The 103,378-nt window shown below is 42.5% G+C and overlaps 1 protein-coding gene across 1 annotated transcript; it reads left to right on the top strand.

Annotated features, from left to right (window-relative positions):
- The first annotated feature begins 24,805 nt into the window (after window positions 1-24,805).
- On the top strand, window positions 24,806-100,220 carry TAF4B (TATA-box binding protein associated factor 4b). Its single transcript, XM_075141935.1, has 15 exons — window positions 24,806-25,121; window positions 40,654-40,802; window positions 41,990-42,097; window positions 46,415-46,582; window positions 46,691-46,813; window positions 49,815-49,904; window positions 53,257-53,835; window positions 58,927-59,062; window positions 59,664-59,769; window positions 65,281-65,453; window positions 67,906-68,036; window positions 74,654-74,779; window positions 75,828-75,884; window positions 88,433-88,552; window positions 99,915-100,220. Exons 1-15 carry the CDS (start codon window positions 24,806-24,808, stop codon window positions 100,080-100,082), a joined length of 2,550 nt encoding a protein of 849 aa, XP_074998036.1. The 3' UTR covers window positions 100,083-100,220.
- Window positions 100,221-103,378: the final 3,158 nt, after the last annotated feature.

The following is a 103,378-nucleotide window of genomic DNA, read 5'->3' as shown; positions in this document are numbered from 1 at the left end:
TTGCAGATGACACCAAGTTGGGCGGGAGTGTTGATCTGCTGGAGGGTAGGAAGGCTCTGCAGAGGGACCTGGACAGGCTGGATCGATGGGCTGAGGCCAACTGTATGGGGTTCAACAAGGCCAAGTGCCGGGTCCTGCACTTGGGTCACAACAAGCCCAGGCAACGCTACAGGCTTGGGGAAGAGTGGCTGGAAAGTTGCCCGGAGGAAAAGGACCTGGGGGTGCTGATTGACATGAGCTGGCTGAACATGAGCCAGCAGTGTGCCCCTGTGGCCAAGAAGGCCAATGGCATCCTGGCCTGTATTAGGAATAGTGTGGCCAGCAGGAGTAGGGAGGTGATCGTGCCCCTGTACTCGGCACTGGTGAGGCTGCGCCTCGAATCCTGTGTTCAGTTCTGGGCCCCTCACTACAAGAAGGACATGGAGGTGCTGGAGCGTGTCCAGAGGAGGGCAAGGAAGCTGGTGAAGGGCCTGGAGCACAAGCCTTACGAGGAGCGGCTGAGGGAACTGGGGTTGTTTAGTCTGGAGAAGAGGAGGCTCAGGGGAGACCTCATCGCGCTCTATAATTACCTGAAAGGAGATTGTAGCAAGGTGGGTGTTGGTCTCTTCTGCCAAGTAACAAGCGATAGGACGAGAGGAAATGGCCTCAAATTGCACCAAGGCAGGTTTAGATTGGGCATTAGGAGGAATTTCTTTACTGAACGAGTGGTCAGGCCTTGGAACAGGCTGCCCAGGGAAGTGGTGGAGTCACCATCCCTGGAAGTATTTAAAAGAAGTGTAGATGAGGCGCTTAGGGACATGGTGTAGTGGGCATGGTGTGTTGGGTTGACAGTTGGACACGATGATCTTAGAAGTCTTTTCCAACCTTAATGATTCTATGATTCTATGAAAACAATTGCTTTTCTATACAAGCAGTTTTCTGCCTGTTGAGTTTCACAGATTGGGAGCTGATGAGTTTCGATGTCAAAGCAAGGGAAGACAAGAGAAGGGGAACAAGAGTGGAGCAGCATTACCCTTCTTTGTCAGCAGTTAGCTTTGAGATCAGCTTAGCCACCTATAAACAGCGAGTATACTAAGAATACTCGTTATCACATTGATCTATGTTGTCTTGCTATCTCCCTGGGCTCTTGTGTCTGTAACCACTTTATTTCCTTTGTTTTGTACTTTGGTTGTAAGCCTTTTGTTCAGGGGCAGCCCCTCTGTACTGTATTTGTAAACCACAACTTTTGCAACTTTGAAACTTTTTGCTGTGACGTCTACTGCACCTTATCATTTTTCCTTCCTAACAGTTGTCAAACATTATTATTTATTGTTCGGGGAGAATGACACAGCCTCCACATAGCTGTTTGCCGACGTCCTTGTGAAAAGACTTAGTATTATAATATCTCCTCTGCATAACATAATGTCGTGGTTTAACCTGGCAGGCAGCCAAATACCACACAGCCGCTCACTCACTCCCCCCGCCCCCCCAGTGGGACGGGGAGAGAATCGGAAGGGTAAGAGTGAGAAAAACTCGTGGGTTGAGATAAAGACAGTTTAATAGAACAGAAAAGGGAGAATAATGATAATAAATAATGATAGAATATACAAAATGAGTGATGTACAATGCAATTGCTCACCACCCGCGCTGACCGATAACCAAGTAGCGATCGGCACTTCCTGGATCACGCCTACCCTTCATATACTGAGCATGACGTCACATGGTATGGAATACCCCATTGGCCAGCTGGGCTGGCTGTCCTGATTATGTTCCCTCCCATCTTGTGTACCTAGCTCAGTCAGTAGGCACGGGAGCTGTCCTTGGACTAGGAGGGCACTTAGCAACAACTGGAAACATCAGTGTGTTATCAACATTCTTCTCATACTAAATCCAAAACACAGCACTAGGAAGAAATTTAACCCTATCCCAGCCGAAACCAGGACAGTATCCACCCCTTATTCCATACCATTTACGTTATGCTTAGGTCTCACATTTTTCGATACCTTTCAATTAATCACCACTATCTTTTTTATATATATACATATATAATACATATACATACATATATACATATAATACATATACATACATATATATACATAAATATATATAAATGTCCATTGAGTTCTTTTAGTCCACAACTTTGGGCTCCATCTGTCATAACAGTCTTTCAGGGCCAGAAGGATGGTGTGTGGTGTTGAGCTGTTGCATCCTGAAGCCAGTTCTCATTTCAGTACTGCTGCGCTCGTTCAGTTCTATCATCGTTGCACTTTGCTCGGTTTCATCGGAGTTAGTTCATTCTTCATTAATCTGGGTGATTTTCACTGCTACACCATTGATAGCAACCATAGAAATAATGATATACAATATCATATAACAATTGACATCATAAAATTCAGTTCATTGGCTATTTTCACCCAAAATCAAATCCCCTTGAGGTACACACCGGACTTGCCCATCCTTTCGCATCACCCACCAAGTGTACCCAGGTCCTTGAGCAAAAGCAATCCCACGGATGGGTTTTCCCTTGCCAGAGGCAGGAGTAACCCAGACTGTCTTCCCCAGCATATTTCTTATGTGCACGACAGGGACTTTATCTCCATCTACAGTACGTAAAAGTCTTGATTGGGCAGGGCCAGCTCGATTAACAGACCCCCTAGTGTTGACTAACCAGGTGGCTTTTGCTAAATGTGTATCCCAATGCTTGAATGTCCCACCACCCATTGCCTTCAGTGTTGTCTTTAACAGCCCGTTGTATCGTTCGATTTTCCCGGAGGCTGGTGCGTGGTAGGGGATGTGATAGACCCACTCAATGCCATGCTCTTTGGCCCAGGTGTCTATGAGGGTGTTTCGGAAATGAGTCCCGTTGTCTGACTCAATTCTTTCTGGGGTGCCATGTCGCCACAGGACTTGCTTTTCAAGACCCAGGATGGTGTTCCGGGCAGTGGCATGAGGCACAGGGTATGTTTCTAGCCAGCCGGTGGTTGCTTCCACCATGGTGAGCACATAGCGCTTGCCGTGGCGGGTTTGTGGGAGTGTGATATAATCAATCTGCCAGGCCTCCCCATATTTGTATTTCAACCATCGTCCCCCATACCAAAGAGGCTTTACTCGCTTGGCTTGTTTGATTGCAGCGCACGTTTCACATTCATGGATAACCTGTGCAATAGCGTCCATGGTTAAGTCCACCCCTCGATCACGAGCCCATCTATATGTTGCATCTCTTCCTTGATGGCCTGAGGCATCATGGGCCCACCGAGCTATAAATAATTCACCCTTATGTTGCCAGTCCAGATCCACCTGAGCCACTTCAATCTTAGCAGCCCGGTCCACCTGCTGGTTGTTTTGATGTTCTTCACTGGCCCGACTCTTGGGTACGTGAGCATCTACGTGACGTACTTTTACAACCAGGTTCTCTACTCGGGCAGCAATATCTTGCCACAATGCGGCAGCCCAGATGGGCTTACCTCTGCGCTGCCAGTTGTTCTGCTTCCACTGATGCAACCACCCCCACAGGGCATTTGCCACCATCCATGAGTCAGTATAGAGATAGAGTACTGGCCATTTTTCTCGTTCAGCAATGTCCAAGGCCAGCTGGATGGCTTTTACCTCTGCAAACTGGCTGGATTCACCTTCTCCTTCAGCAGTTTCTGCAACTTGGCGTATAGGACTCCATACAGCAGCTTTCCACCTCCGATGCTTTCCCACAAGGCGACAGGACCCATCAGTGAACAGGGCATATTGCTTCTCATTTTCTGGTAGTTTATTATACAGTGGGGCTTCTTCAGCACGTATCACCTCCTCCTCTGGGGATATTCCAAAATCTTTGCCTTCTGGCCAGTTCGTGATCACCTCCAAGATTCCTGGGCGACTGGGGTTTCCTATTCGAGCTCGTTGTGTGATCAGTGCGACCCACTTACTCCACGTAGCATCGGTTGCATGATGTGTAGAGGGGACCCTCCCTTTGAACATCCAGCCCAGCACTGGCAGTCGGGGTGCCAGGAGGAGCTGTGCTTCAGTACCAACCACTTCTGAAGCAGCTCGAACCCCTTCATATGCTGCCAATATCTCCTTCTCAGTTGGAGTGTAGCGGGCCTCGGATCCTCTGTATCCCCGACTCCAGAACCCTAAGGGTCGACCTCGAGTCTCCCCTGGTGCTTTCTGCCAGAGGCTCCAGGTAGGACCATTCTCCCCGGCTGCGGTGTAGAGCACATTCTTCACATCTTGTCCTGCCCGGACTGGCCCAAGGGCTACTGCATGAACTATCTCCTGTTTAATTTGTTCAAAGGCTTGTTGTTGCTCAGGGCCCCATTTGAAGTCGTTCTTCTTCCTGGTCACTTGATAGAGAGGGCTTACGATCTGACTGTAATTTGGAATATGCATTCTCCAAAAGCCCACAACGCCTAAGAAAGCTTGTGTTTCCCTTTTGCTAGTCGGTGGGGACATGGCTGTTATTTTGTTGATCACATCCATTGGGATCTGACGACGTCCATCTTGCCATTTTATTCCTAAAAACTGGATCTCCTGTGCAGGTCCCTTGACCTTACTTTGTTTTATGGCAAAACCAGCTTTCAGAAGGATTTGAATTATTCTCTCCCCTTTCTCAAAAACTTCTTCTGCTGTGTTGCCCCACACGATGATGTCATCAATGTATTGCAAGTGTTCTGGAGCCTCACCCTGTTCCAGTGCGGTGTGGATCAGTCCATGGCAAATGGTAGGGCTGTGTTTCCACCCCTGGGGCAGTCGGTTCCAGGTGTACTGGACGCCCCTCCAAGTGAAAGCAAACTGTGGCCTGCACTCTGCAGCCAAAGGGATGGAGAAGAAGGCATTAGCAATGTCAATGGTGGCGTACCACTTGGCTGCCTTTGACTCCAGTTCGTATTGAAGTTCTAGCATGTCCGGCACGGCAGCACTCAGTGGCGGCGTGACTTCGTTCAGGCCACGGTAGTCTACTGTTAGTCTCCACTCTCCATTAGACTTTCGCACTGGCCATATGGGACTGTTGAAGGGTGAGCGAGTCTTGCTGATCACTCCTTGGCTCTCCAGTCGACGAATCAGCTCATGGATAGGGATCAGGGAATCTCGGTTGGTGCGGTATTGTCGCCGATGCACTGTTGTGGTAGCGATTGGTACTTGTTGTTCTTCAACCCTCAACAACCCCACAACAGAAGGGTCCTCTGAGAGACCAGGCAAGGTGGACAGCTGTTTAATTTCCTCCGTCTCCAGGGCAGCTATACCAAAAGCCCACCGATACCCTTTTGGGTCCTTAAAATACCCTCTCCTGAGGTAGTCTATGCCAAGGATGCACGGAGCCTCTGGGCCAGTCACAATGGGGTGCTTCTGCCACTCGTTCCCGGTCAGGCTCACTTCGGCCTCCAACACAGTTAACTCTTGGGATCCCCCTGTCACTCCAGAAATACAGATGGGTTCTGCCCCTTTATAGCTTGATGGCATTAGGGTGCACTGTGCACCGGTGTCTACGAGAGCCTTATACTCCTGTGGCTCTGATGTGCCAGGCCATCGAATCCACACAGTCCAGTAAACCCGGTTGTCCCTTTCCTCCACCTGGCCGGAGGCAGGGCCCCTCTAGTTCTGGTCATAGTATCCGCTTCTCACTTCTTGCAAACGTGAGTCAAGAATTCCTTCATTACAGTCCAAAGTAAAATCAGCCCTTCTACTCTGTCTGGGGAACTGTTCACTGGAAACTGGACCGTCGTGAGACAGGGTTTTCCTGAAAACTGGAGCAGCATTTTTCCTGAGAGAACCCCCTTGTGTGATTGTTTTTCCTTGCAACTCACGTACACGTGCCTCTAGGGTCAAGGTAGGTTTTCCATCCCACTGCCTCATGTCCTCTCCGTGGTCACGCAGGTAAAACCACAGGGTGCCCCGTGGTGTGTACTTTCTATATCCTCTCTCTTGAGGAGAAAAACGCTGACTCCTAATGGCTGAGATACTGGTCTGTACAGGTGGAGAATAGGACCTATTGTCTTTGAGTTGCTGGACCTCTCGGGACAGCTTCTCTACAGCCGAGACAAGGGAGGAGGAGATAGTTTCTTCAAAATCCCGAAGTCTGCTAACCACCTCATCCACCGTTGGTGCTTCTTCCTCTTTCCAGCACAGTACTGCCAACGAACTGGCGTACGATGCTGGTGCGCTCCGTACCAACTTCCGCCACATGGGTCGCGTGCACTGGACGTCATCTGGATCTTTGGGCGTTTGGTTGTCGTTCAGGTCACTATAAACCACCTCCAGCACGCCTAGTTCTCTCAGGTACTGGATACCTCTCTCCATAGTGGTCCATTTGCTTGGGCGATATATAACATCTTCCTTGAAGGGATACCTTTCCTTCACGCCTGACAGCAGTCGCCTCCAGAGGCTGAGGACCTGTGTCCCTTTTCCAATTGCTTTGTCAATGCCTCCTTCCCTAGCAAGGGATCCCAGCTGTTTGGCTTCCTTCCCCTCCAATTCCAGGCTACTGGCCCCATTATCCCAGCATCGGAGCAGCCAGGTAACAATATGCTCGCCTGGACGACGGCTGAAATCTTTCCGCATATCTCTCAGCTCACTCAGGGATAGGGATCGGGTGGTTTCCGTCTCGTTTATGAGTTCTTCCTCTTCCTCCTCCTCTCCTCGTGATGTCCCTGCTCTTTCATCATCCCTTTCTAAACGACCTGATCTCCGCTTCCAAGATTTCCTCTTCTGTACAGGGGCAACGGATACCAGCAAGGGTTGGTCCTCTGGTTCAGCTGTAGTGCCTGTTGCTGGGGTTTGGGTAGCTGCAGTGCTTGTCATGGGGGTTGGAGTAATTGTAGTGCCTGTTGCCGGAGCTTGAGTGGCTGCAGTGCTTGTCGCAGGGGTTGGAGAAGCTACGGTGACTGTTGCCGGGGTTTGAGTAGCCACAGGGGTTGTCATGGGGGTTGGAGTAGCTGCAGTGCCTGTCGTGGGGTTTTGAGTAGCCACCGTGTCTGTAGCCGCCCCCGAGACTCGCCGCTCCGCCTGCCCCAATGAGGCACCGCTGCTTGCCCTCCCTCTTTTCTTGTTCCTGAGGGTTGATCTCTGGACAGTATTCCTGAATAGTTGTTTAACCCTAAACAAGGCCTGAACCACATTCAGGAGACATAATACCAATATGAACATGCTTGTTTGAGCATCCCAAGGATATTCAAAATTCTCAGGGAATATTGTGGACATCTTTGTGAAGAGGATAGAAGAAAAAGGAGTTTCTGACGATATGGAAGGGAAGATGAACAAGTGGGAGAGAGTGTCCCATCCCGTCTCCCCCTTAAATTCATTCTCCGAGGAGAAACAAGTGCAATTACCAATAATTTCTAAGAGGTGCTTCCCGAGGTACAGAAATGATGGCAGTGCCGAGTACAGATACCAGATTAGACTTACGACCAATGATTTTATCACCTCATAAAACAGCAACAAAATGATAATCTTGGCCCAGTTCCGACTGATGATAAACAGCACAAAAGGGAACACATACTGCAAGCAAGGTATTACATGACCCAACATTGAGAGCCAGCCCCACACCTTTGACAGCCAATACATCAACATTGTGACCAATCAATATAATGGATGCTTATAACAATTTTGCCTTAACACACTTTGGTCAGATCTATCGTTATCTCAACCCTTCGAGCCCCACGTTGGGCGCCAAAAAGGACTGTCGTGGTTTAACCTGGCAGGCAGCCAAATACCACACAGCCGCTCACTCACTCCCCCCCGCCCCCCCAGTGGGACGGGGAGAGAATCGGAAGGGTAAGAGTGAGAAAAACTCGTGGGTTGAGATAAAGACAGTTTAATAGAACAGAAAAGGGAGAATAATGATAATAAATAATGATAGAATATACAAAATGAGTGATGTACAATGCAATTGCTCACCACCCGCGCTGACCGATAACCAAGTAGCGATCGGCACTTCCTGGATCACGCCTACCCTTCATATACTGAGCATGACGTCACATGGTATGGAATACCCCATTGGCCAGCTGGGCTGGCTGTCCTGATTATGTTCCCTCCCATCTTGTGTACCTAGCTCAGTCAGTAGGCACGGGAGCTGTCCTTGGACTAGGAGGGCACTTAGCAACAACTGGAAACATCAGTGTGTTATCAACATTCTTCTCATACTAAATCCAAAACACAGCACTAGGAAGAAATTTAACCCTATCCCAGCCGAAACCAGGACACATAAATAAAGTTAATATTGGAAATAAGAACAATTTCTTTATTCTCATCTAACAGGTTGGAATTTGAGGGCTAGATACAGCTCTGTTGGATACACAGAAAAAAATTCTGTCACCAAGCTTCTAGAGGAAAGAACTGTGAGAAAAATGTATGCACTTGATGATCATGTCTGTTTGGCTTTTGCAGGTATTGTTTCTAGTGTTATTGCTCCACAATTCATTCTGTTGCCGGTATGGAGTATGTAAAAGTCCTTTAAAGACCGGATTTATGAAAAACATTGTGAAGGTGGACATGGTGGTTTGGGAGATTAGTACTAGGATATGAAGGCTTGGGTTCCTGTGTAACTGATTTGAATATAGCTGAAAGACACTTATGGGGCCAGTCAGAATTATTTTGATTTGTTAAAACTTACTGGTCCCTCTTTTTTTTTTTTTTTAAATCATCTTATGTGAGTCTGTTTGCATCTCATCATCAGGGACAAGCTGCTTGGATAGCAGAAGCTGCTCTGTACTGGTTGCGATGGCAATAAGCAGACTGAAAGGGACAAGAAAGGCAAACCTAGAGATCAAATTCAGCAAAACAAATCAAGATGATATTGGAAACATTCCTGGCAGTTGGAAGACAACTTTGGGCTTGAATCTGTGCTGCCGTCCTCCTCCTCTGCCCTAAAAACTACCTCTTGACATGCCCGTCTCATTTATGAGACCCCTGTTCCATGTATGAACTAACACTTGCGAACCTTTGCCTCCGCAAGGAATATTTTCCTTCAGATGAGGATTGAATGAAGGCAAAACTGCATGGAAACTCAGCAAATTGGTTAGCAAAACCGCCTAGAGCATATGTCTCATCTCAACGTACAGTTCCATGTGACCACTGAACTGACTGGTCTGGCTAGTTGCCACTGCAAGACAAAGGTCTTACTCTGGGCTATGCTCTTCCATCGTCACTTTTGTGCTGGCTTTGCTGGTAAGCCAGGCTGGAAGCCTGCCCGGCAGAGAGATAAGCCAGGGAGAAGAAGTTTCTTGCAGTGTCTGACCAAGGTCAGGTGAGAGCCAGCAGAGGCTCAGGGGAAAGGGGAGCAATTCACAGAGGAGAGCCACAGTAGCACTGACTGAGATCAGTCTAAACTCTCATACGAGTGTGTGCTCCTGAGTGCCACTTCTTCCTCCTGTCTCTGCTGTACCCTAGGCACTCTCATCTACTCCCTGGTGCCCTTTCTGATGTTTCTTTGACCCCTTGTGAGTTGACAACCCATCTCACAGAAAAAACCCTCTTCATTTGCTTGTTGAATTGATTCAATGTGCAACTGTATGAACCCCATAACTCTGTGAGGGAGGGGGGGAGTGAAGGAAGAAGTTGGTGGAGGAGATGGAACTGTCCTTTTTTGGTGGTCAAACCATTATTAACACCCACTGAGGGTACAATTTGATGTTAAACCTCACCTACTGTGTATGCAAGCTGCTACTGAAGAAAATAGTCCTAAACTCACTGACCTGATGCAAAGTGAATTCTTTTTTTTGGTGAGTTGCCATGAAGTTGTGCGATTGTTAAATCCAGTTCAGGGGAAGCTGCAGGAATGTCCATGTGGAAGTGGTTGGGAAGTACAGAACTGCTGCTTTTTGTGGCAATCTCCATTTACGTCATGCTATCAGGACGCAAAACTGTCCTCTTTGCTTTCAGCTTTCAGAGAGCTGAAAACAAAACTCAGCTTGTAAAAAAAAAATTAGTTTTGAGTTGGGTTAACACACTGATCTGACTTAACAGCTGCAGAACAGTTCATCCTAGCACAGGGAGAGAATGAGAAGATGCAGTGAGGGACGGGAGATGGGAGAATCTCCTCTTTTGATAGCAGTGTGCTCTTAGATTGGCTGATGCTGAACATGGAGCTGCTCCCCAAGAAGGGGATTCCAAGTGATAGAAGAAATTTTCAGCTCTTTGTAATAAATGGGTCATCAAAATGATCCAACTTAAAAAAATTTAAAAATTATCTTTTACTTTTGGAAGCTGAGTGTTTTCACTGGCCTCACAAGCAGGTGAATTTGTGGGAGAATGGGAGGATGAAGAACTACACCAGTCAGTGAATAATTGACTAGGAAATTGGGAAATCAGGAACCTACTCAACTGGCTTTACTGTCAGGAAAGTTATAATATGAAATGTGCCTTGGATTTTCTACAGTAGCTTGTAATGAAGAAGAATAAGGATGTACCTCAGCAACCCTCTCTTCTTACACACTATTATGGTGCTGTAACCCCAATTTCCTGGTACTGTGGCGTGCAGGGAGTTGTACAATACCAAAACCATGACATGTGGTACGGTAGGGAGCAGGGTACTTTACATATGTGTTTTTGGAGGGGCTAAATCCATATTTAATTCTGTAAGTTAACTTTCTGTAAACTTAAAAACTGTTATGGCCTGAAATTTATTTAAAATTGCTGTTTCTCAGTTAGAATAAAGTTACTTCTCTGTGCTGTTTTGAATTTGCTTCTGTCTTCACCTACATTGCTTTTTCAACAGTTTCTGACTTAAAAAAAAAGTTGCAAGGGTTTGCTCCTTCTTGAATAATAATTTGTTGCTAGTTAATGAAAGAATTTTTGTGAAGTCTTTATAATTATGATTATGCAGACCTGGCTGCTGGTGCCAGAATAGTGATTAACAGCGCCATAAGCTGACTCTTGAGGGTCCAGTCACAGTAGAATATACCACACACTGCTTTGCAACTTTAGCAGGTAAGCAGTTTGACACTTCTCGGTTTCCACTTAAAAGCATCAGATGATACTGAGTATTGAAAACAAACTGATGGTTTCTATTATTATCCGTAATAAAAGGAAGTCAGGTTATGTTTCCTTTGCATGACTTCTTAAAAAAGTGAATTATCACTTGAGAAAAATAACTTTCACAAGAAAATAATCACCGTTATGAGCTCTTTTATTTTAAGGAGCACTAGCAAACATAACTGTTTCTCATATGTATAGATCTGTGAAGAACTTTATTGTATAATTTGGAAATAATAATGCAGAGACCAAACAATATTGTTGTATAAAGGAGTTGAGATAAAAATATAAACTTAAAAAGAAAACAACAAAATCCCTTACAGAACAGAGCAATGTGAAAGGCCAAACTGAATGTAAAACTCCCAGATTCTTATTTTCAAATACTAAAGACTAGCAGAACACCTGTGAGCAGGCTGATTGATTGCCACCATCTGAGATGTTCCTTCAAATCTGTTCACAACTGTGCCTGAGATCATGTTAAAGGATAATCTGATTAAGCCTTAATTCCTGTAGTCTGTGTGGTTTTAACAGGGATTAATTTCTTTACAGTGCAAGCCTGTTTTGCCTCAGTTACTTGTGTGTGACTTGAATGGAGTTGTGCAACTAGGACACCGACCACAAACTAACTTCTGAAGATCAGAAATAAGCTGTTTATGTATTAGAAATGAAGAGTTTTATGGTGAATGCCTGTATCCAGCCTTTTCAGTCTTGTGCTTTGCTTGTGTATTGGGCTAGTAAACGTCTTGATTTTCTGGGATGCCAAAAGTGGTCAGCTTTCCACAGTGCTGCACACAAAGCAATGGTTGTAGATGTTTTGGTATGTCTGCCTTGACTGTGGGCTTTGATAGCAGCAGCAGTCCTGAACTGCACCAGACAGATCCATCTGGTACCTACCAGTCTTGGAAGGTAAGTGTCAACTTGATAGATGTATATTGTCTGTAAGTATGTAAGTACTTATATGTAAGTTCTGCATATATGAAGAATCAATTTTATGCACTGAAAGTTTTTGCACAGTCAGTTGTGCTGGTTTTGGTTGGGATAGAGTTAATTTTCTTCATAGAAGCTAGTATGAGTCTATGTTTTGGATTTGTTTCTGATACTGGATGTTGAATTCTGAACCAAACATCAACAGGATCAAAAGGAAGGTTCAAGCTGAACTAGGTCACTGAAGCATACTTGGTTTTGGAAATAAAGTTATAATAAGCTATGGCAAAAATACGTAAGTAGATGTAAAAGCTTTACAAAGGCTTGATACTTGCTGCAAGAAATGGTAGCTTGTTCATACAGGAAAAAAAAAAGTCCATCTGAAATGTGTGTTGTGTTTCTTTGTGATTCTTTTGTTCACTTGTCACTTTTTACAGAAACTTTTCTGTATGGATACTGAGAACTCACATATCGGCTGTATTTGAAAGAACACAGACAGCAACTAGGCCGTTATTGGAGTTTTTATGCCAGAGAATTCTAAGTCTTGATCAAGGGGTTTTGTAATTGACTCAAGCAGGACTGGAACAAATATGGTGAACCCTTCTGTATACAGTCTGTTCACATTAGAACCTCTCCCTATCGGCGTTGCAGCTGTGCCACTGGAAGCAGTAGTGAGAGAGCAATCTGGATGATTATATTTAGGGTTCAACTCCAATTGCAGGGAAACTGTTGAATATGTTGGTTGGTCATGGAGGCAATGACCAAGAGTATTATTACTATTATTATTATTAAATGAAGAGAGGAGAGGCAGGGTTGAGGAAGTCCTCTGGCTAAAGGAAGGGTCACACCTGACTGCAGCTGGTGTTGTCCGTACCTTGTACTCAGTCAATCAGATATTTACCACTTTAATTTACTGGAGTAATTTCATTGCTGAGTTTGTGCCAAGTGGTTGCTGAAAGCCCTTACAGTGCATGAGCTCATGTGAGAGAGTTCAGTCTTCGTTAGGGAACAAAACTGCTGAAGCCCACTTTTTGTCCCCAAGACCACATTCGTACCAGACTCTCCTTGCCTCCAAAATGGACTAGCTGTGTCCTGGCTGCCTGCGCTCGATGTGTGCCAGAGACCATTGTAGCAGTAGAGATAATCAAGCTCCAGTGATTATCTCTGACAACTTTTCTCTTTGGCATAGGTATAGCTAAGGCAGCTGGAAGCTGCTGCAGTGGATTGGTCTCCCCAGTGCAGACAGGAGCGGTGTCCACCCTTTGCTGCTCAGAAGGCTTTGGATTAATTCTCTTTGAAAGTAAGTATCTTCCAAACTTAGTAGGAGAAGACGAGGGAGGAAGGTAGTATGCCAGCATGTTGTAATAGCTTCTATGCTTTGGTTATGTGTAAATTGGAAAAAAAATCATGTAGAATGGATTAAAACTCCCCCAGACCTGTAAGTGTATGTGCTTTGGTGAAGGCAAAATCAAAGATCACATTTGCTTTGAGACAAAGAACTGGAGGGCATAAGGATCCTTTTAAGTCTTACACTAGTTTTATATACATTCTGTGTATTTTATGAATTTCTCTCTGTCTTTGACCACCAAGGAAATAAAAAATCCAAAGAGAAAGTTGAATAGCACTTCTGTATTGACCTATCTTTGTTTCCAAGTGGATAGTTTTATTATATAAGTATTTTTCATTACTGTGTTGATACTGTAAATGTGAGTTTTATCAATTTGATATTTTTGCCATTTTTCTTACACCTCTTAATGGCTTTAACATAGCTGCTAGAATTGGCAAGTAAGTAAACACTTTGCATTGTCTCTATATAAGAAACTTTGTGGGGAAAGTTGCCTTTTAGGTAATTTAATATGTCAGGTAATAGCCATTCTTGCTGTTAGCATTATCTCCCTTCCAACTTCCCTTTGCTCTGAGATTTCGGTTCTTAACTTGGAGGTTATGAACAAAAGGTAAGGAGAAGTCCTAATTCCTTCTTTCCTCCTTTCTTAATTATTGCATGTTTGGTTGGTTGGTTGCTTGGTTTTATTTTTCCCAAGGTGAGCATAGAGTAGCAGAGTTACCTACCAATGCAAGCGGTAGTGTTTTTGCTTTGTAGTCTTCTATTCTATACCATGATGTGCCCATCATGCCGCCTTCTTGGTTCCCTGTCCTGCTGGGACCTGTCAGTAGTTGCTTCTTATTCCCTATTTTTTTGCCTCAAGAGTGTAATTAATCGGATTACAGTTCATGTTCTCTGCGCGACTCCCAAGAGCCAGAAAGCAGGGAAGTCCTAGCCACCATCTGCTTTTCCCTTGTCCTGTGGATTTCTTTTATCTCTCATGAACTCGGACCAAAACACAGACTGCTGTGCTCATGAGCTATCACGATACTTCAGAGGCATTTTTGAGCTAGCTGGGACGGAGTCCTGGGACATGCAGATAAATGTTGGATAGATCAAGCAATGAGCCTGTGACAAGCTGAGGATTCGCAGAATCTGACAACTGGTTTATTAATGACAGTATTGTAAACATGAAAAGAAAAACAACTTCCTGAATGTACTTTTTTCACTGTAAACAGTGCAAGACACCATTCTTGCCATTCTCATTTTAATTTGAGAAAATGCTCATGGAATCTTTTCTGCAGGATTGGCAGAAGCGTGTTGGCAGTTGGGCCACCAGGGATACAGTTAGTTGACAAAGTCATGGCATGGGTGGAGATGTCATCATCAGCTCCTCAGTAAACCTAGATGAAACTTCTGCCCACCTTCCACTTCCCTTTTAAATGAACAGATGTTAGTGATTTTTTAATTATTATTATGTTAGAAAAACTTTTTTAATTATTAAACTTCAGAGAGGGGAAGATAATCCTTGAATCACTACGAATATGTATTCACTAGATAATACAAGAAAAGACAATAGCTGCAGCACTAGAAGCTGGTCTTGCACACCAGACCACCTGGACGCTCCTCAATTCACCAGGAAGCTCTGATAGCAATTTAGATGCCAGTGAAACTGAAAAAAGTTTTGAATTCCAGTTGAGAGAAACCCTGTGTATGCCTTTTTTTCCTCTCTGATGTAAAAAAATAGGTACCAAGCTTTGGCAGTTCTTCCAAACAGAACTTCTTGGCTTTTAACTGAAAAAAACACCACAAACACCACGGCATCTGTAAAACCCTGAGTATAGATCTACATTGGTTAGAGAAGTATTCTACATCCTGGCTTACTTGGAATGCTTCTCTCATGGACAGAATTTAATTTGAGTTTCTTTAACTATTGCTCACAGGACTGCGTTAAATGGGTTTGAAATTTCTGTCCTTCCCCTAGCTCTACATCAGAAGAGGTTTTAGGAAACACAGAGTTGCTAAAATGGTTTACATAAAGAAACAGATGTGTGACACGAAAAAGTTGAGAACTGCTATTCTCATATATTTATGTTCCCAGATACCCTAAGATCAAGTATTGAAACGTTAGCAGAGTCTACGTAGAAGCTGTCTGACCTGGCAGACAGGCGAGTTGTGCACTGCATATTGCATCGTGATAGTGAGGGACTCCCAATATGAAATGTAGACAAGCCTTTGTAAGATTGACTACAGCAGGTAAATTAATGTATGTTGTGGTGAGATTTAGAACTTCCTTTCTGTCCTCCACAGGCCAACGCAATTAGTGGCAATGCTAAAACTGGGTAAGAGTTTTTGGGAAAGAATTACTCAGAAGAAGCTACAGAAGCTCAAAAGGACACCATTGAATTAGCAATCAGCTTTGCTAAGAAGTAATCCAGTACAAAGCATGTGATAAATACTTCAAGAAAAGCTTGGGCTTCTTTCCTTTGTGAAAATGTGAAATGCTTGGTAAATATACTTGTTTTAATGATTTCATTGTATGCTACGCTGTGAAATCTGGTGGAAAAAAACCACTGAACTTGCTATAATAAGGAGAAACCAGCCACTGCAGGTAAGTGTTAATGACTTTATAGGAAACAAGTATATAACTGGTATACAAAATCTTCTCACAAAAATTATTCCAGGTGACACCTGTGCATTCAACTTGATGTATGAAATCTCCCCTAACATCTGGTGGTACAATGTTAGGTGATTTTTGTAGTGTCTCTGTAGATTGATAGTGCTGGGAGCTATAGTGATTGCTGCTAATTTATAATAGGGTAAGACACTGTTGGGAAAATTTCATGCAGGAAGCAGTGTAGGAAGGTGTATGGCAACATGCTACTTGTGTGGGTTGTATAAGACATTATCATTGCCTTTGAACATGATGACAATGATAGCAATGTTTTATCCTGTAGTGATACTTATCACAGTATTTCTGACAGGCTGTGGTCCCTTTGTAGCTTAATAGCTTCTGTTTCTATCACAAGTGGAAAATACAGGCTTTAGAGAATATAAAAAAATGTACATTAAAAATATTATCAGAATACAGTATTTTCATTTTTTGGAACAGTTACTTTAATACTTACTGCGTACTACAAAGTATTGCCAGCAGGTCGAGGGAGGTCATCCTTCCTCTCTGCTCAGCACTGGTGAGGCCACACCTGGAGTGCTGTGTCCAGTTCTGGGCTGCCCAGTACAAGGGAGACATGGACATACTGGAGAGAGTCCAGCGAAGGGCCCCAAAGATGATGAAGGGACTGGAGCGTCTCACCTATGAGGAAAGGCTGAGAGAGCTGGGACCGCTCAGCCTGGAAAAGAGAAGGCTCCGGGGGATCTAGCCAATGTCTATAAATACCTGCAGGGAGGGTGCAAAGAAGACAGAGCCAGGCTCTTGTCAGTGATGCCCAGTGGCAGGACCAGAGGCAGCGGGCACAAACTCCTGTAACACAGGAGGTTCCCTCTGAACATCACGAAATACCTTCCCCCCCTCCCCACCATGAGAGTGACTGAGCACTGGCAAGGTTGCCCAGAGAGGTTGTGGAGGATATTCCCTCCTTAGAGATATTTACAAGCCATCCGGACACGGTCCTGGGCAACTGGTTCTAGGTGGCCCTGCTTGGGCAGGAAGGGGTTGAACCAGAGGCCCTCCAGAGATCCCTTCCAACCTCAGCCATTCTGTGATTCTGTGATGGTGGAAAAAATAGACATGATTTTCAAAACTGTGTTCATTGTTCCAGCTCATCAGGTTTTGGGTTTGTTTGTTTTGTGGTTTTTTTTGTTTGTGGTGTTTTTTTTCCCTCCTCCAGTAACTCTCAGGTGTGGATGGAGAGAAGGGGTGGACTCAAATTTACCTGACCTAGCTACAGATACCTAAGGTTTCCTGTTGACTGTCTCTAGGCCGTCAGCTTGAATAACAAATTTTAAAAATGAGCGTGTGCTTTGAAATTCAGTATGCGTTTCATCTCTCCCAATACAGTAAGTGACTGTGACTTGGATGTTTAGGAAAACAGCACAGAGAAAATGGGGGAGGGAACAATATGTAAACACATTTTCCAAAATATTTAAAGAACTTAAGCAATTAATTTGCTTTGCATTAATGCTTTTGACATTAATTAGACTAATTTTTTAGTTTTAACATTTGTTCAAAGTTTAAAATACCTCTCCGCCCCTTCAAATATGAGAACATTTTTGGGGGGGAGAGAAGAAGAAGAAAAAAAATCTCCATATTTTTATTATTCAGTGAAAGAAATGAAGAGAAATCCAGGTGTTCTTTGCGGGCACTTCTTATTTTTGATCAAGTAAACGAGCTTGTTTGAAACATCCATGGAATTAAAAGAAGGAAGTAAGATTGCAGTTCCAGGTTCAGAAATCATGTACTTCCATGCTTTTATGCTTTGTGTGTGTTAAGAGTGAATCAAATTATGAATTCCCAGTGGAAGGCCAGCAGTTCAGCTAAAAAACATGCACCTGCTTAATCCAAGATGATAATGCAAGCACGGGGAGGTGGAAATTAAACACGCCACTCTAGCAATAGTTTCCTACAACATGATACTTATGAGGATAAAGGAAGACAAGGACACAACCTTGGCATTTGAAGGAGAATTCGTGATTTGCCCTGATGAAACTGATTTGCTATGTCAGTAGTGGGTTTTTTGGTTTGTTTTGTGGTTTGGTTTTTTTTTCCCCCAGAGAAAAAATAACTGTGCTGTAGGCTTATTTTCCCAACAAAGTTGGAATACTCACCAGAGTGTTAATTCTTGAGTGTTCTGTTTTCTTTTAGAAATAAAAATTTCTGATAGCTGGCATAACTACCTATGTGTTTATAAAATGCTGATAAATGCAATTAAATATAGTACATATTTTTAAATTTTGGAAAGTACCTAGTGGAGTATAGTCCCGGCTGACATCTGAGCTTGTTTAATACTAGGGCACGGCATAAAAGAACAGGAAGACATCCTATATGCTACAACAGAATTCCAGTCTCTGTTTAAGGAGGTAGGTGAACATCAGTTTTAATTTGTCTGCAGTTGGATTATTTTACTGGTGTAGTTTGTGTTACAGCTTTTGCTCAGCCTTATGGTGGCTGGTGTTAAGTGGTGGGAAGGGAATGCAGCCCCTTTTAGCCCCTCTTAATTCACTGTCATCTGATTCATAAGTCTGATTCTGATGGTTTGCATCACTTTGAAATGCTTTACAAATATTTAGCAGCATGGTTTTTGCTATGGATTGTAACTAAATAGATTAAAGCATCACAATTGGAAATCAGTGGTATTAATCACATTGTCTTACTCAGATTTTTAGTGCAAAAGATATTGAAATGGAAGTTGCAGAAATAGAGAAGGGAAAAAGAATCTTAAAAGAAAAAGAGAAAAATACCTAAGTCACAGAACAACTATGATAGCTGTTATCATGTTTTTTAAGTTCTAAGAGGCGGTAATTGTCTACAGTGCACAGAGCTGCTGAATGAACTTGTTTCTTCTTAAGCTGAGTTCTGTAGTTTTCCTGAAACTTGATGGAGCTGCAGTTGTGCTAAACCCAATATGCTCATTCATCCTGCACTGTGCAAAGAGGCATATATTCACATATTCTTTTTTTCTTGCACGTGTATTTGCCACAAAAAGTTACTAACATGTTTTCCAGAAACTGATGATTGCCCCCAGTTAGTGTTGGTACAAGACACGTAAAATCTGTCAGAACCCCAAGGTTTTTCTTCTTTTCTACTGTAACTTTTTGCAAATGGGATAATTACTGGACTCGTAATACCACTGAGCAGTAAAGTTCTGATCTGTGTTCTGTTTCATTTACTAAGTGTTGCAACGCTGTACATTATTCATGAAAAATAGATTAGCAATGTCACTTTATGTAATACTGTAGTATTATAGGCCATTGCAGCTTCAGTGATAAAACTGCTTTCTTTTAGTGAATTTTACCGGATAGCAAGTGGTATCCAGTATGACTTCTTAATACAGTCATGTAATTCTTAAAATGTTACGTCTTAGATCAATTTTTTTTTTTACCTTCTGTGTTCCATTGGGAATATATTTGTGCCCAATAGCTAAGCCTTTAATGCTGTGAATCTTTTTTGCTGAGGCATTTTAACTGTACCTATTTCCTGTTACTGTATATTTTCAGCTACCCATTTCTATTGCTTGTGCCCATTCCTCCCTTCTTTCTCCCTCTGTTCACTTAGTCTTCTGATCTTTCTTCCTCACGTAAAGCCTAGCTTGTGAGGTGCGTGTGCTTCCCTGACCTTCCCAATCGGATCACTGCTGTGGCTTCATGCTGTAGCTTTGGGTTCCCCAAACCAACAGGAACTGCAGGTGCACGTCCAGATAGGCTTTCCTCTGCTGGGATTTAACATGCCTCACCGTATGGCTAAGCTCCATGTTCAGTTAGCTCTCTTGTTATTAGTAGCTCCGTATAGTCAACCAAGCTTTATAGCTTAGAACAATATGACAGTATATGCGTAATTCTTTTGTTGTACCTTCCTGTTGTACTTTTAAATGTTTTATAAGGTTTTGAAGCTGCAGTGTAGTATACCTCACGGAACAAAGAGTTTGACTTATTTATAGTGTGATGTTTGGTTTGGCATCTGTCACCTGAATGTCCAAAAGCAAGAGGCACCTCCATAAAAGATCAGCAGTCAAGACAGAAAAAACAGGGCAGACTGTAACACTGACTACAAATTTAGAAAAAATCTACTCAAATCGCAAACTCAATGCAGAGGTATGGTTACTGCGATATTAAATAGCCAGTCATGATTTCACTTGATAGTTTTCATTACTAAATAAATTCACATTTGCAACTGTATTCCCATTACTTAATCTTTTTGGTCATATCTTCTATTTCTGCATTTCCAACTAGCTCATTCTCACTTTTTTTTTGGTATGTGAAATTTTCCATTCCCTGATTTTTTTTTTTAATTGCTCTTACCTCCAGTATCTCATTTCTTTCAGCATTTTTTCCTGCAGAGCTAGTGTTCTTTGTTACCATTTAACATGTTTCATGGTAAGCTTTTCATTTTTCCCATTAAAATTAACTATTTAAACTAATAAGATTAAATCTTCACACATATTTCTTCCCTTAATGTTGCAGTTACATGCTTAAGTTAATTCCATAGTGCTGCCAAGTCTCTGTCACTTAAGAAAAGCTTAAGGCAAATATTACAAGTTTCTCATTCCAGCTAATTTGCTGGTTGTATTTAATTGATGATTTATCAATCGGAGAGAAAATAAAACTTTTGTAAAAAAGATCACTGACAGATTAAAAACCCTGAAGCATATTAGATGGATTTTATAGGGTTGTAGGACACTAAAACCGAAGTGTTGGATGTGAAACTGACTTGAGATCTGAGGACTTTGTAAAGGTCTGTCTTTGGAAGAGTTAAGGCTAGCTTTCTGGACAGGAATTTTGAAGGATGGGTAGAATCATAGAATCATAGAATAGTTTGAGTTGGAAGGGACCCTTAAAGGTCATCCAGTCCAACCCCCCTGCAATAAGCAGGGACATCTTCAACTAGATCAGGTTGCTCAGAGCCCCGTCCAGGCTGACCTTGAATGTTTCCAGGGATGGGGCATCTACCCCCTCTCTGGGCAACCTGTTCCAGCATTTCACCACTCCCATTGTAAAAAACTTCTTCCTTGTATCTAGTCTAAATTTACCATCTTTTATTTTAAAACCATTCCCCTTTGTCCTGTCGCAACAGACCCTGCTAAAAAGTCTGCCCCCATCTTTCTTACAAGCCCCCTTTAAGTACTGAAAGGCTGCAATCAGGTCTCCCTGGAGCCTTCTCCTCTCCAGACTGAACAGCCCCAACTCTCACAGCCTGTTCTCATAGGAGAGGTGTTTCTTCCCCCTGATCATTTTTGTGGCCCTCCTCTGGACCCGCTCCAACAGGTCCATGTCTGTCTTGTGCTGAGGGCTCCAGAGCTGGAGACAGTACTCCAGATGGGGTCTCACCAGAGCGGAGCAGAGGGCCGGAATCACCTCCCTTGACCTAGTAGGTGGTTTGTGTTTTAAATGCCTTATTTGAAACCCCGGAGAAAGCTTAGTACAGCAGAAACCGATTCAGTGTGCACTGTGTAAGTCTCAGCTGTTGGAAAGGGGTTATGCAGACCAAACTACGGGCAAACTAACAGCTCCCGGGAAGGAAATCTGAACCGTTGTTTGCAGTAATGCTTCCCTATGCCCAGAAGGTAAAGAAGATATTTCTACATGAATGTCAGAGGAGTCCATTCATGGGTTATTTGAAGTAGCAAAGCACGTCAATTCTCCAAATCTGGAAATTCATGGAATGAACAGCTAGATATATCTTCACCTGACTTTGAAAAGCAGTTACCATGTTTATCAGTATGTCCTGGACAAGGTCTTGGGAAAAAAGCTGTAGACAAGAATGATAACTTTATTAAAAGTTTTTCAATGCATGGGTTTTTTTGGTGGTAGCAGTCACCCAAGAAAATAAAGATTAAAAAAAAACAACCCTCCAGGTAGTGACAAAAGTAACTTTCCTTACATGTGCTGTAACCTGTTCAGTTATGAAAGTAGCTTTAAAATTTCAGATTCTGTGTTCCTTGTTATTCTGACTTTTTGCATTTCTTTTACTCTGGGTAATGAAGCTTGCATACTGGTAATATCCAGTCCTCTATTGTAACACATTTTTCCAGTGTGAAAAAAGGACGACTCCTTTTATTTCCTGTGCAGTTTTATAGAATGATATGTGCGTCTGCTTTGTTTGGAGAGGACACTTACAGCACTTCAGCTTAGCCCAGTATTTTTTTTCTTTTTTTTTTTAAGATATGCATATTTCTAAATCTTCTGGGCTTTGTTCAGTGGGGTTTTTTCTCTTTATTATCATTGTGCTATACCTTTTCCTGTGTTGTCATACTTCCTTTGCTCCTTTTGCAGCCTAAGTATGTTTTTCTCTCACTATGCTGTATTTTCTACTTCCTTTTTTCACACTCTGCTGTGCCTCGCAGCTTTAGTGCATATACTTCTGTCTTCTTCAGCTGTTTGGTTTTGTCTCTGCCAGATACGCTTTCACTCCTGAGCATTTGCATGGGGGTCTCGGAGATTCCTTGAAAAGTTGAATGGCCCCAAGAAGATAAAAACTTGGTTTTAAGTAATAAGCCAACTCCATTCTTCCTGAAGTCCAAGAACAGTGGACAATGTGCCTTCCCTTGCATCCTCCTCCTTCTGCTGTCCGTCACTCTTGGTCTTTGCCGGAATTGAAGTTTCCCTGTCTCCTGGTCTCTGAGCATCCTTTGGCTTGTGGGAAGTAACCCACTGTATCCTGGTTGTTGCTTTGTGCGTGTAACAGCTTCATATGCGTAAGAAGTGATTTAGTTTGCTCAGACTTGGCAGAGCTCTAAGGGGTACAGAGACTGCCTCCCTCCTGTGTTATCCCATTGCCTCCTCTTCCACTGTCTTCCTAGCCTGCTCTCATACTTGGAAACTGTAACCATTGCTGCTGCCGCCTCTTTGGGATTTTGGATTGTTTGTTCTGGCATGGTAAGTACAGTGAGGGCTGAGGCAAGGCGAGAGCTGCGGCGATGGGGGAGAGGGGATGCTGTGTGAGAGAGCAAATACTGTGTTTGGATCCTAAATAGGGTTTTTTTTGTGTCCTGAATATACGCTTCTGTGGCACTGTGTTTCTTACCTGGTATGTTGCAAATGCAGGTGCGATAGCTGTGCTTTCTGCAATCTGTTAAAGCTACCGGTGTAACAATAGTGGTGAAAGCATGGTAGAATGAACTTGACGTGCACATAACAGATTAAAGCTCTTACCCAGCTGGTCCATGTGACTTATCTTCATGCCTGTTGTTACCTGTTACCTCTTGTGGTGGAGTTTGGGAGGGTACAGTTACCTGTGTTGTGACCATGCTGGAAATTAAACTGTGGCCATATGCTTTCAGTTCTCATCTCAACCGATTTCTGTTCTGTAGCTGTTCCAGCTGCTGCTGACTGCATTTTAAAGCAGTAATACTGTGAAATTGAGCAAGGTTGTGAATGGAAACGGTCAGAAAGAGGAGTGTTTCCTTTGCTCCCAGTCTGACAAACCTGTAAGCAGTAATGCATCTATCAGGGCATGGAAAAGGAGTTGTATAATTTTTTGCATTCAGTACACATTTTACATGATTTTCAGTGCATCCTCAAGTATTAGAATTTCTTGTCTACATTTCTACCTGAAAAACATAGTTGCAAAGGATGTTTAATGCAAGAGTAATTAAAATGAAAATTATTTGTCTCTTAACACTTCGCTGGATTTTGTGCTTTTTGTACCACTATAATGAACTGTACACCAGGCCTTGGTTTTTGTAATCACTTATGCTGTGCTCAACTTGGGCAGATGAGCAACGCCCCTTGAGTTTTATGGGTAGAGAGAAGCACGTATATAAGCATGCTTCAAAACCTATTGAAGTTTAGCCCAAACTTAGCTACGATATGCAAAAACCTCAAAACAGAATTACTGCAGGTCATGCTGACATCCCTATCAAACGAGCAGAAACTTTCAGTTATACTCTGAAAATTGTTTTTAAAAGCTATGTTGTATGTATCCTGTAACGATTACGCTTGCTTTGCAAGGGGAGTGAGCTACACGTCCCTCCTCAGCCTTTCTTCAAATCCAGCCCTGGGCGTGAAGGTCAAACTGGACAACTTTGTCCCCTTCATGCTGACAGGTACACGCCGCCTTTTGCCTTTTCGGCCTGTCAGCAGGTTCAGCTCCGGTCCTGAGCTGATCGTGACACGGGGAACTTCTTACCCTTGCTGGAGCCCCTTTTGTTTTGAATGGAAGCCCCAAGGACACCTGCCGCCCCCAGGTACAGTCGAAGGGCTGGCACAGGTGAGCGGGCCGGAGGAACGGCACCCGGCCCGCTCGCTTTCAGCTTCGCGGCTGTGCTGCGGGCACCCGCGCTGTGCCTACCGGAGCTGACTGAAATCGGGGCTCTGAGAGCGGGCGGGCGGGCAGGCGGCCGGCGCTACCCGGCGGCGACTGGGAGAGGAGCCGGGTCCCGCAGCGACGCGGGGTGGCGTCGCCTCCTGAGCGAGTCCCGGCGGGGTCCCACAGCGTCTCCCTGGGCCGAGACCCCGTTCCGGGGTAGCGTGAACCCCGGCTGCCGCGGGGGCTCTCAGGGGGCCGCCAACTTTCTCCTCAGTGCCCGCCCCGCCCCGCCCCGCCCCGCCCCGCTTGCGGCCCCACCCGGGAGGGAGGGGGGCCGGGCCTCGGCGCCTGCGCGGGGGTCCGCATGGCTCTATAAACACGGCGGGCGGGGGCGCGCCGCGGCCGGGCGGGCTCTGAGGGGCGAGCGGGGCCGGGCCGGGCCGGGCCGGGCCGGGCGCCGCCGCAGTAGGGCGCGCCGGCGGCGTGGGCCCGCCCTCCGCCCGCCCGCCGGCAGGGGAGGCCGGGCCGGCCGGGCCCACGTGCGCGGCGCCCGGCAGAGCGGGGCCACCATGTGTTTCCGCGAGCGAGCCGGCGGCCGGGGCAGCGCCTGAGCGTCCCCCGCCCGCGATGCTGCGGGACGGCGCTGGGCTCTACGCGACGCGGCCGCCCCCCGTCTCCTCACCGCCTCCTCCTCCATGAGCACCTCGGCGGCGGCCCCCGTCAGGCTGATGCCCGGCAGGCACCCGGAGCAGGCGGCCGCCCCGCCGCCCGCGGGGCTCCTCTGCGCCCCCGCCGCGGGCCCGGCGCCCCACCGGGACAGCCCCGTCGCCAAGGTGCCCGACGGCCCGGCGCCCTCCGCCACCCCGCAACCACCGCCGCGCCTGGCGGCCGCCCCCCCTGTGGGGGCCCTGGTGGCGCGGGTGGCCGCCTCCGGGGGCCCGCGGCCGGTGGCGCCCAAGGGGCCGCCCGCGGCCACCCTCCAGTTACCGGCCAACTTCCAGCTGCCCCCAGGTGAGTGGGCGGCCGCCCAGCTTCGCGCTGCGTCCCGTGTCGCGACTTACCTGGCGTGTCGCGCTCCCTGCTGCCTGGGAGCGGGTCGGGAGGGCGGGGTGGCAGCCGGGCGTCCCCGGGAGCCCGTCGGCCTGCCCTTGCGGCGGGGGACGAGCCGTAGCGAAGAAGGGGCAGGACGGAGGGGGGAGCGGCAGCTGCCGCGACGGGAGGGGGTGTTTCAGGGGTGTGCCGAAAGTTTGGGGCGAGTTGCTTTTCTGCCCCAAACTTCTGGGGATTGGGGTGTTTGTCTGTCTTGCAGGGCATTGGAAATGCGGGTGGGTTAAGTCATCTAGCACTTGGGATGCTTTAGCCTCTGAGAGGCTCGTAGCAGGTCTGGAGGATGGATCTGGAAGTCTCTGGATTAAGGCAACTTTCTACTTCGCTGGATAGCACGAGGAGCAGGACCACTAACCAAAAACTCAGTGGCCAAGTTACCTTAATTTGTGACTTGAGAAGGACTAATTGAGGCTTTCGTGGAACTTGGATGAACGAGTAACACGGGGAGGTGTGAACGCGGGTTAGCGACTGCAAAGTAACTCCCACTTACAGCGCAAGCCGTACTGCTCCTGCTCCCCCTCCCAGCAAGCTGTTCTGGAGGAGTTGTTTTCACTGTTACAACCAGGCCGATGTGAACCGTTACTGCAACAAAATATTACCCGGCATGAGGAGTGTAATGTTGACATTTCATTACGTGTTGCCCTTTGAAATGCTTTTTTCTATAAAGCATATGTGGGAAACGAAGATTTTAGAGAGGCACCACACTTAATGTACTTCCTATAGCGCCAAAGAAAATATTAATGTAGGAATTGCACAGTGCTGATAAAGATGGCTTAATACTTTGGATAGCAGCAGAGGGTTAGCCAGGGCTCCTACCTGCACTTTCTCACAAGAGGGAGAAGGTGCTGTGGATTCTAAACTTGTCGCTCTTCCCTGTCAGGCTGTATGTAAGTGCTTTTTAAAAAGAAAGTGTCTTTGATTCCTCTGATCTTGATCTCGCTATACTGAGACCCCGAGATATGTAATCACTTTATTGCTATTGTTGCTATCATTATTTCCTGCCAGGACAGTTCCTTTGTTGGAGCATCTGTTGCAATTACTTTCAGGTAGGATGTTGCCTAAAAGGATGACTGGTTTTACATTAATTCCTGTGCTGCTAGTACATATTTGCATTTTTTTTCCTTTTTTCTTTCTTTCTTTCTTTCCTCTTTTTTTTTTCCCCCATGTCTTTATCAAAGACATGCACCTCTCAAGGAAATATATAATGCTAATGTAATTAAAAAAAAAAAACTTATTGTCTTTAATCAGTACATTTCACTGTAGATTTCCCAGAACTCACATGATGCTATAATGTAGTCAGTAGTCAACGATGAGTCTAAATCCTTGCCAACTTTCTTCTGAAATGAACTGTGATGGAAATATATTAATTTTTTTGTAGTAGGGCCCCCCAGATCTTCAGGTTTTCTATCCAGTATTTTGGCTTTCTGGAATGTATTGACATTCAGTTAAACAACTTTCCATGAAGGTGAATGCTCGTGTGAGTTGCCTGTAGTTTGGGAACTACAAGTTAGCAAAACTTTTGTTTTTCCTAGTAGCTTGGGTTTGATTACATCAAGGTATACTGCTGAATGTCATCTGACTTGCATGGTGGCAGGAGGCAGGTATAACAAAAATACCGTTACCCTTTGGTTGCATCAGTTTGTTTTCCTTGCTCCTGGGACAAGAAACAAAGCAAGCAAACTTTGTATTGGAGGTTCAGAGGTGCCGGTACTGTGCAGCGTTGTAAATTAAAAGCAACTGTATGGAGTTTAATGCTCCAGAAGGAGCATAGAAGTTGTCAGATTTCAAATGTATCAATGTTTCAGGGAAACTTGTCTAAATAATTGTTCTAAGGATGACTTAAAAATGCATTCTGGCTTGAGTAAGTGTTAGTATTCTACCTCCATCTTCTATGTGGATTCAATTTTTAATGAATAATAAAATCATTCAGAAATTTAAATGCAAGGTGAATGGCATTAAATCTGCAAGTGTTAGCGTCCTTAAAAAAGAAAGTGGAATAAACCACCAAATTCTTAGGCTTGAAAAGTGTATTTCAAATAAATTGCAAAATCTAGCCATGCAGGATAAAATACAGAAGGGAGAACGCACTTGGCTTTAAAATCACAGCATTCAACCTGTGGCACCTGCTAATAAAAATGCTTAGAGAAAGCATCCTCCCCCTGAGTTTCCAAAGGAGATATTTAAACTGGCTTGTTCTGAGGAAGGCTGGACAGCACTGCCCTTACTGGTCATCCTGAAGTACTCGTCAACTGCTTGTGGCCTGGAGCAGGCATTGCTCCTGTGCTTCTACAGAGCTGCAGTCTGGGGAAGGAAGGGTACCAGGGGAGCGGCGTTTGCCCCCATGGCTTGGAGAGGAGCAGAGGTTCATGGAAGTCATGGACTTAGGCTGTTCTTTCTCTTCCATCTCTACCTCCCCCTCCCTCTTGTCCAGAATAAAGCCAGGAGGTGGGAAGGGCAGATGACCAGGTATGAATCCTCACCTCTCTGAGTACGGATTATCGCTCTGCCAAGTGCCACTTTTACCCAGTTACCCAGGGAAGATCACTGAGCTTCGCAAGTTCTCCAGGTCTTGCAGGACCCAGACTTGCTCATGAGTAACAAGGATTTTTCATCACCTTCCTATGTTTTCCTCTACAGTGTGCTGGTTTTCAGTTGAGTAGCCAGCTGTTAGACCAGTGCTGGTACTCAAGGTACTTCACCCTCAGCAGTCAGGTGTGAGTCTACCCCTGATTTACGGCTGGACACCACTGGGGGTTTTAGCACGCAGTAGGGCTCCAGCTGGGGACTGTGTCCTTTATACACCTTCAGCTGGACAGATTCTGCCTTGAAGGTTTGGTTCTGGCATTTTGACCTTACATACCATCAATCTGAGACTGAATGGTTGGGCTATGTCTTCCTAAATGGAGGGAACTTGTATGATGTACCAAAGGGACCCTTCCTCAATTGCCCTCTCTGTTGACAAGAACATGTTAGCAGCATTTCAGGAGGCTTTGCACGTAGCAGTCTGTGGGACTGGCAGAGAGCAGACCAGCATGGCGAGTGCAGTACTGCATCAGTCCTGAGCTCTGCTGGTTGTGTGGTCTGTGCTGATGCTCACAAAACTGCAAATGTCTTGTCTCATGGACCATCTGCTTGACAAGAAGTTGTGTTCTTGGTTAACTTGAACTTAACTTGAACTGTTGGGGAGAAAAATGGTTGGGCTGTGCTATTAACAAGAGGAAATAGTTAAAAGGCATGGGAAGGGGAAGGAGTGACCAGGTTTCCATGGGCCATGACGAATGTCTATAGTTCACCTTAGTGTCTTTGGGCCCCACACCGCTTTGGAGAAATGGAGGGTAGAAAAAGAGCATAAAAATAACAAGGAGAATGTTGTTGCTTGGTTTCCTTTCTTCTTTAGTTTTCTTGAACTTAGTTTTTTGTTACTTCTGTGTCTGTTCTTGTGGCTTTCATTCTATCCCTGGCCCTGGAATGCTCGTCACAGGCAGGCGTTGAAAGGATAATTAGCAGATGTATCTGCTTCTCTTGTGGAGGGACGAAAAAATACAGAACGTGACCGGGTGCTAGGGATCCTCTGTAGTTACCTTAGGATCTGCTTACAGCAGGAAGCTCTTCAAAAAGCTCGCCTGATGCCACTGCTGCTGGTTACAGGGCTATGGCAGCAGCTGCCGGAACGCTTCACTGTAGCATCAGCTGCCTCTGGGGTATGTATTCCTATTTTATGCTTTCCTTTATTCCTAACACCAGTGGGCCTGAACGAGCATGGTGTCAGCAAAAAGAAGTTGCCCTGAGTCTGCCTTAATTTGCACTAGTAAGCTGGTGCAAGGCATGGCTGCTGTATAAAGCTTCCTTTGCACCTGACTTGGAGGGGAATGGCAGCAGGTAGAGGCTCTTGGTTTCTGTCTGCAGCTCAGTTGTCTTCGCTTGGATGTTGTGGCTTGTCCCTGGCAGGTTTTCCACTGCCTACAGCTTATCTAGGCTGATAGTGGGTAACTGTTCAGAAAGCACAACCACTGTTCATGGCAGGTGGCCAGGGCTGCGTGGCAAGAGGCAGGCAGTCGGCGTGCGGACACCTGTGGGTGGGAGGGAGAGAGCTGATGCGGGTATCCCAAAACTGCTGTGAGGTGGTACGGAGCCTGATCTTGTCGTGCTTCTCTTAATTGGATATAGAAACTAAGGTAATCTGAAGAGGTAAGGGCTGGTAAACATCTGGATGCTGCCCTCTTCTGCTTCTGAAATTGGCTTAATACCTCTCAAGTGCAGTACTCTGAACCTCCCTCTTCACGTTCTAGTTGTTACTTCTCCGTTGTAAAACTGCATGAGGAATTTAATATTTACATATTTGCATCTAGTCCTTCACTTTGGAATAGGAGGAAGCACTGATTTTAAAATACTTTTTAGTTTATATTATGTTTGGGTAGGAGGAGGCTATCTAAAGATTTCTTGTTTCAACAAGACAAAAAACCTAGAAACGCCTTCAAAGTCTACAATTTCTGGATGTTGATAATCTCTTGAAGTCTGAGCATAATACTTGTGCTGTAGGATGACCAGTAGGGGCTAAATAATACATGGCTACAATCTTTTATATCCCAATGGTGTCCTCTGTTCAGCAGGTTTATCAGGATGGATTCTTTGCAAACTTCTCTCTTCGCATTAGGCAACACCAGTAATTTTATTTTTTCCTTCGGAGGGGTCAGCAAGGGGTCGGTTCCTTCAGAGGAACTAAGTCAAACTTAAAAAACAGTGAGTAAATGTCTTCCACTGTAACTAGTAGAAATTTCAGCTGCTGTGTAGGACTTGATTTTGCTTTCAGGACTGAATGTGTCTGGCAAAACAATGCCTTCATATCATTAAATGCACAGCCCTGTGGGAATTAAGATTTAAATCTTGGCAGAAGATATAAAGCTAACGTCTAGATTTATGGTTTTCACAAAAAAACCCAGATGCATTCTGAATACTGAAGCACTGAAATATGATGCTCTGTAAAATAAATGTTAAATGCTGTTCAGATTTTACAATCAATTGGAGTGTATTGCAAAGAACTACAGCTACAGATTGGTGAAGAGTAAACTTTTTTTAATCCTTAGAAGAGAGAGAATGTGAGCCTGACTTCTGTTGCTTTTGCAGTATTTAAAGGACCCTTCAGCTTGTGGCAGTAAAAATAGTATCATCCATACACAACTGACAGCTGGAAGAAATACTAATTATATTTCAGTATTCTTTTCCCAAAGATGTTGATAAAGTAGGTGAGCTCATGAGTTGTTATTTTGAGTGGTTTGCAATACCAGATTTTTTTTCAGTTATCTTAGAGAACCAAGTATTTGTCATGCCATGTGGTAGAAATCTGTGCTGTGCTTAGTGGGTAGGATTGGATGTTACAGTTGTATATGTGAGTTTTGCTGTAAGTTGCAAAGCTTCTCATAACTATCAAAGATGAATAATTAGTACTGCCCTAACCACTCAAACAAAAACCCAAAGGCAAATACTTTTTTTGGAATTCTTTTTGCATGAAGCTAATTCTCTGAAAACTATGATGATTTCAGAAGAAAAATGTATATAATTTGCAAAGTGGAAAAGATAACAAGAGATGTTTCTAAGTGGCTTGCTATTCAGATTGTCAGGATTAAGGTCTGTTCTGCCATTTGTGTCATCTTCAGAGCAAAGTCCACTAACAGATCTGTTCCACCAGAGGAAATAGTCTCTGATCACAACTGAAGCGGGGTAAAAATGGCAGCAGATGGAAAATCCTTGTTGCTAATGAGCAAATCTAGGGTCTGTTAAGGCTGGAGAACTCGTGAAGCTCAGTTGTCTTACTGGGGTGATTTGGTGAACTCAGAACAGTCAGATGTCATGATGGCAGTTGGTTTTCATAGCTCGTGTTTGCAGACCTCTTCTAGCGCACGCTTCCAGTTTGGTGGAGGCAGAGGAGATGGCTTTGTTAGCATTCACTGCTCCTCGGAGTTGCTTGAGAAATCAAAGTTCCTTGCGTGAATGTCCAGGCTAGATTAACAACCAGCATGCCCTGGTTGGCACAACACCTGAAGACTTTTACTTGCAGCTTGCCAAGTGGCAGTTGCCATCTAGTTCAAGTGGAGCCCTCGAAGCCAGGTCCAGCTGCCTGCTTGGTGGTGTGTTGCTAGGCAGTCTGCTTGGGGCAGCCGATGGTGCGTGTTGAAGGGGGTAAGCATATTCAGAACAGCTTTATATATGGCTTGCATACTAGCCACTTGACAAATAACACACCATTTTGGTGACAGTTTCCACAGTATCTGTGTAAACAGAAGTTAATACTTCCACGAAGGTTTTGCAGTCTTCTACAAGAATTTTTGTTTGCTCCATCCCACTTAGAGCAAGGTGGTAATCAGTGTTAAAATTCAGTGTTAAGCCCTTGCTTGCCCTTCTGGAATAAGTGAAAATCCATCCAACAGAGGGGTGAATATGTACTTTTAGAGGAAATTAAGTGGAATTCAACCTTCTGCTAGTCCCCGTGTGAACACCAAGGAAACAATGTCCCATTGCAAAATTAATCTGGATTAATGGAGTTGATTATCCTGTTACATAAAGGAGACAGAGATTTAAAGGGGGCTGATCTTGTCCTTTATTAGAACTCTACCAAGATACCAGTTATGTTTTTAGCATCTCTTGGTTTAAAATTAAGATTTATAGTTCAACACTCTGTAAGTTTCAGATTTCTCTGTAACAGCTTAATAGCTCACAATGTTCTACAAATGGTAAGTGCAGGGTGTTGGCATACCTTCTGGTCCTTGTAAAGCTGTGCACTGTATATGTATGGCTGCAATGTGCCAGGCATCTAACTTGCTATTTAAAGAATTTGACTCCAGTGAACACTAGGAGTACACAGCAAACTAGAAAAGAGTGTGGTGTATAGATTCAGTGCCTTTTTCAGCACAGTAGGAGTTGTCTTGCAAGTAAGCAAGTGTCACTTTGGCTCCTTGGAGGTACTATTTCACTCAGCCATCAGCTGAGTCCTCTGAAAATACTTGAAGCTCCTTCATGAAGCAGCTTGGGTCCTGGAGAACTCTTCAGTCAGATCATCTTATCTGTAGACGATCCTGGAACTGTCTGATTACTCGGATAGGAAAGCAACCAAGCCTCAAGTAGCAAACTTGCAAACCACAAAGATAAGGTGGGGAAATACTGATGGGAAGTGATCCCAGTTGCTGAAAGACGTGGCCCAAGGACAAGAGCTAGATGTTCTCATGATATCAAATAAGACTCTGGCTTGTGGAACACAGCGTTGGCCAGGAATCCCGTATGCCTACCTACAGTAAAAACAAAAACTCTTGGGATTCAAGTGTAATAAATACACTTTGAATTCAAATAGAAAAATTAGTGCCATCTTGGAACTATGCCCAGAAAACATCTATGACCTGTCAGTTATTTACAGCCCCTCCAAGAATCAATGCGATGTCTGGATTTTCTTTAGATGGTTGGTATGGACATCTGTTGTTTGCTATAAATAAAAGGTATACTACCTTGCAACTGGGGCAGTTATATTTTTGCACAAGAGTTCTATGACTGTAAAATTGCGTGGATATGAATGTATTCTCAAGTAAGGAAGCTCAACTGTGCGTGCAGTCGAGGAGAACTCTTAGCTCTAAAACGTGGGCCTGTATTCTGTGAAAAGGCAACAGCATTACGGCAGCCCAAGTGCTAGTCTGTTAAATAGGGATACCCATCTGGGCACCAAAATGCATAGATGAGCAGCTAGCCTCCAACAGCTTGGATAAGACTTACTGATTAAGCAGTGTGTGAAACTTGGCTTCAGATTTTTGCATTTTTAGCACTTTGTGTCTAGTTCCTGGAGGAAGGGAGGGAGAGGGGATGTTGTTTAGACTCTTCAGAAAGATGCGTGGTGTCCATTATTCCAGAGTATTTGAAATAATGGGCTATCAGACTCTGCTTCATCCTGCCTAGAAGAGATATCTTCATCCCTTTCTGCGCGTCTCAGGAGCTGGCGCCCACTGTCAGCACAGAACCTTGCTAGAGAAAGGTTGGAGTTACTGGAGGCAGCAGCCTTCACTGGGGCCGTATGCCCGTCGAGCTGTTAGTGCGACAGAGTTGTGGGTGCGTGGTGGTTTAAAAAGCTGCTCACAGCAACCCAGGAAATCTGGGAAACAGTAATGCTAATGAAACAGTGCTGTCAACTGGACAGTTGTGTCTGTGAGTAAGGCTAGTCCCTGGCTTTGAAAAGGTGAGATGTGGTCAGGCATCTGAGACTGATGCAACCTTAAAAGCTGTAGGCCAGAGTCTACAAGAATTCTGCAGTGTGGTGTTTGTGCAGCTGGCAAAGATGCAATCAACTACTTTAAAGAATTTGTGGGTATAACATTGTATTGTTTTTTATTTAGCCTGTCTGTGTTCCGTTGTAGCATGAAAGCATATTGGGATTATGCCCTTTGAACTTTTCTCCTGACCTGGAAATTAATGAATTCCATATCTGTGGGCAAAACAAGGTGTCTTTCATTGGAACTCAAAATCGGGCATCTTATTGTGACACTGCAATATATACACACAAGTTACTGGTCCTGAGCCATTGCTAGAAAGACCCATTAGTATAGAAACTTCCCTAGAACAGAGGGAAAGGGTGCAGAGGGTGATTTTTGAGATATGTAATTATTTGGTTAGTGAAACGACATGTGAACAGAATGAATTGGTTGAAGGCCTGGGTATGTAGTGAGTGATTCTGGTTGCTGCCATAACAGTGTTGATTATGGGTTGATCATTGCTGAGTTCCTCTTCCGTCAACTAAAATTGACTTCCAAAGGTTGGAATGATTTGTCTAGCAGAGTAAAATGCTTTGCGGATGTGGTACACAAGCTGAACAACTCAACTTGACCCATGTGGTGTAGATGAGTCCTCTACCCTGCTTGTCTGGGAAATCCAAGAGCAGAGATGTTTTCCCAAGAAAAGCCCCAAACAGGCAATCTTTGTGGCTTCCCAGAAGGTCAGTTGTCTGAAATCAATTGTATTTGATTTAAGAATAGAACTTAGAGCTCATCCTTGGGAGCCTGTGGCGAGGTAACCTCAGGTGGCCACCAGATCTTCACTGTAGCTTTGTTCCTAAGACAGTGAGAAGCACAGCTAGATGTTGCCTTCATATTGGGCTGTCGTCTTGGTTTCTTCATCTTCAGTACAGAAATCTGCAGTAGACATCTAGGAAAACACAAGTACCAAGTGACGGTCATGAGGAATAAGTAGTTCTCCTGCATGCAGTACAGTCCATACTTCATTTGAAAACATACAGCCGCAACATATTAGAAGTGTTATGTAAGTCATGTAAAAGTTAAGTCAGTTCAGCATCAGACTTACCATGTCTTTCACAGTATTTCACTAACATTTTCTGCCTCTTCAGCAGTTTTTTACAGCCAGTTTACAACATAATACACCTTGATATGATCACTGTCTAAACAGTTGATGTCTCTAACAACGTCCGTTCTGGGTCTGTCTTATTCAGTTCTGTAATGTGTTTTTGTAACTTTTAAGTGACCTGTTCTGTGGGGCTCAATAAATGAGGTTAAAGAAGAAAAAAATGCATTTTTTTAAAGGATGCCTTTAGAGAGAAAAACTTATTTTCAAAGCCGTTGCATGGATTAGTAGTACTTGGCCCTTTATTTTCTGAATTTAGAGTCATCCTAAATAGTCAGGCTAAGAAACTTAAAACCAATATTCCTTTCTAGTTGCCATTTAGTTTCCTACTAAAACATTCCCTTTAAAGGGGGATGTCTTACCTTTTAACTGCCTTTAAAAGCTATCCCTTTGTTTTGAGTAGTTCAGTGAAAGAATGAGGTTTGTTTAGGAACAGAGAGCACTGAAACATTGCTGCTGTTTTAAAAGATTTTTTTTTGTTGTTAAACTGTTTACTTACTGATTTGGGACCTGAAAGTCTCATTTAGCCCTGTATTTATAATAGCGGTTAAAGTGAACTTTACTAAAGCTGGAAACATACCTGTGCAGGCACCCCTTGTTTTGAAATAAGCTAAACTTACCCTTCTTTGAAAGGGGCTTTTGTAACTTGTATTCTCTTAAATGAGTTGGGTCTAATGCAGTTGGTTCTTGCTTGTATTTTATTTTAGGAGCAAGAGACTTCTTTGCGTTTCCTCATGTTGCTCCCCAGCCAGCAGTTCCGAAGAGCTGTTGTGTTGAGCAGTTGTGTTGGAAATGGTGTAATCGAAGTGGTGGATTAACTTGACAACTTCAGCTTCACGTGTAACAGCACATGGTGTATCTCCACCGGAGCACACCTGCTGGCTGGTTCATCTCGGGAAATGCCTTCTGGATGTTCCCCGTAAGAAATGGCCTTGAGCTTGTCTTATGTGGTAGAAATTTATTGGTGGAAGTTGCCCTTAGGGTGGGATGCTTTTAGCATACAATGGTGTTCAGTGCCGCTGGATGAAACCCTGAGCTTCGGTTGGCAGCACAGCTTTACGTTAACAACAGTGCGGTTTCCTTAACGCTTTTCCTTGAAATACAGTGAAGCCCATGTAGGTGGCCTTACGTACAGTGGCATAAACAGATTTCTGTCATTATCCCACAGCATCTTGTTCATGTCTCTGGTGAGTTTTTGGTTCTCTGTCTGTAGTTACAATGAAGAGGTATCTGTAAGCTGCTCCTCCTGCTAACCTGTGTTTCTTCATTCCTGGGTTGGATGCTACACACAGCTACAGCTTAGAAAATTTGAAGTGCATTATAACCAAGTTCAGAAAAAGCTGGATTTCCTTGGTTGGTGGTGCTGGGACAGCAAAAATTTACAATGGAGGTATTTCAGGTTTGAGCAGCAAATGGAAATTTAATAGAAGGCCTCTGGTTTTCCATGGCACGCACAGCTGGCGTGCCTACGTGGAGGCTGTTCTGGGTGGTGGCTGCCTGAGCTTTGCAGGAGTGACGCTGGGCACTCTTTTTGGAGGCATGGCTCCTGGAGCCCCTGTTCCAGGAGAAGGCAGGTCACTGGAGAGAAAGGGTATAGATGTCAATGAAACCTCTTCAAGGTGAGAAGCTATAGCGTGGCTCCTTCTGTATAGCTTTAGAGGAAGCCGAGCTGGGTTTCGGTTGTCGGTTCCTTCCCCTCCAGCCTTCCTGCAGGATTGCAGCCGAAGGAAGGTGTGCCGGGAACAAAGGGCTGAAATAGCTGACTTTATTTTAACTGCCTTCTCTGGCAGTCAAGAAAAATAAATAACTTTCCGAAGGATGTTTTTGGCAGGACAGGCACAATATCTAGAGACAGAAGTCTCAATTCAGTGTAAAAAGGGCTGTTTGTTAATCTGCGAGAGACGCCCACGTCCTCCAGCGAAGCATGTGAGAACTAATCCCTGCTGGTAACTGGTCACTTAGGTTTCATGTTTGTGATCTGAAAATAGGAACAGCCTTGTAACCCAAAAGGGATTGTGCCTTACTCTTGCTGTCAAAGTGCACAAGTGGTGAGAAAGTCTTTCCTGTTCTCTGAAACAACTTCAGTAAAACTGTCAAACTGTGTATCCTGTAAATGGTGCTTTCTTGGAAGTGCCGCCCAAAAGAGGGCACCTTTGGCGTTATGAAGATGTCTGATTGCTGTTCAGTAACTACAGTTGGTGCCGATATTTTGGTCAGAGATTGCAGATTTCTTTTCTGTTTTTAAACGCTGTGCTGAGCGGCGTTAGTTGAAACTTCACTGTTTCAGCTGTTCAGAGGTTCCCCCCACCCCATTTTCCTGTGGAGCAATGACTGCAAGACCTGATCTGTTTTCACGTTTAGTTTGGCAAAAATTGCGTTCTAGTGAATGTGAAAACAGCTCTTGGAAAAAAAAAAAGATAATATTTCTTATCAAGTGAAGGATTCTTGCACTTACCTTCTCTTCATTTCTGATAGTAGCATCTTGGTAGCTGCATGAGTCTGTTTACTTGACCTTTCTATTGAGAACCTCAAGGTTACCATCACCTGCTGTTCCCTCATTTCACACTTGTGCAGCGGTACGTGGTGTATGAGACTTCAGGCATTGGTCTTGAGTGCTGTGGAACCTTTTCTTCTGGCACTATTGACTTCAGTGTTGGGTCGTTGCTTTTGTTTCAAGGCAGAAAGAGAGTATCAAAAGATTGGGGGTATTTTTAAGTTGTGAATAAGTATAAGTAAATTGTGGCAACCAGAAGTGAAAAATAAATGTCCTTCTCAATAGCTTTCAAATTGTTTCAGACAATCCATGTGTCAGTTTACTGTCACTTCACAACATTAGGTTGTAATTACCCAGAACTGTGTGTTTCATGCTTGAAGTGTTGTCTTGTGGCTCTTCACTGTATGGATCTGTAGCTATGACAGTTACTTCAAATTTTCCTTCAACCTTATTTGTGCTAGTGTTGGGCATTTATAATATTAAGCCTACAAAAGCAGTAGTTAGTAGATTACCATAATACTGATTTTGTTGGTTTTGGAGTTATAAGTTTCCTAACTGTCATGAAAAGCTACTGCCATGAAAAAGCCACCACCATGTTAAAAATTCTGCCGAATGGAACAAATATAGGGAAATTAACGTTTGTTCCAAGTGGAACAGGTTCTTACCATAACTTATGGAAGTAAACAGGCATCACCTTAGTCGTATGTTCCAATCAAGGCTATGACCACTGGCGTGGCCTTGGGTAACAACTTCTGTGGATGCTTTCACCAAGAATAAACCTGAAGTTATTTTACAGTGTTCTGATGCAGTATGGATGTCTTTGTATTGACTAATCCTGTTACTAGGAGGAAAGTTGATTTATGTTTCAGAGTACAGTGGTGTTGGGGGTTGTTGCAGTCATGGTCAAATGTAAAGGGGCTACTGGATCTTGTTAATATTTGTGGTGATAGTTTTTTGTTTACTTTTTTAAGATGTTCATGAATTTGCATATGAACTGTATTGTGTTTGCATAAGCTTGCTAGCTGTGTTGCTCTTGAGTTAATTTCCTGTCAAGTGGAGTCTGCTGGAAACTCTCCCCATTGAAGTGGCTGGAGGATGGGATACTCTTCAGGCAGGGGCTCCATCTCTGGCAAATGCTAACTGAAACTTCAGAAAGTAGTGCAAAAAAAAAAACCCAACCCTATAATCGAGTTGACTGGTAACGATGCCTTTCCTGGTATGCAGTATGATTCATGGAAGTAGAAATTGTGCTTCTGACAGTTTGGCTTAAAAAACAAATGTAATGAGTAGTGACAAAATATCCAAATACATGAAAACAAAACACTTAATGCATTCCAAATCTCTAAAGGAATTAAATAATAAATTTATATGTGCCTTCTCAAAGAGTAAAGCTAGCAATGACATTTTTAAGCAAGCTTAGGGAAAAAAGCCTAAAACCTCCAGTAGCAACACTTCTGCCATCCTGAGTGTAGACCTAGAGCAGAGGGAAATGCTATTGCTATCAAAATGCGTGGTATCGTCAGCTTTTTCTCTTCCTGTAGAATCTGCATAAGCATGTGATGTGAACAGGGAAAAAAATGCCCTTTTTTGACTGATGATAAATTGTATGTCATGAATCACTGTCTAAATAAGATGGCATGAAAAGAGAATTAGAATCTGATGTGTTTGCTGTGATTCCGGGTATTCATTGATTAAATTAAAAGATCCATCTATAGCTAAATATAATTATAGTCAAGACTTAGTGGAGGAGGAGAAAGCTGAGTTGTCAGATGGAGTGACAGTATTTTTCTGGATATGCAACTGTCTTGTGCATCTGCCCCATCTAGTAAAGGCTGCTTGAGAAAGGAGGGAATCGCTCTAGATGCTACTCTTGCAGTGTCAGTTTGTGTGTGCTATGTAAATGGCAATATGTTGACGTTACAGAATTTTATACCAAGTTTCGTGTTGTCTTGCAATATCCTCTTATGCTTTTAGATGTGGAGGATGAAAAGCTGTTTCTAAGCATGTGGTTATAGCTTAATTATTTAAAAAACAAAACAAAACAAAACCCAAAACAAACAAAACCCAACTCATAGAGCTTGTGGCTTTTCCTGTTGTATTCATTTAAACTCAGACAGAAGCAGTGTTTTGGGCTGTATTGTACAGTGATATTTTGACAGCTTCCAGACTAACCAGATAGTAAAAAGACTATCCATTGATGCAGGCTTGTTTTACACTAGGAAAGATTGTAAGTGTGCATAGAAGCTCTGGGATTCTTCAGATATTGGATAACTTGCAAGAAAGTTTAATGCAGCTCTCCAAAAATGTTGAGATACTCTTATTTACATATCTGGCATTCTCCTGTACCTTCCCCCTTTCCTTTCTGCGAAAGGCCTTTGTTAAGTGAGGTGTTAGAGGATGGTGGTTTTAGTGGTGGTCTCTGCATCAGCTGCTGTTGAAGGTAAAGGAGGTGAGGCACCAGCAAAGGTAGGGATCTGAAGCCGTTGAGACCAGGGATCCAGCTGGCATTTTGTATTTGTGACCCTGATGAAACGTCTGGATTGTCCAGAGCCTAGCCCTTAGGGGACCAGGGAGGAGAAGGAGGAGGAGGAGGCATTGGCAGCTGAATGGTTTCCAAATGCAGGGAAGATGGGGCTATGATGTGGCATCTGACTGATTCTCCTTCGGGTGATTTTCATTTGAAAGCTTTAGTAAAAATACTCATTGTTTGTTAACTGTTTAATTGTTTGTCGTTATAGCTGATGGGGTAGGAGAAAGGTGGTAGGAGTTGAATCGTGGTGGGCTGACTTTGCTGTAGGTTTGAGAGGAAAACAAAAAAGCAAGGAAACAAGGCAGAAGAGTCTTTTTCTTTTCTTTCTTTCTTTTGCTTTTTTTTTTCTTTCCCACTGGAATCTCCCTATTTGGCCATAAGCTGCTTTAATTAAAACCATGCATTTTAATGCTTTTGGACAGACCCTTGACAGAGGGACAGCTTCAAATGTCTGAGTGGCCTTGGCTTTCGTTGGAGGCCACTGCCCTCTGACCAAAGGGGATGGTCTTGATATAGGCAGGTGAACTGGTATGAAACAGACTTCAGTTCCCATTGCAGGTTTTCTCTAAACCATATCTTCACCTGTAAGTATGTGCCTAAATGTTCAGAAAGTGAAAATGTATAGAGGCAGCCAAGTGTGATAGTGGTGATGAATCTTGCAGGTTGAAGAGCTGCTTAAAGAAGTTACTGTTAAAGTAATCCCAGAGTGTGTGTGTGTGGTGTGTCTGTCTTTTTCTTTTTGACTCAAATGATGAACTACTTTGCAATTTGCATCTTATATACACGTAGTGTTTCGATGTGGCTGTCTAGTGAAGTTTTTCTCTTGACTTGAGGAATCGTTTTCTGTCATGCAGAGTAAAGTTGACGTACGCTTAGCTCTTACATTTCTCGGCAGCTGTTCCTTGGAGTAAGAAACTAAATATTACATTATCTTATCAGTGTGGTCTAGCTATTTCTTCCACAGGAGCATAGGAAAGCCATAATATTGCTTAATTTCTAACAGTCTGGATGTTTTTCTCCAACAGGAACTGTTCTTATCAGAAGCAGTAATGGCCAACTAATGCTAGTATCTCAACAAGCAATAGCACGAGCACAGAGTCAGCCACAAAATAACACAAGCGTGAGGCCATCTGTACTGACCAGCACACCTGCCATCAGAATATGTGCTGTACAGGTAACTTCTCTCATAGCTTTTCTTTGACGTAGCTGTATCTTATGTGGTTATAACAGGGTTTGCAAATAAGTTATGGAGGGTTAAATAAGCATTTGAATGCTTTCTGAACAGCATGATGGTGTTTGGTTTTGCACATAAAAATCACTATGTGCTTTGCTTTCTCAGTTTGAAAAAACTGCTAGCCATTACATATGGTATAGTTAAAATTAAGGAATTCTGCTGTGATGATGATGCTGATGCCCTTTGAGAAGGGCAACAAAGCTGGTTAAGGGCCTGGAGAACAAGTCTTATGAGGAGCGGCTGAGGGAACTGGGACTGTTTAGTCTGGAGAAGAGGAGGCTGAGGGGAGACCTCATTGCGCTCTACAACTACCTGAAAGGAGGTTGTAGCGAGGTGGGGGTCGGTCTCTTCTGCCAAGTAACAAGCGATAGGACGGGAGGAAATGGCCTCAAGTTGCACCAAGGGAGGTTTAGATTGGACATGAGGAAAAATTTCTTTACTGCAAGAGTGGTCAGGCCTTGGAACAGGCTGCCCAGGGAAGTGGTTGAGTCACCGACCCTGGAAGTATTTAAAAGACGTGTAGATGTGGTGCTTAGGGACATGGTGGTGTTGGGTTGACGGTTGGACTCGATGATCTTAAAGGCCTTTTCCAACCTTTATGATTCTATGTAAAGGGTTTTAAGAAAAAAAACAAAAACAACCCAAAACCGAAAAACCTACCTAAATGGTTCCTGCTGGTAACTGCAACCTTGTGATCCTCTGGTGGGATACTTCTCTGAAGCTGAGTGAAGCATGTCCCCAGGATGTTCCTTCTTCCCTGAGCTCTGCTGGCTTTTCACTTCCGTCTCTTGTAATGTAGTCAGCATGCAGGAGGAGGAGCGGGAATAAAAAAAGTAACATCTGCATAGGTCTTGCCAACATGCCTATCCTTTAACTGTTTTGTTCTGATTCGGCATTGCGTCTAAATGTCTCTGAATCTGTTCTTGAGCATTAAGCTGGTAGACAAGTAGCTTTGTTGAACAGTGTTGAAACTATATGGGCTATGTGAATGATGCCTGTATTGTTACTGTAGGAGCGGATGTCTTGGTTTATACTGGACAAGAGCAGGCAAACGTCAGTGTCTGTTTTGTCATTGACTTGTCTGACAACTGTTCTCTGCACGTTTAATTTTTTTTTTTTTTTTTAAGAACTCTGGCACCCAGTTACTAAAGAAAGTAGCAGCTACTCCTGTGAAACCATTATCTCAAACAACAAATGCTGTGGCTTCTACTGTACAGCCACCTGCTGTAATACAGGTAGGTGGCAAGCTTTATAGTGCAGCGGAGTAAGTGACAGAGACAACTGAAGAAAATATGCATGCATTCTTGTTATTTCTAACTCTAATACGGTTTTCACTGAGCTGGTAACTTTTGTTGTCATGATAAATTCCTTCCTGAATGTCTTTTTTTTTAAATGCATAATTTAATTATGCTTCTGCCAGTGTGTGTCAGCTCATCTTCTCTCACTACAGTAGAAAGCACATGAACAATGGATAAAATAAATAGTTCAGAGAGCCATTTCCAGTGCTTTTGTACCCTATGACACAGCTCCCTCAAGCTCTAGCTGATGCTTTTCTGGGAAATGGAGACTTCCTAATGCTCTCTCCTGTTTGGGTTCCCTGATTCCGTAGGGGGAAAAAGTATACCTGGGGTGTTGTTGAGGGGAAAATGAGCTGTCTGCACTAGTCAAGCTGTTTTTCAGGTCTCTGTTTTTCTCTCCCTCATTAAAAGCTGAAGGAAGGTCATAGCTGAAGACCTCTGTTCTCTAATTGAATTTGGTAGACAGGTTCCACAGATACGACTGTAAGTAGACAGTGGCTGGAAATGCCTCATTATTTTTAGGTAGTGTTTTTTGTCTTATTTCCTAGGTCTTATTTCTCTTTTTCCAGAGAAAAATGTTGTAGGACTCTTCTGAAGAGGCTCTTGCTACCTGTACAGTATGAGACTTCTCCTAGATACAGTTCTTCCTCTGTTCTTGGGGACCACGGTTCTGGATAAGCACGTGTAATGAAAAGAAAACTGCTTCTTTCTACAGCTAAAATATTCTGTTCTCCTCATAACCTGGAGGAGAAATTGGGAAGAAGTCTGGCTTGTATGTACCTTTTCTTTTGTGAACAAGAGGTTGAAAGAGACTGGGCTGTAGTGGTTGACCAAGCACTCAGTAAATGGGCAGGATCAGTCATTCAGAAAACCATGCTGGATGTATGTTCTTGACCTTGAGGGTGTTTGAAGGATTGGGGGCTATGTTCGCTGACAGCGGTAACTAACAGTCTGACTTACAAATTCATCCTCCTACTGTTCTTCTATATCAGCAACTGAAAACTACCCACAGCTCTGCCTGTGATCTTTTTTCTCTTCCTTCTCACTACAGATGGATGATGTTGGGGCTAAAGGGGAAAACCCAGAGGCCTCTCTTAATACATTTTCCATTTTGCTTTGGATGGAAACAACATATGATTTGTGTCTAAGAACAGTAATGGGATTCGTTACCCACTTTTATTTTGGAATACTAGCTTGCAAACCATGTGCTTGTGATCTCTGCATAGAGATCTTTAGGATATAAAAGCAATAGTCATCTACTATACTACCCTTGCACTGGGGAGAAGTGATGAAGGTAAAGATTTCTTCCATCTGATGGATGAAGCTGCCTGCATCCTCACAGTCTCATGTGGATAAACATTGTGGATAAACATGCTATTAACTTTTCCTTTTTAAACTTGCATCTGCCTTTGACTTGGTTCTTCTGTACTTTCTTAGTTCAGTTTTGATGTAATCAATTTAACTTGTATTGGTCTGAGATATTTAAAGAGGTAGACATGGAGTATTTTTTTGTAAGCCGTATTTTTTTCAGCCGTATTTTGTAGAAACTTGAACACTTCTAACGAGCATAGGGCTGGATTTAAGCAGCAGGAACGATAGCTCTAGGAAAAAATAATAGTGCCGTTCTGTTTAGAGTGGCTTCCTTGGAGCCTCTCTGTTTTGCAGAGGATTGCAAAGCCCTCTGTACAAGCTCCTTGTACAATAAAGAGTAAATAGGTGCAATATGGATACATCTTGCCATCACAGAGCCACTTCACTCCTTACCCTGGGGCAGGCAAGAGAAGAGTGCCGACAAGGGAGTCGGTGCATAAGGTTGCAGGTGCCTAAGGTTGCAGGAGAACCGTCTGGGGAAAGAAAGAAGTAGTCCTTGGGTCTGATTTCCTTGGCAGTGGTTCATTCATCAGTCGTGAAAGAACTTGCTGATGTTAGTCTTGACAGTTTCTTGAGGTCACAGGAGAGGAGTGTTGGTGTGGAAGTACGATGTCGTCACAAAAAGTGGGAGACAGTGGAGAGGAAATAATCCTTGGCTTGGTTGTGTATCTCCTATCCTGTGCGAAGTACAACTTGGAATGCTACTATCTGCAAAACTCTCTCTAGTTACTGACTCCAGGATTATTCTCCTCAACTACAAAAATATTTCCATTTTTTGACATTCCTGAATGTTTAAGCTCTGAGGTTAGACAAAATACCTGCACGTTTTTATTTTTTACCTTCTTCCCAGATGAGGTAACAAAGCTGCAAAGTATCTAATTAGCATCATGCTGGGGCACTTTCATTTAGATGCAGAGCACTTCTTCTCTTGAAATGACTTCAAAATATGCAGGATTAATGCCATTTTTTGTGGCGACTGTTTCTCTGTTGCTCAAAGTGAGAATGAGAATTGTCAGTAGTGAAAAAGGTTGAGGGCAGATGACAGAAGTTAATTCCCATATATTCATCTTCCTGGGAAAAGGGTCCAGCAGACTTCCTGTTGTTCCCTCCCTCAGCTGATAAAATGCCGTTCTGGTCTTGATGTGTAAACATGCTGGAATTTGCAAGAGATCAGCTCCCGCGAACCTCATGTTTTCGGCTTTTAAAAGCCCAGGGCATTGCAGCTTGACAGATCTGTACTCTGTCCCCTTCCGTCTTCCTCCCGTCCATCTGTTTGTGGGATTCTCATGCCCAGTTTGCCTCCCTGTGGTCTTAGAGCTGTTGAGCCTCAGCCTTGGAAGAGGCAGTGGTGGTGGCAAAGATCCTGCAGAGAGCTATTAAAGTGTTACCAACAGTGGGAACCTAAGCTGGAAAGCTTTCTGGTAGCTGCCTGCTTCTTTCATGTCAAACTGGTGGCAGCTTGGGGCAGGGGGAAAACCCACCCAGGAAAAAAAAAATTATAAATAAACAACAAAAGTGTGTGTGTTTTGCTTTAGCTTTAAATGTTTGCTCGCTAATTTTCCCTATCCTGAAAGACTTAAAAGCACTTTGATATTCTACATGATGCGTGTCCAACTCTGATTAGTTTTTGTTTTATCCGTGGTAGGGCAAGTTGGGCTCTTGTGCTACTGTCTTACCGTTAACACAATTGGCAAGTATTAATTTGTGATTGCTGGAATAAACTGTGGTGTTTAAGTGTGTTAAGAGTCAGTGAAAGCAATTGTGTTGCACAGATCTGAACCTAGAATTTGGCCTACAAAACCAGACTTTCTCTTTCTCCTGAGAGGTTTGGAGGAAAAATGACACCCAACTTCATGTTTCAAATGCTAACCTGAAACTCTTGCTTTTTTGTAACCTGCAGGTTCAATCTGGCTTTTTAGTTTTCAAGTTGAGAAATCAAAAGTGGTGGTTTCTGTAGAGGCAAAGTCTTTTACTCATACTGTATTCTGTTGTAGCAGAATGGTTTTTTGTGTATGGTGTGGGGTTTTTTTTCCCCCTTTCTTTTTTTAAAATCTGAAGTAGAAATACTTCAGTTTAGTAGGTTTTCCTCTGGAAACTACTATTTAGCCTGGTTTGCAAAGGAGAGAGGCAATTGTGTTCTTATTTTTTCCTAAACCTTCATTACTTTCCTGTTGCTGGAGCTTCTGAATCTGTTGGTAAATTCTAATGAGATTTTAAAAAGAGGTCTCAAAATAACTGAATTTTGTGAGGCTTTGTGTCTGGGCAGAGGAGAGAGAGATCCAAATTGCTGCCCACAAGGAAAAGGCAGGAAGAACTTGTTAGGTGCATTTGCTCAGCTGGCTGCTTCTGCTGGCACATGCATCCTTCCAAAGTGGACACGACATCTTTCGCCTACTGCACAGGTGATAGGAAGAGTAAGGGATATTGCAATTGGGAGAGGAGCTGCAGGGGAAGAAAGAAAGATAAATAATCACTTAAGGTCATATTTATCTTCAGTGTACTATCGCCTGGCCTAGCATTGTCCAAAATTCATAAGTCTTAGACTGTAGGAGCCTGGCAAAGTTAGTATATTGGTTTCTTCAAGATAGCTTTACCTTCCTTTCTTCACTTGAAGTTGCAGGCAGTGCTTCAGTCTGGGTAAGTGTTTGTTGTTTCTTCCCCCTGCCCTTGATTTAAAAACAGAATTAAGGCTGTGGGGGTTCTTACTGTATTAAATAGAGCCTCTCAAAGCAAATGAATCTAAACTTTAAAAACGAAGATAAAAATAATTTATTTATGTTTTAAATAATAGTGTGGAGGGAGGGTGCCACCTTATACGCTAGCAGAATACAGTATGTTTGTCACGTTAGTCTTTGGTTAAAAAGTGTTAATTTTTCTTTTCAGACAGCAGCTGCAACAGCTAGTGTTACTGCAGTTACTGCTGTAAAGCCTTCGAGTACTGGAACACCTGTAAAACTTCCAGTTACAGGACCACCTGCACAAGCTATCTCCCAAAAGGCAGTCTCTGTGAAAGCAGAGGGCACAACAGTAGCACAGACCAGCACTTCTACAGTAAGGGGAAAAAAAAAGTTTTTAATTAAAAATTAACATTCTCTATATTCATCAGAGGTTGGAGAGCCAGTGCAACATCTAACAGTCTTCTCTTTATTTCCACACTAGGAGATGCTAGAGAATGTGAAGAAATGCAAGAATTTTCTTGCTACACTAATAAAACTGGCATCTAGTGGACCTCAAGCCCCTGAGATGGGGCAGAATGTGAAGAATCTGGTGCAAAATCTATTGGTGAGACTTTTTTTTAAACAAAGTCTGCATCATTTGTGTATTGTTTTTAACATTGACTTCATAATAGTATTGCTCCTTGTCTTTTTTTTTTTTTTTGTTAAATAGCTGAAGAGTTAGATTTGTGGCTGGGTACATCTGACTCTCTTTAAGTCTTACATTATAAGTCTTATTTTAACTGGATCCCATGCTGTATTTTTCCCCCTCACATTCCTGTTTCATTTTATGCACACAGGTAACTGACAGCAGGAGGCGCTAATAGTGTTAATACAGCTTCTGGGTCTGAGCTGCTTTTTTTTCCATGTTAGTGTAGTTTTGAGTCCTCAATGGCAAGAGTATTACTGTGGAAGTTGTAGTGCAGTGCTAAGTCCGTACTACTGCTTTACTCCAAGGCAGAACTGACTGACAGGTTGATAGTGAAGCTCCAGTGGAACAAGCATGACATTATCTATGTCTTTAGACAATGGGATGGAGAAAATAATGTGGTGGCTGCCAACCTCTCTCTCTCCTTGCAGGTGGCTTCCGTATGCTGCTTCGTGCTGTACCCCAGCACAGCTGGGTTTTCTTGGTAACGATTTCTCCTGCCACTTCTTGTCTTGGCATTTGACCGCTGCTGCTGTTTTGTTGTTCCACTGTAGCAGAAGGCTGTGGGCTGCTGGAGGGGGATGGCTTTGCTAGTGGTACCAAAGGACTTTTCAGTCTAGAAAAGCGTGGTGTAGACAGAGGTATAATTTCAGAGAGCAGATTGTTTGAAGATGCAGCCTTGCAAAAATTTGATTCCTTTGCCTCTGTGTCCCTGCTGGACTATATACCTTGCTTCTGTAGGAAAATACTAGAGTTGTTCCTTCTTGTGCTTACAGTACTTTTATTTATTATTTTTTTAAAAACAGTTGTTACCAGACATTAATACATCATTAACTGTGCACTTGTATTTTAAAAATGCTGCTCCTCTGCCATTCAGTATATGTATATGATTTAAATGCAAAATAAATTAATGTTTCATATGTATGAGGGAAATGAGTAAATGGCAGCTGTGAAGTAAAATGATCCTTAAGGCAGCATCTCATGAAGTGGGTGTCAAGCGCCTTGTGTGCACTGAGATGTAGTATACCAAACCACTGCATCTGGATAGGAAGGCTCTGCAGAGGGACCTGGACAGGCTGGATCGATGGGCCGAGGCCAACTGTATGAGGTTCAACCAGGCCAAGTGCCGGGTCCTGCACTTCGGCCACAACAACCCCAGGCAACGCTACAGGCTTGGGGAAGAGTGGCTGGAAAGCTGCCCGGAGGAAAAGGACCTGGGGGTGCTGGTTGACAGCCGGCTGAACATGAGCCGGCAGTGTGCCCAGGTGGCCAAGAAGGCCAATGGCATCCTGGCCTGTATCAGAAACAGTGTGGCCAGCAGGAGCAGGGAGGTGATCGTGCCCCTGTACTCGGCACTGGTGAGGCCGCACCTCAAATCCTGTGTTCAGTTTTGGGCCCCTCACTACAAGAAGGACATGGAGGTGCTGGAGCGTGTCCAGAGAAGGGCAACGAAGCTGGTGAAGGGCCTGGAGCACAAGTCTTATGAGGAGCGGCTGAGGGAACTGGGGTTGTTTAGCCTGGAGAAGAGGAGGCTGAGGGGAGACCTCATTGCGCTCTACAACTACCTGAAAGGAGGTTGTAGCGAGGTGGGTGTTGGTCTCTTCTGCCAAGTAACCAGCGATAGGACGAGAGGAAATGGCCTCAAGTTGCGCCAAGGGAGGTTTAAGCTGGACATGAGGAGAAATTTCTTTACTGCAAGAGTGGTCAGGCCTTGGAACAGGCTGCCCAGGGAAGTGGTTGAGTCCCCATCCCTGGAAGTATTTAAAAGACGTGTAGATGAGGCGCTTGGGGACATGGTGTAGTGGGTATGGTGGTGTCGGGTTGACGGTTGGACTAGATGATCTTAGAGGTCTTTTCCAACCTTAATGATTCTATGATTCTATGTATCGGTGAGACCTCGGTGATCTGTATCCACAGCTCAGCAAGACCAAACAGGCAGCAGGTCAAATGACTAAATAGGAGAGCTACTGTAAGTTCTGTTTGTCTGTGAATATACAATCCTTAAAACCCCTACTCTGGTCATGTAGCTCCTTGGAACTGTTGTTCTGAAGGAGAATATGGGTGAGAGGAGTAACTTCTCTGCAGAGACAGAGATTGGTGCAGGGGTCCCTCTTCCTTGAGGGAATGTTCTTGGTGACTCTGTGGCAGGGTCTTGCCTGGGAGGGTGAGAAAGGGCAGCAGCGTCTGGGGCTACCCACCACCTTAGCCCTGTCATGGTGGCACTGTAGTAGTGAGTGAGGGGTCTTGGAAGTCTGCTGCAGCTTCCTAACCCTTCCAAGCCCTTGAGTCAGGTGTTTCTGTTGGGGCAGAGTGGAAAGCATTAAGAAAGGAGATTGTACTCTGCAAGGCAGATGGCTGTTACCATAGTGGTATGTAGAAGCGATGTTCTGATGTTCAGTTTCTCCTGCTTTTCAAAGTCGATGTTAAGTGTTCTGCTTTATTATGCTATGTATGCATTAGAGTAGAATTGTCTTACAAAAACTACTGAGTTGTCTTTTGTCTCCGGTCTTTTTAAATTGATCTTTATGCAGATAAACTACCTTTACAGAAAAAAAAGTACTGGTAGTGGATTTAAAATATCTCTGCATAACAATGAGGTACTCAAAAGGATCAGTGCTACTTATAAACTTGTTTCTATCAGTTCACTTCAATGAGTGGGTGTTTGAACAAATATCCTTAAGTGTGTTAACTGCCTGTAGTTGAAGACAGTAATTTAATTTGATAATACTATATCTAAATTACAACATCATTCTATCCTAAAAATCTTCTGTTTAAAAATATAGGAGGAAAAAAGCATTTGAGTACTGAAATTGAACAATTCCATGATAATGTAAATGTCCATGGATTTTTGATAAATCTGGGAAAAAATATGGTAGATTCATAGTTATAACTTACCATTGTAATTATACTTTCCTCTTAGGAAGCAAAAATTGAACCAGAAGAATTTACAAAAAAGCTATACATAGAGCTCAAGTCATCTCCACAACCGTATTTAGTTCCTTTTCTCAAGGTAAGTGTCTGATTGTGGATATATAGTATTTAATGAGGGAAGGGAGGAGGACCAGAAAAGGAAAGGAAAGAGGCAGAGCATTCAAATAGGTTTTTGCTCAGGTCAGTTGAGGAAATGGTGCTTAACCTAACCTTGTGTGACTGTTGCTCTTGGAAGGACAATTTTTTGGGGGAGGGAGGATTTCAGAGGAGTAATTTACGCTGTGTACTTAAATTGGAGAGTAATTACCCTCTAGTTGTTAGTGGAGAATAATGTTTTGGAAGATGGTACATCTACAGTAGAGCAGCTATACCAAGATATAGTTAGTTACTTTCTCATCAAAACTGTAGCTATTCTGAGTTCTAATACAGAAGACTGACAACAGTGGCTGTGCACAGCTTATGTAGTATTTAAGCTCAAAGAATCTACATAAAGCTACTCATCTGTCTGCTGGTTTGTGTTTAACTAGATGCAGAAAAAACCCCCACCCCTTTCTCCAGAAAGGGTCTGATAGGACTACTGCAACTTAGGAAAAGTAACCCAGGGCAATTCTACCTCCATTCAAGCAAATAATCACATAAATGAAAAAATGCTCTCTTAACACTTTTAATCGTATGGTAGAATGGTATTAACAAAATAAAAATGAACATCTTTGATGTACAGCAAGCATTAAATCCCAGTGAAAACATGGAAAACTTGGTTACGTTTACTTAATTGCAATGTACATTATTTACTTAATTGCAATGTATTCTTAGGCTTGATAGATCTGTACTTTTCCTCGGCATTCATTATAGGCATGGTGGAGAATCAAGGAAGAATGGTTAAGTGGTAAAGTTGGGACAGAGGTTTTCTGGAGTTTCTCCTCTTCCTTAGTATTTGACAGCACATACAACAATCCATGTGATAATGTTGATATTACTTTAGATGGCTGGTGTTAATCTGTTCAAGTGTGGGATGAATATTTTTGTTACAGTGACAGCCTTTAAATGCTTTGCTAGCAAGTTTGCCATGAGTCTAGAAGACTAGTCATCTCTGCAGGGCTTGATATAAAATTTTCATATTGGTCACTTTTTTATTCTCTGTTTAATTCCCTGGAGACTTCTTAAATGCCCATGCAAAAGCTAGAAAAACAAACAGCTCAGAGTATGGGCTTTCCTGCATCCAGTGCAGCTCTGGCTGCAGAAGGACCAGGCTGTGAGTGCAGGGTCAGTGTGACTGGCAGAGGTTTCCTATGAGCTGCGCAGTGTCTCAGCAGAGCTCTACTAAGTGCCAGGGCAAGTTTGGCATCAGAAGTAGCATAGCTGCCTTCTGCATGGCCCTGGCTGATGAACCCTGCTGGATGTAGGCTGGCTGTGTGTGCGTGGGGCCAGCTCAGGTGCTGTTGTGCTGTGTTCCCAAAACAGCGGAGGTGAACCTCAGTAGCTCCACACAGACCCAACCTAAGTCTGGCACAGGTAGACCTCATCAAGGGCTGGTGAGTCCTGACAGCCCTGGACTTGTTCATGCAGAGGAGCTGAGCCAGGAGGTGGCTGTGCAGCACTTGCTAACGCTTCTACCCCTCTGGGTCCCTCAAGGGTTTATTAGCTCAGGCACAGCATTGTCCTCATGCTGTCCCCACTTGCAGAAGTGCTCGGCCTGAGTTAATAAGCCATCCCACAATGTGGAGAGCTGCTACATATGGTGCACAGACCTCGAGGCGGTTTCACAGGAGTTAAGCTGGGTTCATCAGCGTGGGTCAGACCCTGACCCATCACAGCAGAGCCGATGCATGTTTCTCCTGTGGTATGCTGCCAGGTACGGGTATCATCTAGGCTTTTCTGTTTTGGGCAGTATCCATACTCCATAATCCTTGACAAGGTGCTCTCTCCCTGTTGCATGCTATATTGATGAAATACTGTGACTTCAGAAACGTTGTTTAGACTTTGTCATGGTCAAAGTTAGCTGACTTTGTAGTGTTACTCATCCTTTAAAACTTCTTGCACCCTGATTGCTTTTTTCCGAAATACCTTAAGGATATGTAGCTGATACACACCAGTTAGGTCTGGTCTGTAACTCTGAGCAGCTGTGACAGGACTGAGTGCCAAATGGAAGGTGACCTCAGGAGCACTTCTCTAAGGTGCTACAAGGATCGGTGCTGGCCTTGTTTGTGGGGGAAACGCTTGCAGCTGGAGTCTGGAAAGAAATGTGATAGGGCTTACTGCCAATTCACTTTTAGCTAGTGAAGTGGAATTTTAGGGAGGACTCTCTGGAGTTGTCTCTTATCTTTGAGCTACAGGTTTTTGATGAAGTTGTTGCATGTGTTTTGTTTTGCCTGTTCCAATAGGTGGAAAAGTACAGTGACTTTGGCTGAAAAGCCATCTGTGCTGGATGCTTTTGGTAAATAAATTGCATCAGGAGCATGAGGAAAGCTGAGCAGCCTTTTAAAAGAAAAGGAAGTGAACATTAAAGATAGGTGTGCCACAGAAAGTCTAGATGTCCAAACAATTTGTTCACTTGGTGTATTAGCATGTGAGACAACATGTTCCTGTTGCATGAAGCCCAGAGCAACAGCACTGTGCTGGAGACTCTTACAGGCTTCAAAAACTGGTGGGGGGGAAAAAAGGTTTCTGAGAATATACAGTCAGCTGTAGAACTGATTTCCCCTGGTTCTGAGCCATAACAGATTGTAAATAGTCAAGGAGAAAAATCTGTAGAGGGCTTGAAGATTATTCTGTCCATTAACCTTCTCAAACATAGCTGTAGTAAAAATGAGATGTTGCCAGATACCTTTACTAATGTTCTCTTGTTGCAAAGAACTATCTGGCTTAAGTTGTGCTGCTGCAGCTATACAGGCATTCTTAAAGTGGTATCCCCCCCTAGTGTAGATACAGCTGTATTGGTATGGAAGTGCTCATATCTTCAGAGCTTTTTCTGACTATTGGATAATTTGTAGTTCTCTGTCAGACAGGCTCCATGGAATAAACACAGCTGTTGCAATATAGGAGGGGTTTTTGGCAAAACAAAACTTTTTGAGGTAGTAAAACAGTTAAAATGGTCTTTTTCTAGAACACAAATTTCAAATTGAAAAATCTAAACAAAAGAACAATGTTATGGGTGAGTTTCCCTATAGATGGGATTTGCTACATGCAATGAAGCTGTGGTGGCTGTTGACCTTTGCTCAGCCTGTCTTGGTAATTCTTGTGGTCTTCACTGAGCAGTATCGTCATCAATTTAAGGATGCCTGAATTCTAGCAAAACTTGTTTGGAATAAGCAATTTATTGTCCTATGAAAAATTAAATTGAAAGGTGAGGAAGAAGATTCAGTTGCTAATGTATCAGTATTGTGGAAGACTCTGCTGACGTTACGTCCCATGTTTTTTCATTTTTCTTCTAGAAAAGCATGCTTGCCTTACGGCAGCTAATGCCCAATGCTCAGAGCTTTATACAGCAGTGTATGCAGCAGCCAGCTCCAACCCAAGAAGCTGTTTCCATTTGTACCTCTGCAGCACCAGCTCCTTCAATAGCAGTGGCAACCTCAGCTGTAGCAACAACTTCTCTTCCAGTTATAAAACCCGTGTCTGCCTCTGTAACAGTCACAGCTTCTCCGGTTATAAAACCAGTCCTTGTCAGTGCGTCAGCGACAGCTTCTCTGCAGACCGTGAAGCCTGTTCCTGCTTCTGCGGTGGTGACAGCATCTCTTCGGCCTGCAGCTTCAGTCCTCACCACAACAATAACAACATCAGGGCTGACTGCTATCCAAACTGTCAAGCCAGTCTTCACCTCTGCGGTAGCAACGTCCTCTCTCCAGTCTGCAAAGCCAGTACTGGTCTCTACAGCGGCATCTTCAGCAACAGCCCCTCTCCAGCCTCTGAAACCAGTCATTGGAACCCCAATCAGTATTAAAATCTCACAGCCAAACTCCATCGTTGCGCAGTCAGTGGGTGCTCAGCAGGTGGTTAAAGTGAAACAGTTGGTAAGATGAATTTCTCTGCTTCTCTGTAACTGGGGTTCTTTGCTTTCACTCTTACCGTTTTGTCAAGAGGATACCAATTTGGATCTTAGCGGGAATTTTTAACATACGAAGCTAGTCTGTCATGAGTTAATAAGTTATGTTTGTCATAGGGATATTAAGCTGTTGCTGAAAAGGTGAATGTAAAGCCAAACTGTAAGCTCGGTCTCTTGCAAGACGTGCTGACCACCGTTCCACCAGACTAAACCTCCAGCTTGAGACACGAGGGAATATGAGTTCTGACCTCTGCAATGCATGCAACTAGGCTAGGTTGGCGTCGGAAAGAAAAGGCTGGAAATGCTTGTGCCAGGAACAGAAATTGCTGATGGGATGCTTATGTTAATTACTATTAGATGCCCTGTTAGGGCTGTGCCCCAGCTAGCCACCAGAGATTCCAGTCTCTAGCTTAGTAGTTCCTACCCTGGATACTTTGCGGGCACAGGTGGCTTGATGATGTTTAGCAATATGTTAACTGAAATGTACGAACTAGCTCAAGGAGCTTTTCAGAACAGAGTTCTGATCTCCAAATTTACTAAGACATGTTAATTATGAAGTCATCCAAAAGTGAGCTTTTTCTATCAGGCCTTATTAGCTAAAAAATTCCAGGAGGAATAAACGTCTTATTAAAACAATACCCTGAAAAGCAATGTGTTAACAGTTTTTTCTTGGCACAGGTTAACTTCTTACTAATGTTAATGTTAAATACCAACAAACTGTGGATCACAGGTATACCCAAAAGAGCAATGTTGTGAAATACATTAGGTTTGGTTTCTGGGTGATAGAGATGCTGAGTAGTATGCTGTCTGACTGGTCTACCCGCAAGTAATGTTCTCAAGTATTTTGAGAGAATAGTCTCCTTTGGCAGGTAAAGAACTTGATTGTTGAATAGGACTTCCTTGTAAAGATTTGTTTGTGAAAAAGAGGGGAAAACATCAGAAGCTAGATTTACTTTCCACAGGTATAGTAGGGCATCTAGTGTGTGAATTTCCTTTGTAGTTTTTTTATTGTGTATACTTTATTTAAGAGCATTCAGAGCCCTAAAATGTTTTGCTTTTTCAATTTTCTTCCTTTCAAAGTGCATAAGGTGGATGTAATACAAGAATCCTGCATTCTAAATAAAGGGCTTATGCTACCAGCTTTTCACCTTTTCGGACTTTCTTAAAAAGAACAAAGCACTCAAGTATATGGAGGGGATGGGGGGTCCTTTTTTATGAGTGGATTTGTTTTAAAAACAGTTACCAAGCATATGCACTAACAGTCTTCGATAGTAGTAGCTAAAGACAAATTGGAAAAGGAGTTGGTACCCTTACTGTCTTTGAGGACTAAATTTGAAATTGCAGCCAGAAGAAAATGAGGGCTTCTTGGGTTGTACAAGGGCTGGAGAGCAGTTTGTTGGCTACACAGCAAGCCATGTAATCCAGGGGAAAGGTTGACCATCTGTACAAATAGACAAGGAAGCTTAACTCGACACTGGGGAGTCAAAGCACTTCTTGAATATGATATTGGTGAACTCAAGAACTGACTTCTGCCTCTTCCACTACTGCAGTGTGGCAGCCTATTGCAATTGCTTTTCTTCGCAGTGCCTTGCAAGCTTTGAATTGCATACAAAACATGTTTTTATCCTCATTTGGGTAGATCCCAGGCACGGTGATTAAAATACTTGCTCTTCAAAATACTTACTCAATTTTGGTCTTGGATTTAGTTGAAGGGCTGAGTTGACCACTTCGCAGCTTAGCCATATCAGGAGCTTGGTGTTTGTTCAGGCAACCTATTAGCACAAAGAGCAACTTATAGAAGTGGCTCCATCTTCTAGGGCTTCCCTGGTGTGTTTCCTTGAAAGGACAGAGGGTCTGTTTCCTCCCACAAGAAAACAAATCTGGACCTCCCCTCCCTAAACAGAAGGGTCCTGCTGCCAGCTGAAAGGAAGCACATGCCAGCTGTGCAAATCTGTCCATACAATGCTGCCAGCAATTTCTTTCGCTTTCCAGCCCTCAGGGTTGTTTGATGCCATACACTCCCTCTGCATGCCCATTTCTAATTTAGGTTTCTCGTGCTTGAGGAATGTAAAGCAAATTTCATGTGCCGGCTCCGATGTAACATTGGTGGTGCTTGAGTGCAGCACTGCAGTATTTTAATGTCAAAATTGTGACTGGAGTGATGCAACATGTAATTGTCTTCTCTGTGGCATGATTATCGAAACTCTGGGTTTATATGGTGGATGTCGAGGGACCTGTACTTCAGGGATGCTGTTGGGATTGATCGCACGCCTGCGCTGAGTTGCCCATTGAAAGGGGTTCCCTCCTGGGGACTTTCTTAACACAGCCTCAGTTAAGGGCATCGCCGTACATAGAATTTTCATCTTGGAAAGAAAGCTTGTCTTGCTGTAGTATTGCTTTGTCTCTTGTTACAGCACAATAAATGAAAATTTAGATTACCAGCTGCTGGCTTCCAATGGTGAGAAGGCTGCTGTGAGACTATAACTTCATGTTAAGCATAAAGAGCAAGAGTTTTGTGGTGTAGTCCCACAGTTACCAGTGAGACATGTTCCCTGGACATTGCTAGCGGTTGAAGCAAGGAGTGAAGTGCTTGTGCTATTCCAACCACTTGTTCTTAGTGAGTTGTTGTTGGTGTCGAGTCCCCTCAGAGCTGAGCTTTCTTGAGCAGAGAATCTCCTCTATTATTTTCCAAGAGTTTTTTGTCCTGGATGTATGCTTTTGCATTCAGCTGGTGAGGCTTCCTTCATGAAGCAATACTGCTTGTAGTGTGTGATGATACCTTACCATCTCTCCGCTGATCTCCGAACTTTGCTTTATGAATGCCAAACAGGTTCAAGTAAGGCTAATCAAAGTCTCTCTCAGGCAGCTGTCCCTACACTGTCAGCTGGTTGTTGCATTGCATTTTTTTTTACTTAAGGGTGTTGGTGGTTTTTATTCTGATGTCTCTGTCAACCTACTTAACAGGGCACAAAGGAACAGTCCCTTTTCTTTGTTACTTCTTGCTGCTAACCTGAAGAAAAAAGGCAATAGCTCTTTCTTACAGATATTATCTATTTTTTTAATACTTTTTTCTGGCATTAGATCCTTGTCAAAATTTCTAGGATTGTTGCCCTGTTCTCTTGCAAGTCCCAAGGACTTCCAGCTTTGGTTAGTCTAGCAGTTAGAATAGCAAACACAAAACCAGCTTTACTGCCAACACATCCTTTCTGTTTCTCATTGATCTAGTCTCCTCGGTTACTTGACTTTCTTCCCATTCTCCACCTAGGCTATTGATTTAACACTGCCTATCTCTGTTCTTTTTGTTTGCCGCACCTTCATCTTGAGTGCTTATGTTTCAGTGTTGTGCGTGCTGAAGATGAAGCACCATTCTCAGTGGTGGTAGGGAGGACCTCTAGGTGTGTGACAGAGCCTGTGAGTGGTTTGTCCAAGCTGGTCAGTGGCTCAGTAATTATCTGAACACATAATTGATGCTGTTTATGTTATTTGCAACTTCCAGCATATGGAAGCTGGATCTTTCAGAAAGATCAAACTGCGCTTTGCTAAAAACACATAGAAGCAAATGTTAGTGTCTGTACTACTTCATGAGGAAGCGCTGCATGTGTGAGCCTTGACTCTGGCTACATTCTGTCCCTGTACTCCCGTGGTTCTTTCCTCTTATGGGTCTTATGTTTCTTCTCAAGAACTGTCTGTTCGCTGCCTACTTTTTAGACACCACCTTCAGCTCTGTTATTTTACGTTACTGCTGCTATGCCAAACCATGATGCTATTAATATGGGGATGGGTGGGGTGTATCTTGACTATTTGATACACAAAGTACCTCTTTTTGTGAATGTGTGATGCTTATGCTGATGACATTCACTGATAAATCTGAAGTTAGGTGACAGAAGGAGACAGCCTGATTTCTGAAGTATAATAAATGTCAATTCTTTATTTAATTAAACTTGTGCAGTGTTGCTATACAAGCACTCTTCAGACTTTCTGAAGTTAGAATAAAAGACGTAGATTTCTTGACCCTGAAAATTCCTGTATTAGCTTTTTGCTGCTAAAAAAATAGGATTCAATCTGAAGATGTTGATAATTTTGTGCTTTGGTAAAAGCACATCTTTCTACTACTTGTAATCAAGAATGTTTCCAAAGGATGTATCAAAAGCTGCAGCCCACATTCTGCTTAGGAGACTTAGAAATGAGGCTTTTAGGGATGCTGCAATTTTATTGCTTTCTTACATTTTAATAGCTGCCCCTGAAGAGAAAGAATTAGTATTTATGGGCTGTGCCTGTAGGTCTGTGTTGTGATGACATCCTGTTGTCTGGTTTTGTTTCTTTCAAGAGCCTCTTTAAGCAAAACTATCAACCCCCTTCCTTTTTACCCTTCAGCAGTGTACTGATGTTTTTGTGTAGAGGCTCTAGTCGCTCTAGGTGTTGCTAGTTGGTACTTCATGTTCCCGCTAACTGATGTGTTCAGTGTACTTTTGCTTAACACTTTGAAACGCAGCATCTGAATTTACAATTGATGTTACGGCTCCAAAAATGCATTAGTAACTTTACAGTGTGTACTCTTAATTCTTGAGAGAAAAAGGATTTCATGCAAGGCTTCTAACTGTTCGTTTTGGTGTTCTCTCTTTTTAACTAGGTATATATGATAGCTACCCACTAGGTGTATGTGATAGCTACCCTTTTGAACTTATTGACAGGCAGACCCAATATTCAATTGTTAGTCTGTTAAGCAAGACTTACAGAGAGGAAAGCCTCTTAGTGCAACGGATTGTGTAATACTCTGTGAAAATCGTGTAATATGGTTATCAGTAGAGAGTAGGGGTGAAGTATCTGTTAGAGCTCACTGAGTGAGCTGGAGCTTAAAGCTCACCACCAGTTTTCAAGATTTCTTGTCATGAAATAAAAAAAAAGTGAGTTTTTTCTGAGCACGCTGCTTGCTTTGAACTGAAAGCTAGACATGCATGCATGCCCAGCAGCACTTCTGGCTGAATGAACATGTTGATACTATTTGCTTCTCTGTAGGTTTAGCTCTTCTCACTCTTGATATTGGATATTCCACTTCCAGGTAGTCCAACAACCATCAGGAACCATTGTAAAGCAAGTATCCACACTCCCGCAACCCTCAATGCTGACCCTACAGACATCTGCTGAGAAAAGGATGCCGCTGAATACACTTGTTCAAACTAACCAGTTTCCTGCAGGTAAAGTGGAACCTCTTTAATGGAGAAGGGAGAGGACTGCTGAGGTACAGAAATAAGTGCCTGCTGGTGGTAGATTGTAGGAATGTAAGAAGGTAGTTGTCTATTGGGAACAACCAGCTCTGTGTGGTAAGTTGAACATCTTTACTATCTACTTGGAGTTCTGATGAGAAACTCAGTGCCATGTCTACTTCTGGCACCTGTTAAGAGCATGCCAATCAAACATTTGTACTCTTTAAAATACTGCAAGTAAGGTCCTTGCAGTGAACTTCCTTTAAACCGTGATGCTTTTGAGAGTCGTTTCATGAGACTTTGCTTTTTCCTTCAACAGGTCCAGATTGATGCATAATGTGAGTTTGTCCCAGCCAGCCAGTTTTCACTAAAACCTTTCACTGGTCAGCACAGAGGAGGATGTTTGCTGGGAGTGTGTAGGGTTTTTGGCCATACAGAACATGTAGAATGTAAGATTCTAGAGTGTCTGGTTCAAATGGACCTAATTAGCTGTTATTGAGTCTGCAGTAGCCTTTGCTAGAAGTATGAATTGATAAAACAGTTGTCTTAGCATTTTGCTTTCTACTGTGATATGTTCTTTGTTTTGTTTTAGGTTCCATTCTGAAACAAATTACCCTGCCAGGAAATAAAATTCTGTCGCTTCAAGCATCTCCTGTTCAGAAAGCTAAAATAAAAGAGAATGGAGCAACATCCTTGAGGTAAAAATAAACAATATCAGAAGTTTACTATAGGAAGGAATGAAAGGAACAGACAGCAAGTGTGGAGGTGGGAACGGAGCCCAAATAAGAGCAACTTTCTTTAGAAACCTGTTTATGATAGGTGTTTTTCATGTTATAATACTAATTGGCAAGGGGGAACTTCAAAATTTTTATCTTATAGCAGATGTTAATTATTCTTAATATAAGACAGCTGTCCTGATGAGGTTGGATTTTCATCATGCTATCACAAGAGTGTAATTATATAAACATTGTGCATCAATATGTATCAATTTTTCATTTGTAGAGGAGGCATATTGATCTCCATCCTATGAGTACTATTAACTAATCTAAAGCAAAGTTACCTTGTATTAAAAGCTCTCCATAGGATTAAAGCAGATATAACCTCTGTTTTTTACAGACGGCCAGAAAGCATTGAACTGTTATTTGGACTGGCTGGTAACCTGTCTAAAGCTCTGTGCTGTATTTCGAAATCTTTTATTAGCTCCTCTTACAAGCTTGTTCCTTGTATGTAGAGGTGAAAGTCTTTGACTACACCTCTAATTATGGCTTCTGGCATATTCTCTAGGCCTTTAGATTACAAGAGTGCTTAAAGCTTTTAGTTCTGGTAACTGATTAACTTTTCAAAAGCAGAAATTATTTTTGTAGCTCTGAAATGTAATGTTGGAGAAGAGGTACAGACTGCCGTAAGCGTTATTGGTCTTATGACTTTAAGGCAAGCTTGAAGTTGCTCTTCCAGGGATAAAAGCAGACACGACACCTTTGTCTTGTTGACCAGTTGATTTCTCATCTCTTGAAAGCTACAGCTTTGTGTGCACTGATACAGAGAGCTGCTTTTGTTTACAGTAACATACAGTATACAGTGGACACTTAAAAACACTGGTAGCCAGAAGTTGAAATGAAAAGCTGATGTTAAAGCAATAGCTCTGTTCAGCTGCCTCAAGCTCTTATGAAATATACTTCAGAATATAATTTGGGATGTAATTTTGGGTAGTGATGTTTGAAAAAAATCACTTCATAAATATCATAATTAAAAAACAAACAAACAGACTCCTACAAAAGAAAAAGAAACACTTTGGAATATATCAAATATCTTATGTAAAGAAGTTTGAATTCTTGAAGTTCCTTCCCTGAATTGTTAAATTCTTACTGTAGGAAAAACTCTGCTTTTACAGTGTGATCCAAGATGGATTTCTGTTCTTGCTTCTGGATTATGATTTTCAAAGTAGCTTAAGTCCATGAGAATTCAGATTTGAAATCTCTAGCTCACCTTAAATTTTTCTAGTAGGTTTCGTCTCTGAAGAGTTTATGACTTTGGATACACCCCTGGTGCTTCTTGTATTCACTGCCATAACCAAACTTTCTGACGTTAAAAACTACGTATCAGAATCTTCATATATCTGAACCTGGGCAGCGTGTACCTTTTGGCTTCCTCAGTCAAGTATCTGTGTTCTCCGAGCAGGTCTAGCACCACATAGTGTTAATCTGGCCTGGGCAATAGATGTTCCCCAGTAAGCCGTGAAGTGGTTTGCTCTCTTCTGTCCTGACTTTCAGTATTCCCAGCACAGCTATTCCTTGTGACCTGTGATCCATCAACTGCTGATCATGTGTGAGGCAGAGAGAAGCACCATGGCCCCTTTTCTGGTTTTGTGATGAGATTTCGTTATGGGCAGAGAGCATGTCTTGTAATTGATGTGATTGTACATGTGACTCTTCAAACTGTGGTCTCGCTTTGCAGTATGTCATCGAGCCTGACTCCCTCTGCCATTGTGTGACGAGGTTATGTTAGGTTTCGAGAATGTAATACTCGCTAAGTTGTACTTAATAAGCTGCAATTTGACCTTGTCTGCTCTTTAATGGGCTGTTTTAGTTTGCTTGAGATAAGCAGTAGAAAAAATGGCAATTTCCCCCCCTTCTTCCCTTCCTCCCCACCAGTTAAAAAAACGTTCTAGAAATTATTTCAGCTAAGCATGGGCATTGCTGGCACTTGATTGCATCTTGATGGCATCTGTTGTAAAGGGCAGTCTGTTTTAAAAGCATCAAGATTTTTATAAACTGCTCTATGTACTTCTGTAAAGTATATGCTAGAGCACCCTGGAAGAAATAAGACACATATTTGCATCTTCAAATATTGTTTTGCATCTATTCTGTTCAGTAGAGTTGTTCTCCAAAGCACGTACAACTCTGACTTGTGCATTTTGTCTGGAAAGTACCAGCAATCTCAACTAGCAGACAAAACAGGAGTGAGACGGCAGAGTGGAGAACATCTGGGCAGCTGCTCCTCCTGTCCTGTGGTGGTGGGAGCGTGGGTGGTTCTTGCTCTGCTGGAATTGTTCTGTCCCAAGTAGTTGTCCTTGATGGTGCACGGAGGTTTGGGTTAAGCGTGCCTTTCTAGTTTTCCTTTTGACTGTTGTATAAAATGGAGTAAAGATGGATTCAGAAGAAATGTGCGTTGGTCAAACACCAGAGGGTGCCACAGACTCACTTTTCAGCCAATACAGGCAAATTCACAGACGTGAGGTGCATCTGCATTGCTTGGGCTTCTGTTCCAGTGGAATGTTCAGTATAAATGTCAAACCTGACTTCATGCAGGGTAATGCACAGAACTCCGTGTTCTGTTTCCCCCCTTGTCCTGATAAGCTTAAATCACTGGAGACTTATAACAGCTGGGAGAGTTTTCCTTGTTGATTTCTGGGTGTGACATGATCAAATGCAAAAAGCATTAAAGGAAGTGATGTAGAAGAGGGGCTTTACAGAGGGATTGCTGAAAATGAAAGCGAGTTCGTATCCAACAGAAGCGTCTTCATGTATACTCTGGAATATTTTAAATTTATCACTTTAGTAGAATGATTTTTATAGCTTACTTGAAGTACATGATACCTTACTTAAAATGATTGAGGTTTGTTTGAACAGCAAGGAAAAAAGAATAGTAAAAAGTGCAAACTTCACATGGCTTCTGAAACTTACATTAATTTTTAGTGAGCACTACTTCTAAGAAAATGTAATGATAGTTTCTTTGGGTTAAGTAAAATAAGCGCAGCAGTGTTTTCATAGGTGCAATTTAATCTTTCATTAAGGCTAGCGACTCAGTGACTTAATGCAAACTTATATCCCACAGTGAAGAAGTTAGAATTGGTCCTTAAAAACAGTACGGGCAGAGATGTCTACTTGCATATAAGCTCTTGTATGTGTGTACCCACAAGAGAGACTGTGTGCATGGAAACGTTAAAGAAAATAGTAACCTGATAAAGGCTGGTTTTAGAGAACTGAAACTTGTGTGTGTAGAAAGTTGGATAGGTGTATAGTATAGAAGTTTACCTCCTCCTTGCTTGAGTATTTGGAGTATATGGCTGGATTAAAAACTAAAATAATCTGTGTGCTATACAGCTGTACCTGAGGTGCAAGCACCCTTACTTGGATTCCATAAACAGCTCCATCGGGGTCATGTCAGGTTCGAGCACCTGCCGTGCTGATAGCTTGTGACATACGTTCTTGGTGCTAGTTGTGCTGATTTTGTCATCTCCTTTATCAGCAGATCTGTGGCAGTCACTGCACTTTGGTGGGATTCTTGTCTCTGCCACCAGCAAAGACTTCTCTGTAGTGGTCATTAAGAAGAGAAGTACACTGGAGTGTACTTGTGAAGATCAGTTAGCACTCAATTAGCATGCAGTGAAGCTTCATTTACACGCTTCTTGAAAGATCAGGGTCTCTGCTAGGCTGATAGAGCATGAGTATACGCTTGGAACTGCTCAGTTGCTGGTTGTGAAGGGATAGGAGGAGGGAAGCTGTTCTGGCAGTGATGACTTCAGCTTTGAATCGTAGCTGTGGTCACTTAACCATTCTGACAATCCTAGGGTTTAGCGCTTTTCTTAGCACAATGGATTTGGGGCACAAGCCTAGTCAGGAAGCTATGTCTAATTGAACTTAATGAATGAAGCTGGTTTGAGAATCTGTTGGGTGTCTTTTTCCCTGAACAAATCACGTAGAAACTCATAGCCATGAGGGCACACAAACGAACGGCAGGAGGAGTAGGGGAAGGCTGGACTCCTTTCCCAGCCAGGCTTCTCTCTAGAAATTTGTGGGAGAAGACTTGTGGCATGGAAACCTATTGAAGCCCGAAGGAGAAAATGCATCTATACTTGAAGAAAAAACCCCAACATTTTCTTGTGTCTTTTGAGTATTGCTCAAACCCAATCCATGTTCTAATAACTTCAGCTTCTACCTGTTGCCAGTCAGAAGACAGCCTCCAAGAGATCCCATTTCACCTAAGAATGGCAAGTTTCTGACATAACTAAGAGTTAAGGCCGCATAGTATTTTCTGAAGATGAACTTTTATCAAACCTTGCCAGCGAATACTTTTCACGAGTGGGGGGTGTTGGGGTTTGGTTTTTGTTTTCTTTTGTTTTCTTTTGTTTTCCAAATCGAAAGACCTTCAGATCGAGTGCTTCCACCTGTCTGTATTAATAATGCCAAATTGTGTTCTGGTTCTAAACCCCTGAAGCCACCATTAGGGCCTTTGTCACTTTGTGAAGCAAAAAAGGCTTTCTTTTGATGATCTAAACTTAACTGAAAATAATTTTGTATTTTCATTGCCAAAGTCTTGCAAAAACTTCTCCCATATAAAATTCATTCAGTATTTCAACTAAAATGATCTTTTTTTTTTTTTTTAAAAAAAGCTGAGGCAGGCTTTTTGCTTAACATGAGCTTTGCCATGATTATAGCTAGCCTTAGTTACGTTAGCCCTAAGTACGCCAGACTTGAGTTTTTATTTTGAACATGTAGACCAAAGCTGCTACAGCAGAATCCAGCTAACGGAGGGATGTTAAGAACTAGACCTCTGCTGCTGTTCTTCAGAAGCGTAGCATCCTCCCTGCTACATACATAAGCACTCTGTGGTAGAACTGATTCAAAGGGCAAGTCTGGTTGGTTCTCTATACGACTGACAAGGAGCGTTTGTATCTTATTTTTTAAGGGAACTCACTAAAAGAAAAGTGAAGATCAGGTTTGTGCTAATACGCTTGTGCTGTAAGCTTCAGTTTGTAGGATAGGCATCTCAGTTAGAAAATGGGCTTGTTTATTTATAGGTTCAATGAGTTAGTATTCAACTTTATTCAATGCTTGGTTCTACCTGGTGAATTAGAGTTTTAGAACAAATTTCAGGCTGTAAGAGCGGTGGTGCAGGGTGGGGGGCTTGTGGGGGCTTTTAATCTGGGTTTACCTCAGTCCTTTCCGAGCTTGCTCAAAATTTCAGTTTCATGTAAAGAATTTGCATGCCTAGCAACTGAGGCATTAGTCAAGCTAACGTTTGAGACGCACTTCACTGAAGTGTGAAGGCTTTTAGGAGCCCTCTGTCCCTGTCCACGCTCACACTAAACATCTATTGTATAGGGGTAGCCTCCAAGATATGTGAATGTGGCCGTTTGTTGATAGCCGAGAGGTTTTTTTCTTTGTGTCCGTTGTGAACAAAGCATAAAATGTTGGTTTTCTCTTTAGTAGAGATGAAGATGACATAAATGATGTGACTTCTATGGCTGGGGTCAATCTTAACGAGGAGAATGCGTGCATTTTGGCAACAAACTCTGAGCTCATTGGTACAGTGATCCGCTCTTGTGCAGATGAACCTTTTCTCTCCTCAGAAGTGCTTCAAAAGAAGATCTTGAACATAGGTGAGAACAAAGCATACATAACAGATATGTATGGATGCAGTATTTCCTTGCCTGTTTCATCAGCCAGCCTCCGATCTTTGAAGAAGGAGCTGGAACTATTACGATCTGCCTTCTCAATTCATGTATTTCTACCAAACTATACTGAGTTTTTACTTCCCCTTCTGTGGAAAAATCTTTCATTAATTTTATGCAAAAGAGATGTTAAAGCTGTTTGTATCAGTGAATAATACTGTGGAATATATGTTGAATGGCTGAGACTAAACTGCAATAGGAAGTTTTTAGTGTATGTATCATCTCGGTTGTTAGTTTCTGAGCAAAATAATAACTGTTGCTTAGCAATGTTGTGTTGTGTCAGAGCAGGGAGCATGCATTTGTGTAGCACCGCACTGATGGGTACCACTGCTGTCTACAGCAAACTGGATGACTGTTGCTCAACTCCTTGCTCCTGCTCTCCGCCTGGTAGCTTGCCATACTGGAACAGTGAGTTTTACAGCTGAGCATTCAGGAAAGCCTGCAGTTTGTGTGTGCACTCGTAATTCTGTCACAGTGGTTTAACTACATGATCGCAAAGTCTTTCCACAAGCAACTTGTTCTTAGTCCAAACTTAGCAGCCAGCCTGTGACAAGCATGTAACCTGCAAATGCTATCTGCTACCTCAATACATCCCGCAGTAGTTAGCGAGATGGGCCATCTGAGCTGTATGGGGCATAGCTGAGTGAAGTAAGTGCTGTGCTACTAGTGGAAAAGGGGAAAGACGCATTGAAACTGGTGCCTAGAAGGTTTTCTCAAAATTCAGTAGAGGCTTAACCGGTCATCCATGGGAAGTAGATACTAGGAAAAATAAAAAGCTCTACAAAAACATAAAGAGAAAGTACTTCTAGAATAATTGTCTGGTTTGGGTGTGAAGACAATTCATTGAAAGAAGGAAAATACAAGCCTGGCTGTTTCATGGCTAGTATGGTAGCTGTTCCACATTATTAGTATTGATAATATTGATAGTATTAATAATATTTTATGAATATTGTAATTGATGATAATAATAATTCATGTCATAAGTGAAAAGTGTTTTGATTGCAAGGGAAGGAATACTGTCAGGGAGTACAGCGATTCAGAAAATGAACGCTTCTGCTCTTGAACCGAGCCCTCTTTGGTTTAGGAAGAGAGTGAGTGTGTGTGTGTGTGTGTAGGGGGATCTTGAGGTTTGGGGGGATTTTTTTTTTTTTTGTCTTTAAATTGACGTTTCAGTATTCCGATAGTATAGTGGGAAACTGCTGAGGAAGTGTTGAAAGGTACTCGAGCAAAATGAACTCTGCACTCAGCTAGGGTACAGGCCAATGCTTACTGGCCAAGATCAAACAGTGGGAACACTTTGATCGTATCTGGGAAGACATTGTAGATTCTTCCTGTCTTGCGAGATTGTTATTCATTTTCAGTTAGAGTAGCAAAGGCAAATGAAATAGGTGATTAGTTTTTTTTACAGTGTACTGTTTATCCATTCTTAACGCTCCACTTGGCAATAAATACCGAAATGGGTTTTGAAGGCGTGCTGTATATTGCATCATAAAGTATTACAGCCGCTGTAAATGCAGTGAGGGGCAAGGAAAAGCGCTTCTGACGGGTAGGGCGTATGAAGCGTGTGAAACTGCTGCCTGCCGTGCCTACCAGGGAGAAGTTGCTGCCGTCCAGGTGTCTTGACAGAGTTGCTTTGAGTGATTGATGGTGTCAGCCACGGGAAGGCTTCTCCGTCAGCAGCCTGCAGCTGCAGGAAGGTTGCGGAGGTGATGCCCAGCTCTGGGCACGGGGCTGGGACAGTTTTGCCCGGAGCTGTCTCCAGCCTCGGTGGCAGCTGCTGAAATGCAGAGAGGCAGCGGCAGCCCGAGAGAAAAGGTTGAGGGTGATGGCATGATGACCCCAGCTGTGTTGTCCGAACTGCTGCCGTGGTCTGTCTGCCCTGTGCCGGTCGGTCGAGGCAGGTGAGAGGGTCCCATGTGCCTGCAGTGCACTGAAAAAACCATCCCCGCTCATCGAATAAATGTCATGAGTTGTTAACAAGTGCGGTGTCAAGCAGGGCAAAATGTAATTCTCTATTTTTTTTTAATTACTGGAATTAACAGAATATGGCACTAATTTCTACAGCTACCGCTTCTCCCCCTCCCCGAACATGAAGCTTGATTTGTGTTCTTATTAACTTTGTCCTATAAATGACCTTGCAAGGAGAGTGGTTCTGGAGGCTAAGTGAAACAATGTCTATATTTTCTGAAGCTCCAGGCTAAGTTTTATTAATGTAATGTCTAAGATCTTTGAAGTTGTGACTTTACCAGGAAAATCATAATCTCCAAACCTTTATTCATAATGGGTATGACTTCCAGGGGGAACAGAATACCTGCTGTGCTAATTATTTCAATTATCAGCTACTACTAAAACACGTAATGGATTTTCTCTGCTTCCACAGGTAAAAGGCATGACATTATGGAACTTAACTCTGATGTCGTGAACTTGATCTCCCACGCCACACAGGAGAGATTACGAGGGCTCCTAGAAAAACTAACTGTAATTGCTCAGCACAGAGTATCAACCCACAAGGTAAAGGAAATCATTAAGCAAGTTTCGCACCAAAGTTTTCCTGCTTTGCAGCCTTGAAGGTAAACCTCTTCCAAATATTGGCACATCATATGCTATACGTGCATTTTCAGTATCTATCAAAGGCTGGTTTTGTTTTAACTGTTTATAGCCTCTAACTATTCCCTACGTTTTCCATTCAACTTGTTGGATAGGTGCTCTTAAAACCCAGCGTAAGAGTAAGTGCATGCGTTTCTCCTCTTCCGTAGAAGTGGTGGCTGTTGTACAAAATCTATCTTGCATGGTAAACGTAAAGCTATTTTTGAATGCTCTTGGTGGTCGGGTTGATTTAGGGGCTTGTGTTTGCTTTATGCGTTTACTGGTGGTGGAATTGCAGTATTGACTCAGTAAAAACCCTTGGGAAACTGAATGGAGTATTTTATTTTTAGAAAGTGCTCCATGTGAAGGCAGAGACCCCTTCGATCTTAAGGTTTCCGGAACTTTTTTTCTGCCAGTGTTATTGAAGATTCCCTCCCCTCCCTCTTGTATTAGCTCCATTCAATATAAAGCATATTGGGTTCCAGTGAGCCAGTATCCCTTAAGATGCTTGTATGGTACAAATGGTAAGCAGTAACTTACTAGTGGCCAAAATAGCTCTTTGAGGCTTTTTTTTGTCATTCGATAATAAGATATTAGTTGTTACTTTTTTCAGTATCAAGCTGATTTAGAAAAAAAATTGGAAGTTGGAAGCAGATGTATCTGTCAACTCTTAAGTTCTTGTTTTTTGGGTTTTTTTTTTACAGGAACTTTATACTTAATGAAATTTAACAAGAGCAACTGACTGATGAGATAGGAGTTATGTTTGTACTGAAGACTTTTTATAGGCTTTTAAGCACTGGAGAAGCAATAGTAAAGAGCAGGAACTATATGAAAACTTCCAAGTATTTATAGTGATGTATGGAGCAGTTGGAGTATGCGGTTCCTTGCCAGAAGAAGATGCAAAAAAGGAAAAAAAATCAATATGGAAAAAGTATAGAGTTTTTTATGAGAAGTCTTTAGAAATTGCACATGTTCTGTGTTGTCTCTCCAAAGTGGGAGATCCAATAGAGCTCGTGAGCAAAGGTGAGGTGGAAGCTGAAGTCCTGAGTAACCAATAGGACATAGTGTCTTGCAGACACCAAGGATACAAGGGAATGTTTTTGGATAGTGGGCTTGATGGGGCTGATTTCTTTCTCGTTGAACTAAAGCAATAGAAAAACTGATGGGTTTTTGTCTGATTGAATTGCCAGAAGCAATGATAAGATTATAAGAGTGCAATAAGCTTGCTTTCTTTTCCTCTTTTCTCAAAAACAAACCAAACAAACAAACAAAGTAATGGGCATAATAATCCTAGAGGCACAGGTACCTTCTTTCGTTAGGAAGGTGGTATTACACTACAGAGGAGTGTCCTACAGTATTGTGTTTGTGAGTAATATTATTGAGAGATGCTGACAGGCTTTTAGAAATCTAAGTTCAAGAACAGAGCACTACAAGGTTTTCAAGCCCTGTTATGTATTTATGTATGTTTTTACACAGCCTGGTATTCCAGCAGTGTTCCCCAGGGATCAGTTTTGGGGCCAGTCTTGTTCAATATCTTTATCAATGATTTGGATGAGGGGATTGAGTGCTCCCTCAGTAAGTTTGCAGATGACACCAAGCTGGGCAGGAGTGTTGATCTGCTGGAGGGTAGGAAGGCTCTGCAGAGGGACCTGGACAGGCTGGATCGATGGGCCGAGGCCAACTGCATGAGTTTCAACAAGGCCAAGTGCCGGGTCCTGCACTTGGGCCACAACAACCCCAGGCAACGCTACAGGCTTGGGGAAGAGTGGCTGGAAAGCTGCCCAGAGGAAAAGGACCTGGGGGTGCTGGTTGACTTGAGCCGGCTGAACATGAGCCGGCAGTGTGCCCCTGTGGCCAAGAAGGCCAACGGCATCCTGGCTCGTATCAGAAACAGTGTGGCCAGCAGGAGCAGGGAGGTGATCGTGCCCCTGTACTCGGCACTGGTGAGGTCGCACCTCGAATCCTGTGTTCAGTTTTGGGCCCCTCACTACAAGAAGGACATGGAGGTGCTGGAGCGTGTCCAGAGAAGGGCAACGAAGCTGGTGAAGGGCCTGGAGCACAAGCCTTATGAGGAGCGGCTGAGGGAACTGGGGTTGTTTAGTCTGGAGAAGAGGAGGCTGAGGGGAGACCTCATCGTGCTCTACAACTACCTGAAAGGAGGTTGTAGCGAGATGGGTGTTGGTCTCTTCTGCCAAGTAACCAGCGATAGGACGAGAGGAAATGGCCTCAAGTTGCACCAAGGGAGGTTTAGGCTGGACATTAGGAGAAATTCCTTTACTGAAAGAGTGGTCAGGCCTTGGAACGGGCCGCCCAGGGAAGTGGTTGAGTCCCCATCCCTGTAAGTATTTAAAAGACGTGTAGATGAGGCGCTTAGGGACATGGTGTAGTGGGTATGGTGGTGTTGGGTTGACAGTTGGACTCCATGATCTTAAAGGTCTTTTCCAACCTTAATGATTCTATGATTCTGTTCTATGATTCTATCTCCCCCAGTGCTTGCCCCTGTCCTCTTTTCCCTCTAGGCTATTGACAGGTACCAGTGTGTTATGTGGGCTCCATGTATTTCAGGGAATTATCCAGAGTCTTTCCAAGAGGATTGGGAAGTTGCCCTGTAAGGCTTTGTATTGGCCTATCTTCATTACAAAAAGACGGACAGTAATAGGGATAGGTGTGGTGAAACCAAGGTAACTATTGTTAGGGTAGAAGTTGGTGTAAAAAGCCAATAATTCATGGGATCATACTCAGGAAACTCTTCTTCCCAGTTTGCTCAGCTCATGCCTAGCAGCTTACATCTCTCTGCATTAGCCCTGCAGAGAGGGAGTTGGCAGGGTAAAAGCTTCATACCATGCCACCATGTAGACTTGCCAACTTCTGCCCTTTTTTGCTAAATTTAAGGAAAAAAAAAAAAGATATATAATTGGAAGTTACTACCTTAATTAGGATAAAACTATCATGGTGGTCTCTTTATCTGAAGTAGGAATAGCCTTTCAGATTGTTGTAAGCTGCTCTCTGTGCTGCGACTCTTGCTGCAGTGCCTTTATAGAGCCCTGGTAAGACCGTAAAGGCAATTAGCTAGCTGGTTTGGTTCCTCAGCTAGCTGGTTTGCTTCCCTCCTATAATCTGGAGAACTGCTGAGGCATAAGAGTATGCATGAGACATAATATAATACCCAAGATCAGAATTAATAATGGCAGCTAAGCAGTACAGTGATTAAAAAACATTTTTGATGTGTGTGGATTCAGCACAGCGTGAGATGACTGCCGTGCTCCTGTGTTTGGAGCCCATGAGCACGTGGCTTCAAGAGGCATGGTACGGTGCTCTGCTATAAACATTGCTCCATGAAAATATTTTCCCCATGTGCAGTAGCAGTAAAGCACTGCAACCCTAAACTGCACTATCTGTAGGGCAATATGGTGTGGCAGCTGCATTGATTTAAGGGGTAAGCTCTAAACGTAGCGAAGGAGTGAGCACTCCGATGTGTGAAAACAGCCAGCCTCCTCCTACCCACCCTGCGCCGCCATCAAACTGCAGAGTGCAGAAGTAACTTATCAAAAGCTTTTCTGTTATTAACTTGGTTTGGACTTAATAAGTTCCCACATAATAGCTGAGTCTCTGCAGCTGCCTGCGTTCCTGCTCTGTCCTCAGCAAGGCTGTTCAACATGACTTAAACTCTTCAGATTTCGTGGGAGAACTGGTCTTTGTGGGATTCTTCCAACTTCTTTCCTGGTGGACTGAAGTGGAGCGCAGCTTCCCTGAATGTGGGTTTTTCCTTTGTGCCCCTGGACATGCAATACATTCCTGGCGCTAAACCGTGAGTGCCTTTGTCAGGTTTCAGATTCATTTACAGGCATGTGATAGTCTAGGAAGGAAGCTGCAAATCGCAGACAAAGCGTATAGCTGTTCTTGAATTTGTTGCCAGCCCTCTTCTCACTAAAGACATACCTGGGAATGCTTTGCTTCAGTGCTGCATATTTCAAGTATGTGTAAACCTAACGTAAAAATTTTGGTAGGAATTGGCTGTGCTTTAGAGCGCATCCATGGAGAAGTCTTGAGTATGTACATTTCGCTTGAAGAAAAAAAAAGTATGGAGGAATGAATTCCATAACAAGATTGCATAGATGCACTAATATGCTATTGTTGTGTGAAAGCAATTGCTTCTTTTAGAATAGCGAAGTGAACTCTGGGTTAAATTTAGCTCAGTTAAAGTACAAACGACTTTTTAACTGTCATATATACAAGTTCAGCTTTGGCACATACAAATCTAACCACACTCTGTTTTGTGGCGTGCTTTATTTATCACTAAACTAAATTCTGTTCTCGATTACACTTGTAACTCTAGTTTTGTTGGGATTGCACTGTTGCAGCTGGGGACAGTTTGGCCTTATGTGAGGAAGTTAAGCTGTTATATGGACAAAAACTGAATCCAGCTTGATTCATCATAACAGTAATGGCTACATGTTATGTACAGGTATACAATATAATGTTTTCTGTCTAAGCAATTCAGTGCTAAATGATTACAGAGAACAAGTTTATTGAGTAGGACAAAATATAACTGCAGGTGTTCCTCTTCTAAAATGACCTGAAATAAGGTATCTTAAAACAGTTGTTGATGAGCTGAAATACTGTTATGAACGCACCCGTTTCTTGCCCATAAAAGCTCATGGTAGTGCATTGGGAGTGCTTCTGGTTGAGAGGTTTGCACTCCGAATTGTCATGGAGTCTTGGATTTGGCTTTAAAAATGTAAGTATCTAACTCCAACTTTGGGCATTCCAAAGTGAAACAATTCTAAACTTTGGAAAAAATAATCTTCTGGTAGTATGGCTTTCTTCTTTGTCCCTTTAAAAGGACTGTGGCATGGTGGTGTATTATTACAAATTGCTGCTTCCAAACAGACTGACTCGAAGTAGCGTATGTTTTGTGAGGAGCAGTAAAAAAAAATCTTGAGCAGCAACAGAAGATTGGGAAAAGGTTTGTTGGACTTTTTTGCAGAGCCACAGACTCTGCTTGGGAAAGAAAGTCTCCTTGGTTGCAACACGTGGTGTGGTGTGAGCCACAGTTGGTGATACATGACAATGTAGTAGATCAGTGAAAAGGACCAAACTTAATACCAGAAGAGGGATTGATTTCATGTTCTGGCTGGTTGTGAGAATTCAGACTGGGAGACAATGGTGCCCCACAAGAAGACTTTTACTTTCCACCCAGCTTTTAAAAGTATATGACTGGGTGTGGGAAGAGTCTGAGTATAGTGTGTTTGAAAACTAAAAATTTAGCAACTGAAGTCACTGATAGTCCATATACTTAAAATATACCCTTGCCTAAAATACAGCTGTAAAATATGCTGTGCTTATTCCAGAACAGTTGTGTGTCAAGGTTGCTTCATTAAAGTGTGAGATTGGGGTAGGGTAGAAAGAAGGGTTGCCAAAAGTATATAGTGTGTTTGGCTGGTAAAAGCCCGACGATAAATTTCTCAGGAAAAGACAAGTTCACAAAGTAACAGAGAAAGAAGATGTGGGACGTGCATTAAAGAGTGATACAAACAGGTGGCACAGTCGTGCCTCATCTAGAACGGGCTCCCTGCCTTGTTTTGCCTAATGCCCTCTGGCCAATGCATGGCTTAAATAGCCTGTCTTTGGAAAAGCAGAATAGCAAACCCAAGCTTTTCATTGCCAGTTGACCACATTTTAGATCTTTCTTTTCTCTATCTTCTTTCCTGTCTAAAGTAAAGCTAAACTCAGACTTTGCAGTGAGGGCAAAAATAGTATGAAAAATAAACTACTGATTGTTATTTTTTAGACCAAAAGGACCATAGTCTTGTTTCAATGCATGCGTGTCCAGTTATTGTTGGAACTATTCATTAGTATTCACTGGCCCAGCTTTGCACAGGGGGCTGGACTAGATGACTTCCACGGGTCACCTTTCAATATAAACTGTTCTATGACTTGAGAGCATCCACTGATATATAACTTATGTCACTTTCCCCACCCCCAAGATTCATTATAAATAGTTCTAAACCACCCCTCTGCTCCATAAAAACTTTTTGGAAATACCAGGTGAGGCTTATTTCAAATTCTGGATTAAATGGCTGAAACTAGAACATCAAACACTAGAAACGTAAAATGTCAAATTTCATTTTTTCTTCACCCTTTCTCTTTAAAGGGTAAAGGATATGATGTTCTGCTGCTCTACAATTCTTTTTTTTCCCCTCTTAACCTGTCCTAAAGACAGTCTTGCACGTATGTTTACTGGATATGAAGTTGCTGTTTAAAACAAAATTTTATCCTTTAGACTTAAAGACTTTATTGTTGTTATAGTCAACAAAGACTAGATGTTGTTAATGTCACTTGTTCAATAACCTCTTACTAGTCACAGATGCCAGGAAACATGCTTCAGTGGAGAGGAGATGTCTTGAAGTCTTTCTAAAACAGCCTATACTTTTCAGCTTTGAAAAAATAGTGGTGTTCTTTTCAGGTTGTTCCCATTGGGTTTATTAGCTTTAGTGATGTATATAAAAGTCTGGTTGTGTATAACAAACTTCTCTTTCCAGGGGAGTGATAGGTACATCGTATCTAGTGACACCAGAGCACAGCTGAGATTTCTTGAAAAGCTTGATCACCTAGAAAAGCAGAGAAAGGATGAAGAGGAACGTGAAATGTTGCTTCGAGCAGCCAAGGTAAGAACTTCACTTCTTGCTTTCCAAGGAAGTAGTGGTGTCCTTTAGACTGGTGAACATCTTCACGTTTCTCCTATTTCTGCTTTAAATGTAGTAACTATTAACCCTGTAACTGGAAATCCGTAATGTTCAGGATAGCTTAGGCGATACAGAAAAGGATTTCAGTTTTTTACATTCTTGAAAAAAAATCACAGGAGTTCTTTCAAATGTGTGGTGAACTTTTCTTTTGAGATTATTCCTACTGGTCAAAATGAAATAAAAGTAGTATTCACATAACCATAAATATCCTTCCTGTCTCTATTTCTGGCTCTGAAATTGGTATGTCTTTCTCCATATCTGTGTATGGCACTGTTTGAAAATATGGGTTCACTATGCCTGTTCAAGCTGGAGCCTGGTGAGATCCACCGCCCTGCCAGGTGTATGTTTTCTGTAGTCAGATCAGAAGGCTAGCCTTGGAGCTGGTACCCTAGCATCTGTGGACCCCTGATGGAGCCACGGCTAGTACAGAATAAGTACCCTTCTTCCCCCTTCCCTTCCCTCAAGAACAGGAGCAAAAAAAAAAAAAAAATCAGTAGGTGTTGCTCTATCATATGTGACTTGATCATGTTCTGTTTGCTGGGTTTTTGGTTTTGTTTCAAGCTGAATTCTAGAGCCCCTTGGGTGGAAGCCTAATCTAGACTTGAAAGAATTGGGTTGTACTTGCACGAATACGACTCCCTTTCTTTCGTGTACTTCCTGTCCTTTTTAAGTGTCTGCTGCTGACATGAACAACATCATGCCTAGACTGGACCTGACTGACAGTGTTAGCATCATTTTCAGCTTAATCTTGCTTCAGGCTAGAGCAGAGGCAGCCGGCCCAGATGAGGAGGGGGGTGCACGTATGTGTTGGGGGGGCAGGGAGGGAAGCCAGTCTGGATTGAGGCATTCACCCCTGGAGCTAAATCTTTCAATCACCAGAGAAGATTGTCATTTATTAAATATTCAACAGATACGATGGTGTTTGGATGCCAGTAATTTCTATTCAATCTTTTTCCTCTTCCTTTGGTAGAGCCGTTCCAATAAAGAAGATCCAGAGCAACTGCGGTTAAAGCAGAAAGCGAAAGAGGTAGGACTTTCCAGTTACCATGCTTGCCTTTGTGTGTTGAGAGAAGGTTGGCAGCCCTGTCCTGGCAATTAGGTCAGGGTTTATTTTGCTGCTGCATACCATTTGCAGAGGCCTTGGGGAAGGACAGGAACTGCCACAGGCAAGGGCAGTGCTTCAAATGAGGTCAATGAATTATGAGCTCTCTTTTTTAACATTTTATTTTCGTAGTTTCAGTCCTGTCTAGAAACGGTCCTTTGTAAACTGCAGCAGTACACTTGGTAGGAATATAATGTGGGATTAGAAAAAAAAAAAAAAAGAAACTTTGAGATTTAGCATCTGGGACTGTACAATAGGCTACATTTTTCCAGGGTAATTGTTCGTTTTGTAAATCTGATACTGCTTATAATTCTTTGGCTGGGAGGCGGTACTGGGATTTAGTTTTAAATGGAAAATGCCTCTGGCTTTTAATTTTCTGGGCCCAGCAGTTTTCTGTTCTGGAATGGAGCCCTTGTTTCACACAGTTCATGTTTAGCTGCAGGGGTTTTAGTTTATAGCTTAGACTGGTTAAGCTTTTACTCCCAGAGGCCTCTGCATAGCAACTGTAGAAATCAACAAATAAGTTCATTTATGTCTGCAGCCTCCTCTCAGTAGCTGACTTTTTACATTTCCCAATATCCATTTCCTGACTTTTCTAGCCTGAGAGAAAAAAGCTCCACTAATTGGAGCTTATTTTAATTGAGCCTTAATATTGGATCTCACTGGAGTTGCCCCCAGAGCTACTGGGAACAGAATGAAATGAAAGTACCTAAGGTTGAAGATGTGTGTGCATGTGTATGTGTGTGTGAAATTTTTCACTTGACCTACAGATTCTTTTCCCTGCTGAATAAATCATCAAGCCTGTTCAGATTTCTGATTAAGGATCTGACAGCAGACGATAATAAAGACAATTGAGGTGTGAGACGTGTGATACAGAGCTGAAGAAATTGGTTTCTATAGTTACTTGACTGATTTAATGCAATTTTTAAGGATCTTTGTGCTAAATGAGAGTGATTTTCTGAGCAACCTTTTTCCTTAACTGTGCCTCTTGAACTATGAAATTTGTTGTTGCTTAACATTGCTGCACTTGGCTCCTAGGTGCCAGCAGCAGCAGCAGGTTATTTATGAATGCTTTAAAGGCCCTTATTGTTTGGATTAATGTAGGAGCCCAGGCAAAACAAATGGAAATCCAGTAAAATAGTATTAGAATCAATGCTCTGGATTTGCACAATAGTAGAAGAAATTTGTAAAATAAGAGGAGAGAGAAGGAACTTGCTTTGCTGTCTATCTCTTAATTCTTTCTTTCTGCTTACAACTCTTTCTTCACGCTTACAATCTGTGAGTACAAAGTTGCCCTAAAGCCCTTCCCCGTTTGCCTCTGGTGCCACCAGGATCAACAATCAGTGGGTGATGCTAATTTGTCTTGTTTTGTAGGTGGCTTTACCTCTGCATCATCTGGTTGCTTCTAGAGATTCTTTCTTTTAATAAAGTACTGCAAAGTGATTCATTTATGCAGCTTCTTTTCTCTTTTCCTCTGAACAGTAATGTGTAGGATCTTGAAAAATATTCCGTGATTTGGATATTTAGAACAGAAAGAAGTTAGGTATGTGTCTTGGGTCTTTTTTTGTATTGGTTGGTATTGTTAATGAGATCTCTTTTTAGAAGAGGCATATAGGTGTACAAAAAAGGAGCCAACAGAGTGGAGAAGGCGTCTAGGTTTAGTGCTTGGTGTTCTACTACGTGCTTGAGTTCACCTCCTTCAGTGCATCTTATCTTGTGTCAGACTAACACAGCCTTCATCGCGCTTGTCCTGCAAATTTCTCCATGCTGTGCTGCTGCCAGAGTGACGGTCTCCAACTGCTTCACCAAAAGAAGAGGAGGCAGGTGTGCCTCTCGGGACAACGCAGATCTTTGTGTTGGTATTGCCTTGCCCTCTGTCCTGCTGCTTTGTTCTCCGGAGAATGAGGCAGCCAGAACTTCTCCAGGCTTCATGTGCCGCACAGGAAACCCACCTTCTGTGCCAGGGGTGCTTTCTTATCTGTGAGGCCGTCTCAAGCTTGAGTGGAAATGAGCCCAAATGCAGCTGGTCAGTTTTGGCACTTTATTGACAGTTTGGAGAGAAATGGTCAGCACACATTTGCATTAAAAAATGCAAACATGAGTAGAGCTGGAATAAGAGCAAAATAAAAGTCAACAAATATCCCAAGGCTGAAAATGGTAACGCAGAAGCACAGTGTATACTGGGATGAAAGCCTGAAAAGGCTCACCGTTGTCTGTCTTGCCGTGTTGTGAGTGTAGCCTGCTGCTAAGAAACCACACTTGGGAATTTTGATACCTCTGTCAGCTGGAATCAGATCCTTTCCAGGCCACTGTTGTGGAGTATCCACTGGAAAGCCTGATCTGATCTGCTTAAAGTTCTTTAAGAATGAATATGGGCCTTCCTTCCTCAAAGCTGTCTTTTATGTGTTGATGGTGACCCCCGGGAGAAGGGAGAGAGTGTGGGGTAATGGCACTGGAGCATGTTCTAAAGCAATGTTTCCCAAAATGCAGAATGTACGTCCTAACAATGAATACTTATAAATCCAGGATGTGCTGTCATCCAGCAGCTGGAGGCAACATCTTAACATTGCTGGAAGTACATCCAGAGATTCGGCAGTGGATTCTTTTATCCAAAAGGCTATACATAATTGCTGTGACCTTTTCATCCCTTTTTGCATGACCTATTGCCTCAAACTTCCCCTATGCTAAGTTATTTATTTTCCTATATTCTTAGTCTGTGTAGCTTGCTATGAATTAAGTCTTTATTTACTTCCCCCTTTCACCTGTTTCAGCAGATTTTAATACCTACAGAAAGTGCGCATTCCTTCTGAGACAGCCGCAAAGCTTGCCCCAAGCTGCTCCTTTGTGCACTCAAGAATTTTGTCCTTGCTCACCTCATGGGTCAGCTCTTTGTGCAATGGCATTCTCGAAGTCTGGGTAAATTACCCCTGCTTTTCATTCAGCCTTATCTGCCACTTCAAGCTGAGAGGATACAGTCCTGGTATTGTCCCTGATGCTTGCACTTTTAAACCATGAATTTTTTTAGGTGCTTTCTGCTACTTCCTCTTCTACTTTCAACTATACTTCCAGTTACAAAGAAAATGTTCAGCTGATGGAATTCTTGTTTCTTTATAGTTTATCTCTGGCTTCATTCCTTTTCTGAATGAACTTACTTAAATGGAGTAGGTGCAGGATACTGTCAAATGCACAAGTATGCCATATGAACAGTGCATCCCAGAAGACCTGTAAAAATGTCAGTATTAAAGTGTGTACTGTAAATTTAATTATGAACGCAGATCTTTTATACTGCTGTCTTTCATCTTCAAAAGTAAGTGTGCTTGTAGGAAGCTTAAGGCTGAGGCTGGGCAAACCTTTCATACTATATGTGTGCAAGATTGCTGCTTGGGGTTGAGCAGGTGAACAGGTATTGTACTGATAGCATCTTTGCTTATTCTGTGGTAGCTACCTTCATCTCTGCTCTTACCTTGTGGCTTCTTGCAGCATTATTGATGGATAAAGGTGAGCAGCCACATCTTGAGGGAGGGGAAGGACTGTGTGGAGCAAGCACCTGATGGACAGCAGACTTGCCTGCCCCATTCCTTGCTCTTCAGCAGCTCTGTTCACTTACGACTGCACAGGTCTTCCCAGTCCCTTGTTCCTGCCTGCTTGACGCACTTGTGCATTTTACTGTTACGATTTTGACACAGATGTTGCAAGATGGCAGCAAATGCGATGCTGAGAAAATTCAATACCTTTATTATCAACTGATCGGGAGGAAAATAGCAAACCCTAGTTTTCTTGTAGAGACAAATCAAATCCCATCAAAAACATTGAAAAAAAAGTCTGCATGATTCCAGTGAGTTTCTGGGTGCTATATAGAAATGACTGAAATTTAGTTGTTCTGTAGTATCTTTTTTCAAAAATAATCTTTTTTTTTTCTATTTCATGTGTCCGTCCTAACTCTTTCCCTTATTTCCTTTCACATTCTAAGATAACAAGTAACTGTAACCTGATTCTTTGTCTGCTGCTCTCCCTACTGTCTCCAACCCACATTTTCAAGCTGTTTGTTTACTTTTTTCCCCACACCTCTTGTGCTGCTTCTGTATTCAGTCTTCTGGACCTAATGGTTCAAATTCTTTAAGACCACTCTTGTGGCAGGGGAAAAGGAAACTCCCTGGTTAACCATAACCTCTCAAAAAAGCAAACAAGATGCTGCGAGCAAAATAAGATCTCATCACGATCAGTTGGCTTCTTATGAGCCTTCAGTGACATCCTGAGAGCTTCTGCTTGATTATCTGATTTATATTATCTTTATTGTTCTGTACTGTTTCTTACCTGCTTCTGCATGTTTGGGAAAAAAAGCATGATTATTGAACAGACAGAAATTTTGTTACCTGCAGTGTAACCCCTACAAATAGCAAAGGGCTATCATCAGAGATTCGGTGTGTTACGAGTCTTGCAGAAAGTCAGGGATGGAAATCCTGTAAAGTGTTAGATTATTGAGCAAACTGAAAAGTGAACCAAATCCCTGTTTGTGTGGCATTCATCTTGGTGTTTTGAAGGAGCTTAAGAAAAGAGCAGCTGAGATACTGCGTCGGCTACCCTAAAACCAGCTGGCTGGAAGATGATAGCAACTATCTTTATCAAGTGAAAAACAAAAGGCCCCCAAAACTCCTGTTCTCTATTTTCATATAGCCTTTTCTAACTTCCTCTGAGACACTATAATGGACATTTAACCAGCTGAAAGTATGGTCTTGGGTTAGAAACTTGCTAATAGAGGAAATTTTAGGACTAAAAAAAAACAACAAAAAGATGATAGTGGAGAGCCAGAGAGTTCTGTGCCAAGAACTGGGTGGACTGCACGATGAGATGGAGAAACCTGCAGGTGGAAGATAAGCCTTAAACGTTCTCTAGCTTTGAGACCTCAAGAGTGAGTGAATGAATATGCAGTGTTACAGCAGGTGAAAAATCATTCAAAATATCATGTGTTTGGAAGAGCTGTGATTGGTTTTCAAGTTATGTTTTGCAAGGGCTGGACACTGTCCTGTTGTGATAATGCAGGTCTGCTGACGGTCATTGAGCAGTCTTCTCACATGCGATAGCATCTGAAACAAAAACTACAGAATATATAGCTTTGGTGTGGTATGCTGTAGCCTTTTCTTGGCCTTGCAACAAAAGTAGCCTGGGCTGTGGCTGAAAACATACATAAAGAAAGCTCGATGCTGGGTGCTAGACACCCAGGAACTTCTCTGGGCCTCTAAGTAAGGCAAGCTGATGAGACTGCACAGGGGGAAGCATGCTCCAGGTGTTCTAGAATACAGACATGCATCAATAATTGTTAAACAAAACAAAAAAAAACTCATGAAAGGAAATACACTTCACACTTAGGAAATTCTTAACAAGAACGGGCAAAATTAGGACTCAAGAAGTCACTGCACCCTCGGCTTTTTTCTTAAATTCTGGGACTTAGTTATTTATATATTAGAGAATGTCAAATATCAACTGAAGGAATTTTTTTTTTCTGTGGGTATATTACTTCATGGCTATCCTGGAAAAAATTTCTGTTGTTCTCCAAAACATCTTACTGCACCCTTTAGTTCTAGACAGACAAGGCACCTGGTCTTGGGGGACACAGCCATGGTAGGGGCTGTTCTGCCACTGAAGTATGTATGTTGAATATTAACCTGAAAGAAACCTACAGTATTACATACAGCCCTATTATAAGTTAGGACTGCATATCAAACCAGTGCATGCTATTCTGCCTTTCTGCTGTTAAATCTAAATTACAACAGAGGGAAAAGTCAGTGGAAACTAATTGTATGGCTAATTAAAACAGTTTGAAATGAAGCAATTGCAAGAAGAGAAATTGCATTACAGGCAAGAGGAGAGGATGGTAAATGTTTAAATATGCAGCCTTCAAATGTCAGTTTTCCTCAGAGAATGTCCCCCATACGAGAAGTCTGCTATTCAGCTGCATTCAACCTGTAGGGCAGAAAATTTTGTATAGGGAAGGTAGAGGCTGGAGGCAGTAATGCTCATTGAGCTTTATGACAACCAGTGCGAGAGGCTTGGGATTGAAAACAGATTTTTAAGGTTTATTTTTCATTTTCGTCACAAGTTCCTTAAAATGCTTAAAAGGAATGCGAAAAAATTGGAGTTCTTTTTTTCCAAAGACAATGAAGGGAGAAGCAACTGGGAGCAGCAGAAAACTTTCAAAGCACTAAATGGAGGACACAATGAAACCCAGTGAAATTTTGAAAAAGATGGTCAGAAAAAAGAATGGATAGAAAGAAGAGAGAGAAGTCAGTTCAGTGGGATAAGTGGCCCCACTTAAAAGGTACCTCAATATTTAGTTCTTCAAAAATATACAGTAAAGGACAATAGTAAAGACCCATGTAGGTGTTCAGGTTCCTTTTTCACTGATGCAAGCTAGAAAAAAGTAAATGTTGATATTTGGTCACAGTTGCTTTGACTTACTTTGAATTTTAATATTCATTAATTTATTGTTTAATTTGTTTATTGTGGAAGCTGAAAGAATCGGGGGCTTCTGCCTCTTTTGTATGATTATATTCCTTGCTTTTTTTTCCCCGCAAGTCTTATACAAATTCTTGTTCATCTACTTTAGTGCTTTTATTACTCCTGATATACTCATTGCTGGATAGCACACATAACCCTTAGGCATACATTAACTTGTCTTCAGCCTTCCCTGGTTTCCTTTCCTGCCAGTTCTTCTGTTACTTTAAATATTTATTTAATCTGTCCCATACTCTGTCAGCCTACAATGTCATATGTGGAGACATCCCCGCTTTCTTCTTGATATTAAACCCAGTACCTTGTACATATGCTTTTTAGTCTTTCCCTTATATTAATTATAACCAAGTCCAGAATTGTTGTGTTTACCTTCCTCGTCTTTCTTACCAGCATTTTTTCTGAGCTCATTTACATCCATATGGCTGGATTTATTTGTTATTGCATTGCCAAGACTATTTTTTGGGTTTTTTTTCTAAACATAAGTTCCTTGCACTTAAATCTGAGAAGTGGAGAGAAGAAATCTCTCTTCATTTATTTCCTAGTACTTTACATATTGAAGCTCCTGCAGAAGTGGGCAGTGGTAGGAATCTCTTGGGATGCGTGTCATCTGCCAGCATCGTGCTGGGCAAGTGCCAGCTGTTTGGCTTTTCTTTAACCTCAGACCTGTTACTGCTCTGTGAGCCCTGGCTAATACAGATGCTTAATTTCTTGTCTCTACCTTTAGAGAAATCTTCCCTGGTAAAACTGTTCTTGAGGATCTAGAAAGTAAAAGTTTCGTGTGCTTTGTCTTCTATGAAAGCTTATACCAAATACCCTGTTCTGCTTTGGGTACTTGGTGACCGGACATGAGGGTTTTTGTTACTCCTTTTCGAAGGTGAACGTGTATTCAACTAGGTAGCTCTTCCGTTTCCCCCCTTTGATAATACCTGCTGCTGTACTCATCGTGGATTAGCTGGTGCGAATTAGTTGACTTTATTTGTAGTAGAGTATACTTTTTCCTTTTTTCACTTGTATTTAAGGGATCCTTACTTGCGGTGTTCAGGGAAAATCTGGCGAGATTGTATAACTTGAATTATTGGAGCTCTGATAATGCGAACAATGACATATCACGTCCTTTGTAACTGAAAGGGTTTAAAACCAACTTGCACTGTTGCTTTAAAAAAAAAGTCTCGGCATCTCACAGCTGAAGTACTTCTTGTCTTATTATGCAACTTGAAATTTAATTTTTAATATTAAAATGCCACAAAAGTGTCATTGGTGTAGTAGTAGAAACAGATTTTGCATGTTTTCTGAAAAGTGAAGCATGAGAAATAAGTGCGATAAAATTTCTGTGAGCAGGAAAAGAAATATTTTTCTCAGTAGAGGATTGAGTGAAGAACAGAGAGGTCAATTTTAAAACCTTTCATTTTGTGTGATTACAGCCATGCTGCAAATGCCATTTCACTATAAGGGAGGACTTTAAAACATACCTTACTTCTTGATTTGTGCTGCAGGTCAGATTAACTAAAATGGTTATTGTGTCACCCTAGAGATTCCTGCTTGCTGCAAGACCAGACTTTAAACCCTATTTTTATTATTAAAAAGGCCAGCAGCAACAAAGACTATTTTACAAGTTCTGAGACGTTTTCATAGCAATTTGATCTTTATACACAGGTTTTTAGAACTCTTTGTACTGCGATTCTTAGCGTATGTAAAAATCGGAAAGGGGGAGAAGGAGCATGAACATTCATTTGCCTCTTGCCTAGAGACTGTCCCCTCTCAATGCCCTTCTTGAGGAATGAATTTTGAACAGAACATGTGTTGGACTCCTGTGTCATGGTGGAACAGCAGCATCTTTCAGCAGAATGAAGTAGGTCAGGTTGAAGGGAAACCTGCTAATTTGTGGGTCCGATGTACAGCGCAGGTTCCCCCTGCTCCTTTTGAATTGCCATTACACCCTTATGTCTTCAAGGGAAAAAAAATCATCTGTTTTCAAGATACAAATCTGGGTATGGCTGTTCGTATTTGTATCCTACTTTAGACAGAGACACCAATATTAGTAAAACTGGCCCCTAGAAGGGAAACAATACTAGATGCAGCTTCTCTATGTCATATTTCAATGAAGTGTATATACTACTTTTACTGTCTTTCACTTGCTGCAGTGATCTTTCTGCCCTAACTTGTGTGCTACAAAACTGTCTGTTAAAGAAAGATTTGACTCAACATAGTTGCCTCTTGCTCTTTCCTAATCTTGTTTAGGAAAATCCGGCAGTAGTTAGCCAGCCAGTATCCTCGGGTATCCCTTGATGTTATCTGCCTGTCTTCTCCTTATCCTGTGCTTTTAACTGCTCACACAATGTTTGGACATTTCATCTCACAGTTTTTAATGGAACAAAACTTGATGAAAAGATGATTTTGCTGGCTTCAGCGGGGTAATTTGGATGCCTGCCTATATCGCTTAATGGGGATCTGTTGAGTCCATTATGGAGATTGAGTGTTTAAATTCATTTGTCTTAATTATGTTCTCAGAAAAATCCCCGAGATGTCTAGAATGCAACAAGACTATGATTTCTTTTTTTCTTTTGCTCCGAAACCCTGGTGAGATTCTGCCTGATTTGAAAAATCCTTTGACTGGTTATGAGGTGGAAAATGTATTGGGGAGAGTAGATGATGGTAGAGACATGCATTTCCAGCATTGTCTTGGGAACTGCGTGGTCAAAGATGCATCAATTCTCTTTCTAGAAAGCGCATCTTTTTCATACCGTCCACCAAGTGTCATCCCGTCCTTTGTATCGGTGGGTTTTCTGCCAGCACCGCCCTCCAGCAGCAGTGCTCGCTCCAGCAGGGCGTCTGTGCCGACAGCATGCTTTGTCAGCTGGAATTGCGTGGGATAAATGGTGATGGTGCCCAGGCGCTGCCCAGTCCTCAGCCAGAGCAGCATTCTGGTACTCCACCAAGAGGCACTCAACCCCGTGCTGCTGCCAACCCAAAGCCCCCTCGGTATTTAATTCATAGCTCTGCCTCTTGTCCTTAGCATGGGGTCTTTAGCATGGTTGCCCATCAACATCAGCAGTAAAAAGGAGAGGGGGTCTTATTTCAATGCTGTTTAAGCCAGTGACCAAATGTTCAGCAGCCACCCGTTTTTGACATGTCTAACTGCAGTGAAGCTGGTTTGTATGTGTTTTGTAGAGTTGAGGGAGGGGGGGATATGTTTACTAATGACTCCCAGGGATAGAAGCACAAGATTAGGCTGATAAAGGCTTTTGTTTTGTTGTTTTGTTTTGAGTTTAATGGTTTTAAAAGTTCTTTTCATTTTAAGTGTAATGATTCTTAAAAGCAAAGCAAATCATCTTTCCCCTTCGGGTTTTCTTTGCCACTGGAGCCTTTTGGAATTTAATCTGCCCCCAGAGGGTTGCCACGTGCAGGGCATGTTATAATGCCTCTTGTCACGGCAAGAAGACTGTGGTACACATACGACCACCGTGACGACTGAACTACGTTGCTAGCAGGAAGGTGTACTTCCACAGGGATGCTCTGTAGCTGCCTGTAAGTGGGGGTGGCTCCAGGTGTTGGAGGCCTGGGCAGCTGGGGCTGGATGTCAGCACGTGCCTCTGCCAAAGAATCTCAGCGTTCTATTGCTCCTGATTAATCCAGAGAGTGATGAAGATGTCACATAAAAATAGTCTCTAAGCCTCAGTGTTTCACAGAGTTTGTGAAGTTTCAGGTTACTTTTTCAGATTTAGTCTTATTTCCCCCCATTCCTGATTGGTTGCAATGTGTTCCTGAACATAAATATACATATTTAAGACTGAGATTAAAGGGAAGTTTATCTTATGCAAGTAGGCCAGTTAGAGGTAATGTTAGACACTTGCAGAACTGTAATTTTCAAGTTTAAGGGTCATAAAACCATACAGTCTCTAAAATATTCTTGAAAGCAATACTATATACTTTGAAAAACACACAAAAAAACCCCATATTTAGAACTGAAGTAATTCTGATAAATACGGTTATAAATGTTTACACTGCACACAAAGCAATAATAGTGTGTGTGGTAAGTGAATGATGGTATCTAGCATTGAAGAAGTACTACTACATTTCTGTAAGGAAAAGCCTACATACTGTGATCAAAGCTGACTTGCAAATGGTGTTGTTTTTGTAACTGAATTATTTGTCTCAACACCAAAAAACCCACACAACCCCTCCAATTCCCACCCCCCAAAAAAACCCAAAACAAAAAACCAACTACTCTCAACATATGTGTGTCAACGCCCCTGATTTCTGTTGAAAAATCTTGAGCATGTGTATAGTTTTGAGTCTTACAGGGCAGGATGTCCTTTTAGGAATCTTGCACTGAAATACAATTTTTCTTTAAATAGCCTAGCTGGCTGCAATACTTTATGTGAAGCTGCCGACATCACTAAAGTAAGAACAAGTCTACTGATCTGCAGTAAAAAAAAAAACTCTGGGGGAGGAAAAAAAAACCAAACCAAACCAAACCAAAAAAAAACCCCAAAAAACCAAAAACCAACTCAAGCAAAAAACCAAACTCTCAACAACAAAAAAAAGCTGCCCCCCGCAACCCCCACGGTATTTTTTTTTAATTGTGGATTCTTACTTAAATAGTAGCAAGTGGGGGAGTAATGTTGTGTAGGTGCTACAAGCTCAATTCTTAACCAACTGAATTTCTCTTCTCCAAGTGGGGTCTCCGAGATTTGAAGAGCAAGCAAAACCACAGTGTATTAGTAAGCAAAATATCTGTACTGACTGAATGAGGAATTCCAATTAAATTTTTTTTTTTAATGATTTGTGGGGTTGAGGGAAGGGAAGAGAGTTGGATGTTTTGCTAGCATGATATGTCTGTACTTTCTTTAAAGACATGGACATGCATGAATGTAGAGAGTTCCCATCCAAACAGATTTTGTAAGTCCTGGGAACAGCATGGGGCTAAGGAGCTGTTTTAGTTGCATGTCGGATCATTTAAGGATTAACATCAAACCTAGAGGTTTGTGTATAAGGACAAACTCAACCTGAGTAAATACAAAAGCTTCCTTCCCGACAGAGAGAGCGAGCACTCCTCTCCACCCATGCTCCAAGTTGGACAGCTGGCGGATCTGAAAGCAGTGGGGTTGCATTAGTCAAGGTGGCCAGTCCAAGCTAGGAGGTCTATTAGCGGACTTGAGTGGGTTGAGCTCCGGAGCAGCTGGCATCTATAGTTATCGAATAGAATGAAGTAGTATGTACCTCGAAATACAGACATAAAACTTTTTTTTTTAATCCTCTTGACAATGGGTTTCTCTGCCATCCCAAGTTTACCTAAGCCAGGTGGAGGTTGTTTCTAAGGCCTTCTTTGTGTTGAACCATTTTTGGAGGTGAGTGAAAATAAATATATGCAGTGTATCTCTAACTTGCTCGAGATAATGCCTGAAGATGCAACTGTGTACTGGGAAAAGAACATTAGTGAACTGACAGCATCCTGTTCAGTTGGATAATGAGATGTTTCAGAATGGCAATATTGAGTGCTGGGTTCAGGTAATACAGCACGAAGAAATTGAGTGTTGCGCAGTCATGAACTGAGATTTTGAATTAAGAATTTGCCCAGTTCACAGAACTCGGCAACTTCAACTTTTAATACTAATCCGGCTTCGTAAACCAGTTCTAATCAATATTTTCTGTTAATCAGAAATGGCAAAGCTTATGAGCTGAGGAACCAGCAGCAAGGCTCCTGTTAAGGCTATGATGATACCTCAATGCAGTCTCCATAAAGTGTGTTACTTACACAGTGCTATCTATGGGGCCGTTAGTGTTTCAAAGCTCTAAGCGTGACTGAGTATTGGAATCTGTCAAAACTATGCAGAAAGACAGGGAAAGATGCTGTGAAATACAGTGTTTCAGTAGGGACTGCAAAGCTGTCTGAAGCTGCCATAAAGGGAACAAGACCTTTAGGATACTGTATATCATAATTAGGTGTTTTCTTTTTAAATTAGATGCAGCAATTGGAGTTAGCACAAATGCAACAAAGAGAAGCCAACCTCACAGCTTTGGCAGCCATTGGACCAAGGAAGAAAAGACCATTGGATTCATCAAACGTTGGATCTGGGCTGGAGGTATGGACGTGACTTGCATGTTGTTGTATCTTCATACTGAATTATTTTTATCCTTCCCTGTAGGAAGAAGTGAGAATTCTCTTACATGAAATGGCTGGTTCTGTACTGTAAGAATACTAGTCCGTGTGTTAGATACTTGAAAGGGTTGTTTCTGGTACATTTGATGGGGATGTTTAATTGTGGGTTATAAGAAGAACCTGTGGATAAGAACACTGTGTGTAAAGGACTGAATGAAATGATGGCTCAGAGAAACTTCCATCTGCAGTGGAGGGTAACAAATCTGTGGTGGTCTTCAACAGCAGCTAGTTGTCATGGCCCCTCAGTTGAACTCACGATGGCTGTTTTGGATGGCTTTTCAAATGGCTCTTGCTTTGACATTTGGCTGTGAACTTTTTTCCATGCACAATGCATAGGGACTCTTTTCAAACGTACTGTGAGTTCGCCTTGGCTAGGTTCCCCCAATAAATAAAGAAATAAACCAAGACGATTCAGTTCCTGCGATGAGCCAGATCACCTTTTCTGGCTCATGCTGCGTTTTAAAAGTGCCTTGAAGATGCTTTTAACAAATCTTGGTCTGAACAAATCTCTTAATGTTGTGCTGGAGATTAACTGTTTCTGGGACCTGGGAAGTTTACAGGGCTGCAGAAGTTCTTTCCAGGAGACTGACAGCCTACTTCTGTTAGAGGTCATCATCTTGGCTGCAGATGGGAGAAATGTGTTGCGGGCTGTCATTCCAAGCGTTGTTGCCAGTTTTGCCCCTCTTTCTTATGAAGCCTCAACGTTGCTCAAGTGAACGGCTGGTTGGCTTGTGACCCAAGCACAGTGAACAGAAGCCTGGAAAATAACTCTTCTGTGGAAGAAGTGGTGGTAAAGTTGTTCTTTCTGATAAACCTTAAGTATTTTTCATTCTTATGGCCTAGGAAGCTTAAATAGATGCTAGGATTGAAAATACTCTGGCATTTTTGCATACTGGAGTCTGGAAGGACCTTGTATAAAGCTCAATTATTTGCAATGTAACTGAGACAGTGGTGGCATCTGTCCTGTAGGTTTTCCCTCAGCCTGGACTGTGAAAAGAGACCTCTCTAAGGAGGTGAGGTAGACTAGTTTCTCCGATTTTTTTTTTTTTTTTTTTTTTTCTTCCTCCTGACATGGAGGCACAGTTAGCTCCTTGAATGCTCCCTGTTTACCTGAAGTGAAGTGAAGGAATCTTTATCTAAACAAGCTGCGGAAAGCAACCTTCCCAGCTTTTGAGCAGCTATTCTTCACTTCTTTGAAGTTTTTTAATGCACTTTCACATGAAGCTGAAGGTATAGTTATTTTTTTTTCTAATACCACTGGAAAAACTTGAAAAAATGAGTCTAGCATAAGAACAGTTTTCCCCATCCTTTTCTCCTCTTCCCCCAAGCTTCTATCGAGTAACTATTCCTGTTCTTCATAGTGGTTTTCTGTAATTATTGCCAGATTTGTTTCTGAATATTTAACAAGTCTGCCTGTTAGGTACTTTTCAGTTATTTCTCATTGTCTGTGGTGTGTCTGCTTTATTAAACGCTTCATGAGATTTTGCCAAAGTGAGACAGATAACAGTGTGGCTGTTGAAAGGTGGCGATCCATTATTTACATTGCCAGTTTAAAAGAACGTGGACATAACCTGCCTAAAACTGACCATAAACCTTGATAGCATTTCATTGTCACAAATTTACCTGCTTTATTTTAAGATGCTTCTCATATAGGTTGCCTTACTATCCTGAGTTGTAACGGCAGTAGGCGAAAGTAATTCTGCCAGTGAAACTACGTTTGTTTCTCGCATGCAATCTTGCATTCCAGTGCCTAGTACTTAGGTTTCATGCTACCAGAAAGCAGCTCTCTGCAGACCTTTTTTCTTTTTTGTGAAGTTATGCAGGATAGCAAACTGGGGAAGGATGTTTAGACTTAGACGTTTAAGTGTTCCAATATATCCAAGCAGGATTTATAAAAGGCTCAAGACTTCTCATGTAGAATAAAGAATGGTTTTGACAAACGCTCTCTAGTTCAAGAAGCAGAACATTTGTAATACATTCATGATAACATGGCAAAACATCCTGAGCAGTAAACAACATTCCATTCTTCAGAGATGAAAGGAGGTCTTTGAAACTGAAAGCAAGTACAATATGGCCTTGGGCTGATACACATTTGGGCATCTTTAAAATCATCTTTTTGGGCAACCTGTCTGTGAATAATTTAAACAGGCAGGATGTACTTTCTCATTTCAAATTGCAAATACAGACAGCTTTACTCTCAAGTAATCTTAAATGTCAAAACTTTCTGACTATGCAATGGCAAGGAGTAAATCTGTGCATAATACTCCTGTGACCATTTTTTTTTTTTTAAAAAGCCTAATATCTTGGTAGACAGGTATGATGGAAGAAGTTATTCCTGAGTATGAATGATCCTTTGACAGTATTGAATGAAATCACTGATGCTAAATGCATTAAGTTTTTTAACTAAGACTTCAACTTTCCTTGGATAATGTTCTTGCACAATGTTTGTATCTCTTATGTCTGTGTTAGAGCAAAGTTGTCTCTGTTCAGCTTCTTTTTATTGTTGCCTACTGCAATAATTAAAGGAAAGGAATTGTTTCAAGCCATTATTGATGTAAAATAAAGCCCTAAGGTATTTGGGGAGACAGGGAAGAAATAATCAGTTACAGTATATATTAAAAAAGTGAAACCCTGTAAGCAAATTTGTTACATATTTGTCTTTCTTTATTCAGTACCAAAATGTAAGGGGTACTGGAAGAGTGCAGCTCAGTAGACTGGGTTGGTATGGATCTGCTACCTTCTGTTGCAGTAACAGTAGCATGAAGGGCTAAGAACAGCATTTTGTTAGCATTACCATATTTCCTTTCTCCACAAATGATCATTTGTGTTTAATTGAGATGGTTCTTCAGCCCTAGGTATCTGTTTCTCCACACTCTGCCACCTGGCTTTGCATCTCTTCTCGAAAGTCGTTTTCCTGGGATAGTTGAATGCCTGATTCTTGCACATTCATCCTATCTTGTTCTCTGACATTCTGCTTTCTTTACTTCATCTTTCAAGGAGACTTATTATGGCTTATTTTAATCTGGGAACTAGAACATGTGGTGACACGAACATGTGCTTTACAGCTAGAAGCCTGCTTACCAGCAGCCACATCACCTCATAGTGTGGTGGGTAACAAATAAAGAAAGAAGTTCTTGCCCAGAGGAGTGTCTGTCAACTAATTTGGACCTAAAAGCAATATAAAAAGGGTAAACTATATCTTGCCATGATTATTGCTTATGTATCGCTAAACTTGAAATAGCAGTAGGGGCAAATCCATGACGATCATGGAATGAAAAAATAAGGCTAATGCTCTAGGCCTAATTAGAAAAGAAAAAAAAAAAGGCATCACTATAATGGGAATTCTTTTCCCCTTCTCATTGGAAACACTGGTTTGGGTAGTTTTGCATGTTCTCTTCACTGCAATTTAACATTTGAATGGTATTGTTCAGAAAGAGTAATTTGAGAAAGCCCTGGTAAGAAAATCCCTCTATTGTGGAAATGTGTTAATTGGTGCTACTTGTATTCCAGAGGTGGTAATATCTTCATCTCTCATTCTGGTCCCTCTGGACACTTTTGGATACAATGATGGGGAGAGGCCTTTGGATTTGATTCATATGTGTTTTCAGTTTTGTGTGTTTGTTACCCACCTCTTCTCCTCCCCCAGTTTGGGGGCATGTGGTGAACAGTAATGAATTAAAGGGTGGGAAGAATTGAAAAATAACTCATCTTGAGAAGGGAGAACACTTCTAAAACAAATCAGAAAAAAGTAAACTTGAAGCCACAGACTTATTTTCCCAATTCTGTGTTCTGTTTCATAGTTTTTGTTGGTTGGTAACATGCCACGTAATGTTTTCAATGCTGAGAAATAGTCAAGGATTATTTTGGATTAAGTTTTACTGCTTTTCTGATGACAAAGCTATTTTGGAAATAGCTTTGTCTCATTCTCACTGTAACTGGAGTCTTAGAAGTTTGAAAACCCTTGCAGAGATTTAAAACTTTTTTCTGTGAGGAAACAGGCTGCAGTTCTGAGTCCTTAAACTTACTTTCCTTCTATCCAAAGGTGTCCCGGGTCCAAGGTCATCTTTGGCCTTGAATTGAGAGCAGTATATTTGTGCAGTATCACACAGCAGGGAGGAAAAAAAGTCTACATATTTTTTTTTGAAGGTAGAGTTAGGAGACTGGCTGTTACTCTTATGGTCAACTTCTGAAGACTGTGGTTGGACCATTCTTCTACTTTATACAGGAAAACTTAGTTGGATGCCTGCACTTCTGTATAATTTTTTTTGGGGAGACTGCTTGCTTCTCATCTGTTTTCTGGCTACTTGGAAGTGTTGCAGTCTGTCTTGCCCCGAAGTGCTGTTGGTGGTGTGTCCTTCACTTGCCTCCGTCCAGGTTGGTCATATTGACTGACTCAGGGGTAAATCTTGTGTCTTTTCTTTCTTTTTGCCTGATCCAATCGCAAAGGAGATTTCCTCCTTCCAGTTACTGCACGTGGCTGTTCTGTCCACTGCCAGGACTGGCTGCTCTGTTAGTAAGTGTGGGTCTTGCCTTGCCACCCGTAGTCTAGCTCCGCTGTGGAAACTTCAGGCTACTGCAAGCAGCTGCTACAGAAGTAAATGGTGCAGCTGATATCCTGGGGTCTGTGCAGAGCCATTCAAGTACTTTCTGTCAAACTCGTAGCTCTGGCCAACACGCATAAAATAATGGATATTTCCAGGGTGATGCACATCTTCTAATACAGCAGTCCACAAATAAGCTTGTGTTCTCCTTCTGGGAAGAAGTTTGGTAAGAAGAAATGGGAGAAATGTCTTGTTTTCTACACTGCTCATCGTTTCATTTTTAGTATTGATTGTGGGTGGAGAAAATAAGATTGTTGTCTTCTCTTCTAGAACTAGGTCTCTGCCACATCTGGTCATTGTTAGCAGAACTTAAACTTACCCTTCTTGCTTTACATCTTAGGGTACTGGTATGCATGTTGATCTATCACCATATATTCTGTATATGGTGCTTGTTTAAGCTTTGCAAATGCTCTTTAGGCTGATCTAGGAGGAACTAAGCCTTTGAGCAACAAGTCCTTTTCTGCAGAATGAAAGAAAACCCCAAAAAACCCTCTTCCAAATGATTGGGGAAGAGAGATGTTTTCTTTTTTCCACTGTGTGACAATCAAATCGCTTTCATTTTTTTGGCATTTGTGGGAGGCATGTGTTAAGGAGTATGTGGCTTTACACTCCTATAAGCGGTAGCTGTAGAAGTTACTGCTGCCTTTTTGGCCATAAGCTCTTCTGACGAGAGGACACGCTAGCATAATTCATCAGCTTCAGTACTGGTGTTAAGGATGTGACTGTGTCTAAATGTGAATTAAACACAGAAGTTGGCTCTGTAGCGAATGACGATAGGTTTGCTGCTCCCTGTATATCCATGGGGTGCAGAGAGGCTGCTGGCTGGTGCTTGGCATTGGTACGTGATAGTCTGCTAAAGTATTTTCTTAAAAGCTGCAGAAAATTAATTTAAAAGCAATCATTTTAAACTGGACTTAGACTATGTGCATGTAAGGAGGTATTCAGAGCCAGGCTACAAAATCTATTTCTACACTTGAGGGGTTTCCCTCTCTTTCTCTGTGTCTCTTTCTGTCTCTACCACCCCTTCCCCCAGCCTATAGGTCTAAAGTGATACGGGACGGGTTTTCTTTTTTCTACTTTGCATATGCTTAACATATGCAGACTCTTGATTTCAGTTTCTGGTTCTTATTCAAGCTATCAGACAACTGAAGAGTCTACAGCGTGGTCATACCTTTGGGGAAGAAGAGAGCTAAAAGTGTTACTGCAATTATAAAATATGGCTTCAGAATCTTACTTATCTGCTGCAAGACCTAAGCACAGCCCTGTCAGCTAGAGAGTTTCAATTTCAGCGCTGAATTTCCTGGCTGCTGTCAGTCTAGGCCATACACTTGATGTGAATTTTTTCCCATGTAAATAGGCAAAAATATTCTCGACTGCCATTCACACACTTCGGAAATACAGTTCATTGGCCCATATTGTGCCTTCTCTGTGCTAGAAATGAACTTAATTCTTCTTATGTGTGAAAGATATCTGCAATTTAAATGACTAATTGCATTGTAGCTTTAGGCTGAACATATTGGTAATGCGCAAATGTTGATGACATGTGAAGGGTCAAGAGATTTATAATTTAGTTGACAATACATTGCTTAAAATGATGTGGCAAAGAGCCAGAAAATTTCAGCTTAATAATTGTCTATTAACTAAGATGACATATTTGTATAGTGTTCATTACCTCCAGGTACAGATTAAGCATCTGATGTAGCCATACGAAGTGACATGCGTACATGAATCTTGGGCATAATAGCGAATAAACTGACATTACATTCGCAGTAATTTGTTTCAATATGTAAAACATGTTGTTGACTACATTTGAAAGGACTTGTAGGAATGTTACAATGAAATCTGAGGAAAAATGCGTAGTTGAATAGCGTTCTCTATTATATAGATCTGACAGCTTCATGAGGCTTCTTTGTAGACTACAGATAACATCATAAATATACATGTTTGTTTTCAGCTGCACAAGAAGCAGCCTGGAAATAGAGATCTAAGCCTTTCAGACATTGGCTTGATCTACCCTAATGGTATATAAGGTTTTTTGGGGAAAAAAAAAAAACACCACCCAATGCCACCAATTTTATTTAAAAAAAAAATCATATTTATATAAATATTGAGTAATGTAGTATTTTAGTATTGTTTATGCGGGAGTACTCCTAGCAGACTGAGGCTTGTTAGAATAGGCAGCATCAGTAGGCTGGCTTGTCACCAAAGTAATATCAACTTCTTTCACTTTGTTTTCTCTAGCCTAAATTATGCACTTATTTGTACAAGGAAAACTTCCACAATTCTGACAGGGTCTCCTCCTTCCTCCTTGCTGCTGGGGAAGACCCAGGAAAGCGTTTGAGCACTCCACAGTGCATTAATGGCTTTTTAACCCTTTTTTCCTCCTGTGAGACAGCTGCGAAACTAATGTACAGGGTACACTAGATATCATAGACCTCAGTGTGACCACAGGTGACAGAGCTGGGGGTGAACCTGGATTCTTTTGCTCTGATTTGCTAAATGCTTTTACCACCTTCCAACAATGTCTCAGCTGCAAGCAGCTGTAATTATTCAGTGTTTGGAGATGTCACTGAAAACTGTCTTGTGACTTTGCTTCCTTCTGCTGGTGGTATTTTTATAATGCACAGCAGAGCTGCAATGACAGTTTGCTCTCTTGGGGTCTTGGCTCTGAGACTGGGATGTGTTTATGCCACACCAAAAATTGAAATGAGAACTCTTGGCTTGACTTTTTAAGATTTGACTGAATACTTTGCTCCCTTAAAGTGCCCCCCTCTTAAGAGTTTAAAATTTTGAATGCAATTGGTGTGAAGCCATTGAATTTGAGAAGGGAGAGTGTACTCTGCCAGGAACAGCTTGCTGAGCCTGACCTGGACTTGATGGGAAGGAAGGTGTCTGCTGACCCCTCTGCGCTTTGTATCAGGCCTTGTAGACTAGCTCTGAGCAACTTTGATATCCTTGTCGGTACCTTGATCCAGACTTGTAGATCACATGCTCCAGATACCCTGGAGACTAGAATAAGGTGGTGACGGTAGCTCAGGGTAAAGGAAGAGCCTTGTCGTTATCTGTGGCTCTGTATCAACTTCACTCTTGCCTTTTCAAAGAGTTGGTATTTAATTCTCGGTCCAGCCACTGGAGAGAGCTCTAGAGATCTTAAAACAGGTTTCAGGAGCGACCTCTCAACAAAACTGGCTGCACAACAGGTGTGGGACTGCAGCAGGAGCTCCACAATGTCTTCTGCTGCCAAGATCGGTGAGAGTAACTGATCTGTCAGCTGTATATAAAAGACTGAGGATCAACAAAGGATGACAGCATGTTGCTTTGGCAAAGTTGCTGATTTGATTTGACTCTGAGGATAGGCCAAAAGCAGGACTGCAGCTGTTGTGGCCTCCTGAGGCTGGTTTTAAGGCAGCTGGTGGTCTCGGTACTGTGAAGGGTGGTTTCCAGTGGTGCAGAACCACATTGCCGCAGTATCTTACCTGGCTTACAAACAGGGTCTGTCAGCTGTTGATGCCCAGGTTGTTGACACCCAGGTTGACTGGTAGTATTTATGCTGGTGGTTACTCTTCCTGGGCTGCACGTCTCTGTGTTGTTTCTCTTTTGGAAGGAAAGCGGGGTGCTGGGGGTTCAGTGAAGGATATGGCTGATGTCTTCCAGCCTCCCCTGTGGAGAAGAGGAGTGTTCCCAATTTAAAAAAAAAAAAAAAGAGAAAATGAAAAAAATAAAAAAAGAAGTTGCTAGTTAAGGCATTAAGAATTAGATGTTGCAGAAGGGGGGTGCAGGCTGGTTGCAGTACCCTTTGCTAGAATTGGTTCTACAGGGATGCATTTTATATTCACTTATCTTTGTACTTGTCTGTGGCCTGGCACTTTTCACTTCCCCTCAGAAGAGGCTCACAAAGCTGTCTTAAGGTAGGCTGAAGACTTTTGCAGTTGAAGAATACCCCAAAATAGCAAGACGCAAGCGGTTACTGCCCAACCGGGAGGAACGTAATAGAGATGTCTGGGAGCAAGGAGTGGGCTGGTGTTATTCTAACCAGGGTATTAAGGTCTCAAAAGCAGTGTGGAGGAGCTTCTCTGCAGGAAGAGGTATATGAGATGTAAAGGAGAGGACTGCTGACTGTTGCCTAGGGCCAGACAAGATCGACTTGCTGCCCAAGAGGAACTTGCCCAAGAGGAGGCTCTGAGAACTGAGCAGCAGAGGACCCTTCCCTAAAGTGTCCCTTGTGTCAGCTGGAGAGCGCAGGAGTTGGGCACTTCTTAAATAAGGTCTTGGACATTAGCAGAGACACCTGTGATGGTTCATTTTGATGTGCAGATGGCATCTTACCTTCAAGTGTTTTCACTTTGGTTCTCTAAATGTTTTATTACAAAAAGACAGGCAGTACATTACCCGCCACTGCTTGGTCCAAAGTCCAAAACAAAACCATGAAACATTGGTGTTTCGATGCAACTGTAGGGGACAATAGCTAAAAGGAGTTAGTGCTCATCCCCATATAAACTTAGTTCAGAGTGAGTTCCCCAATGCGGTCCCAGTCTGGACTGGAATGACCCACGCTGTCTGTTGGCTTCTTTAATTTTAAACCATCATGCACTTTGAGAGAAGGACCTTTTCTTTTAACTTGGATGTGGTAGCAGCTGTTGGTTTAGATATGTTCAGTAACTAGTCAAAGAGCCCCTGGCCCCTGAAATGCTGTACTCAGTAGCTCTGATAAGCCGGTGTGATGCTACGTGAAACTTAGAAGTATGAAGTGGCTGTCTTAGCAAACAGGAATCCAGGATAAGCTTTGGCTTTGGATGTGATATTACAGCATAACATCGCTTTACGTCTCTGTACTAGGCATGATGGGTAAGAATTTAAGAATAAACAAATCCAGAACTCTGTCTCAAACGCAGGCAGCTTGGCGCTTCTGCCCTGTTGTAGCATCTTGCAGCTCCAAGAGCTTCCAAAGCAGGCTCGGGGATTTGTGCTGTCTGCCTCCTTTTTGTAAGGGAGTGAACAGGATTGAGGTGGCTTTGTTTGGTGTCTTTTTAAAGGTAAGACTTCTAGTCTAATGACTATTTAGAGAGAAAATACTTTCACCTCCATGAAGTTCTTTGAATTATAAAGGACATTGCTGCTGGGTTACTGAAAACCCTTGGGGTTTGTTTCATTTATAATGTTGCCTCAGGCCTTCTGCTGCATCCTGTTGGATTGACCTCCTTTTCAACCCGTGCTGGCAGCTGCATTGCAGAGCTATCTTTTCCCTGCATCCTTCAGGGTTGTCATATGACAAACTTGAACTGTGACCCTTTTGTGTCTTACCAGGACAGCAGTGCCCTCTCTGTGCGATGTGGCTAGCAGTCTTCCCCACGCACGCATTTGTTCCAAGCCATTTAACAAACTGAAAGTTTCAAATGATGTCATTTCATAGTGTTTAACAGTATCGACTGTAAAGCAAATGAAATGGTGCTGAATACCCTGCATGCTGCTAGTAAGAAATACAGCTTCCATTTCTGCAATATGCCCTGGGTTTTCTGAGGTTAGTGCATGCTCTCTGGTGAATCTCTCTATTTTTTTAATAAATTTCAGTGCTTCCCCCCTAACAACAGTAGCATTCACTGCTATAGATAGTCCAGCAATGGTATTTGTTTCTAATATATGGGGTTTTTAACCAGATTTCTCTAAGCAAAGTGGGCAAAGTCATTTTGCTGAAGTCTTGCAGAAAGTGTTAGGGTAAGGATTGATATAGTTAACACGGCATCCAAGCAACACCATCTCCAAGTGGTGTTGATGCTGGCAGGCATTGCCTTGCTGAAGTTACAGAGACTGAGCACTCGTATTTGTACAAATTGCATTCATTACCAAGAACCCTCCAGTAGTGATAAGAGACTGGCTGTGTAGCACAGATTGGCTCCAAGATAAGTAGCCAGTCTATTGTGCAGCTCATGGTAATCTTCCTCCTCCCCGCCCCTAATAATAAATCTTGGGGCATTTTGGAATGCGTGGGGGTTGCTCATTCCAGTAGCCTGAATGTATAACTACTAAACATCATCATCTCCTACCAATTGTGCTTTCATAACCAAGCGAGGCAGCCGACTGAGATGGATAGGCTCGGGTACAGTGTTCTGAACACGCGGATGCTTCAACTGTGTGTGTTTGTTGCTCCCTTAAAGGACAATTCACAGGTGATGGCCAGGGTAAGAGTTTCTCCTGGCGTGTTTCAAGGCTAGAGCCCGCTCGCAGTGATGGTTTTCTTCAAGAAGAGATGTGAACATCTGGAGCTTGGGTGTTCGCAAGTGGGAGTAAGAGCCTTGCACAACCTGGGGCTCTGCACAGGAACTGTGGTAGTACCTTCTTCGTAGTTAGCTTGTCCTTTCTCAGTACAAGTGTTTATGTGGTACGACTTCAGTGAAACGGCAGTTATTTATCTTACCATAATAATACAGTTTTTTAAAAAGGTGGAATTTTTTTACTAAGAGTTTTTTCATTGCTTTGATTGAAATAAACCATTAACTGGCAAGTGCTTGCTTTGTCTTTTGAAGTATCTAACATGCAAGGACTTCTGGATTGCTGGTTTTCAACATGTAAAGCTGAACATCAGCAGGCTAGTTTTATACAAGTAGGCAGTATAATCCAGCCAGTTTGGTTAAAAACTTGTATTTACATGGAATTCTAATCTTTTTTCTTTCTCCCTCCCCCATTTAGGATTTGAAAGGCAATGGAATCGCTCCTGGATCATCGGGTTTTAGCCTTACAAAACAGCTGCTTTGTCCAAGAATAACCCGTGTCTGTCTCAGGGACTTGATATTCTGCATGGAACAAGAGAGGGAGATGAAGCATTCTCTAACCTTGTACCGTGCTCTTCTGAAGTGATTTGAATTTTACATTTCAACTTGCTGTCTACTGCCAAAGAAAACACTGAAGCATTGTTGCACTGTCTTGAAATTCCAATTTCTGGAAAACGATCCGTTGTAAGGATAACTCTTGTTTACAGATAAACATTTTTATTAAATACCTAACTTAGCACCTGTAGGGTTTTTAATAATATTTGGCTTAAACCAGTCTGTAAACCAGTGAAAACACTGAGCTGCACACACAAACACCTGACTACCTGCTTGCATTTAACTGTCTTGCAGGCTCTGAGGGCTTGATACATGTCCCTAGTTTATGTATGTCGCTTGCTTCAGTACTCCAGAGTCTGCAACATCTGTTCTACATGTAGTGCCTTCTTCTAACCCAACCTTATTTAGGGAAACAAATAACACTTTAAAGGCACTGCATAGCATGGCAACTGTATTTAATCATGAACCAGCAGTCAGTCAACATGCTGATGTATTGCCTATCTGACTCAGCATCTCCTTAAATTTTCTGGGTTTAGAATTACTACTGGATGCTCGTTTGTGGAGGGCAAAGTAGCAAGCAAAAGGAATGAGGGGTGCTTTCTCACCCCCACCTCACCTCAACTGCCCTCCCCCTGAGAAAGTGACTGAGGGAAGGTGAACAAATTGGTCGTTCTTGTGATTGAAGTACATCAGACAGTGTAGTTAGGGCATACTTCAATGTTCGGGGAAAATTTGGAGTTACTAAACTTGAATACAAGGAGTGAAAGAGCCTAAAAAGAAAGGGTAAAGACAAGAAACAATTTATCTTTCTGTAGATATAAAAAATAGCATTGAACTTGAGCATAGATGTAGAAAGAAATGAACAAAAGCAACCTGTGCTGACTGCAAAAAAGGGAAAACTTGAGATGCTTTGAAACTTTGCAGCTGGAGACTCTCTTAAGGAGAAAAGCAGTGTTTGCAAAGCACAGGATTCACTGCTTTATTTAGAATATTGATTTAATACCTTAATGTGGTGTAACAGGTAAACTTCCCAAATAGAAAGTATTTAGACAGTTGCCTGGTTTCCATTCAGTGAGGAGGACGACTCCGGATTATTAAGACTGCTAGAACAGATTCAAAGATTTTCTGCTTGCTGGTAAAGACTGCCTTGTGGTGGCAGAAAAAACCTCCGGGTAGCCCTTCTTCCCAGCCTCCAAACGTTTTGCCTCCCATGACACAGTGCTGTATAGCATGGCTATTTCCCAGGACTGGGAAAGGCACTGGCTGTATTGAATGGCTTCCTGCTGAAACTTTTCTTTTAAGGAACAAGCTTCCTACGGTTATTTGGCATGCTACTTCAAAACTTGAAGTGATGATTCAAACGCCCTCCACCGTCAGAACCACTGCAGATAGTTAACAAATTCAGTAAGTTTTGAATCGGTTATGTTTTTTGTGTTGGAACAGTAGTAGACAAATCTAGTAAATGAATGCTGTAAATTATTTATATATGTATATATAGCATATATATATATATATATATATATAAGAAAAGCAGTACTTTAACTAAGCTATAGTTTGCAAGATATTGATGGCATCAGGCAAAATTGTTTTGTATAATTAAATGCTTAGCTTTACTTTTTATGTAAAGTGCAGCATTTTCCATATTTGTGTACTGTATCTTATTGATCAGATGTTTAAAATTATTTTAAATACTGCATTAAAGCAATTATTTTATTAAAAATAATAAATTGGTAACTTTATTTCCTAATGTGAGAAACTCAGCGTCTGAAGCTGTCATCACCATGACTAATGGTGTGGCTCTGAGAGCGAGCCCCAGCTATCTGCCCATCACAGCATTTGGCACGGTTGCCCCCCGTGACGTATTAATGATAAACATGTATATTTTAAGGTTTTTAAACAGAGCGAGGTGACAGAGCAAAGAATTACTTGAATAGGGGGAGTGGGCAGGGAGAAAAAGCAACCTCTCATTTGCCTGACTTCCCCCAGTCAGTCAGCACAGAGGCTGGGTGGTTGTTTGGGTTTTTTTAACAGCTGGGCAGAGGTGAGCGCTTTGCATGTGTTCTGGGACGTAAAAACACAGGAGCCGCCTCAGACTTCAGCAACGTGCAGTGGAAGCATTGTCCTAAATTATTTTTAAAGCAATTCACAATTAATTAAGTGCAGGTTGGAGAACAAAGATGAGCACCTGCATATTGGCCTGCCTCTTTGTCTTCTTTAAACCAATGTGATACTTAAAATGAAAGATGTTGGAGAAAATAACTTAATTGATAAATAGATAGATATAAAGTAGGACAGATGATTCAAGTGTTTTTATGGCCTGGCTACGATGCAGATTGCATGCTTTCATTCCTGCCACATCAAGTTGTCTCTTTCACCAGTAGTTCCTCCCTGTGTGCCACCCCATCCCCGCCCCCCAAAACACACCCCAAACCCCAAGATTTTATCTTGTAAGGAGTAACAGACATTTTCAGAAAGGTTTTTCAGCAGGTTTAGGCCTAATTTCAGACAGGGACAGAGAAGACCTTGGTGAAAAGGCTAAAAATACTTGTCTCCCTCCACTTGCTGCTTGTTTGAGCTCAAGTTTGTTTTGAGAAGAACAAGTGTCCACTAAAGTGGCACTTAGGAGACTCTTGAGCTTTGCTCAGCCACACCAGGAGTTAAAGGAGAGATGACCATGGGTTCACTTCCCACCTTTTCCCTCTCTCATTACCCTTTATGGGAAGGTGGACTGCTCTTTATGCAAACACTAAAAGCCCAGTCATAAGGTGACGAGGACAAACCCTGCCATCGTGCTCCCTTGCCTCCTAGTTCTTGGCATGCTCATGTTCAAGCTTGGGGACCTAGCAGCAGAGCCGTCTATGCCACTGATGCTGCGAGGGCTCTAAAGCTTACTTCAGGCACTTCTTGCTGTCCAGGTGGCCTGCTACCCCCGTGGCTGCTTCTGATGCACCGAGCTTCCCTGGGGAACTATCCCTGCCACTCGAGTATTCTGCCCTTAGAGAAAGTAGTATGTACAGTTGGGGGGGGAAGCTGTTGTTGCTGGCTCTTGCCTACTACTATCTTAAAAGCATAGTATGCCGAGTTTTGTATGTTACGTGGTGACAAAAGGGGCCCTGTACTCTTTCTCCTCCAGCTGCTGCCTTTTCCCTTTATTGCCATTTTCAAGTCCTACCACTGAATCCAGCCCTTTGCACTGTCTTTGACTCCAGCTTTTCCCTCCTCCCCCTGGGAAGGACTAGCTGGAGTGCACTAACACCCCGCAGCTTTGTTTGAGGTTTAATGAGGAAGGTAGTGGGGGCCTGTGAGACGTTGCTAGATGATTCCTCA

Source organism: Calonectris borealis, chromosome 2 (assembly GCF_964195595.1).
Source record: "Calonectris borealis chromosome 2, bCalBor7.hap1.2, whole genome shotgun sequence".
NCBI lineage: Eukaryota > Metazoa > Chordata > Aves > Procellariiformes > Procellariidae > Calonectris > Calonectris borealis.
Note: the sequence above shows the minus strand (reverse complement) of the source record. Positions and strands in the feature narration are given on the sequence as shown.

Coding starts and splice junctions, on each gene's coding strand:
- TAF4B (XM_075141935.1), top strand. CDS start 24,806: ATGAGCACCTCGGCGGCGGCCCCCGTCAGGCTGATGCCCGGCAGGCAC. Junction 49,905..53,256: donor ATTTAGTTCCTTTTCTCAAG/GTAAGTGTCTGA, acceptor TTTTTCTTCTAG/AAAAGCATGCTTGCCTTACG. Junction 65,454..67,905: donor AAAGAAGATCTTGAACATAG/GTGAGAACAAAG, acceptor CTGCTTCCACAG/GTAAAAGGCATGACATTATG.